The sequence below is a fragment of the Notechis scutatus genome, chromosome 14, assembly GCF_049901735.1.
Source record: "Notechis scutatus isolate UNSWTSFEM ecotype Mainland chromosome 14, rNotScu1.2, whole genome shotgun sequence".
In the NCBI taxonomy this organism is placed as follows: Eukaryota; Metazoa; Chordata; class Lepidosauria; order Squamata; family Elapidae; genus Notechis; species Notechis scutatus.
This window is the reverse complement of record NC_142022.1, coordinates 8293140-8432826: the sequence shown is the minus strand read 5'-3', so window position 1 is coordinate 8432826 and position 139687 is coordinate 8293140. Positions and strand designations below refer to the sequence as shown.

Below are 139687 nucleotides of genomic sequence, written 5' to 3'. Positions count from 1 at the left end.
CCTTGTACCTGGTTAAGGACCACCCAGTTGGGGTCAATTTGAGCATCTCCCTCAGGGTCCAAGATGACTGTCTGATAGGCCCGGAAGTCAGTCAGCGTCACTTCAGAACTCTCCGGACACACGTCTATCGGATCGGCCACCGTGTCGTTGTCAAAATCCTCCTCGCAGGCGTCTCCCACACCGTTGCCTACGGAGGTCAATAAGCATGTGTGAACTCATTCGCCAAAGGTGTTACTCAGGGTAAACTAAGTTTGCTCTGCACGCAGAAAGAAAAAAATCAGCCCAGTTCTCTCCGAGTTACACGTTTATTTAAATTGGCACACAGGTGGCTCTTCCCATGAAGCTGGAAAGACCTCCGTTTTTAACCACGGTTAGTAGGAAACACAACCGTGTGGATGAAATGTGATGACCCGTCATAAATTGAGGCCTGCTTCTATATATCCATGATGACCCGGGGGCGTGGCACAAAGGCAACGTAGTCAGATAACCAAAAAGGGTCTCCTTATTATCTCCAACTTTGCCCCCAATGGCCAGGTTACCTTCTGGCTGGAGAAAAACTCTCCCAGGAACAGCTTTTGACTGCAGAAAATCAAGTCCAAAACATGGTCAACACAAACTGTCCCTGAAAGTCCAAACAAGCCAAACTGCAGAAACGAGTTTGGTAGGGCAGAAGCAAGAATTCCAGGTGTGAAGGCACGGTAATAACTCAACACGGTTGGGAGGACGCCAGGAACATGGATAACCAAAGTCAACACAAGATAAACTCAACGTTTGCTTGCAGCAGCTGCCGCACTCAGCATGTATCTCTTTTAAACTCTCATTCCCAGCTGTGGCTAATGAAGGGAATCAGGGCCCTTTCCTCCCCCGTAAGCCACGCAAACCACGTTGCTCCCTTCTCCGTTCTTTTAGTGGTTGTTCAAAGTTACAACGGAAATTGAAAAAAAGTGACTTGGGACCGTTTTTCACACGACCATTGCAACTTTCCCCTGGTCACGGAATCGAAATTCGGAAGCATGACAACTGACTCATATTTATGATGGTCGCAGTGCCCCGGGTTCACATGATCCCCTTTGGCGTCCTTCTGACACACACAGTCAATGGGGAAGCTAGGATTTTCACTTAACAACCGTGTGACCAACTGCACCGCGGAAGTGATACACAGAGCCACGTTGGCGAGAAAGCTCGTAAAACGGAACGAAACGCGCAGAACAACTGCCCCGCGGAGACCGATTGTGGACGAAAGCCGAGGACTGCCAAAACCATTACAGGACAGGAATCAGCCCAGCATCAGACATACAACCAAGAAGCTCCCTGGGGGAAAAAAAATTAAAATCTCCTTACTTCCCACAGGGATAATTACCGTCGACATCTTTCTGGTTGGGATTAGCAATCAGGCGGCAATTGTCGGGACCCGGAGGCAGGTAGTCAGGGATCCCATCGTTGTCGTCGTCATTATCACAGTCATCGCCCTGCCCGTCGTTATCTGAATCCAGCTGCGAGCTATTAGGAATTTCCACGCAGTTGTCTTTGGTATCCTGGTGGCCATCGCCGTCTCTGGTGGAGACACGGGGGAAGCGGTAAGAATTAAGCAAGCTTCTTCCCTCCAATGAAAAAACATTGTGCGTGTGTGTTTGTGTGTGCGTGTGTGTGTGTGTGTAAGAGAAGAAACAGACATCTTGCAATCTCCAGAACTAAAATTATATTTACTTACTAAGCTTCCATCAGCCTCTGCTGACATCGTCAGAGGATTAAGCTACCATTACAAAGATCTATGCCTTTATATATCATTTAGCCCTTGCACGTGTTAATAGGCCGTTCCAGCTGCCTCCCACCTGTAATTAACTGTTGTTTTTGCTTCATGTTGGTCGATGGAGGTTTCTTTCCTCCCTTGTCAGACCCAGCCTGGACTGCTTATCTCTAAGAAGTGATGTTAACCTGCCAGCTATTGCAATTTATTGCTTTGCTCGTGACCTTGCGGTCAGCAATATATATTCGGCACAACTGCGGTTCTACCGGTATACCTAAAATGGCAGTCTTTTTAAGACCTCTGTCATAAGAGCCACCAGTGGCAGCCTGGCGTCCTGCCGAGGTTTGGGACTACAAATCCCATGCTCCTTGACGAAGACTTAAGAGCATTCATCCTCTCTCTCCATTTAACTTTTTCCTCACCAGTTCCTTTCAAATGTTTCCAAGCCACGATGTTTGGCCTTCTATCTTTCTGATAATGTTGCGCTTCCAGTCAAATGCTGGTTTATAGGCCATCAAAACCTTGACACACACACACACACACAAAAATCCCTCAAACCTCGTTTTATTGTAACTTGTCATCTGGACGGGATAGAGCCTGTTCTTAAAACGGGATGTGTATTTTTGTTCAAACATCGGAAGTTGGTTTGTTGTTACCTGTCCTCGTTCGTGTCGCAAGCGTCTCCCACCAGATCACTGTCCACGTCTGTCTGAAAGAGACCGGGATGTCAGGTGAACAAGCATCTAGACCAGGTGTCGGCCATCTGCGGCTCCAGAGCAACATGTGGCTCTTTAAGCTCCCTGTCCCATCACTGGTTGGCCCCACCTCTTGCCCTCCCTTGCCTGGCCTTTCTAGACAGTGTAACATTTGGGAGAGACCAGCTTTTGAGGTTCCCCAGGTTTTACGGAATTACAACACCCTGAATCCCCCAATGCCAAGATAAATATCGGTCTACGTGTCTCGTAACTTCCTGGAGGATCAAACCTGAGTTGGATTGCTAAGTTCTGGACAGCTGTCACAAGCGTCTCCGACACCATCTTCATCGCGGTCTGTTTGCAGTGGGTTGGGTACCTTAGGACAATTGTCCAGCCCATTGGGAATCCCTAAAGAGGGAGAACAGGAGTTAGCAAAGCTTCTTCCTCTTCAGTCTCCCCGTCTCCAAGTCTTTTTCGATATATTGTCCTCCTTGCTCATCGCAAACTCTACACATGTACTTCCCTGGCAAGAAAATGTGCAAATCGAAGCACATTGAATTTTCCCGCAAGGAAAGCACATTTTCCAGCACAGTACAGCACCCAGAGTCCGTTGGGTCGGCTGACTGAATCAATCAATCAGCCGACTTTATTTGGGCACACTCCCCTTGACTTACGACCATTCGTTTAGTGTCCAATGTGACAACGGCACACTGAAAAAAGGGACTTTGGAAAAGTACTCGGGGGTTCCTTGGTCCTTGGTGTTTTCCTTGCAGATGTTTCATTAACGAACTAGGTAACATCACCAGTGCTAGTAGGGAGTGGGGTTTGAGGAGGAGGAGGAGGAGGAGGAGGAGGAGGAGGGAGGAGGAGGAGGAGGAGGAGGAGGAGGAGGAGGAGGAAGGAGGAGGAGAGGAGGAGGAGGAAGGTGTGATCGTGAGGAGCTGGTTGTTCTGCAGGGCAGGCTAGTAGGGAGGGGTTGGAGGAGGAGGAGGAGGAGGAGGAGGAGGAGGAGGAGGAGGAGGAGGAGGAAGAAGAAAACTGTGTGATCCTTGATGCTCTCTGAGCTTGGTTGTTTCCTTGCAGACATTTCATGACCCAACTAGGTAACATCATCAGTGCTAGAAGAGGGAGGGACTTGCTCTCTCAGCCAAGCTCAGAGAGCACCAAAGACCCTTCAGTTAGAAGATTAAATCCTTGAATGGATCAACCCTTCCTTTGAGCTGCTGGACGTCGACGGTCTTACCATCCCCATCAATGTCGTTGTCGCACGCATCCCCTTCCCCGTTTTGGTCGGTGTCCTTTTGATCATTGTTCGGAACGTTGGGACAATTGTCGCAAGCATCTCCAAATGAATCTGGGTCCGAGTTTTGCTGGTCTTTGTTGGGGAGGAGACGACAGTTATCCTGTAGAATAAGACAGGGGCGCGTGTCTCATGGTCTCATTTAATGTCGGCTCTTGTATCCTTGGCAGTTGAAGTCAATAAGTCTTAAAGACGCCAAACTTGGAGGCCTGGCTGGGAAATGCTGGGAGTTGATGCCCACAGGTCTTAAATCCGCCAAGGTGGAGACCCTTAGGATAGACCAAACTCTATTTCTCAGAAGGCAAAGGGGCAATTCTACACCGTGCCTTAAAACTAATCTATGCCCCAAATCTTTGGCCTTATGTGCCAAGAATCAGGGGAGCATGTTGAGGTATTGAGATTTAAGAGCTCACCAGCAGCTGTAAGGCTAATGCAATGTAAGACTGATGCTATGTAAGGCTGATGCAATTGAAGATGAATCAGCATTGGTATTGCCCTTTTAAGACTATGCATGGGTCCACAGAAGCCAATACCACTTTAAGAGGTGTTTTTACATAAAGGCAGCCATTAGAGGACGTGTTTCTCTCTCCTTGTGTCCTGTCTCAATTGTAGAGTTCTCTGTGCAGAGTTAAGAAGTTTGATTACTTGCCAGGTATTTGTCTACCATGTATATTTCTGTAGACGTCTTGTATATAAACCATTGTTAAACGTCTAGATCTCTGTCGCTTGTGTTTTGCTTCTGGCTTGTCTCACAATAGTAGTCATGCTGCAAATGCTCTGACAGAACCTCTTTCCCAAAAATAACCCCACAAATCTGTAGCTCCCCTCCTCCAACCCATATTATTTTCAATGGGGGGGTCTGAGGAGCCTGAAAACATCCTTAGAAATAGGCAGCTCTCTGTGAATGAGGTAGGGCTGGCTGGGCAACTGTCCCTCCAAGACATGGGGCTGTGATCGGACGTTGAATTTTTGGTGTACCTCCACGTTCTTGATCCCGTCCCCGTCGGCGTCATCGTCACACTGGTCCCCAATGCCGTCATTATCCGCATCTTCCTGTCCTGAGTTAGGGGTCAATCGGCAGTTGTCCTATTAAAAAATGGGACAAAATATTAAACAGTCCTTGAAGTGTTTTATATCTATCTATCTATCTATCTATCTATCTATCTATCTATCTATCTATCTATCTATCTACCAGTCCTTGAAGTCGTATTCTGTTATTGTTTAAAGTAACAGAAGAGTAAAGCGTTGTCCAAGGTGCTGAAACCAATGAATCTGAATAGAGCTGGAAGGGACCTTAGAGATCCTCTAGTCTACCCCGCTGCTCAAGCAGGAAACTCAAGATCATTTCAGACAAAATAGCTGTCCTTAAAAGCCTCCAGTGATGGAGCACCCACAACTTCCGGTTAAATTGTTCTAATTGTCAGGAAAGGCCTTCTTAGTTCGAGGTTGCTTCCCTCTTAGATTAGTCTCTATCCGTTGCCTTCTTGTCTTGCCTTCTGGAGTGAGAATCCCAGAAGAACAGAGTCGGAAGGGACCTTGGAGGTCTTCTAGTCTAGCCCCCTGCTCAGGAGGTCTATCCCCCCAAGCAGGAGACCTTGGCGTATAACAGTGGTGGCTAACCTTTTTGGGCTTCTGTGCCAAAAAAACATGCGTGCGCTTGCATGGTCATGCTCGCGTACCAGCACCCAGAAGGCAATGCGCCCCACCCCCACCCCTTACTCATGCAAGCACAATCCCTACCCACCTCCAGCCACCCCTTACCTGAGCTGCATCTCACAGCTGATTTTTGGCCAGTTTGTGAGGCCTTTTTCGGTCTTCCAGAGGCTTAAGGAAGGCTTCCGCAGGCTTTGCAGGCCAAAAACTAGGCCCGTTTCGTCACTTCCGTTATTTTCGGAAAAACAGACACCCCCTATTCCTGCAACCCTTTTCCCTATGTTTGAGCCTTCAGTCCCTTAGTTGCTCTTCTCTGCACTTTCCCCGTTTTACCTGCGCACAATGCTTGTTGTTGTCAATGCAGGGCAAAGGCTCGTCCGGATAGCCGTCAATATCGGTGTCCCGGCCGCACACATTTCCGTTGCCGGCCCAACCTACGTTGCACTAGATAGGTGAAGGGGAAGAAACCAACAATTTTATTAAGGAGGCCGATGGAAATCGCTGTCAGCGTTCCAGCAAACCTCCATCCCAATCAGTAACTCCGAGACAGGCATAATCTCAAAAGTACCTTTATTAGAATAGCACCTGGCACATCTGTGGAATCTCAAAACTAAAAGTTTACCGGACTTCCCACAATGTCCCAAACTACAATCCACCCCCTTTTCTCCCATCATCACATCACATGGGCCAGTCACGATCCAACCCAGTGTAAGATCCTTTTTCTCTGCTGTGCTACCCTTAATAACCTTGAACTAAGAAAAGAATTTCATTTTGTCTACTTAGAACTACTCAGTTGACATCACCCCTCTCCCAACTTCACGTAGTATATGCCTTGCAAAGCTGACAATTGCAACAAGATTTAATTAAGGAGGCCGATGGAAATCCCAGAATGTTTTTATTTATTTATTTATTAAGGATGAAGGTTGGAACCACAAAATGATTTTTAAAAATTAAGGATGATGATTGAAATCACAAAAATGGTTTTTATTAAGGGCGCTGTTTGAAATCATAATTTTATTAAGGGTGCCAACTGAAATTAAAAATTATTTTTATTAAGGGTGCAGACCGGAATCATAAAGTGATTTTATTAAGGGCGCAAAATGAAATCACAAAATCATTTTGATTAAGGAGGCCGACTGAAATCACAAAATGATTTTTATTGAGGGTGCCGACTGAAATCAGAATACGATTTTATTAAGGGCGCCGATTGAAATTAAAAATTATTTTTATTAAGGGTGCAGGCTGAAATCACAAAATGATTTTTTTTATGAAGGGTGCCAAATGAAATCACAAAATCATTTTTGTTAAGGAGGCCGACTGAAATCACAAAATGGTTTTCCTTAAAGAGTGCGGACCGAAATCCCACAAGGGTTTTCCCGGGAAACACCCGAAGAAGGACGCATCAGCTCTTCCTACCCTCCAAATGGCTCGAACGGCTCAATGGAGCCTCCATCGTTAAGAGCAGTCTACCTTCCCCTCCCACCTAGCCAGTGGTGGGGATTGAAATCATCTAGCCACCGGTTCTCTGCCCTCGTGATTTCTTCCAACAACCAGTTCACCAAACTGCTCGGAAAGTTAACAACCGGTTCGAGTGAACCGGTGTGAACCGGCTGAATCCCACCGCTGCACCTAGCCACTGGCCTTCCACCCAAACCTAGGAAAGAACACGAGGATTTTTACCGAACAGGAAACATCTCCATTGCGTTCAAAGAGGCAATATCCGTTGACGTCACAAGGATTGTGGCTCGGACTTTCGCACGCTTTCTGGGGGGTACAGCTGCCCGGCTCCTTCTCCACGAAACCGGATTTACACGGCCCACATTTGAAAGACCCCTAAAAAAAAGTGTGTGTGTGGGGGGGAATGCCAGTGAAATGAAGGAGGCCCAAACCTGCCCAGCATTATGGGTTTCATGAAACAGCCCTCCACTCTCTCACACACTGACAGGACGCTAGCCAGGTGAATACCGATGGATGCTGGTAGGCAGAATTTTTTCCCCTTATTTTCCTCTCAAAAAACTAAGCCCAATCACATAGTTTTGTAGCAAAGCATGGGTATTGAGCTAGTATTTAAAATTACATGTTTCGACAGCAGCGAGAATTGTATTTGCATAATTTTGGAAACATGAGGGAACCTACCACCCCAGATGAAAATATAATTTAAAAAAATTACTAGAGTGTGCCGAAATGGATAGGTTAACCTTAAAGATAAAGGATAAAGAAGATACAGAATATTTTTAACGCGGGATTCGTTTTACCAATGGTTAGATAATAAAAGTAGAAATTGAAAGTGGGAGGAATATTACTATAAATAAATAAAAGTTGTTATTATTCATTAAACATGAAACTCAGTCAACTACATATTTAAAAATGTATCACAATTATTATATTATTACTATTTTAAAAGGCCCAGACAATACACTGTTTATTTAATACAGTACTTATGTACATTTAAAAAAAGTATAAATATAAATATTTTTTAAAAAAGAAAAACACAAGGGACCTGCGTTTAAATCTAGCCGATTACAATGTTTACACAGTCTTCAATTCTCATTTTAGATTTTGTACAAGCTGTTTGAAATGGAATTTTTCCAAAAAAATTTCCTGTATGGAATTGAATATTATCAGACTGGGGTCAGATTGGAATTGGGTGAATTTCCTCCTTCCTGGACTCACACTTATGGTTAGTCCCCTCCCTGCTTTTCCTGGACGGAGCTACTCACCACTGTGTTGGTGCAAATTGCGTTGGGGTCACAACCTCCGTTGTTCCCATCGTTGCACTCATCAACGTCCGTGCAAATCTGGGGAAAACAGAGATCAGTTAGCCAGGTAGCCTTGGAGCGGATAACGGAGGCAATCCTCATGTTACGACGGTGCCGTGATCCGACAAGCAAAGTTACAACAGCACTGGAAGAAGTGACTTACAACCGTTTTTCACACTTACGACCATTGCAACATCCCTGTGGTCAGGTGATGAAAATTTAGATGCTTGGACTTATGACTTGTACTTATGACGGTTGCAGCGTCCCGAGGTTTTTTGCGACCGTCCGGCCAGCGAAACCAGTGGGGGGAAATGACAATGGCAGGAATTTGCTTAACAACGATGGCAAGGAAAGTCATAAAATGAGGAGCAAAGCGGCGTTAAGCACTCAGCCACAAAACGTTGGCCTCCATTGTGGTCGTTAAGGCGAGGATTGATTTACCCGCATAAGGAAGAGCACAAAATAAATTGGAATAGAAAACCAGGAAATATTGCAAGCTTCTGTTATTCTACCTTACCAAAAAAAAAAAAAAAAACCATTCTGGAATCTCCACGGCTTCTCTTTCTTGACCCGTCCTACCTCAAAGGGTTGTGGTTTGAGTTGGAAGAGAGAGAGAGAGAGAAAACCAACCAAGCCTTCGTTAAATTTCAACGGGGATTTAAGTTACTCGCCTGTTTGCTGGCTTTGGCGTAATCGGCCCCAACTCCGGTGACAAGGTTCCCCTTGTAGCCAAGTGGACACGGCTCACAACGAAACCCGGGCGCGATGTTGAGGCACTTGGAGCCGGCAAAACACGGGTTCGCAAACAAACACTGCAGTCAGGCCGAAAACATGAAAAGAACAAGGTGTGTTTCCCATCTATATTTAACAAAAATACTAAACTGCATTAAAAAAAACATCACCTCTATGGAAATAAATAAATAAATAAATAAATAAATAAATAAATAAATAAATAAATAAATAAATAAATAAATAAATAAATAAATAATCTATCTATCTATCTATCTATCTATCTATCTATCTATCTATCTATCTATCTATCTATCTATCATTTCTCCCTCTCTCTCATCTACTTATATCTATATCTCTCTATATCTCTATCTCTCTAGAATAAAATAGAATTCTTTATTGGCCAATTGTGGTTGGACACACAAGGCATTTGTCTTGGTGCAAATGCTCTCACTGTACATAAAAGAAAAGATACATTCGTCCAGAGTCAGAGTCATATCTCTCTCTCTCTCTCTCTCTCTATCTATCTATCTATCTATCTATCTATCTATCTATCTATCTATCTATCATCTATCTATCTATCTATCTATCTATCTATCTATCTATCTATCTATCTATCTATCTATCTATCTATCTATATCTATCTATCTATCTATCTATCTATCTATCTATCTATCTATCTATCTATCTATCTATCTATCTATCTATCTATCTATCATCTATATCTATCTATATATCATCTATCTATCTATCTATCATCTATCTATTATCTATCTGTCATTTATATCTATCTATCTATCTGTCTGTCTATCTATCCATCCATCTATCTATCTATCTATCTATCTATCTATCTATCTATCTCTAGTCTCTCTCTCTATCATCTCTCTCTCTGTCTCTATCTATCAATCATCTATATCTATTTATCTATCTATCATCTATATCTATCTATCTATCTATCTATTATCTATCTATCTATCTATCATCTATCTATCTATCTATCTATCTATCTATCTATCTATCTATCTATCTACCTACCTACCTACCTACCTATCTATCTATCTATCTATCTATCATCTACCTATCTATCTATCATCTATCTATCTATCTATCATCTATCTATCTATCTATAATTTTCTCTACTTATCTCCATCTATCTATCATCATCTACCAAATCACAGGAGCCAAAAATCTTGTCAGCGTTCTGACAAAATCCACCCCTATTCAAGTCATGAGTCTCTAGCCACATCTCTCAGAGTTTTGTTTTTTTAAAAAATCATTTATTAGGAGTGAACATGCTGCTGCTCCCTGGGTGCAGCTGACTCTGAGACACATAATTCCCTGTCACCCTTGACCCTCGTTTAGAGATCCGTGTTTCTGCCATCGGCTAGCTGAGTCTGCATTGCTTCAGTCCTAAGGGAGGTTCGGCTGTGCTTAAAAGCAGAGCCGAAGATCTAAAGATCAGCTAGAAAGCAAGACATCCAACCATTTCCCGCTTCCTAGCTAATCTAAATCGCCTGGCACAGCAAAACAGCTGATGGTCGGAAAAAAGGAAAAATAGCAATTTAGCAGGCAACTTTGCCGGGTAAGGAGTAAGTGGGCGGGGAGGGTTCCCACGGGCCTTGTGTTTCTGCGCAGCCTGGATTAATTGCTTTGGTGCTCTGGGGGTGAGATTTATCTGCGGCCCCACCAAAATTTTCTCGCGGACCACCAGTGGGCGATGGCCCACCGGTTGGCAACCGCTGCTCTAAAAGACCAGAGAAATATTTTTTGAGTTGACATATCTTTTACCTCGTTGATATCAGCACAATGGGTGCCGTTGCCTTCAAAACCAGAAGGACAGGGCCCGCAACGATACCCCGGATATTCGTAGGTCTCCATGCAGTCGACCCCGGCGAAACACGGGTTTGGGTTACAACGGGATCGGTGTTCGTGAAACCCTATGGGAAGGGAGGTTTCAATTCACTGCAGGTTGGAATAATAACTCGAACGGTACACGATGGTCTGGCAAGGTTCTAGTCCTCAAGAAGCCTGAAGCCATGCCTTCCCGAGCTTTTTACTCAACTTACGGCCACAACGGAGCTCCAATTTTCTCTTGTTGAGTGAGACGATGATTGAATTTGTCTACATTTGACGAACTTTCTTAGCACGGTTGTTAAGTGAACCATGAACTTAGAAACATGGTTGTTAAGTGAATCTGGCTTCCCCACTGACTTTGCTCATTAGGTCACAAAACGTGACACACACACCCCCAGGGACCCTGCAACCGTCATAAATAAGAGTCAGCTGCCAAGCATCTAAATTTTGATCAGGGATGCTACAACAGTCGTAACTGTGAAAAATGGTCCTCAGTCACTTTTTCTGGTGCTGTTGTAACGTTGAACAGACATTAAGCGAACTGTTGTAAGTCGAGGACTACTAGTATATTAAAAAAGCCAACGACAGATAACCCCCAAGAATAAAACTAATCTCCGAAGCCCTCTGTTAACCATCGGTTGTTAGATTTAACGTGCAGAAAGTTGGTCACTAAACAGGCAGAATGGACACTGAATGAATGGTTGTAAGTTGAGGATTGTCTTATCAACCATTCCTTAGAAAGCCTTATTAAACTTCAAGGGTTGGTCCTGAAGTCCCTCCCTTTAGCACTTACCGTCATCTCTGTGAACGGTCATTAAACAGATGGTTATAAGCCAAGACGGGAGGTGAAAAACTGAATTTTAAGGACATTTATTGAGGCAAAATCCACTTCTATGTGCTGGAAGATCTCAGTAACCCTCTTGGGGTAACTCACCACATACTTGGCACTCCATAATGGTGTTCCGTATTAAAGACATCTCCTTCACCTGGAACGGAAAAATATAAATATAAATATGTGTATAACTCCTCGAGTAATTTCAACCAAACTTGGTACACAGATGACTTACTGTCTGGAAACAAATACTGTGTGGGGGTAAGACACCCCTAACACCCCTCGGGGTGTGTGTTCTTAAGATACAGCCTGTTGTGCCTTCAAATGGCTTCTACCGTACTGCCTTAAAATGGCTTCTACTGCACAGCGCTATGGAGTTGCCATGGTAACGGCTTTACAATACTCCACAAGGAAGCTCTCCCTGGTGATGGGGAAAATCCAACGTTAGAAATTACGTTTGTTCCGGATCGCCGAAATCAGACTTTTCCTGTGCAATACAGGATTGGGATAAATAAATACCAGATGAAAAGACTTCCTGATTTGTGCTAAGCCGCCATTTAACCAGAAATGACTACTTTTGTTCCTTTGGGAATGAATACAGATAGCCTCTGACTTACAACCGTTCATTTAATGACCAAAAGTGACAATGGCCCTGAAAAAAGGGATCAGTTTTTCACAGTTATGACCGTTGCCGGGTCCCCGTGTTCAAAATTCAGACCCTTGGCAACGGATGTATATTTATTTATTTATTTTTATAATTTTAGTTATGGTTTTTTTTTCTTGGGCATACCTAAATGCTTAGTGAACAGGGTTAAAGGGTGACAATGAGTTATCTGTTTCAGAGTCGGCTACACCCAGGCAGTGCTGACATGTTAACACCCAATAAATCCTTTTTGAAATTTTGGAAGTTTGGCTCAAGATTCATGATTTAATTGGGGTGACTGCCGGAATTCTGACAACATGGTAATAATTTTTCAACTTCTAACATTTACGTAAAGATAGTAATTATAATATATTATATTATTTGGCAGTACACAAAATAACCTTTTCCCAATTTCTCTTCTCTACCTCTATTTCCTAACCCTTAATAAAGCAAATCCCATGTTAAGAGCTATTCTGTATCTATCCATCATCTCTTGTTCTTTTCAGTATTTTGACTCTTAATGGACTTTTTGACAACGGATTCATATTTATGTCCTGGGATCACGCGATGCCCTTTTTCTGACGAGCCGAGTCCACGGGGAAGCCAGATTCGCTTAACAACCGGGTTCCTAACTTATCAATGGCAGGGATTCACTTAACGCCTGGGCCGAGAAAGGTCGTAAAAGAGCAAAACTGATTTCAAAAGTGTCTTGCTTAATGACAGACCTTGGGGGCTCATTTTGTGGTCGTAAGTCGGGGGCCTTGTGCCGTTCTTCTTAACCCTCCAATTATACCTGATCTCGCACGTCCTCTTGAAGTTCCATCAGAATTTGGTTGAAAAGAGTGAGTTGCCGTACAAGGGCCTTGGTTTGTTCACCTGTCGCACAAAGGTGTAACAAGGAAAACAACAACAACCCTTGTTAATTCTGCTTTTCGGCCACATTCTTATCTAGCTCAAGACCCCGTCTGTCTTTGAACTCACCAAAGAGAGAATTGATCACGTTGGATACTGAAAAAGAAAAAAGAAAAGAGAGAGAGAGAAGGGTGGAAGACAATAAAAAAACATGAGAGCAAGTTTTCAAAGAATCAAACAACTCACCGAAAATAGGACTCTGTTAGAAATCAGGGCCTCTACTCAGTTTTCTTTCTTTCTTTCTTTCTTTCTTTCTTTCTTTTCATTTCTACCTTCCTTCTTCTTTTTCTTCCTTCCTTCTTTTTTTCCTCTTTCTTTCTTTCCTTTCTTTCTTTCGTTTCATTTCATTTCTATCTTCCTTCCTTCCTTCCTTCCTTCCTTTCTTTTTTCTTCCTTCCTTTTTTCTTTCTTTCTTTCTTTTGTTTCATTTCATTTCTACCTTTCTTTTTCTTTCCTTTTCTTCCTTCCTTCTTTTTTCTCTTTTTTTCCCTTTCTTTCTTTCTTTCTTTCTTTCTTTCTTTCTTTCTTTCTTTCTTTCTTTCTTTCTTTCTTTCTTTCTTTCTTTCTTTCTTTCTTTCTTTCTTTCTTTCTTTCTTTCTTTCTTTCTTTCTTTCTTTCTTTCTTTCTATTCTTTCTCTCTCTCACCTATCTATCTATTTAGCACATGGCATCTACAGAGGTCATGCAATCACTGAAAAAGATGTTGAGACTCTAGAAAAAGTGCAGAGAAGAGCAACAAAGATGATTGGGGACTGGAGGCTCAAACATACAATGGACGGTTGCAGGAACCGGGCATGGCTAGTCTAGGGAAGAGAAGGACCAGGGGAGACAGGAGGGCAGTCTTCCAATATCTCAGGGGCTGCCCCAAAGAAGAGGGAGTCAAGCTATTTTCCAAAGCACCTGAGGGCAGGACAAGAAGCAATGGGTGGAAACTAACCTTGTCTGATATGGTATAGGCTGGGTCTCCGTCTCCTGCTTAAACAGGGGGTTGGACTAGAAGACCTCCAAGGTCCCTTCCAGCTCTATTCTGATTAATCGATTGAGAACCAAGCGCCCTGCTGGTTTTCTGAAATCCCACCCCAAGGAGGGACTTTTTTTTTTTTTTGATTGTCAACTTACCCGTGTTCTGCATGGATTCGTCCTCTTGAAATGGACACTCGCTCAAGGCTCCAATGCGGCCGAGAGACCCTCCAAGGATCAGTTTGAGCGATTCTAGAGACCCCTAAAATATCAGGAGAGGAAGAACAGCCATCGGTGGAAAGACACATATCTTGCTTGTGTTTTTCCCCCACCGCCTGCACGCTCGATTGGAAAAATAAAAATTCCTGGTGAAATAGAAGTTTCCTGGACTGGATTTTCACTGCGGAGATGTTGAACTTATGCTTTTCTTTTCCTGCCTGGATTTATACACTCTATTGCACCGACTGTGGTAGGAGGGTAGGCTGTGTTCTCACCTGCATCCGAAGATACGTTTTCTGTCCTGTTCTCACTTCGATGGCTTCGGTTTTTTCCTGGTCAATCGACGCCATTTCAGGCAGCCCCTTATGGGAGTCCAGCAGCTTGCAATCCACGTACAGTTCCAAGGACAGGCTGCTGGCCTTCAGGCCGCCAACCCGCAGGAGGAGCGTGTGGCTGCGTCCATCCGACAGGTTGGAATTCTGCAAGTTGACCGAGTGGAGTTTCCCGTCGGCACGTAGGTATCGGATGAGGACTGTGCACGAGGGGAAGACAGGAGATGGATTGCAGGTCACATGTCAACTAAAAAAAAATAATTCTCCTTTGGTCTTTTTCGTTGCTAGCCGAAAGGGAGTGGGAGGGAAAGCAGTGCATTCCTTAAATGCTTCAGATAATTGTTAAGCAGCCGAATCTCAGCCGCTTTGAAAACTTGCAGATTTGCACACAAACCACAAACCACCATGCAGAGCAGAAAGCAGGTTTCAAGGGTTTTTAATGTCAAAAAGCAAATTTTCCATCCGACAAGAATGGTATCTCAGCCGATCTAGGTTAGCACTGGAAGCTTCTGCCTTACAGTGTTATTTGAGCGTTATAAACACACTCTTCTATCTCTTATCCACGCCCCTAATTATTCCCTTAATCACCCCTTATTCCCATCATCCGGTTTACCTGATAAGTCCACTATTTCCTTCCCTATCACCTATCCATCACTCATGCTTCCTATCTCCTTCCTTCCGTTCTTGTTTGTTTCTTTGTCTTCCTTCCTTCCTCTTTCTTTCTGTCTTCCTTCCTTCCTTTCTCTTCCTTCCTCCCTCCTTCCTCCTTCTTCCTTTCTACCTTCCTTTCTCTTTCTTCCTTTCTTCCTCCCTTCCTCTTTGTTTCTTTCTTTCTGTCTTCCTTCCTTCCTCTCTTTCTGTCTTCCTTCCTTCCTTTCTCTTCCTCCCTCCCTCCTCCTCCTTCCCTTTCCGACTTCCTCTCTTTCTTCCTTCCTTCCTTCCTTTCTCTTTCTTTCTGTCTTCCTTCCTTCCTCCCTCCCTCCTTCCTACTTCCTTTCTACCTTCCTTCCTTCCTTCCTTCCTACTTCTTCCTCTTCTTCCCTCTTCCTTTCTTCTTTTCTACCTTCCTTCCTCTTTCTTCCTTTCTGACTTCCTTCCTCTTTCTTCCTTCCTTCCTCCCTTTTTCTTTCTGTCTTCCTTCGTTTCTTCCTTTCTACCTTCCTTCCTTTTTCTTTTCTGACTTCCTTCCTCTTCCTTCCTTCCTTCCTCCCTTTCTCTTTCTTTCTGTCTTTCTTCCACCTTCCTTCTTCCTCTTTCCTTTCTCTTCCTTTCTTCCTCCTTTCCTCTTGGTTTCTTTCTTTCTGTCTTCCTTCCTTCCTCTCTTTCTTTCTGTCTTCCTTCCTTTCTCTTCCTCCCTCCCTCCTCCCTCCTTCTTTCTTCCTTTCTACCTTCCTTCCTCTTTCTTTCTCTCTCTCTCTCACCTTTATTCGTCTTGCCAACCACAGAGACTTCAAACCAACGGCTGTTATCCTTCTTGTAGTAAAGGCCAAACAGGGCCCCCCCTTGTTTGGGGGGCAGGTGAAAAGTCGATAAAAGGTACATATCATGGACAGATAAAACCTCCGTCCGGATTTTGTTTGCAACGTTGGTCATCTGTCGAGTTTCGGTGACGGTCAGGAGGTCAATAACTAGGGAAGGGGGGGAAAAACATGGGAGTCAGTTGCAAAGAGAGTCAAGTTTACCTCCATGTGAAGAACCTAGAGGTCATCTATGCAACCCCCATCCTGGAAGTCTTCCCACCGAAGGATGCAGTTCTTAAATTCTTAAATTTGACATCTTCCAAGGTGGAACTTAAGCAAAAAGGTTGGAGAGCAAGACGATTAATATATTTGGAGGCCCTCAATAGGTTAAATTTGGTGTTTTTCTTTTTTGTGGGGTGCCTTGACATCACCAGAAAAACATTTTCTTTAAATTATTTGAATGAAGGGTGCTTCCCCCCTCTAATTTGAAGCCCAGCCTTGAAGTACCACAAAGGAAAGGAAACACCCTGGCTGAGGCTGGATTTTTAAGAGCATGTTCTTGAAGGAAAATGACCAAACGGGGCCTCTGAGGTTTTAAAATATCCGTGTTAAAGTGCTGGAAAACTTTGAAACCAGCTGGCTACGAACTGATACCAGCCCTGCCTATTTCTCCTGCCAAAAATTAACACCAGATGTGGTTTTAGTTTTCCCCACGAGGGGGAAATCTTCCAGGAGCATCCTATTAATTGGACATGAAAATTCATTTATTTTATTTTTGGGGGGTTGGACATCTTTTTGCTACTTCACCACAGACGATCCAACAAAACTTTTCTTTTTGGCTTCCTGGGGAAATCAGTATTGCTACCGTATTAAAATGCCACAAAAGCGAATTCCCCTTGCTTTTCCTTGATCCTAGAATCCCTGAATGTTAGACGTGGGCAGTTGGGGGGGGGGGAGAGAGAAAGGAGGGGGAGGAAGAGGAAGGGGGAGAGAGGGAGAAGGGAAGGAAGGAAGAAAAAGAGAAGGAAGGGGAAAGAGACAAAGGAAGATAAAAAGGAGGGAGGGGAGGGGAAGGAAGGAAGGAAGGAAGGAAGGAAGGAAGGAAGGAAGGAAGGAAGGAAGGAAGGAAGGAAGGAAGGAAAAGGAGGGAAGAAAAGAGAAGGAACCAGAAAGAGAGAAAGGAAGAGAAAAAAGGAGGGAAGGTAAGGGAGAGGAAGGAAGGAAGGAAAAGGGAGGGAGGGAGGGGAGGCAGAAGGAAGGGAGGAATAGGGAGATGGTGGGAAGGAAGGAGGAAGGGAAGCAAGGACAGGAGAAAGGAAGAAAAAGAGATGGAAGAAAGGGAAGGAAGGAGCAGAAAGAGAGAGAAAGGGAAGGAAGGAAGGAACGGAAGGAGGGAGGGAGGCAAAAAGATGGAAGAAAGGGAAGGGAGGGAGGTGAAAGAGAGAGAAGGGGAAGGAAGGAAGGAGGGAGGGAGGCAAAAAGATGAAAGAAAGGGAGGGAGGGAGGAGAAAGAGAGAGAAAGGGAAGGAAGGAAGGAGGGAGGGAGGCAAAAAGATGAAAGAAAGGGAGGGAGGGAGGAGAAAGGGAAGGAAGGAAGGAACAGAAGGAAGGAAGGAAGGAAGGAAGGAAGGAAGGAAGGAAGGAAGGAAGGAACAGAAGGAGGGAGGGAGGCAAAAAGATGGAAGAAAGGGAGGGAGGGAGGAGAGAGAGAGAAAGGGAAGGAAGGAAGGAAGGAAGGAAGGAACGGAAGGAAGGAACGGAAGGAAGGAAGGAAGGAAGGAAGGAAGGAACAGAAGGAGGGAGGGAGGCAAAAAGATGGAAGAAAGGGAGGGAGGGAGGAGAAAGAGAGCCGGAGAGAAGGAGGGAAGGAAGAAAAAAAAGAAAGGAGAGAAAAAAAAAGATAGAGAGTTTCTCCAGCTCCCCCGTGCTCAAGCTAAGTTTGCCTTTCGCTGCCTCGCTTGCTTCCCCGATTCTTCCTAAGCCCCCTCCCCAATTTCCACCCCCCCTCCGCCCCGCTTGCTCCGCCCGGCTCAGCCTCAGTCTTTCCGCCTGCAAGATGGGGGCAGCGGTGTTTGTTTGCTTTTGCCCCCCTCCAAAGAGCCAAGCGAGGGGAAGGGTCTCTCTCGCCCCCAGGCAGCCCAACTCTCCGCTGCTGCTTCTCCCGCGACGCCCCCGACCACCAACTCTTTCCCCCCACCGGGTGGGTTTGCAACCGGGCGCCCCCTCCTCACCTTGCAACTCGCGCCGGGCTGCCTGGGTCGGGGCGCCCCCGAGGAGGAAGAGGAGGAAGGCGGCAGCGGCGGGCAGGGGTCTCCCCGGCGGAGGCTGCTCGCCCGGGGCTCCATCGCGGCGGCGGCGGCGGCGGCGGCCGGCCGAGCGGGGGTCCCCAAGGCAAGGGGGCGGCGCGGGCTGGGACGGAGGGAGGCTGGGAGGGAGGAGGGCGTCCCACCGCCCTTTGAATGGCCCCGCGGCCGCAGCAACGCCCACCCCGTCCCCAGCCCAGCGCGGGAGAAGCGCTGGCCAGGCGGCGAAGGCGGGGGGAGCGGGGTTGAGGATGATGGGTGGGTGGGTGGGTGGGTGGGGTGGTGGAGGATGGGTGTGTGTTGGGGGAGGTGTCCCTCCAGCCCCCAGGGGAGGGGTCTCCCCGTCTTTCAACCTGAGCTGAGAGGCGGGCGGGAAGAATCCCAGCAAGCATCAGTCGTGGAATAGCATCAAGACTGGGAAGGGACCTTGGAGGTCTTCTAGTCGAACCCCCCTGACTCAAGCAGGAGAACGTGGCTATCCACCTGGGGGAAAGAAGGAAGGAAGGAAGGAAGGAAGGAAGGAAGGAAGGACGGGCAGACAGACAGAAAGAGGAAGGAGGGAAGGAAGGCAAGAAGAAAAAGAAAGAGGGAAAGAGGAACAAGGAAAGAAAGAAGGAAAGGGGAAGGAAAGGAAGGAAAGAAAGAAGGAAAGTTGGAAGGAAAAGGGAGGGAGGAAAGGAAGGAAAGAGAAGGAAAGAAAGAAAAAGAAAGAAAGAAAGAAGGAAAGAAACAACAAAGGAAAAGAAAAAAAGAGGAAGGAAAGGAAGGAAGGAAAGAAGGAAGGAAAAAGAGAAAGAAGGAAAGAAGGAAAAGGAAGGAGGGAAGGAAACCGTTGGTTTCTGCAAACGGAGGCAGCTTTTTTTTGCCAGCTACCGATTTGCAATGAAAAGGCAGGACTGGTGATCCCCCTCCCCCTCCCCCCCCCCTGCCCCCTGCCCCTCCCCCCCCCCAGCCACCAAACCCTCATCTGGATTTGCAACTGGCCGGAATCTGTTTATGTTTTGTTTGCAGGCCACCATAACAACGGGGCCTCTGATTTGCACCTCGTTGGAGCTGTTCCTGCTCTGGCGCCAAACCACACCGACCCGAACATCTGTGGCTTGGTGGGGGGGGGGTGCCCCCTTAACCCCTTCATCAATGGGGCTCCTTTAGGGGGCTGAGAGGCTAAATTAGATAGATAGAAAAATAGATAGATAGACAGACAGACAGACAGACAGACAGACAGACATATAGATAGATAGATAGATAGATAGATAGATAGATAGATAGATAGATAGATAGATAGATAGATAGATAGATAGATAGATAGATAGATAGATAGATAGACAGACAGACAGACAGACAGACAGACAGACAGACAAGATAGACAGACAGACAGACAGACAGACAGACAGACAGACAGATAGATAGAGTGAGATGATAGATAGATAGATAGATAGATAGATAGATAGATAGATAGATAGATAGATAGATAGATAGATAGACAGACAGACAGACAGACAGACAGACATGATAGATAGATAGATAGATGATAGATAGATAGATAGATAGATGATAGATAGATAGATAGATAGATAGATAGATAGATAGATAGATAGACAGACAGACAGACAGACAGACAGACAGACAGACAGCCATGATAGCAGGGTTCCCGTATTGGAGGGGCTCCCAAAGAAAAAGTGGGGTGTGTGTTCAATAAAGCACCAGAAGCAACGGATCGTGGAAACAGATCAAGGAGAGAAAGCAACCTAGAACTAAGGAGAAATTTCCTGACCATAAAAACAATTAAACCAATTAAGTGACTAATCGGCAGAAGTGGTGGGGGCTCCCATCGCTGGAGGCTTTTAAGAAGCAACTGGACAGCCCCCAGTCTCCAATTGTATAGGGCCTCCTGCTGGAGCAGGGGGTTGGACTAGAGGACCTCTGAGGGCCCTTCCAACTCTGCTATCCTTCCTTCCTTCCTTCCTTCCTTCCTTTCTCTCCTTTACATCCTCCTCCTCCTCCTTTTCTGGGGTTTTCATTCATCGCGGAATCCCAGGGAGAACAAAGCAAGTCTGTATTTTATTTATTTTCTTTTATTTATTATTGCAATCGATACAAGCCACATCTCAAGGCCTTTAACTCCGGCAGCTGCCTGCAAATTCAGCCCAACCATTCCTGGGTCTTGGGTAAAATATATATATATATATCACATATATCACGTCATATACATCACAATTACAATCCCCCTTTTCTCTTTTATGGCGATCCCCTTTTCAACGCGCAAGGCTCCCAGGAAATTTATTTTGATTTATCCCACCTTGTAGCTTCTTGGGGAAGCTATCCAGAGGGGGATTTGCAAAGAATAGGCAGGACTGGGATTTATTCAGGCTTATGCAAGGAGACACCAATTAGTCGTCAAGCCACAGGAATTTCGAGTTATTTGGGTCACAAAAAGACTCGGGACGGAAAAATTTCGCAATCTTTCCCTTCCACGGAGCTGGCGGAGAAATTTGGAAAGTTAAAAAACTGGAAATGCGGAAATCTTGGAAAGGTGATGTGGGGATACATTATTTCTTTTTTACTCCAGATCGACTTGGTGCTGGTGGGAAGTAGGAACCAAACCTTAAATTGTCATTGAATCCTACAGCTGGAAGGGACTTATAAATCTAGTCCACCAACCCACCCCTGCCAAATTCAAGACTGGCCTTTGAAATGAGCTAGCAGGGTGACCTTTGGGGGACCTGTTTTGCCCTAAGAGATAATGTGATTTAAATCACATTAAATCACGAATATTTAATTGAAATATTAAATTACTCAATGTTCTATTAACTAATCTTAATATCTATATATCTATATCTATCTCTATATCTATCATCTATTTATCTACGGTATCTATCATCTATCCATCCAACTATCTACCCATCTATCCATCCATCCATCATCCATCCATTCATCCAACTATCTATCCATCCATCCATCCATCTACCCATCCATCATCCATCTATCCATCCATCCATCATCCATCTATCCATCCATCCATCCATCTATCATCCATCTATCTATCCATCCATCCATCCAACTATCCATCCATCATCCATCTATCCATCCAACTATCTATCCATCAATTCATCCAATTATGTATCCATCCATCATCCATCCAACTATCCATCTACCCATCCATCATCCATCTATCCATCCATCCATCATCTATCCATCCAACTATCATCTATCCATCCATCATCCATCCATCTATCCATCCATCCAACTATCCATCCATCATCCATCTATCCATCCATCCATCATCCATCTATCCATCCATCCATCCATCATCCATCCAACTATCTATCCATCAATTCATCCAATTATGTATCCATCCATCATCCATCCAACTATCTATCCATCCATCCATCCATCATCCATCCAACTATCTATCCATCCATCCATCATCCATCCATCCATCCATCCATCCATCTATCCATCTATCCATCCATCTATCCATCCAAATATCTATCCATCAATTTATCCATCCAATTATGTATCCATCCATCTATCATCCATCTACCCATCCATCATCCATCTATCCATCCATCATCTATCCATCCAACTATCATCTATCCATCCATCATCCATCCGTCTATCCATCCAACTATCCATCTATTCATCCATCATCCATCCATCCATCATCTATCCATCTATCCATTCATCGATCCATCCAACTATCTATCCATCAATTTATCCATCCAATTATCCATCCAATCTATCTATCCATCAATTTATCCATCCATCCATGTATCCATCCATCCATCCATCATCTATCTATCCATCCATCATCTATCCATCCATCCATCCATCTATCTATCCATCCATCCATCATCTATCTATCCACCCATCATCTATCCATCCATCCATCCATCCATCTATTCATCCATTTATTTATCTCCCTATCATCTATCACTTTATATATACAAAATTGCATTTTGCATTAGGGAAAAGAGGCCGGTCCTTCAATTCATCTGTTTTTAAATTTAAGCTGAGCCGCTGGCACCAGGCCGTTTCTTCAGCCGATGACCGATCGGCTTTCTGGGGGAAACCAGAATGAACCGCCATTGAATCCGTTCGGCCGGCCGAATGCACGGCGTCTGATTTCTCGTCCTTCTTCTTCTCCTCCCTCTAATCTTCTGGAAATTCGATGTGATTCAGCGCCTGGGCTTCTTGGGTGAGGTCATCTCGGAAGGAATATGGCTCGCAAAGGAAAGAGAAGATGATGTAAGGCCGAATGGAATTTGCCTCGGCCATCTGTCTCGGTTTTGGAAGGGAGCGAGTTCCCACAGACCGAGGCGCCTCGTTACGCTGGGAGGGTTTCCTAACCTTGTTTCTCCTCGTCGTCGTAATGGAAAGATCCCGGCCATCATAATCCCATCCAGTTTTCAAGAGGTCTGGCAAGGATTAGGGGGGAGGGGAGGGGTTGAAAAGGGAGATGGTTAGGAAAACAAGGGACCTCCGAGGTCATCTAGCCCAACCCCCTTGCTCGAGCAGAATAATAACAGAATAATAACAGAGTAAGAGAGACGCAAAGGGACCTTATAGGTCATCTAGTCCCACCCCCTTGCTCAGGCAGAATAGCAGAATAATAAGAGAATAAGACAAAGAGAGACACAAAGGGACCTTGGAGGTCATTTAATCCAACCCCCTTGCTCGAGCAGAATAATAACAGAATAAGAGAGACGCAAAGGGACCTTATAGGTCATTTAATCCAACCCCTTGCTCGAGCAGAATAATAACAGAACAATAACAGAGACGGAAAGGGACCTGGGAGGTCATCTAGTCCAACCCCCTTGTTCGAGCAGAATAATAACAGAATAATAACAGAATAATAACAGAGTAAGAGAGACGCAAAGGGACCTTATAGGTCATCTAGTCCCACCCCTTGCTCAGGCAGAATAGCAGAATAATAAGAGAATAAGACAGAGTGAGAGAGACACAAAGGGACCGTGGAGGTCATCTAGTCCAACCCCCTTGCTCAAGCAGAATAAGCAGAATAATAACAGAGATGGAAAGGGACCTTGGAGGTCATCTAGTCCAACCCCTGAAGATGGAAAACTAGATTAGCTAGAAAATAAAGAGGCAGGAAGCCCAGGATTCTGGCCTTTGCAATCCATCCACCCTCTACTTTAACCTCCCAGCCTCCCCTCCCCCCCCTTATAAGGCACTGCAGGGGTTCTCACGACCCTCTCCCCACCCCACCCCCACAAAAAAATCCCCTTTAACATGCAACCGGTTTCCTAAGAACCCCCCCTCCCTGCACCGCTTTATGCAGAAAGGCTAAACCCACTCGCCGCCCGCTTTTGCAACCCAACACGTGTCTATATATGCGGCAGGCGAGGCTGCTAGGAACGTGTGAAGGGTTGCCAGCCAAACCCCACTGTTTGCAAAAGAAGCACCGGGGTTGCATTTTGCAAGCCTGGACAGAGGGGGGCGGAAGAGCCCCAAAGGCTGGAGCGGTCTAAATCGGAGTCACTCCTATTTTCCTCTCTCTCTCTTTCTCTCTCTCTTGTTTAATGCTGTTCCGGGTTAGCAAAAGCCAGGAAAGATGGCGGCGCCCATGGAGTTGTATTGCTGGGCCGGCGGGTGGGGGTTGCCCACCGTCGACCCCGATTGCTTGGCCGTTTTGGTGAGGTGGGGAGGGGAGAGAGAGAGGGGGATTTTGCATGCAAACTTCTCCAAAGCGGGCTTTGCAAATCCGGATTGCGTTTTTTTTGTTTTTGCTTTTGCAAAGCGCTTATTATTATTATCATTATCATTATCATTATCATCAACCTCATTATAGGGGCTGCATCATCCTGTCCTATTGTTTCATCTTTTATTTTTCTTATATGTCCATCTCATGTATTCTATGTATACACTTATACTTATTATCTTGTAAACAATTGATCAAATAAATAAATTATTATTATTATTATTATTATTATTATTATTATTATTATTATTATTATTATTATTATTATTATTATTATTATTATTATTGCAAAGCACACTTTTGGTTGGTTTTTTTTGTTCCAGAACGGTTATTTTTACTTTTTTATTTTTGCAAAGCGCATTTGGTTTGTTTGCAAAGCGCATATTTTTTCAATTTGCAAAGCGCTTTTTTTTTAATTTGCAATGCGCTTTTTTTAATTTTTGCATTTTTTTGTTTTCAGAGCACTTTTTGGTTTGCAATGCGCTTTTTTTAAAATTTGCCATGCGCATTTTTTTAAAAAAATTTGCAAAGCGCATTTTTTTAAAAAAAATTTGCAAAGTGCATTTATTTTTTTAAATTTGCAAAAGCGTGGGGCGCTGCCTTCTTCTCCAACCGAGCGCCCGCAGGGGGAGTGGGGGGGGAAAGCATTGCAACCATGGGCTGTTGTTGGCGTGTGGGGTAGATGGGGGCGCCTACAAAAATTGGGTCGCCCGGGCCCCTTCCTTTCCCCCCCCCCCAGCCGAAAGAAGAAGAAAAAAAAAGAGACCCAGATTATTGCTACTTTGGTGCTTGCAAAGCAGAATATTTGAAGGAAGAAATTCAGAATAATTTGGATTACTAAGATATGAAGAGGATGGGGGGGGTCTGTTGCTGAGGATGCATTCATTTATTTTTCCTCTTTTTTTTCCTCCCCCTTGCAGACTTATGCTCGATTCACAGGGGCTCCCCTCAAAGTTCACAAAATCACCAACCCCTGGAGAAGCCCCTCCGGTAAGTTATATTTTTGGGGGTGGGGGTTAGGAAAAAAACAACAACAAACCCCCCTCCTGTGAATTGCTTGGAAAGTTTTGATATTTTGTTTTTTCATTGCCTGGGAAAAGATTTCAATTTTTTCCCCACCGCGGGCAGGTGGGCAGGTTTCTAGTCCTCAAGAGGGATGGGGAAACGGGTGGGAGGGAGAGAGACTCCAGCCTGGGGGGGCGGGGAGAGAGGGGGGCTTAAATGGGGCTTCCCTCCCCCCCCCCACTGCCTCTCTTCCCCCCCAACCTGCTATTTATTATTATTTTTTCATGGCAGGATCGCTCCCGGCGCTCAAGACCTCGGACGGAGTTTTTTCCGATACGCAGGAAATCATCACCCATTTTAGGAAGCAGGTATATGAACGGGGTGGATGGTCCTGCTTGAATTGAATAGAGCGGGAAAGGGGCCTTGGAGGTCTTCTAGTCCAACCCTGGACAGTCAGTTGTCTGAGATGGTATAGGACGGTTCTCCTCCTTGAGGGGGCCGGACTAGATGACCTTCAAGGTTCTCTTCTGCCCTATTTTCTATTCCATTCCATTTTATTTTATTATTATTCTACTATTCTATCCCTAGTCTTATTCTAATTCTATTCTATATTATTATTCTAATGTTCTGTTCTATTCTGTTTTTATTCTTAGAATTCTATTCTATTCTCTATTATTATTCTACTGTTCTATTCTTATTCATTCTTATTCTATATTCTTTTCTTTTTTATTATTATTCTATTCTATTCTTTTCTTTATTATTCTATTCTATTCTAATTTATTCTTGTTCTAATTCTATTCTATCCTTTATTGTTATTATTCTGTTCTATTTTTTATTATTCTACTATTCTATTCTTATTCATTCTTATTCTAATTCTATTCTATCCTTTATTGTTATTATTCTACTCTATTTTTTATTATTCTACTATTCTATTCTATTCTAATTCATTCTTATTCTATTCTAACCTTTATTGTTACTATTATTCTGCTCTATTTTTTATTATTCTATTCTAATTCATTCTTATTCTATTCTATCCCTTATTGTTATTATTATTCTATTCTATTTTTTATTATTCTACTATTCTATTCTATTCTTATTCATTCTTATTCTATATTCTATTCTATTTCCTTCTATTTTTATACTTAGAATTCTACTCTATTCTATTCATTATTATTCCACTCGTGTTCTGTTCTTATTCATTTTTATTCTATATTCTATTCTATTCTCTTTATTATTATTCTACTATTCTGTTCTATTCTATTCTATTCTTATTCTTAGAATTCTATTGTATTTTATTATTCTTGTCTATTCTTTATTATTTTTATTTTCTTATTCTCATTTAGCAATTTAATGCAGATTACGATCTCTCGGCGTTGCAAGGAGCGGACACACTAGCCTTCCTTTCTCTGGTAAAGAGGAAGCTCCTGCCCATGTTGGTGAGTTTTTTTTGGGCGGGGGGAAGCAAGTAAATATAATTTTAGTTCTGGAGATTGCAAGATGTCTGTTTCTTCTCTTACACACACACACACACACGCACACACACAATGTTTTTTCATTGGATGGAAGAAGCTTGTTTAATTCTTACCGCTTCCCGCTTACACACATTTTAACAGTGGCTAAGAGACTATATGCTCAAAATTGGAAAATTCGATAGTACGCCCACAGATGACATGATTGTAAAAGAAAAAAGTAATGGATGGCGCAGAAATGAACGAATTCACAATGGAATTGCAGGAGAGGAAAGAAATAGAAGACTATACAGCCGGGGAATGTCTGGTTAGACAATAGAAAGAAAATATAATGCAAAAGTAGAAGCTTTAAAAAAGTAATTGTAAATAGTGTATGTATATGTACAGGAGAATGGTATAACTATTATCACAAATAACTGCAAAAATGCATGTAGAATTTGTTTTTTAAAGGGGAAAATTTAATAAAATGTATAAAATCGTTCTATTGCATCTACTAGCCTCACCAATTTGGGGGGGGGGGACTTTTCCCTCATGTGGACTAGAAACTTTGCTCCTTGGCATTTTTTACTTTTTTATTTTATTTTTTCTCCTTTTTCCTCCTCTTAACCGAGGAGGCTGTGCCCGTTTTGGGGGTAAGTTCACCGTTGGGATTCTCCTCCTTTCCGACAGATCCACACTTTCTGGGTGGACGCGAAGAATTACGTGGAGCACACGCGGAAGTGGTACGCGGAAGCCATTCCGTTCCCACTTAATTTTTTCCTGCCGAGCCGAATGCAGAAACGGCAGCTGGAGCGTTTGCAGACGGTCTGCGGGGAAAACTGGCAGGACGACGAAGAGCAGCTGGAAAAACAGGTGAAGGAAAGACAGGGGTGGGGTTCCAATTTCTTAACAGGCGGTTCTGTGGGCGTGGCCTTGGGGGTCATGGGACTGGGCGTGGCTTGTATGTAAATATTGCAAATATTTAATGTAAAGATTGAATTTTTTTTTTGATTAAAAAAGAGAGCAACTTTTACCCAAAATCAGGCAAAGCAGGCAGGCAGATTGAGTCGTTCGCAGAATCACAGATTCACTCAGAGATCTACCTTTCTGCCATCTGCTGCCTGAGTCTGCACTGAAAAAATAGAAGGTGGTTGTTGTTGTTGTTTTTGCTACCCGCAGCTTTATCGAGACGGTTGTGAGTGTCTCACCCTTCTGTCGCAACGCCTCGGGAGGAAAAAATTCTTCTTCGGAGACTCGTAAGTAGCTTGGGGAGTTGAGGGTTCCCGAGTAAAACGGGACTCTAATTACCTGTTTCAGGTCGTCCTCGATTTACGACCAAAAACGATGTTGGGACTTGGCGGTTGTTCAATGAGCCACACATGATTTTATGAGGGGTTTTTTTTGGGGGGAGGGGCAGTCATTAAGCGAATCGTGTGGCCTGATATTGTTTGTTGCAACACACCCACCCTGGGGAAGGTTGCTAATCCCATGATCATGTGACTGCGGGACACAGCAAGCACCCTAAACGTGGGTAATCCCCATTCGCTTAGTGACGGTTTGAAGTTACGTCGCCGAAAAAAAGCGACGGGGGTCCGTTTTTCGGCATCCGAGTGGCGCGGTGGCCTAGAGGGGGCGCTCTCACCTCACCATCAGCGGGCTGTGAATTCGATCCTAGGTAGAGGCGGATATTTCACTCTCTCCGGGCACAATGAGAATATTATCTGCCGAACGTAACTCCTCACTGGCAACAGGAAAGGCCACGGGCCAGTAAAAATATTCAGCTCCATTTTAGTTGCCCAGACTCCACCCACAAGGGATTATGGGGTCATTCAAAGAAGATGATGATGAACTTGAAGGCCGTTGCAGCATCTCCACAGTCACGGGATCAAAATCGAGACCGCTGACTCGTATTTATGACGGCCGCAGAGTCCCCGGGGGGGGGGGGTGACGAGTCGTGTGATTTCCCGCTTCTGACAAGCCAGGTCAATGAGGAAGCCGGAGTCACTTAGCAATCGTGTTAACTCGCTTAAGAACTGCAGTGATTTGCTTAACAACTTTTTTAAAAATGGTCTCGCTTAGCGACATAAATTGTGGGCTCGGTTGTGGTTGTAAGTCGAGGACCGCCTATGACATGCTGTGGCTGAGTCTCCTGGATTGTTCCGTCTTCTCGTTTTTCAGGCCTGCCTCCCTGGACGCCTCCGTCTTCAGTCTTTTAGCCGGCCTCTTTAACGCCAAACTTCCCAACGGGAAATTCCAGCAGCACCTGAACTCGCTTCCGAACCTTTGCAACTTTTGCACGTCTATTTTGAGCCTTTATTTCCCCTGGGACGGAGGTGAGTTTGGAGAAAAATCCTCCGGGACGATTCTCGGTCATGGGAGTCCAGGTTTAACAGAAAAGTGGGGTTGGAAGGGACCTCGGAGGCCATCTAGGCCAACCCCCTTGCTCAGGGTGGAGATCCTATCCCTCATATCAGACAAATGGTTGTCCAGGCTCCTCTTGAAAACCTCCAGTCAGGGAGGGAGGGAGGGAGGGAGGAGAGGAAGAAAGGGAGGAAGGAAGGAAGGAAGGAGAGGAGGGAGGGAAGGAAGGAAGGAAGGAAGGAGACATGAGAAAGGGAGGAGGGAGGCAGAGGAAGGAAGGAAGGAGAGGAGAAAGGGAGGAGGGAGGCATGAGGAGAGAGGGAAAGGAGGAAAGAAGGAAGGAAGGAGACATGAAGGGGAAGGAAGGAAGGAAGGAAGGAAGGAAGGAGACATGAGAAAGGGAGGAGGGAGGCAGAGGAGAGAGGGAGGGAGGAAAGAAGGAAGGAAGGAAACATGAGGGAGGGAGGGGAAGGAAGGAAGGAAGGAAGGAAGGAAGGAAGGAAGGAAGGAGAAGAAAGGAGGAGGGAGGCAGAGGAGAGAGGGAGGGAGGAAAGAAGGAAGGAAGGAGACATGAGGGAGGGAGGGGAGGAAGGAGGAAGGAAGGAAGGAGACGTGAGAAAGGGAGGAGGGAGGGAGGAGAGGAGAGGGAGGAAAGAAGGAAGGAAGGAGAAGGAAGGAAGGAGGACATGAAGGAAGGAAGGAGGGAGGAAGGAAGGAAGGAAGGAAGGAAGGAGCATGAGAAAGGGAGGAGGGGGCAGAGGAGAGAGGGAGGGAGGAAAGAAGGAAGGAAGGAGACATGAGGGAGGGAGGGGAGGAGGAAGGAAGGAAGGAGAGAGAAGGAAGGAGGGGGGCAGAGTGAGAGGGAGGGAGGAAAGAAGGCAGGAAGGAGACATGAGGGAAGGAGGAAGGAAGGAAGGAAGGAGACGAGGGAAGGAGGGAGGAAGGAGGCAGAGGAGAAAGGAGGAAGGAGGCAGAGGAGGGAGGGAGAAAGGAAGGAAGGAAGGAGGCAGAGGAGGAAGAAAAGAAGGAAGGAAGGAAGGAATTACAGTTGGGAGGGACCTTGGAGGCCATCTAGTCCAACCCCCTGGGAGGGAGGGAGGAAGGAAGGAAGGAAGGAAGAATGACCACAGGATGCCACAACCCCAGTTGTGTTGTCCAGCCCCTGAGATTCGATCCCGGGATCAGCAGAACTCCAAACTGGATCCTACCTAGCTCCCCATTGTCCCGACCGTCACCCCCTTCGAACGACGGCCGCTGAGCGTCGTGGCTTCTCTCCCCCCTCCCAGATCGAAGCCGTTCCTTGACCGGGTTTTTGCCTCCCCCGCAGGGGACCCCCACCCAACCTCCACAAAGTGCCGCCCGGCGACCCCAGCGAGGCCGAAGGGGAGACGCACAAGCGGCGCAACCAGTTCCTCTCCGTCCTGGTTGCACTAGTGGCCATGGTAGGCTACGCCTTCCTCTCCGGGATTGTGTCCATCCACAAGGAGACCCCGCATCACGCCGGCCCTCACGCCCTCACCCTGGACGAGGTCGAAGAGGAAGAGGAAGAGGAGTGAGGGGACGCGGGACGGTTTTGCCCTACCGGCTTCCAACAGACCTTTTTTTAAAAAAAAAAAATATTAATTTTTTTTTATAGCGAAGCTGCCTCCGGTACCGCTGACTCAAAAAACCTTTTTTTAAAATCCATTCCAGGGACGATCGAGCTCAATAAATCAGAGCCAGTTGCTGGTTGAACCGTTGGTCTGCCCTTTATTCCTTATTTATTTACTGCCCTTGATTCCTTATTTATTTTGGAGGACTTACGACCTCCAAGCGCCCGTCGCTAAGCGAGACTTGTCCCCATGAGTTTGGCCAACTTTTCTCCTGACGAGTTAACTGAATGAATCCCTGCCATTGCTAAGTGAGGCACTCTGTTACTAAGTGAATCTGGCTCCCCCCCCCCATGGACTTGGCTTGTCCGAAGGACGCAAAAGGGGATTGTGTCGTAAGTCCGAGACTGTTGCCAAGCATCTGGATTTTGAGCCGAATGCTGCAACGGTGCGGAAAGGGTGGAAAAACAGTCCTAAGCCATATTTTTTTCAGGGCCATGGCGACCGCAACCGTCGTAAGTGGAAGCCAGGTGCCAACCTCTGAATTCTGAGCGTGTCACCGTGGGTCGTAAGTGTGAAAAACCGTGCTAAGTCCCTTTTTTCCCCAAGGCCGTTGTAACTTGGAATGAGCTGTAAATGGAGGACAATATAATTGGTTGTAATAGGAGCCGTGAATTTGTGGGGCTTGGTATGATTCGCTTAACGGCAGTGATTTATTTTAGAACCGTGGCAAAAGAAAAGAAATGAGAATTAAGGATCTTATTTCCTGCATTTTTGCCTTTATGCATTAAGGATCTCTTTATTTCCTGTCCGTGTGTGAGAGAGTTGAGGGCTGTTTGGAAACTGAAAGAGTATTTGCTGCGTGAACAAGAAGGGGACAGCAAGGAGCCTGGGTGTGGCTTAGCTCAACTGTTCTGTCCTAAAGCTGCTCGGTGCTCTGAAACTGAAACTCCTCTGCTTGTGTTTTGCATTTGGAACAGATTTCTTTCCAGGTGGGGAGGGGGAATAGAATATATATATATTCATATATTCATATATTCATATATTCATATATATATATATATATATATATATATATATATATATATATATATATATATGTATATGTATATGTATATGTATATGTATATGTATGTATATCTATATGTATATGTATATGTATATGTATATGTATATGTCTATGTCTATATATATATAGTCTGACTCACAGACAAACCCTATACAGAAGCCTGATGATGGCAGATGAGATTCTGCTGAAAGGTTGCTACAACTTTAAAAGCACAACTACAATGACGTGGGAAAGTACCCGAACAAAGCTGAATGCCATACATGTAAGTACCATGAAAACTTGAAAACACACACACACACACACACACACACACACACACACACACACATATATATATATATATATATATATATATATATATATATATATATATATATATATATATATATGTTTTCTGAGATGAAAGCCTGAAGATGATGAATGAGATTTCGTCAAAATGTCGCCAAAATACTTCCAATTTTATGTGGGAGAAAACCCGAATAACCAAAGATACACACACACACTTCTATATCTATATCTATCTATATCTATCTATCTATCTATCTACACTATCATCTATCTATCTATCTATCTATCATCTCTATCTATCATCTATCTATCTATCTATCTATCTCACCTATATCTATCATCTATGTATCATCTATCATCAATCTATATCTATCTATCTATCTATCTATCTATCTATCTATCTATCTATCTCTATCTATCTATCTATCATCTATCTATCATCTATCATCTATCTATCATCTATCTATCATCTATCTATCTATCTATCTATCTATCTATCATCTATCTATCTATCTATCTATCATCTATCTATCTATCTATCTATCTATCATCTATCTATCTATCTATCTATCTATCATCTATCTTTCTATCTATCTATCTATCTATCTATCTATCTATCTATCTATCATCTATCTATCTATCATCTATCTATCTATCTATCTATCTATCTATCTATCTATCTATCGGGATGGATAATGTATGGAAACTGACGAGGATGGTGAAACTGGCAGGAAGGAGGCAAAAAAACCAGAGGCCTGGAATATATGGGTCAACCTCAACATCCTGGGCTGCTCAGGAATTTAGCAAAATGTAACAGACGGATTACTCTTTTTAAGATCCGGATAATTTTGCTCTTGACCCCAAGAGTAGGGGCTTCGGAGTCCAATTTTGCACATTGGACAGACACAAGTAACAAAACCCCATTTGGGGACCCAAAATCGAGGGTCTTTTGGCTTCCTGCCTAACTTCACCCTACTCTTTGAAAAAAAGCAACAACCCAGAACCAAGAAAGGGGAAAAAAAAAAAAACAACCAACCAGGTATGTTTCTAGAAAAAGGAAAAAAACACAGATTTATTCTGAAAACGAAAAGACGGAAGAGAAGCAGGTTGAAACTTAATTTAGCAGATTGTAAGACTACATCAGACTACGTTTCAATCTCCGGTTAAGGCAAGGTTTAGTCAACAGACCCCCCCAGGATTCTGTCATTCCAACTCCCCTTATTATTATTATTTTCTCTCCTTCCTCCTGCAAAGAAAAGAGTTTTAATTCCAAGGGCGGCTGGCTCATTCTTCCAACGGACGCTGCCAGAGGTACGTCTGGATTGAGTCAGCCGTAGCGATGGCCTCGATGTAGCCCACCCCGGGATCCGAGATCCCGAAAGGGATATCGTTGGGGGATCTGAAAAAGAAGGGAGAGATCGCCGTGAGAAGGAACGGAGGAACGAGGTACCCAAAGGTGCTTCCTTGGTTGTTTTTTCCTTCTGAAGACATTTCGCTTCTCATCCAAGGAGCTTCCTCAGCTCTGACCGGATAGTGGGGAACGGAAGGATTGATCCTCCCTTGCAGGCAGCTAGTCATTTGCATCCTTTTAGAGGGTCGTTGAGCCGACTTGGGTTGTTGCAGATTGCAGAAACCATTAGCCCCACTCAGGTGACGCGGAGGACGCAGACAAAACCTCCAAGTGGCCTCCACTTCTCCCTAAATAAAGGATGCAAATGACCAGCTGTCTGTCTGCAAGGTGGTATAGATGCCACACTCACCTGTTCAAGACCACCACAGCCGCCGAGCCGTCTGGACGGAGGAAAGCAGAAAATTCCAAACTACAGGAGCTGCTTTTCTGGATTTCGATGCGTTGAGTCCCCTCCGGGAGGAATTTGCTATGCAGGGAAAGAGGCACATTCCCCAAAAATAATGTAAAAAGCAACAGAAGTAGATCATAAATATAAGCATGCAAATAGAAGTAGAAGAGAGAAACAGAAATAAACAGGTCGTCTTCGACTTAGGACCACAAATGTTTGTTTCCTAGTGAGACTGTTGTTAAGTGAGTTTTGCCCCTGTTTGGTTATCTTTCTTGCCACTCGCTTAACAGCTGTCTTGCTTAGCTACAAAAAAATTGGTGGTTGTTACTCGAGGACTACCTGTAGAGAAATATAGAAGTATACAAATATAGACGAACAGAAATACAGATATAGAGAAGAAGTCGAGAAATCGAGAGTGTATAGAGAGTGTATAGAAGTATATAGAAATATACAAATAGAAGTACAGAAATATAGAGAAATGGAAATACAGAAATAGAGAATAGAGAAGTATAGGGTATATATGGAGAGTATATAGATGTATAAAAATATACAAATAGTGTAGAAATATAGAGAAATAGAAATAATACAGAAATAGAGAAATATAGAGAGTATACAGAAGTATAGAAATACACAAATAGAGTAAGAAACAAAGAAATAAGAGAAATAAAAAGAAAAATATAGAGAGAGAGCATATGGAAATATACAAATATAAGTATAAAAATAGAGAAATAAAGAATATATAGAAGTAGGGAAATATACAAATAGAAGTATAAAGAGAAATAGAGAAATAAATAGAGAAATATAGAGTATATAGAAGTAGGGAAATATACAAATAGAAGTATAAAGAGAAATAGAGAAATAAATAGAGAAATATAGAGAGTATATAAAAGTACAGAAATATACAAATATAAGTATTAGAAAGATAGAGAAATTGAAATAATACAGCAATAGAGAAGTAAACAGAAATATAAAGCGAATACATAGCATGGAACTATACAAATATAGGGAAATAGAAACAATATAGGAATAGAGAAGAAAATAAATAAATAGAGAGTGCAGAAGCACAGAACTATACAAATAAAAGTATACAAATATAGACAGAGAAATGCAGATACAGCGAAGGAAAGAAATAAGAAATAGAAGTGGAAGAATATGAAATACACAAATGGAAACGCAGAGAAAGAAGATCTAGAAGCAGAATCTGAGCTCACCTGAAATGGGCCATATGGTAGAACATCGGCTGCTTGTAAAAGACGTCTTTCTCCTTGTCTACAATCACCGGACTGTCCACATAATTCTTGCTCCAGTTGGGTCCCCCTTCCATGTCCAAAACCAGGTTCCAGTCTGTCCAGCCAGTGACGTAATCGTTGAGATTCTGCGGAGGAAAGTCAAAATGGCATCATCTCTCTCTTCTTTCTCTCTCCTCTCTCTCTCTTCTTTCACTCTTTCTCTCTCTCTCTCTTCTCTTTCTCCTCTCTCTCTCTCCTCTCTCTCTTCTTTCTCTCTCTTCTTTCACTCTCTCTCTCTCTCCTCTCTCCTTTCTCTTCTTTCACTCTCTTCTTTCACTCTCCTTTCTCTTCTCTCTCCTTTCTCTTCTTTCACTCTCTTTCTCTCTCTCTCACCTCTCTCTCTCCTTTCTCTTCTCTCTTCTTTCTCTCCTCTCTCTCTTCTTTCACTCTTTCTCTCTCTCTCTTCTCTCCTCTTTCTCCTCTCTCCTTTCTCGTCTCTCTTCTCTCTCTTCTTTCTCTCTCTCTTTTCACTCTCTCTTTCTCTCTCTCTCTCCTCTCCTCTCTCTCTCTCTCCTTTCTCTTCTTTCTTCTCTGTCTCTCTTCTTTCACTCTCTCTTTCTCTCTCTCTCTCCTCTCCTCTCTCTCCTCTCTCCTTTCTCTTCTTTCTTCTCTGTCTCTCTTCTTTCACTCTCTCTTTCTCTCTCTCTCTCCTTTCTCTTCTCTCTTCTCTCTCCTTTCTCTTCTTTCACTCTCTCTTTCTCTCTCTCTCCCCCTCCTCTCTCTCCCCTCCTCTTCTCTTTCTCTCTTCTTTCTCTTCTCTCTTCTTTCTCTCTCTCTCTCTCTTTCTCTCTCTCCCCCTCTCTTCTCTCTCTCTTCTTCTCTCTCTTTCTCTCTCTCTCTCTCTGCCCTCCTTTTATCCCAGCCAACTAAGACTCCGACGACGGTCCCTGCCCGTACCGTCAGGATGCTGTGGCTGTACTTGCTGCCGCGGTCCCAGCCGCCCAGCACCACCCGGGGCTCCCAAAAATAGGAGCCCGTAGAGGCCTCGGTGGAGATCAGGTAATAGTTGGGGAAGAGGTGACGGGTCATGGACAGCGTCAGGTCGATGGGGGCCAAGAAGTCCAGGTACCAGTGGATCCCGATCCCGTTGATGTACTGGGCAGCCTTAGGGTCCTTGAGAACCTGGGGGAAATAGTCAGACCGAAGGGTTATGTCCTGGCATTGGGCGCGATAGGTGGTGATACAATCCCCCTTTAGGTTGGCGAGCAAGAAATCCCAGAATTTTTTGAGAAATGTTTGATGGTAAAGGAAGTTGGGAAGCCCACAGTTGGGAGGTTTTTCTGTGGGTTGGTCTCTAGGGGTTTTGCCGCAGACCTTTCGTGACCCAACCAGGTAACGTTATCAGGGCTGGAATGGAAGAGGAGGAGGAGGAAGACGAGAAGAAGAAAAGGAGGGGGAGAAGGAGGAGAAGAAGAAAGGAGGAGGAAGAGGGGGAGAACTGTGGAGTCCTTGGTGCTCTCCGAGTGGGGTAGTTTTCTTGCAGACGTTTCATGACTCAAGTAGGTAACTTCATCAGTACTCTAAGGGTGGAGTTTGTGGAGAGGAAAAGGAGGACGGTGGAGTCCTTGGTGGTCTTTGAGCTGGGTGGCTTTTTTGCAGACATTTCATGACCCTACTATGTAACACTATCAGTGCTAGAAAAGGAGTGGGGTTTGCAGAGAGGAGGAGCAAGAGGACTGTGGGGTTTTGGTATTTTTTTTGCAGACGTTTTATGACAGAACCAGGTGACGTCGTCCTCAAGCCTCAGTCCCTTGTAGCACTGATGATGTCCCCTAGTTGGGTCATGAAACGTCTGCAAGAAAAGCACCAAGCTGCAGGGTCCTTGGTGCTGTCTAAGCTGGGTGGTTTTCTTGCAGACGTTTCATGACCCAACTAGGTAACATCATCAGTGCTAGAAGACAGGAGGGTTTGCAGGGAGGAGGAGCAGAAGGAGGAGGAGGAGGAAAGGAGGAAGACGAGAAGAAGAAAAAGAGGAGGAGAAGGAGGAGGAGGAAGAAGAGGAGGAGGAAGAGAAGAAAGGAGGAGGAGGAAGAGGAAGAAGAAGAAGGAAGAAGGAAGAGGGGGAGGAGGGGGAGGAGGAAAGGAAGAAGAAGAAGAAGAAGAGGAGGAGGAGGAGGAGGAGGAAGAGGAGGAGGACGAGAAGAAAAAAGAAGAGGAGGAGGAAGGAGGAGGAAGGAAGAAGAGGAGGAGGAGGAGGAGAAGAAACTATGGGCTCTTGGTGCTCTCAAGCTGGGCTGGAGACGAGACCCAGAAGATCATCAGTGCTGGAAGTGAGAGGAGGGAGGAGGAGGAGGAGGAGGAGGAGGAGGAGGAGGAGGAGGAGGAGGAGGAGGAGGAGGAGGGAGGACAACTATGGGCTCCTTGGTGCTCTCTAAGCTGGGCTGTTTTCTTGCAGACGTTTCATGACCCAACTAGGTAACATCATCCGTGCTAGAAGACAGAAGGGTTTGCAGAGAGGAGGAGGAGGAGGAGGAAGAGGAGGACGGCTGTGGGTCCTTGATCTAACAACAGGCATGCTAACCTATGTAACGAGCACCATGACTTAACCCCCGTACATCCGTGCTCCGTTAACATCCCAGAACGGCCTATATACAGTCCATTTAAAAGTGTGGCGTGCCAAAAACCCAACACATTTTCCCCCCCCTTTTAAAAACAAAGGGGCTCCGCTGAATTCCGTCCGTGGCGGTGGCCGACTTACCACTTCGGCCCAGTAAGGCAACATCACCCTCTGGTCATCCAAAATGATCAGCTCGATGCCCTTGTAGCTGCTGTTGGCCAAGGCCGGTCCCAGGTCTTCGGCGATGAAATCTCTCTGGTGTTCGGGGGAAAACCCCAGGCATTGGAAAGGGTAGAAGATAATGTCTCCAGCTGTGGGCTCGTTCCCAGCTGTTATGGCCCAGAAAGTCAGGTTATACTTGGCGTATTCGTCCAGGAACCTGGGTTTGAGGAAGAGAGAAGAGGGGGCTAAGTTAGCGTCCCGGGTCCTTGAGGGGCTGCTGCCCCAAAGAAGATTTTTTTTGGTGGGGGGGGGGGTCAAACTTATTCGCCAGAAGAAGGCAGGAGGGAAGAAGCGACGGAGGGAAACTAAGCGAGGAGAGGAGCAGCGTGGAATGAAGGAGGGATTTTCCGACACTGAGGACAAGTAACCAGTGGAACGACTTGCCACCAGAAGTTGTGGGTGTTTTTTAAGGAGATTTTTTGAAGGAGGAATTGGAAAGCCATTTGTCTGAAATGGTATAGAATCTCCTGGTCTTTCCTTCCTTCCTTCCTTCCTTCCTTCCTTCCTTCCTTCCTTCCTTCCTTCCTTCCTTCCTTCCTTCCTTCCTTCCTTCCTTCCTTCAACTTGAAATATTTCCCTTCTCTTCTTTTCCTCTTCTTTCCTTGCTCTGCTTGTCTCTCTTCCCTTCCCTCCCTCCTTCTATTTTTCCTTCCTTCCCTTCCTTCTTTTCATCCTTCCTTCCTTCCATCCTCCCTCCCTCCTTCCCTCCTTCCTTTCTTCTTTCCATCTTCCCTCCCTCTTTTCCTCCTTCCTTCCTTCCTTTCTTCTTTCTATCTTCTCCCACTTCTTTTTCCTTCCTTCCTTTCCTTCTTTTCATTCTTCCTTCCATCCTCCCTCCCTCCATCCCTCCCTCCCTTTCTTCTTTCCATCTCCCCTCCCACTTCTTTTTCCTTCCTTCCTTCCTTCCTTCCTTCCGTTCCTTCTTTTCATCCTTCTTTCCATCCTCCCTCCCTCCTTCCCTCCCTCCCTTTGTTCTTTCCATCTCCCCTCCCACTTCTTTTTCCTTCCTTCCTTTCCTTCTTTTCATCCTTCCTTCTTTCCATCCTCCCTCCCTTTCTTCTTTCCATCTTCCCTCCCACTTCTTTTTCCTTCCTCTGTTCCTTCTTTTCATCCTTCCTTCTTTCCATCCTCCCTCCCTCCTTCCCTTTCTTCTTTCCATTCTTCCTTCCTTTCTTCCTTCCATCCTCCCTTCCTTCTATCCTCCTCCCTCCTTCCCTCCCTCCCTTTCTTCTTTCCATCTTCCCTCCCACTTCTTTTTCCTTCCTTTCGTTCCTTCTTTTCATCCTTCCTTCTTTCCATCCTCCCTCCCTCCTTCCCACCCTCCTTTCCATTCTTCCTTCCTTCCTTTCTTCCTTCCATCCTCCCTTTTTCCATCCTCCCTCCCTCCCTTCCTTCTTGAGCAAGGGGTTGGACTAGAAGACCTCCAAATCTCCTTCCTGCTCCATTCTGATAGATTCCTCCATGGGGTCCCGTTTCTGGTCCCAAACTCCACACGTGCATTACCTGATGAAATAGTTTGCCCAGGTTTTGTGATATCTGTCGCCCGGTTGGCCCTTGAGAGTACCGCGACCCGTCATGGCACCGTTGGTTTTCATCCAGACGGGGGACGTCCAGGGACTGGCGTAGAGCAATAGCGGCCTGGAAGCGACGGCTTGAGCTTGTTGTAGAATTGGGATCTAACGTTGAGACAGAACCTCGTTTTACCTGGGCACTAAAACGAAACGAACCCTGGACACAGCAACACAGCACTTAAGCAAAATGGTTCGGTTGAGATCAGCCTATAGCGGGACTGATTGGGGTGGATTGTAAGGGCGACGCCGAAATATAATCTCATCATGTGTTATTGATCTATATACTCGCTCGATACCTTGTGCTCCACTATGAAACTATGTCATCGGGCTTAGTTTTTGGGGAGGAAAATAAGGGGGTGGAAATGATTATTGGTTGTCACTTCCTTTCCCCTTTATTTTCCCCTTCTTTTTCTCGCTCCAATTTTTGTCCCCCTTACTCTTTCAGAAACCTTTGAATGCTTGTTAACTATCTTACGGGGTAGAATAATTAAGGATACACCTGCCTCCCATTATAAAGGAACAATGAATGTAAGCGTAAATGAATAATATTCACCTTTTTTTTTTTTTTTGCTCTTTGGAATGGCTTTATTTCAAGAATATATTGCACTAGCTCTCAATACCCATCCTTCACTACAAAACTTAGATTTTGGGGAGGAAAATAAGGAGGGGGGGGGGAAATTCTGCCTCTGCCTCCCAGCATCCATCAGTATCCATCTGGCTGGCATCCTGTCAGTGTGTGAGAGAGTGGAGGGCTGTTTGGAAACTGAAAGAGTATTTGCTGCGTGAGCAAGAAGGAGACAGCAAGGAGCCTGGGCGTGGCTTAGCTCAACTGTTCTGGACTAAAGCTGCTTGGTGCTCTGAAACGGAAACTCCCCTGCTTGTGTTTTGCATTTGGAACAGATTTCTTTCCAGGTGGGGAGGGGGAGTAGAACTCCTTAGCATCAGAGCGTGTTAATAATAATAATAATAATAATAATAATAATAATAATAATAATAATAATAATAATAATAATAATAATAATACAGGAAATACTCTAAATGCTCTGAGGGTCATTTTGAAAAAAACCTTTCTTAGTGAGCCCCTAGAAGCCAAGAGGAACATACGTGCCAAATTTCAAGTTTGTAGGCTTTACGATGCTGGAGATTTTGTGATGATGCATGAGGGGCCTTTCGCTTATATATAGATATATTTCTGCTGATCATAGATGACCTACCTTCATTTTGATATCTTCGTCCGTCAGGCTAAAATTCTTGAGGTCAAAATCGTTCTCCACGTCGGCGTAGGTGTAGAGCCTCACGGAGAAGTCGCAGCTTGCCATGGGCACACGGACCAAGCTATATTCAATCCCTGCATTCAAAAAGAGAAGATTTGCAAATTGGCCCCCAAAGGGCTGAATTCCCCCTCTTCAGCCAAGTTAGACCATGGGGGGGGGAGGATGGGAGCTGTAGTCCATGCCGAAGATGAGGAGGGAATATGAGGGAAGGATTCATTCGTTAATCTACTCTTCAATATCTTCATAAATGACTTAGATGAGGGGATGGAAGGAGAACTCATCCGATTTGCAGATGACACTAAGCTGACAGGAGTAGCCAACACCCTCAGGATCCAAAGCTCAGGATCCAAAAAGATCTTGGAGGTGGGGGTCAACTTATTTTCTAAAGCACCACAAGGCAAGACAAGAAGCAAGGGATGGAAACTATTCCAGGATAAAAGCAACCTGGAATTAAGGAGAAACTTCCTGAACGTGGAGGACAATGAACCAGTGGAACAGCTTGCCACTAGGAGCTGCAGGTGCTCCCAACACTGGAGGCTTTTAACAAGAGATTGGACAGTCCTTTGTCTGAAAGAGTAAAAGGTCAGACTAGAAGACCTCTAAGGTCCCACTTCTATTCGGATTGATTGATTTCAGCACCTCGGACAACGCCTCTGCCCTTAGCCAAGTTGGCTTGGTTTCAGGACCACGGACAGCAACCCCCCCCTCTAGGTAGTCCTTGATTTATTTAGTTTTATTTAGTGACTGTCCAACTTTACCACCGCACTGAAAAAAAAGCGGCTTAGACATAAACCACAATATAAAAGCTGGTACATTCACTTAGCTGTCTTGCATGGCAATAAGTACCAATTGTGGTCCTGAGGACTAGCAGCAGACTTCGTGTCTTGACGAGGCCCTGAGAACCCACTGGGAATTGTCGGCCACACCAAGAAACTCCCTTTGAGTGCTGTCCTGCCCACACAAAATGCTTAAATAACATTACTTAAACTGGGATTATGCGAGGAACTGCTGAATCCAAGGTGGGAATAAATAATAATAATAAAAATAAAAATAAAAATCCAACTATTCTGTTTGATGTTTCCCTGCGGTAATAGACAAGTAAGCAAGTAAATAAAATTGACCTTCACTGGAGAAATAAGATTTGAGCAGGTTTCTCTGACTTTTGGGGGACAAATTCAGGATGTTAATGGCAGCTGAATCAGTGAGGGCTCCCCCAAAACCCTTGATTTTTTGATATTTCTGTGATGTCTTCAGCTTCAGAACCAGATTATCTAGTCAAAGGAAGAAAAGAGAAGGGAGGAATTGAAAAAGAAAAAAAAAACAATCCAGTTTTAATACAGGATGATGCTTACATATTCCCTCGCACGCCCACCCGGTCATTAAATTGTTCTTTTTTTTTTTTACGACATTTGCATAACAGGCTTAACGGGTTTAGCAAATTGATGGCGGCTTTTGGGTTGGCACCAAACCGTGCCGATCCTTCCTTCCAGATTCAAACCAGATTAAAACTAAACAGGTCTAGCCTTTTTGTGGAGGTGGTTAAGAACCTATTTGAATAGCGAGGTGGATAGCATCTAAGTTCAATACATTCATAAATTAGTAAACTGATGGCTGGGATTCTCTATATAAGGAATGCGTATGAAATTTATTTGTTATGAAAAGCTTTCCAAAATTCTCAAAATTGGCCCGAAGCCATCCAGCCTAAGGCAGAACTAGAACTCCCAGTCCCTTGGTGATTGGCCCAATGTCACTCAGCCAGCTTTCATGGCTAAGGTGGGACTAGAACTCCCAGTCTCCTGGTAATTGAACTAAAGTCACCTATCTGGCTTTCATGGCTAAATTAGGACTACAACTCCCAGCCTCCTGGTGATTGGCCCAATGTCACCCAGCCAGCTTTCATGGCTAAGTCGGAACTAGAACTCCCAGTCTCCTGGTTATTGGCTCAAAGTCACCCACCTGGTTTTCATGGCTAAGTCGGAACTACAACTCCCAGTCTCCTGGTGATTTGCTCAAAGTCACCCAGCTTTCATGGCTAAGTCGGAACTAGAACTCCCAGTCTCCTGGTGATTGGCTCAAAGTCACCCAGCTTTCATGGCTAAGTCGGAACTACAACTCCCAGTCTCCTGGTGATTGGCTCAAAGTCACCCACCTGGTTTTCATGCTAAGGTGGAACTAGAACTCCCAGTCTCCTGGTGATTGGCCCAATGTCACCCAGCTTTCATGGCTAAGTCGGAACTAGAACTCCCAGTCTCCTGGTGATTGGCTCAAAGTCACCCAGCTTTCATGGCTAAGTCGGAACTACAACTCCCAGTCTCCTGGTGATTGGCTCAAAGTCACCCGGCTTTCATGGCTAGGTCGGGACTAGAACTCCCAGTCTCCTGGCGATTGGCTCAAAGTCACCCACCTGGTTTTCATGCTAAGGTGGAACTAGAATTCACCATCTCCCGATTTCAAGCCCGGTGCCTTAACCACTAGACCAAATTGGCTCTCAGTCGAGAACTGTGCGCTATGTCATCCAGGCCTACCTCGCAGGGTTCTTAGGAGGATAAGAACCCGGATTTCCTGGGGTAAAAGCATGCTTGTGGGTCTAATCCAGCCTCACCGTTCTCAGGGGGTTTCTCCAGCAGGGGACCCTCGCTGCGCTCCACGCGGCGTCCGGCTTTATTGCTTTCGTACTTCACAAAAGACCCCGTGTCAGGGAGAGTGACGGGCTCCAGGGTGTCACAATAATCGGCCCCGCATTCACACACCAAGGAACCGTGACCGAAATTCCTTGGAGAACATGGCCGTCCACCTGGGAAAAAGAAAAAGCAGGAAGGAAGGAAGGAAGAAAGGAAAGGAAAGGAAAGGAAAGGAAAGAAGGAAAGAGAAAGAAGGAAGGAAGGAAAGAAGGAAGGAAAGAAAAAGAAAGAAGGAAGGAAGGAAGGGAAGAAGGAAGGAAGAAAAAGAAAGAAGGAAGGAAGAAGGAAGGAAGGAAAGAAGGAAGGAAGGAAAGGAAGGAAGGAAGGAAGGAAAGGAAGGAAGGAAAGGAAAGGAAAGGAAGGAAAGAAGGAAGGAAGGAAGGAAAGGAAGGAAGGAAGGAAGGAAAGAGAGAAGAAGGAAGGAAGGAAGGGAAGAAGGAAGGGAAGAAAAGAAAGAAGGAAGGAAGAAGGAAGGAAGGAAAGGAAGGAAAGAAGGAAGGAAGGAAAGGAAGGAAGGAAGGAAGGAAGGAAAGGAAGGAAGGAAAGGAAAGGACGGAAGGAAAGAAGGAAGGAAAGGAAGGAAAGAGGGAAAGAGAAAGAAGGAAGGAAGGAAGAAGGAAGGAAAGAAAGGAAGGAAAAAGGAAAGAAAGAAAGAAAAAGGAAGGGAAAAGGAAGGAAAGAAAGAAAGATGAAGGAAGGAAAGAAAGAGAAAGAAGGAAGGAAAGAAAGAAAGAAAGAAGGATGGAAGGAAAGAAATAAATTGGCTTGTTAAAGGTGAAGGAAACCAATCTAATTGTTCTTAGACATTTTCTTAGGCTCCTGTTTTTCTGTTTCATTCTCAAGGTGTCAAGCAGAACTAGAACTCCCAGTCTCCTGGTGATTGGCCCAAAGTCACCCAGCCAATTTTTCTCCCTAAGTCGGGACTAGAACTCAGCACCTCCTAGCGATTGGCCCCAAATCACCCAACCAGCTTCCATGCCTAAGGCAGGACTTGAACTCACCACCTCCTGGCTCCTAAATCTTCCCCTCTAGAACTAGACAGTGCTAAGTTATTACATTTTCCCCTGAAGGAACGTTAGCCTGGGAAACTCTGGGAAGTTCTTTAGAAGGCAGCTAGATTGCCTCTGAAAGTGGAGGCTCTATTCCGGATTGCTTCATCTCCGTCATTTGCAAAATAGGCTATTCACAACCCTTTCACGTTTTTTTAATCCCGGCTTGAGGGCACATTTGGCAAGGGGAACGAATTGTGCAAAGCCAGGCATTGCTCGGGACTTGCCAACACTTGCTGACGCTTGGATTTTACACACTTACCCGTCGGGGAGCAACTCAACCGGAGGAGCCACAAAGAGACAAAGAAGATTTGAAGGGCCCCACAAGACATGGCTGCGAATCCCAGGACTTCTTGGGTGTGATAAAAACCAAAACAAAACAGAAAGATGACATGTTAATTTATATTTTCTCCTGCTCCAGCAGGGGGTTGGACTAGATGACTTCCAAGGTCCCTTTCAACTCTGGTTATTCTATGATTCTATATTTCATTTTTATTACCGGGATTTGCATGGCCGTCCTTCTTAAACACCCTTCCCGAAGCACATTCTCGGGCATTCAACTTGGATTTCCCCAAATTAAAACAACAACAACCACCCAACCCTCCAATGAAAAAAATAAAATTTAACGCTAACGTGGAAAGGAATCAAACTGAAACCCCATGGCATCTTTTCACTGGTCTTATATCCACAGGGATAGTCCGTTTTAGGACCAAACTGGACTCACACACACACACACACACCCTAAAACAGGCAGGTTTGGGGGTCCTTTGGAGCCCTTCCGCAGGCAAAAAAGCAGGAAAAATAAAACAAAAGGTTTGTAGAAAGAAGAGAAGGAATTTCAAAGAAGAGATGAAGACAGATAATTTGAGGATCCTTTTGAGGGTATCAAAAACCAAGACGAATTAGAGCACTAAAAATCTCCACAGACTGTTCTCATCCTGGTCATTCGTATTTCGAACCGTTACCATCAGGGAGGCGTTATAGGTGTCTTAAAATGAGGACTAAAAAATTGAGAAACGGTTTCTTTTCCAAGGCAGTAATTGTCTCGAATCAAACTGCATTTGTGATTCAGTCCTGTGTATATAGTGGCATTTTAAAACTATTTAACTTACTAAATGTTTTAGAGTAGGTATTATTATTATTATTATTATTATTATTATTATTATTATTATTATTATTATTATTATTATTTTAAAATACTCTGTAGTGTGATTGTGATGTGGTGTTTGGGACACTGTGCTGGAGTAAGCTTTCAAATTTCGTTGTATTTGTGGAATGCAATGACAATAAAGGTATTCTATTCTATTCAATGCCCATCATCCCCAGCCCGTCTTGCTGGTCCAATCCTGAGCCGCTTTCCACAAGGGGTTTGTTTGCTTGTGGAATTCAAACCCAGGCAGGCCTCAGCTGGCCACAAATTGGTTTAGTGACCGTTCTTCAAACTTACAACGGCCCTGAAAAAAAAAAAAGGACTTGCCATTTTTAAGTCAGATTTAGTTTAACACAACTATGTTACCAACTGAGCAACTGCAATGGTTCACAGAATAACTGAGGCCAAAGAAACATGGGGGTGGGGGGAAGAAAACTCGCTTAACAACTGTCTCGCTGAACAACCATTGCAGTCGTAAGTCGAAGATTACCTGTAAGTATCCAAAATGGCCGCTTCTCCAACTCAAGAGGAGCTTGGAAACTATCAAAAAGCGATTTTCCTGAACGTCCAAAACAAGGCTAAAAAGAAAAGATAAAAATAAGAGACCGGATTTCCCCCCCTGAAATTAGTAAGCCAAACAGACAAATTTTCTCCTCTAAAAATGTTGATGCTTTGGAGAGGAAATTCAAGATGCTAGCCATCTTTGAGGGATGCTGAATTCCAGAAAGAAAGAAAAAAAAGCACTCGGCCAGCCAATTCAGCACTTTAATCTCCTTTTATTTATTCAGACTCAGCAAGGGCTGTCAGCTCTCCCTGGGAAAGAAAGAATAAAGAAACCCAACCTGGAATCTTTGACACCCCCTTGGGACGTTAGCTTTCCCCTAAAGATGAAATAAGATGCTAGTCCTCAGGAATCTGAGCCAAAAGAAGGATCATTTGATTCCCTCGAGATTCCCCCAGCAAGGCGGACCGTTTCCCCAGCGCTCCTTAAAGCACCAAACCTGACGTGTTCAGCCGGTGCTCCCTTGAGATCCCAAGATTCTAGTCCTCATGGATTAGAAAAAAAAGAAGAAAAAAGTGGAGGAGCCAGATCAAATAAAAGCTCCAGGTTAAATTTCTCCAATTAAGCAAGCAACGTTCTAAAGAGTTTAATTTAGACTATTAATTGCTCTTCAGAGCCTTGCCTGATTAATTGGAGTCATTAAACCCGAGTTCAGGTCTGATGTTAACAAGCTTCCTGCAGCAAGTGGCTTATATTGGGAGAGGGATGGAAGAGTGTACCCCAAGAACCCCAAATTAAAGGAAGCCCTCTGCGACGCCAATCCGTTCTTAAGACATCGGCGGAGAACCCCAAAGCAGGGCAAGAAAACTTCCCTTTCTTGTCTACGCAGAGGTAGATTGCTCCTGAATAGGGAGGTTCTACAGATGCTAGCTTAACAGTACGGGGGGGAGGGAGGGGGAGGAAATTGGGGAGAGGGAGATTTCCACGCACACACATCCTTTCTCTGGCACACTCACCTCTCTCACCCCCAGCTCCAAGAAAGTGGTTCCTTTCTGCCCAGGACAGCGTCCGAAGCTAATCTCTTGTGCCTCTCTCTTCACACCGCAGCCAGCATCTGCCGTAAGATCACGGCGAGCTGGTTTGGCAGGAAAATCTCCCCACTTATTTTACGTTTTTTCCCTTCGGGGTTGAATGCCTGATTTCTCTGGGAATCAGCGGATGGATTTTGCAAGCGTTGGAGGCTGGCGAAGTCACACCCAAGGTGGAGAACCAGAAAAGCCATCCAGACGGTCCAGAGACGGAGAGAGAGGGAGGGAGACAGAAGCAGAGAGAGAGAGAGAGACACACACACACAGAGAGAGAGAGAGAGAGACAGACAGACAGAGAGAGAGACAGAGACAGACAGACAGAAGCAGAGAGAGAGAGAGAGAGAGAGAGACAGACAGACAGACAGAAACACAGAGAGAGAGATGATATTCAGCTTCAAGTTTTATGAAAAGCAATTCCCAGCTGTTTGGAAATGGTTTTGCAATTCAAAATAGATAAGATCCGTGGGAAGGAAGGGGTGGCAAAGCCAGGGCTGCTCCGGCCAACGTTCCCATTAACAAAAAAAAGTAAGTTACTAGTCCCTCTGGATGGGGGAATGACACAGAAGGGGAGACAAAGGGTGGCGGAGGGAATTTTCTCAAGTGTGTGTGTGTGTGTGTGTCTTTGATTTAGAAATAAAAAGCTAAATGTGAAATTTGTTTGCATGTATATATCCCTTTAATTTCTGAATGGCACCCTCCAAATTTGTATTCTCTTCATTTTACTTCCCTTCCGCTGGTCAGGTTAGTCCTTGACTTGCCACCGATTTTTTTTTTAAATATTATATTCATATAATATATATTATATTAATGGAGGGGGTTCTAGAAGAGTGTTTTTCCAAATTGGCCATTTTTAGGATTTGTGGACTTCAACTCCCAGAATTCCCCCAGCTAGTACGCTGACAAGTTGCCAAGCTGCTAAGAATTCTGGGAGTTGAAGTCGACAACAATGGTTCTTCTAAGGCAGAGGTCTCCAAAGTTGGCAACTTTTAAGACTTGTGGACTTCAACTCCCAGAATCCTTCAGCCAGCTCTGTTCTAAGGGACCGGGGCTGTGACTTTATTCAGAATACAGCGCCGTTCCCAGAAATCCGGAGAACTCTGGGATTAATTATCTATTCATTCATTAAATCATTAATTAGGCCAGCCTGTGCTGAAATGCTGAGAGTTTTGAAATAACAATCAGAATAATCCAATCTCACAGCTGAGTGGCTTAAAACATAATCTTAAAATGTTGGCAGAAAACCCCTGTTTAAATTATGATGAAGTGAGAAGAATTATCATAACACATTATGGTATGTTAATGATCAAGAGGCGGCAAGAGTCGAGTGTATTTGTAGTGGAACAATCTCATCAAGGATCAAAGGCTATATAATCCAGCCAACGTGTGGGAGTTAAGGATGAGGTTGTTAAAATTCTACGGACGTTTTGTCCATGTGGACTAGCACCATTTGAAATGCAAGCACCCCCTGCAGGCCAAAGAATATAGCCATTTTTCTTTCTCTTTTTCGTGCCTTCAAATGAGTCCTGAATTACCTTTAAAGGAAAGGTTTCCCCTCGCACATACGTGCTAGTTGTTTCCAGCTCTAGTTTCCGGGGGTCGGCAACCTTTTGGACCTCAGGGAACCACCAAACTCACAATTTTAAATCCTGCGGACCAGAGACCCCCTGGGAAAATCCCCCAAAAAGTCTGCAGGAAAATGCCCCACCCCAACTTCCTGCCGATCGATCGTTTTTTATTTGGGATTGCGGGATACCGTCTCCAGCTCCGTTCTCAGGGGGAGAGAGAGAGAGAGAGAGAGACTTTTGGCTGCATGCAAGGAAAGCAGCAGAAGCCGCAGAAGTCTTTCTTTTTCTCCCCCAAACTCCGCCAGAAATGAGTCTTTGCTGGCGCAGCCTCTCGGAGCGGGAGGCCTTGCAGGGTCTCATTTCTGATGGAGTTTGGGGGAGAGAAAGAAAGACTTTGGCTGCTTTCCTTGCGTGCAGCCAAAAGCAGAAGAAGAAAGAAGCGGAAAGAAGCAGCCCGGTGGCCAGGCCAGACACATGGGGTGGCAAGTTCCCCCCCTCCGCCCTTTCCCCCTTCCCCTCCCTACTGCGTGTTGTTCACAATGCAAGCGATGCAAGCCTTGTGTTCCCGCGAGCCATGTGGGTGGTGCCGCCTCGTGTTCCTGCGCAGCCTGGATTAATTGCTTTGGGAGGGGGCGACATTTCTCTGCGGACCACCAACATTTTCTCATGGACCACCAGTGGTCCCTGGCCTACTGATTGGCGACTACTGCTCTAGGGGGGGCAGGGCGCGTCTCCGTTACAAAGCCGAAGAGCCAGCGCTATCCGAAGATGTCTCCGTGGTCATGTGGCCGGCGGGACTAAACGCCAAAGGCGCACGGAGAACGCTGTTCCCTCCCCACCAAAGGGGGTCCCTATTTTTCTACTTGCATTTTTTTCCCCCATGCTTTCGAACTGCTAGGTGCTCACTCTGTGACGCGGCACTGGGGATTCGAACCACCCAACTGCCAACCTTTCTAATCAGCAAGGTCTTAGCCACTGAGCCACCGCATCCCTCCTCTTTAGAGGTTGTTAAATGCAGAGAGGTGGCATTCAGCCGGTTCTGACCGGTTCTACAGAGCCGGTAGCGGACATTTTGAGTTAGTCCAGAGACCCGGCCAATCCCACCTCTGATTGGCCCCGCCAACCCCATCTCTTCTCTGCCTCCCATTGAGTCCCAGTTGATCGGCTGGGTCTTCTTTGGTTGCCCTGCACAGGAGAATGGAACTGGAAAGCAGGTTAGTGGGGTGGGGAGGGAAGGGGGATTTTGCAGGATCCTTCCCCTGCCACGCCCACCAAGCCACGCCCACAGAACTGGTAGTAAAAAAAATTCGAATCCCACCACTGGTTAAATGACTTATTTAATGTCTGTAATTTTATGATTTTTTTGTCAGGATCAAATCACTGCTGACACACCATATTCAATGAGTAGTCCTTAATGGGACTACCTCTACACGAAGAGAAGTAAGCTACTGCAAAGTTGTGTGTTGCTCTTCCATATTCTTCACAAATTGTTTGTTTTGGTTGTTGTTATAAAAATAAAAAAAACTTTTAATATCAAAATAAATAAATAAATGACATGGATGATTTTCTATTTGAGACGATTTTCTATTTTCTAAAGCGCCTGTAGGCCAGACGAGGAAGAATGGATGGAAACTGACCCAGGAGAGATTCAACCTGGAAATAAGGAGAAACTTTCTGACAGGGAGAACAATCTACCCATGGAACAGAAGTTGCCCTCGGAAGTTGTGGGAGCTTCCTCACTTGAGACCTTCAAGAAGAGACTGGACTGCCATTTGTCAGAAATGGTGTAGGGTCTCCCGCTTGGGCGGGGGGGCTGGACTAGATGACCTACAAGGTCCCTGCCAACTCTGTTATTCTATATTCAATGGAACAGAAGTTGCCCTCGGAAGTTGTGGGAGCTTCATCACTTGAAACTTTCAAGAAGAGACTGGACTGCCATTTGTCAGAAATGGTGTAGGGTCACCCGCTTGGGCGGGAGGGGGGGGGGTTGGACTAGATGGCCTACAAGGTCCCTTCCGACTCTGATTATCTGAGGGAATAGAAAAAGAAACTCATCCAATTTGCAGATGACTCTCAGCGGGAAGGCGTAGCCTACACCCCCAGATGATAACCTCAGGATCCCAAAAAGACCTCAACAAATTCCAACAATGAGCCCTTATCCAACAAGACGAAATTTAATGTGGAGAAAATCCGAGGTTTTACCCCTGGGCAGGAAAAACCAAAGGTACAAGGACAGATTAGGTGAAACCTGGCACAAAAACCATTAACTGGGAGAGGGGGACCTTGGAGTCCTCGTTGGATGATCCCTTCAACACGAGACAGCATTGGCGGCCAAAAAGCGCTTAAATACAATCCTTGGTTTTTATAAAGAGAGGCGCAGAATCAAAACCGCATGAAGTTTTAAGTCCCGCTTTATAAAGCCTTAGGGAGGCCACACCTGGAACGCTGCATCCAGTTTTCCTCATCAGATTACAATAAAGATGTTGAGACTTTGGGGGAAAAGCGCAGAGAAGAGCAACTAAGGTGGTTGAAGGCCTGATTGAACGTATGAAAAACGGTTGCAGGAATTAAGTATGGCCAGTCTAGAGAAAAGAAGGGTTAGGGATGACATGACAGCAGTATTACAGTATTTGAGGGGCTGCCACAAAGAAGAAGAGGGGGGTCAACTTATTTTCCAAAGCACCAGAACGCAGGACAAAAAGCAACAGATGAAAAGATGGAGAGATCCAACCCAGAAATAATGAGAAACTTCCTAAGAGTGAGAAAAATTACTCAGTGGAGCAACTTCCCTCCAGAAGTTATCTATGTGCTCCATCACTGGCAGTTTTTAAGAAGAGATTGGACAGCCAATTTGTTAGAAATGGGAGAGAGTCTCTCGCTTGAGCAGGGGGGTTGGACTAAATGACCTCCAGGGTATACCTTCCAGCTCTGTTTAGATTGATTCGTCCAAGTTGTCCTGTTTCAGGTCTCAAACTCACACATGCACAAATACACACACCGAGTGACTAGGTCAGGAAAGCCATTTACTCATTTTGGAGCAGCTAACAGCAGACAAGGGAGGGAATATCAACCAATGAATTAAAGTTTTCCGGAGTGCTTTTGTTCTCGACAGGAGCGCGCAGAAGAATAGTCAAAATCCAGTCCAAAGTTCAGAGAGCCAGGTCAGATTTGTCAAACAGTCCAATGATCAGGGTTTCAGGAATCACAAGCAGAAGCACAGCAACAGGAGACCAGAAGAGGAATATGGTTCAGGAATATGGTGCCCCCTTAAATCAAGCTGTGGCCAGCTGTCTTTAATTAAGATAGCTACTCCCTTGTTTGGCAAGGAGCCTCATTGAGCATCGTTGCTCTGCTCTCAGCTCTACGGTCCATGTCCAAGGGATTGGAGACTGAGCATCATCATTAGACTGCTCCAGGTGTTGTGATTGCGCCTGTGTTGTATCAACCAAGTTTGATGCCTCCTGAGGCTGACATTCCACTGGTTTAGCTGGAGCGGCTTCTTCAATGTGTGGCACAAGGTCCCTTCTCTGCAGAGCCTGCTCTTCCTGAGCGAGTAGGGAATTACCTTCCCCACCTCAGGACCTCAAAGGGGCCTCCTCCACAGGTAGGTTTGGATGGCGTCAGCTCTCGCGGAATCCTTAATGGAACCCACCTGATCGTCCAAGATAGTGAAAGAAATATCGACAGACCGGCTGAAAAAAGGAGAGATGTTGGTTAAGAGAGATGTGAGGCATTTCGACTTTTGGACTTGGAAGATTCTGTGAATGTAGCCTTTACAATAAAGTAGGATTAACTTGTCTGGTTCTGTTTACTGTCTGGAAGGTTGACAACAATTTTGCAAGTCTGGAAATATAAATCGCTCGCTGTTCATTTTACAGACTAAGAAACTAGGTGTTTGACCAAGGCTTAGGGAGACATCAACAAACACACATTAAATCCAAAACCCTTTTATTTTAGTTCAACGGCTGTGAATTATCGTCATTCACAGCCCGTAATGAGTCTCAACCAGTTATAAATCGTCCCATGGAAGTCTGCCAGGATAAGTCCTTCAGGATAAGTCTGATAAGCATGCACCTTTATCTTCCTTGAAATGCTACCAACGACTAAATTTCCAATTAGTTATACAAGGCCAACCGGAGCACAGATTCAACACTGAGCTTCAGGTTTCAAGCCGACCAGAACGAACAAAGTTGCTTCCTGCAAAGACTCCTGTCCCTTTGCTCCTCTTTTATGTCTCCTGGGAGGGACCAATCACCTCCAAGCCTTACTCTCCAGTCGCCCTTTTTTTTCTTAACTGTTCTTGCCTTCTGGCAGCTTTGTGCATGCGCACACTGGGAACAGGCTCCCCCTATTCCTCTGCCTCGCTGCTGTCAAGATTGTGGAGGCTCCGGAGTCGGCACATAACTCCCAGATGGCCCTGGCTCCATCTCTGGGTCGGACGCAGGACCAACGTCCGAGTCCTGCCCGGACTCCAGGACTGGCCCATTTTCCTCCCCACTGTCTGATTCTGCTGCCGTCTCCGCAGGCTGCTGGCGGACCACAACACTAGGTTTCTTCCGAATTTCTTTCTCTGCCCATTATGCAGCTGCAGGCTACTCGGCCTCTTATCTAATTACTCCCTAGGAATCCTCTCTTTTTTCATCTCCCAAACTTCACACCAGCCCACTATATTGCCAATTGGGGGTCCTCCAGACCCTCTCCACTTACTCGTTCAACACCACAACCACCGCGGTGCCATCGGGTCTCAGGAAAGCCGAGGTCTTTAACTGACAGCTGTCGAACAAGCAGTTGGAGGTGAGAGCGACTCGCACGGAGCCTTCTGGGATGAATTTGCTGGCCAGAAGAGAGAAGATGTTAGCCAATACCACTGGACCGAGGTCAGTTCGTGGACCTTAATCTAATTCACGAACCGTTAAATGTAAAACTGCCTCCTTCCCTCCGTTCCTTTCCTCGGCAGCCTGCAGAATTCCCTGCCACTGGACGAGCCCCTTCTGTAGCATCTGTATTGTTGTTTTTTCTCTCTCCATTGCCACTTCCTCCACACCTTGCGAAACCGTCTCGGCTGAGTTTTTACCTGAAATGTGCCAGGTGATAGAACATGGGCTGTTTGTAGAATTCATCTTTGAGGGGGTTCACGATGATGGGGCTATCCACGGGGTTGTCCACCCAGTTGGGTCCCCCTTTCATGTCCAGGGCCAAGTTCCAGTCAATCCACCCGGTGACAAAGTGGTTGAGATTCTGCAGAGACCAAAAGGATCAGTAGCTTTACCGGTTGCACTACAGCCCAACCCTCCTTCCCTTTGCATGCTGGGGGGGGGAGGAGGAAAGGGGGGACATTTCTGGGTTGAGGAAAATCCAAAAGAATCAAGCTACAGACTATGGTCTGTCTTGGACTCACGGAAAATTAGAACTAGGTTCACTAAAGATCAAAACCTGCCAGCAGAAAGGTGCTGCAACACTGGAGGTTTTAAAGAAGAGATTTGGACTGTCTAAAATGGTCTAGGGTTTCCTGCTTGAGCAGGGATTGGACTAGAAGACCTCCAAGGTCCCTTCCAACTCTGTTATTCTGCTATATATCCTTCCTTTCCTTTCCTTCGATCCATCTATTTATCTACTCATCTTCCTTCCTTCCTTCCTTCGATCCATTTATCTACTCTCCTTTCTTCCTTCCTTCCTTCCTTCCTTCCTTCCTTCCTTCCTTCCTTCCTTCTCCATCGCTGGGGGTTTTCAAGAAGCAATTGGATAACCATTTGTCTGCCATAAGGTTTCCTACTTGAGCAGGGGTTGGATTAGATGTCCTCTAAAGTTCCTTTCAACCCATTTATTCTGCTATCCTTCCTTCCTTCCTTCCTTCCTTCCTTCCTTCCTTCCTTCCTTCTTTCCTTCCTTCCTTCCTTCCTTCCTTCTTTCCTTCTTTCCTTCTTTCCTTCCTTCTTGAGCAGGGGTTGGACTAGAAGACCTCCAAATTTCCTTTCAACACTCTTATTCTGCTATCGTTTCCTTTCCTTCCTGCCTGCCTTCCTGCCTTTCTTCTTCTTTCTCCTTTCCTTTGTGTTTCCTTCTCTCATTCTTCCATTTCCTTCCTTCCTGAGCAGGGGGATGGACTAGAAGACTGCCAACTTCCTTCCTTGTTATCCTCAAGCCCACCCCAATTTAAGCCAGAGTTTTGGTTGACTGGTTCAGCTTCCCGAAGACTATTCAACGTCCTTTGAAGAGCGAGAAACTGCAAGGACCTTTGGACGCCCATTCCTGCCTAATTTCTACCGTCAAAGAGATCAATTTGGGGGGTCATAGCCCGGAGGTCCCCTTACCTTTAGGATACTTCTGCTGTAATAGGTGCCCCTCTCCCAGCTTCCCAGAGCAACCTTCACGTCCCAGTCCAGAAAACCATTGCAAGCTTCTGTGTAGAGCAGGAAGAAATTGGGGTACAGGTGATGGGTGACATCTAGAGTAAGCCCAGCTGGGGTGACCGAATCTAAGTACCAATGGATGCCAATGCCGGATACGTAAGCCGCCGCGGTACTATTGCCAATCACCTGTCAGGGGACGGAGGGAAAGAAGTAGAGCTTCAATACAGGCCGTCCTCTCACTTAGGCGCAACACCACTTGACCTTGAATCAGAAAAAGAATGTTGTTATGTCTAACTAGATATACTCCAAGGAATTTTCCCCTCCCGCTTTCTTAGGCTCAAAATGTGGCAGCGTGGGAGCATCTGGTCTCAATATGGTTTCCAAAGCTGACAACAACAGCCCATTTAGTGACGGTTCAAAGTCACAAAAAATAATAATTCGACGGATGACCTTTGTTCACACTGATGGCCGTCGCGGCTTCTCCACGGTCACATGATCCAAATGGGCAACCCAGCTTCTGAATTTTGATCACGTGAGCACGGGGAAACAGCAACGGTGGTTAAAGGCAAGTAACGGTCCTAAATCACCCTTTTTCAGTGTTGTTGAACAGTCGCTAAACACATAGTTGTAAGTCGAGGATTCCCCCCCCATGACAGTGAGGAAGTTGGGGAGGAACACTGGCCAGTCCTGGAGTCGGGGGAAGGTTCTGACAAGGGCTCTGCGTCGGAGGCAGAAATGGGCGCAGGGCCTTCTGACACTTATCAGTTGCCTTCGGAGTCGGACATCAGTGAGGCAGAAGAACAGCTGGAGCCTGTTCCCAGTGTGCGCATGCACAGAGCTGCCAGGAGAAGGGAACAGCTGAGGAACAAAGGTTGACTCAGGAGTAAAGCCACAGGTGGACAGTGAATGGTCCCTCCCACAGGGAATAAAAGAGAAGCGAAAGGGGAGTGGAGTTTGCAGGAGACAATTAATTCGTTTAGTTAGTGTTTAGATTTCTTCGTGCCAAGTATTTTCTTATACAGCCATTGCATTTGGAAGCTATCGGCCTGGCAGCTCTCCAACCTTGATAAGGTCTGTGGTTGTAAATCATTCTTGAAAGACTGCTGGGACCTTACTGGATGTGGCTGAGAGGAATTCACATTAGCCTAAATAAAAGGGGTTTTGTCGGGACGAGCGGTCTGCTTCGTGATTTTGGGAAGCCTAGTTTCAGAACAGAAGCGTCGATATGTCCTACAGTTGGAAACCCACCTGGTCAGCCCAGTTCGGCAAGTGACACCTCAGGTCATCAAGGATCATCAGGCGGATGTCGGTGTAACCGCCGTCGACCAGGGCGGGCCCCAAATCTTGAATGATAAAGTCGCGCTGGTGTTGCGGTGAGAAATAATTGCAAGGGAAGTCATTCCGACTTACGAAAAGAGCAGTGATGGGTTCGTTCTGTGAGCTGAGGGCCCAGAAAGTAATATTGTTTTGGGCGTACTCATCAAGGAACCTTAAATGCAAGGCAGAGAAGTTTGCAAATAATATTAGTTTCAGCATGCTGCATCGTTGCCTGGAAAACAACATATGTCATTTCCTCTTGTATTTTGCTATCTTCCTGACAGTTAGAACAATCAATTGGCAGAACAACTTTTGCTACCAGAAGCTGTGAATGCTGGAAGTTTTTAAGAAGAGATTGGAGACCATCCATCACCTTTTGAGTTCGAGATCCCAGATATAGGCTCCATTTTGGCATACAGAGACGGATGGACAAGGATGGGAGAAATGGGTGGACTACTACATCTCCCAGAATCCCCCAGCCAGGGTCTGACTGGGGGAATTCTGGGAGTTGAAGTCCACCTGGTCTTAAAGTGGCGAAGTATGAAAAAAAAAAAACTGGACTACATCACTCAGAATCCTCCAGCCAGACATTGGCTAAGGACTCGTGCGAGTTGAGGTCAGCCCTTCTTAAAATTGCCAAGATTGAGGACGGGAGAAAGGATTGTAATAAATAAATTGGCGAAAAAATGCAAAGGGATTAGCTTGAAAATATCCCCGGAGCAGGGTGAGCAGACAGAGAAAGGATTAAAGTTCTCCGTGCATATTGTCCCACTGATTTCTTAATCATCTACAGCTATTTTCAAGAACGTCTGTGGGAGGGGTCAGATCACGATTTGGGGTGGAGTTTGAGAAGGGGTGGAGCCACAAAGTGGGTGGAGCGTAGTTAGGGGAGGAGCCTGCTAAATTCAGAGTTTTGGAAGAAACTCCTAGGCACCATGAGATTGAAAAAGCGTTATTACCTGATAAAATAGCGAGCCCAGGTCTTGTGGTAGCGGTCACCTGGATTGCCTTTTATCTTGGATTTTCCGTAAACCCTGTTGTTGTCCCTTAGCCAGCCAGGACTGGTCCAGGGGCTGCCAACCAGGGAAAGGGGTCTCTTGGTGATGGTCATGATACGATGGAGCAAGGGGATCTGTGGAGAGAGACACCAGCTGTCTCCGGGGAATGGCCAGATCAACGCTCCACAAGAACATCCACACCATCTCCTTGTGGGTTTGTTGACTTCGACCATGTTGATCCCAGAGCTCTGTCGATAGTCCTCATGTTATGACCACCATGGAGCCTGCCCATTACGGTTGTTAAATTGTAGCAGTCATAAATGGTTACTGACCCAACTGATCAAAATTTTTCACCATGGTTGTTAGGCAAGAAATCTCTTCCTTCTCCTTCTCCTTCTCCTTCTCCTTCTCCTTCTCCTCCTCCTCCTTCTCTTCCTCCTCCTCTTCTCATTTACTCCCTGAACCCAACTCCCTTCCAACACTTATGATATTAGAATAGAGTAGAGTAGAGTAGAGTAGAGTAGAGTAGAGTAGAGTAGAGTAGAGTAGAGTAGAGTAGAATTCTTTATTGGCCAAGTGTGGTTGGACAAACAAGGAATTTGTCTTGGTGCAAATACTCTCAGTATACATAAAAGAAAAGGTACATTCATCAAGAATCATTAGGTACAACACTTAATGATAGTCATAGAGTACAATAAGCAATCAAATCATATTAGGAAACAGTCAATATAAATTGTAAGGATACAAGGGACAAAGTTACAGTCATATTACCTAGTTGGGTAATGAAACATCTGCAAGGAAACAGCCAAACTCAAAAACCACCAGGATTCTATACAGTCTTCCTCCTCCTCCTCCTCCTCCTCCTCCTCCTCTTCCTCCTCCTCCTCCTCCTCCTCCTCCTCCTCCTTCTCTTCCTCCTCCTCTTCTCATTTACTCCCCAAACCCCTCTCCCTTCTAACACTGATGAAAACCCCTCTCCCTTCTAACACTGATGATATATTACCTAGTTGGGTCATGAAATGTCTACAAGGAAACCACCAAGCTCAGAAAGCACCAAGTTTCCCACAACTCTATTTGTTGTGTAGACAGAATGCACTTTCTCACAAGTGGAAACCACCCTTCGATGCAACTATGACACTATGAGCATCCAGCCGAACTCACCCTAACTTTGGTGTCTTCGGGGGCCAGCTCGAAACACTTGAGTTCGAAGTCATCCACGCAATGGTCGTCGTAACTGTACGGCCGCGTGGAAAAGTCGGAGCAACCAATGGGCCAACGCAGCAAATTGTACTCACTTCCTGCAGAAGCGGAGAGACAGAGAGAGAGGGAAAAAAATTGTGGTCTTGCAGGAGTCTAATTTTTCACAATCAGACATACACACACACACAAATTGATAATGCCATCCATACCATCTCATAAAGATGAAGGTTTTCATTCTTTCCCCCCCAAGTTATTTTTTTTATATTTTCTTATTTTTTACAAACATATCATTGTATTTGCCAGAGTGTCTTACGTTTTAAAACAAATATTCTTCATGTTTCATGCACTTGACAATCTTACAGAATTTGATATTAATACGCATATTGTGTTAAAATATCATCTTTCATTCTTTGATTATTCGATATTTCAGGATGTTATTCTTGTGTCAATCTCCTTATTCTAAAGGCCACTCCTTTCACTATAAATAACATACTAATAGTCATATTTGTAGTTCTAATAACAGTTGACAAATTTATATTGAGTTAAACAATAGAAGAAGCTTTTCATTCTTGAGCATTCCATGGATAAATCGAGTCAGTTAAAAATTACAAAGGAGAACCTACCTTGTTTATTTTTCCTCATTAAAAGTTGGTGCATAAAGTCAGTTTTATTCTTTGTTTAAAAGAATAAAAAACCAGAATACTTTCTGGATTGTTCAGATGGTATGCCCACAAAGACCACCATTCTGGCTTTAAAATGCAGCCTAACCTTGCTGGATTTTAATCCTTGCTTTGAGAAAGTTAGAGCCTCAGGATGCTAGCTTTCCTTGAGCTGCTAGCTTTCATCAAGCGGTCCTTCCCAATTTTCTCACCTTCTTCCGAGAAGTAAGAGCGGAGGAGTTGGTTTTGGGCTGCGTAAGACAACTTCAGGATGTTGATGGCCGCAGAGTCGGTGAGCGATCCACCGAAACCTTTGATGTACTGGTGGTGAACGGAAGGATTGTAGGTGTAGAAAATTTCACCTGAGATACAAGAATTGATAGAATTTTTTTAAAAAAAAAATAGTGGGAAGGGACCCTTGTAGGTCATCTAGCCCAACCCCACCTCCCCCAGGTTTACCTGAAGCTCCTGAGCTGGCGTCTGTTTGCCCTTCGCTCCGCTCCAAGCGTTGGCCGTCCCGGCTGGTTGTGTACTTGACATAGTAGCCGACGTCAGGGAGGGAGACCGGATCCACCGTGTCGCAGTAGGTTGCGTTACAAACGCACACCATGGCATTCGCGCCAACAAATTTAGGGCTACAGGGCTGGCTTGCTAAAATGGAAACGGGGGGAATAAGTGAATACAGTCCCTCCCACCAGCAGAATGAAGCCCCACCCACTTTTCCTTCCAGCTCCACCCACCAAAGGCTTCCCCAAGGCTCCCCCACTGACCTCTGGCCTCGACCATCCCTTGGAAGATGAAGAACAGCACCCCGAAAGTGCCCCGTGTCTGCATAGCAGCCCTGAAGCGTCAGCCTCCCAATTCCAGAGAGATTTACCTGCAAGGGGTGTGGGACAGGATGCATTTTTAATTCTGGGCATCCTTTGCAAAGGTGTTGATTTATTCACTCACGCAGGGTGTTTGCAGCCCAAATTCCTCAATCCAGCCCCCTTGCAAGACGCAGCCCACTCATCCCCTACAATCTCCACTGATTCGTCTGCTTTAAGGCTGGAGTCCAACGCAGAGCAAACACGACCGATTTAATCTGCCAGGTGTTCAGCTTATGCGTCACAGTGATCCTTAGAGGTGGAGTTCGGCACCAAATAAATAAATTACTGAGCAACGATCGACAGAATAGAATGAAGAAGAACATAATAGAGTAGAATAGAATACAATAGAATAGAAATAAAAAGAGAAGAGAAAGAATAGAATAGAATAGGATTCAGAAGAGAAATAAGAAGAGAAGAGAAAGAATAGAATAGAAATAAAAAGAGAAGAGAAAGAATACAATAGGATTCAGAAGAGAAGAGAAGAGAAATAAGAAGAGAAGAGAAAGAATAGAATAGGATTCAGAAGAGAATAGAAGAGAAAGAAGAGAGAGAAAAGAATGAGAGAATAGAATAGAAATAAGAATAGAAGAGAATTCAGAAGAGAAGAGAAATAAGAAGAGAAGAGAAATAAGAAGAGAAGAGAAAGAATAGAATAGGAATAAAAAGAGAAGAGAAAGAATAGAATAGGATTCAGAATAGAAGAGAAGAGAAATAAGAAGAGAAGAGAAAGAAGAGAAGAGAAGAGAAATAAGAGAAGAGAAAGAATAGAATAGGATTCAAAAGAGAAGAGAAGAGAACAAATAGAATAGGATTCAGAATAGAAGAGAAATAAGAAGAGAAGAGAAAGAATAGAATAGGATTCAGAATAGAAGAGAAGAGAAAGAAGAGAAAGAAGAGAAAAGAATGAGAGAATAGAATAGAGAATAGAATAGAAATAAGAAGAATAGAATAGAATTCAGAAGAGAAGAGAAATAAGAAGAGAATAGAAATGAAACATAAGGATGAGTCAGAATATTATATAATTTGGAATAAATTTTATTATTGGTGGGAACGGAAAGTGAGGACTCAAAATGAAAAAGAGAAATAGGATTTGCAAAGGGGATATCCGAGATCATGTGATTAAACTAAAACTGAGAATGGCAGAAGATGTAATTAAAGAAAATTAAATGTATAAAGATTCAATGTGTATAAAGGTATATAAGCTATATATTATATATTATAAGATGCAAGACAAAAAGATATGTCAAACATGATTTCACCATGTTCCATGTTTTAAAATAATGTATTGAATAAAATTTGTAAAAAAAGAAAAAAAAAAGAAATAAGAAGAGAAGAGGAAGAATAGAATAGTATTCAGAATAGAATAGAATAGAATAGAATAGAATAGAATAGAATAGAATAGAATACAATACAATACAATACAATACAATACAATACAATACAATGTAATACAATACAATACAATACAATACAATAGAAATAAGAGAAGAGAAAGTATAGAACAAAGTTATAATCATCAGTAGATAAGGAAATAGGTAATGGGAAACATAAGAAGAATATTAGTAATGCAGACTTAGTAAATAGTTGGACAGTGTTGAGGGAATTATTTGTTTAGCTGAGTGATGGCATTCGGGGAAAAAACTCCCCTTGTGTCTAGTTGTTCTGATGTGCAGGGCTCTATAGCGTCGTTTTGAGGGAAGGAGTTGGAACAATTTATGTCCAGGATGTGAGGGGTCTGTAGATATTTTCCCAGCCCTTTTTTTGACTCAGGGTGCAGTATTAAAAGTCCTCCATGGAAGGCAGGGTGGTAGCACTTGTATTTTTCCCCAATATCTCAGTTCTGGCAAGCTGGATTCCGCCCAAGGATCTTGCACAATCACTGCCATCCTCTTCCCCTCCCTTGGGAGGTCTTGGCTGGTGACAAACCGGGAAACAGGACGGGCAGATCGGAATAAGTAGGACTCCACCCTTCCTATTATCCTAGCCAGATGTTGATAACGTCTGCTAGATTGACAATTAAGTTGTGGGTGAAAGACGGTTTTATTCTAGACCGATCAAGCCACAGGTAACAGCCTGGAGCGTTGAAAACTTGCTGGCCTTGGAAAAACTTCCAGACTGTTGAAAAAAAAACTTTTCAAAGTCCTCGACTTAACAACAGTTCATTTAGTGACCAATTCAACATTACAAGGGCACGGAGAAAAGGGACTGTTGTGGTTCGCCGGCAGCAGGTGTGGATGGCAGAGGTCTTGGAGAGTGAGGACTCAGATGAGTGGCCTGCTTGTGATGCAGGGATGGGCCCAGGACCATCGAGGAGTGGGGTGCTGTCTTTGGAGATTGTAGAGGCTGACAACAGCGATGAAGAGGTCCCCGAGGCCTCTCCCTTAAGGGATAAAAGCCAGCTGAGAAACTGGAGTTCTTTGCAGGAAGCAAAGACGTTTTTGCACTCAAATCTTGTGGACGTTCAGAATATCTTGGTTGGTGTTTGGAGACTCTTTGTGTTTTGAAATATTTCTTGGCAACTTTATCTAGTGTTCTTGGCAGCCTTGCACCACCTTGGCAAGGCTCGTGCTTATCAGAGACAATGAGTTTGAAACAGCCTTTTAACCGTGAATTAATGGGATTTGCAGAGAAGCATGAAACAGTTTTGCTGTTCCCTCTGTTTAGTGTGTGTTTCCTTGGAACAAGGTTTGAGTCAGAACAGGGACTTGGGATTGTTTTTCGCACGTACGACCCTCCCTGTGGTCACGTGATTAATATTGGCAACTGACTCATACTTATGACAGTTGCAGTGTCTGTCCCCTTCGGATGAGCTAAGACAACGGGGGGGAGCCAGATTCCCTTAACAACTGTGTTGGTAATTAAACAGCTGCATGGTTTCGCTTAACAAGTTTGACAAGAAAGTTTGTAAAAGAAAGCAAAACATCCGTTAACAAATGTCTTGCTTAGCAACAGGAATTTTGGGCTCCATTGTGGTCATACTGGTTTTGGTATCAACTGCAGCCAACCCCTCCAAAATATTCAGCCAAACAGCCTCCCTGCAATCTGCAACAAAAAGTCCTTCCCATGCTCGTAAAAAAAGAAACCAAGATATTTTTTAAATGTTGGTGTGTTTTACACCATGATTGATTTGTTGGATGGTTTCCATGATGCCTTTATAAGATGGTTTATCCCTCAAGCCGCACAAGTCAAAACCGCCATGTAAAACATTCCTCCTCCCTTATTCCACAATTCTAAAATCACTTTATCCTGCATCCCACCATCTTCAACTACTTTTTTCCCCCCAATTTGTAATCCTGGTCACACTTGTTTTTCCTTTCTGTGTTCCTGAAATCATTAGTTTCCCCCATTCCACAATCCTGAAATACCTTTTTCCCCTCATTTCCAACCTGAAATTACATTTTTTTCCCCAATTCTGAAATCACTTTTCCCCATTCTGCAATCTTGAAATATACCTTTTCCCTCAGTTGCAACCTGAAATTACATTTTTCCCCAATTCTGAAACCACTTTTCCCCATTCTGCAATCTTGAAATATAACTTTTCCCTCAGTTGCAACCTGAAATCACATTTTTTTCCCAATTCTGAAACCACTTTTCCCCATTCTGCAATCTTGAAATATACCTTTTCCCTCATTTGCAACCTGAAATCACATTTTCTCCCAATTCTGAAATCACTTTTCCCCATTCTGCAATCTTGAAATATACCTTTTCCCTCATTTGCAACCTGAAATCACATTTTTTCCCAATTCTGAAACCACTTTTCCCCATTCTGCAATCTTGAAATATACCTTTTCCCTCAGTTGCAACCTGAAATTACATTTTTCCCCAATTCTGAAACCACTTTTCCCCATTCTGCAATCTTGAAATATACTTTTTCCCTCATTTGCAACCTGAAATCACATTTTTTCCCAATTCTGAAATCACTTTTCCCCATTCTGCAATCTTGAAATGTACCGTTTTCCCCTCATTTGCAACCTGAAATCACATTTTTTTTCCCAATTGTGAAATCACTTTTCCCCATTCTGCAATCTTGAAATATACCTTTTCCCTCCATTCTACGATCCTGAAACCACCACCCTGCTCCTTTTCCAGGTGCCGTAATAAAAGCAGGATTGTATGTTACATTCCTACCTGTCGAACACTTTATTCCAGAGCATGGAAAACTGATGTTAGTTCCCAGGGAGAATGGAATAAATAATCAGGAGATTTTAGCTACTGGCTCAACTCTTTTATATGCCGGGAAGGATGCCAGGCAGCTTTGGCAGCAAAATGTCTGACGCTCGCGAGAACTGGATGAGCTGACTGGCTTGGCCAGGAAAATACAATTAAAAAAAAAAAAAACTTCCTTCAAATGTCAATTATAAATATTTACCCAGATGAAATTGACACGTGGAGGAAAGAAATGAAGCAGAGTCAGCAATTCCAGAGGAATGAAGAAGTGGACAAGGAAAGGCCTTGAGATTGCCCAAAAGTACTCCTGACAGTTGCTCCTCAGAAGAGACCACAAGTCAATTGTCTCCAGCAGATTTAATGCTTCAGAGGACTCCCCATCTTCCTTCAAATATGATTGACACCTTCAAAATGACGCTGGGTTTGCATATTCCCTTTTCTAATCACATATGCAAATGCTTGTGAACAGCTTTTTAAATATTAGGAACCTTTTAACGTTGCATGTTTGATTGTACCCAGTGAGTATTCCTCAAGTAGCCATTTAGCGAAGGGAGTTTTAAATACAAGTTTAAAGATTTAAAAACTTTTTTTTTTAGAGTAAACCGAAAAAGGGTGATAGGTTTTTGGAAAGGTACCAGATGGATTTGAAATAAGATTTTGAAATTAATTGTAAGAAAATTTGTTGTTTTCAATTCTTAAAATTACTGGCAGTGATTCACTTAACAATGGTGGCAAGAAATGCCATAAAATGAGGCCAAACTCATTTAACAAATGTCTCAACTCATCAACAGAAATGTTGAGCTTAATCGTGATCGTAATTCAAGGACTACCTGTAATTAGAGAACCCTTAAATTTGATTTACTCATGCAGAACACAGCAAATACTTTCATCTCAGACATAATGAAGGATGTTTGCGAACAACGGACGCAGAATTAGTTTTAAGAATGTCTGCCATTGTAGAACAACTTGGTTTTAAAAGACATTTAGAAGAAGAACAGATTTTACTGGGCAAAAGTAAGACTGATATGAAAATGATATGCAAAAAAGTTGCTACATTAAACATACAAACGAAACCGTCTGGTGTCTCAATAATCCGAGGGATAGGCAGAATGCAAACTGGAAAAACGACGTATCTTTCCTTTATTGGATTTACGAAAGAGGCTTATTAAAGCTTTGAAGAATTTTGTAAGAAGGGACAAAGAAAAGAAGAAAAGAAAAGAAAAGAAAAGAAAAGAAAAGAAAGTTCTAGAACATTATTTGGAATTAAGGGATTACAGGGAATTAATTTGAAAGGATTAAAGATCAAGATCAACTAACAGGAAGGAATTCAGAATTGGTTTATTTGATCAAAGTTAAGTTTTGATTCTCTAAGATTAAAATGCGACAACCGTGGCAAAAAAAGATCATAAAATCAAGCAAATCCCTTTTAATAACCACCTTGTTCAGCAACAGAAATTCTGGTTGTAAATCAAGGATTACCTGTACACACTTTTCTCCCTCCGAACTTAAAAACTAACTCTATATTTGTAAAGGGAAAAAGAGAGAAAAGAATCATTTTAGATACATATCTTTTTTTCTTAAACTTCTAAAATGCAAGGTTTATTTATTTATTTTCTGTAGAGAAAAGTCAATTACATAATCTTACTAGCAGTAAAGAATGCAAAATTGTATTCAAATGAATTCAATGTTTTAAGTTGACGTTTTCAGAAGTACATTGGAGAAAACTTGCTTTCATTTACTACAATGGAAAGTTGTATTTTGAGCAACCATTGCAGCTGTCATGTTTTCTTTCTATATGAAATGCATATCGTGGCTTTTCCTTGCCTTCAAATGTAATCAAGGAAAAAGGTATTAGAAATGCTTATGAATTTATTGATTTATTTATCTAATTTATTTATTTCAGATACCTTGGGGCTGTTCTTGTGTCTCAAATAATAATATGCTTCTCTATAAACTGGGAGAAATGATAATCAAAGATACTGTATTTTCTTGCCATTTCAAATGTACAACTCGGTATGATTCTCAGGACAAAATGCATTCGTTGTACCATAAATAAGAAACTCTATGAATCATCTCTCTCTATAAAAGTGAAGTGCCCCTCACGCATCATCACAAAATCTCCAGAACCGTAAAGCCTACAAACTTGAAATTTGGCACATAGGTTCCTCTTGGTTTCTAGGGGCTCACTAAGAAAGGATTTTTCGAAATGACCATCAGAGCATTAGTATTTCCTACAGTATATTATTATTATTAACACGCTCTGATGCTAAGGAGTTCTACTCCTCCTCCCCCACCTGGAAAGAAATCTCTTCCAAATGCAAAACACAAGCAGAGGAGTTTCAGTTTCAGAGCACCAGGCAGCTTTAGTACAGAACAGTTGAGCTAAGCCACGCCCAGGCTCCTTGCTGTCTCCTTCTTGCTCACACAGCAAATACTCTTTCAGTTTCCAAACAGCCCTCCACTCTCTCACACACTGACAGGACGCTAACCAGATGAATACCGATGGATGCTGGTAGGCAGAGGCAGAATTTTCCCCCCCTTATTTTCCTCCCCCCAAAGCTAACCACGATCACATAGTTTTGTAGTGAAGGATGGGTATTGCGAGCTAGTGCAATATATTCTTTAAATAAAGCCATTCCAAAGAGCAAAAAAAAGGTGAATATTATTCATCTATGCTTACTTTCATTGTTCCTTTATAATGGGAGGCAGGTGTATTCTTAATTACTCTACCACGTAAGATAGTTAACAAGCATTCAAAAGTTTTGAAAGAGTAAGGGGGACAAAAATTGGAGTGAGAAAAAGAGGGGGGAAATAAAGGGGAAAGGAAGTTACAAAAAACAGAATCAGGAAATAAAGAAATATGGGAAACGTAGAAGAATTAAAGGGAATAGTTTGACTGATAGACACAGAGATAATGGCTGAAATTACAACTAAAATAGAGGATTCTGCATGGTGATAAGGGATTATATAAATATTTTAGAAATAAGAAATTATGTAGAAAACAGGAAAATATATGTAATTAAAATGAAAGATGAAACGGGGATTGTTACTTAATGGAATGTACGATAACAGCTAGATCAAATAAAAAATGAAAATATGTAAAATACAACTGAATTATATTAATGTATATTAAGGATTTATAAAATGTGATTGAAATGAATTATGAGAAGGATTGTAAGGGAATTAATACCAGTTTTTTCTTTAGGATGAATTTGATTTAGAAATGAATGAGAGAGTTAAAAAATATGCCTGAGGGAAGTATTTGAGAAGAAAAATTAATAGTGTATATTTAAAGTAGCGATGAGATATGAAATTGAATATGAAAGATGAATATGTAACTGAGATTATATCTGTATGGAGATTTGAAAACCTGAAACCAAGCTGTTCACTAAAAAAAAAAAGATGTTTTATTTTTCTGTGTTTTGTGAAAATGAAATAAAATTGTTTTTTTAAAAAGTTTTTGAAAAAATAGAGCCTTAAAACTCAGTTGATTTCAGATACATATCTTTTAAAGGAAAAGAAATCCTAAGATCTCTGAGTCACTTCTAATATGTTTCGGTGCAAAACAACAGCATGAGTTGTTGGGAAGAGATGCCAACAAAATTAAACTTTATTAGCTAACTCCTTACCAAAAACCTTGTTAGAAAATCCTGAAAACTCTGGCATCAGTTAGGCCATTAATTCATGAAATCATCCAACAAGTTCATTAATTAGGGCAGCCCAGGTGGAAATGTTTTGAGGTAGCCCTTTACAACAGTGGTGGGATTCAAAAAATGTTTACTACCACTTCTAGCAATGCTGTGTTTTGAACGCCCCTCCTATATACTATTCCCCCCAGCTGCAGCCAGTGAGGGGGATCATGGCCGCTTCCTCTCCCATAAGCCACTTTGTTCCCTTCTCTGTTCCTCCCTGCATGTCCTAGGATGCAGAGGGGATGGGCCTGGTTCTTCCTCTGCCCTTCCCCAGCCTCCTCCACAACCTCAGGAGCCACACCTTCACTCCCTGTCAGCTGCTCCTCCGCTCCATCGGAGTCCAACTCTACCAAGAGCATGACAACTGGGAAGGGAAGAACGCAGTCAGCGATGTTGGGCATGCGCGATAAGGACTGGCTGGGCAGGGAAGGGAGGGGCGACTGGGTCGGAGGCGTGGCCAGCCAGAAGTTACTACCAGTTCGGCGACCCATGCCAAATCCTTGTTACCGGTTTGTGCATACCGGTGCGAACCGGCTGAATACCACCACTGCTTTGCAATAATATGATAATGATCCAATTAAACAAGTGGTTCAAAGCTAATCTAAGATGTTGGCAGAAAACCCTCTTAAATTATTATTAACATTACTGTTAATTATTAAGATATGGCAAGAGTCAAATGTACGTGTAGCAGACAACTTTATCAAGGATCAGCCAGTGCCTGTGAGGTTAAGGATGAGGTTGTTGATGTTTTAAGGATATTTTCTACATGTGGACTAGCAACTTTTTGCAAGCGTCCCCTGCAGGCCAAAGAATATAACAATTTTTGTTTTTCTTTTCGGGCCTTCAAATTAGTCTTGACTCTGTTGCAATTAAGTGACTTACTTTATGACCATGACTTATTTTTATGATCTTTGTGCCAGGAGGGCTAAGCCAATTACCACCATTGCTAAGAGGATCATGCGGTTGTTAAAATGAATCTGGCTTCAAATGGTTACAAATGGGGATCACATGACTCTGGGATGCTGCAGCCGCATAAAAGACATGCTGGTTGATAACTGCCCATGTTGTAATCACGGATATACTGCGATGGTTGTAAGTGTGAGGACACACACAGACACACAGTTGTTAGGTCAGGAAAGCCAAAATTTACTCAAGGTTGAGCAGATAGCAGCAGACAAGGAAAAAAATAGCAATCAAGAAATTAAAGCTAGCCAAAGTATTTATTTATTTTATTTATTTATTTGATTTTTATTTATTTATTTATTTTTATTTATTTATTTGATTTGCCAATTGTTTACAAGATAATAAGTATAAGTGTATACATAGTTGTGAATACATGAAATGGGTACATATAAGAAAAATAAAAGAAGAATAAGAGAAACAATAGGACCGGGACGGTAGGCACGTTGGTGCGCTTATGCACGCCCCTTACAGACCTCTTAGGAAAGGGGTGAGGTCAATAGTAGACAGTCTAAAAGTAGTTTTGTTCTCAAAAGAAACACGCAGAAGAATAGTCAAAAACCAGTCCAAAGTTCAGAGAGCCAGGTCAGATTTGACAAACAGTCCAACGATCAGGGTTTCAGGAATCACAAGCATGACACACTAGAACAGGAGACCAGAAGAGGAATATGGTTCAGGAATATGGTGACCCCTTAAATCAAGCTGTGGCCAGCTGTCTTTAATTAAGATAGCTACTCCCTTGTTTGGCAAGGAGCCTCATTGAGCATCGTTGCTTTGCTCTCAGCTCTACGGTCCATGTCCAAGGGATTGGAGACTGAGCATCATCATTAGACTGCTCCAGGTGTTGTGATTGTGCCTGTGTTGTATCAACCAAGTTTGATGCCTCCTGAGGCTGACATTCCACTGGTTTAGCTGGAGCGGCTTCTTCAATGTGTGAGTTGTGGGCTGTGACACAAGGTCCCTTCTCTGCAGAGCCTGCTCTTCCTGAGCGAGTAGGGAATTACCTTCCCCGCCTCAGGACCTCAAAGGTGCCTCCTCCACAGGTAGGTTTGGATGGAGTAAGCTCTCGCGGAATCCTTAATGGAACCCACCTGATCGTCCGAGATAGTGAAAGAAATATTGACAGACCAACTGAAAAGAGAGGATAAATTCTGGTCAGAGGAAATGGTGAGAAACGTATGCTTACAGACTTAGAAGATACTATTAACATAGCCTTACAATAAAGTAGGATTAGCTTGTCTGCTTTTGTTTATTATTTGGAAGGCTGACAACTATTTTGCAAGTTTGGAAATGTAACTCTCTCACTGTTTGTTTTACAGACTGAGAAACTAGGAAAGGTTTCTTCCAAACTTCCTTCTCTGCCCATTATGCAGCTGCGGGCTACTCGGCCTCTTATCTAATTACTCCCTAGGAATCCTCTCTTCTTCCATCTCCCAAGCTTCACACCAGCCCACTATATTGCCAATTGGGGGTCCTCCAGACCCTCTCCACTTACTTGTTCAACACCACAACCACCGCGGTGCCATCGGGTCTCAGGAAAGCTGAGGTCTTTAACAGACAGCTGTCGAACAAGCAGTTGGAGGTGAGAGCGACTCGCACGGAGCCTTCCGGGATGAATTTGCTGGCCGGAAGAGAGAAGATGTTAGCCGATACCACTGGACCGAGGTCAGTTCGTGGACCTTAATCTAATTCACGAACCGTTAAATGTAAAACTGCCTCCTTCCCTCCGTTCCTTTCCTCGGCAGCCTGCAGAATTCCCTGCCACTGGACGAGCCCCTTCTATAGCATCTGTATTGTTGTTGTTGTTTTTTCTCTCTCTATTGCCACTTCCTCCACACCTTGCGAAACCGTCTCGGCTGAGTTTTTACCTGAAATGTGCCAGGTGATAGAACATGGGCTGTTTGTAGAATTCATCTTTGAGGGGGTTCACGATGATGGGGCTATCCACGGGGTTGTCCACCCAGTTGGGTCCCCCTTTCATGTCCACGGCCAAGTTCCAGTCAATCCACCCGGTGACAAAGTGGTTGAGATTCTGCAGAGACCAAAAGGATCAGTAGCTTTACTGGTTGCACTACAGCCCAACCCTCCTTCCCTTTGCATGCTGGGGGAAGAAAAAAAGGAAATTTCTGGGTTGAGGAAAATCCGAAAGAATCAAGCTACAGACTATGGTCTGTCTTGGACTCACGGAAAACTAGAACAGCAGAAGTTGTGAGTGAAGAAGAGATGGGATGACCATTTGTCTGAAATGGGGCAAGGTTTCCTGAATGAATGGGGGTTGGAATTGAAGACCTCCAAGGTCCCTTCCAACTGTTATTCTGCTATTCTTCCTTCCTTCCTTCCTTCCTTCCTTCCTTCCTTCCTTCCTTCCTTCCTTCCTTCCTTCCTTCCTTCCTTCCTTCCTTCCTTCTTCCTTCTTTCCTGAGCAGGGGTTAGACTTGAACACCTACAAGGTCCCTTCCAACTGTTATTCCGCTATTCTTCCTTCCTTCCTTCCTTCCTTCCTTCCTTCCTTCCTTCCTTCCTTCCTTCCTTCCTTCCTTCCTTCCTACCTACCTACCTACCTACCTACCTACCTACCTACCTACCTACCTTCCTTCCTGAGCAGGGGTTGGACTAGAAGACGTCCAACGTTCCTTCCAAATGTTATTCTGCTATCCCTCCTTCCTTCCTTCCTTCCTTCTTTCCATCCATCCATCCATCCTTTTTCCCCTCCTTCTTGAGCAGGGGGTTGGACGAGAAGATCTTCCAACTCTGTTATCCTTCCTTCCTTTTTTCCTTCCTTCCTTCCTTCCTTCTTGAGCAGGGGGTTGGTGGACTGTTATGCTCCAGCCCACCCCTTCTCTATGGCAAAATGTTGATTAACTGGCTGAGCTTCCCAGAGACTCTATGACAGCCTTGGAAGTCTGAGAACGGTATTTCGGTCACTTGTCCATTCCTGCCGCTCTTATTGTCAAAGAGATCAATTTGGGGGTCGTAGCCTGGGGGTCCCCTTACCGACAGGATACTTCTGCTGTAATAGGTGCCTCTTTCCCAGCTTCCCAGAGCAACCTTCACTTCCCAGTGCATAACACCATTGCAAGCTTCTGTGTAGAGCAGGAAGAAATTGGGGTACAGGTGATGGGTGACATCTAGAGTAAGTCCAGCTGGGGTGATCAAATCGGAGTACCAATGGATGCCAATGCCGGATACGTAAGCTGCCGCGGTACTATTGCCAATCACCTGTCGGGGGACGGAGGGAAGGAAGTAGAGCTTTGATACAGGCCATCCTCTCACTTATGCGCAACACGACTTGACCTTGAATCATTTTGTCATATAAGTCCAGGACTGCCCGTCGTAGGGTAGATACATCCTACAGTTCGAAGACCTACCTGGTTGGCCCAGTTTGGCAACTTATTCCTCTGGTCATCCAGGATGATCAGGTGAACATCTGAGTGGCAGCTGGCCGCGAGGGCGGGGCCCAAGTCCTTAATGATGAAGTCGCGTTGGTGTTGCGGTGAGAAGAAATTAACTGGAAAGTTTTTAATGATTATCAAAATGAAGGAGTTTGGTTCATTCTGAGAGCTTAACGCCCAGAAAGTAATATTATTTTTAGCGTACTCATCTAGGAACCTAGATGCAAAGACAGAACGTTGCAATAATGTTCGTTTAGCATGCGGTATCTATGCCCGGAAAACAAAACCCAAATATTTCAAACCCCTTGTATTTATGAAAATCTCTATTTCCCAACTCTCTGGCTGATCGAAACGCGTGTATTCCATCAGAATCGGCAAAGCGATAGAAATAAATCCATGTTTGAGTTAAATATGCCAGGTTTAGCTTCCAATTTGGCTTAAAAGAACTGGAGAAATGGGTGGACTTCGACTCCCAGAATTCCCCCAGGCAGGATCTGTCATTGACTTTTGAGTCATTGACTACTACAATGTCCTACCAGTCAATGGCTACTTCAGCTTCAGCCGCAACAACACAAGAGCACACAACAGATACAAACTCAATGTTAACCGCTCCAAACTTGATTGCAGAAAGTACGACTTCAGCAACAGAGTGGTCAATGCCTGGAATGCACTACCTGACTCTGTTGTTGCATCCTCAAACCCTCCCACTCCTTTAACCTCAAACTAACCACTATTGACCTCACCCCATTCCTAAGAGGTCTGTAAGGGGTGTGCATAAGTGCACCATCGTGTCTACTGTCCCTGTCCTATTGTCCCCATTTATTCGTACCTATTTCCTGTATTCTTACTCATGTTTATACTTATACCTATTATCTTGTAAGCGATTGACAAATCAAATAAATAGATAAAATTTTTAAAAAAGGAAGGAAGGGGGTGGAAGGAGAGAAAAGAAGGGAGGGAGCAGGAGGAAGGAAGGAAAGGAAAGGAACTCATGTTTATACTTATACCTATTATCTTGTGAGCGATTGACAAATCAAATAAATAAATAAAATAAAAAATATAGGAAGGAAGGAAAGAAGGAAGGAAGGGGAAGGAAGGAAGGAGAGAAAATAACGGAGGGATGAGAGGAAAGAAGAGATGGAGTGGGAGGAAGGAAGGAAAGAAGAAAGGAAGGGGGAAGGAAGGAGAACAGGGAGGGAGAAGAGAAAAGAAGGGAGGGAGCAGGAAGAAAGAAGGAAGGGAAGGAGAAATACCCATTCCTAAGAGGTTTGTAAGGGTGGGGTGCATAAGTGCACCATCATGCCAACCGTCCCCGTCTTATTGTCCCTATTTATTCGTACCTATTTCCTGTATTCTTATTCATGTTTATACTTACACCTATTATTTTATTTATTTATTTATTTATTTATTTGATTTGCCAATTGTTTACAAGATAATAAGTATAAGTGTATACATAGTTGTGAATACATGAAATGGGTACATATAAGAAAAATAAAAGAAGAATAAGAGAAACAATAGGACAGGGACGGTAGGCACGTTGGTGCGCTTATGCACGCCCCCTACAGACCTCTTAGGAAAGGGGTGAGGTCAATAGTAGACAGACTAAGGTTAAAGTTTTTGGGGTTTGGGGAAGAAACTACAGAGTCGGGTAGAGTATTCCAGACATTGACCACTCTATTGCTGAAGTCGTATTTCCTGCAATCGAGTTTGGTGCGGTTAACTTTGAGTTTGTATCTATTGTGTGTTCTTGTGTTGTTATGGTTGAAGCTGAAGTATTCATTGACAGGTAGGACATTGCAATGTATGATTTTATATACCATGCTTAAATCAGACCGAAGACGGCGTAATTCAAGGTTTTCTAGTTCTAGAATTTCAAGTCTGGTGGCATAAGGTATTCTACAACGAGTAGAGGAGTGGAGAACTCTTCTTGTGAAATATTTCTGGACTTTCTCAATTGTGCTAATATCAGATACGTAATGTGGGTTCCAGACTGATGAACTGTATTCGAGTATTGGTCTAGCAAATGTTTTGTATGCTCTGGTTAGTAGTGTGATATTACCAGAGAAAAAGCTACGTAGGATTAGGTTAACAACTCTTAATGCCTTTTTGGCTATGTAGTTGCAGTGGGCTCTAGCACTTAGATCATTAGAGGTGAGTATTCCAAGGTCCTTTACAGAGCTTGGGTCATCAACAAGATCTTGACTATTCAGCTTGTATTTTATTTTCTGTTTTTTTTTTTGCCAATATGTAAGACAGAGCATTTATTTGTTACCTTGTAAGCGATTGACAAATCAAATCAAATCAAATCAAATCCCTGACACAGGGATTTTCAAGAACATCTGTGAGAGGGGTCAGATCATGATTTGGGGTGGAGTTTAAGAAGGGGTGGAGCCACAAAGTGGGTGGAGCGTAGTTAGGGGAGGAGCCTGCTAAATTCAGAGTTTTGGAAGAAACTCCTAGGCACCATGAGATTGAAAAAGCGTTATTACCTGATAAAATAGCGAGCCCAGGTCTTGTGGTAGCGGTCACCTGGATTGCCCTTTATCCTGGATTGGCCGTAAACCCTGTCGTTGACCCTTAGCCAGCCAGGACTGGTCCAGGGGCTGCCAACCAGGGAGAGGGGTCTCTTGGTGATGGCCATGATACGATGGAGCAAGGGGATCTGTGGAGAGAGACACCAGCTGTCTCCGGGGAATGGCCAGATCAACGCTCCACAAGAACATCCACACCATCTCCTTGTGGGTTTGTTGACTTCGACCATGTTGATCCCAGAGCTCTGTCGATAGTCCTCACGTTATGACCACCATGGAGCCTGCCCATTATGGTCGTTAAGTTGTAGCAGTTGTAAAACGGTTACCGACCCAACCGATCGACATTTTTCAGCTTGGTTTGGGGCGCTCACATTTCCCCAATAGAAACTGGGATTGAATCTGTCCGCGTGTTGTGAGAAGAAAGAATTTATCACTTTGTCTTCAGCATTCTTCAACATAGTGACTAAATTAGTAGACCAGAGAAATACTGTGGACATAATAAACTTAGATTTCAGCAAGGCATTCGACAAAGTAGACCACAACCTACTTCTTGGTAAGCTAGAAAAAAAGTGGAATAGACAGCACCACCACCAGATGGATTTGCAACTGGCTGACAAACCGTACTCAACAAGTAGTCCTTAATGGGTCTAAGTCTGCATGGAGGGAAGTAAGCACTGGGGTCCCACAAGGTTCCTTCTAGCACTGATAATGTTACCTAGTTGGGTCATGAAATGTCTGCAAGGAAACCACCAAGCTCAGAGAGCGCCAAGGAGCCCACCGCTCAAATTAGCACACAGGGAGAACATCCTTTCAGCTGCAAAGCAGAAACCACCTGCGACCCAACCTGGAAGCCCCTTGTGGGTGTGCGTTCAGTCCAGCCGAACTCACCCTAACTTTGGTGTCTTCGGGGGCCAGCTCGAAACACTTGAGTTCGAAGTCATCCACGCAATGGTCGTCGTAACTGTACGGCCGCGTGGAAAAGTCGGAGCAACCAATGGGCCAACGCAGCAAATTGTACTCACTTCCTGCAGAAGCGGAGAGAGAGAGAAAGGAAAAAAATTCTGGTCTTCTAATTTTCACAATCAGAAAAAGAAGAAAAAAAGGATATAAAACTTACGTCCACCAAAAGAATAATAATAATGCCATCGATACTCTCTCATCAAACTGGAAAAGTGTAGAGGTTTCCACTGATGCGAAAGTGATCCGGAAAATATTAGAATGGGTAAGAAATGAACAGGCTAACACTTGCAATTAAAGAGAAGGAACAAACCAAATACTATTTGATATGGGAATTGTTTTAATCGATGGCTTAGAAATATGGGAATTAGAAATTAAAAAAAGATGAGTGAAATATAAAAAACATGCTAACAGAACCAAATGTGGTAAGATAGGGATTGTTATACTAATTAGACATATCGTGTGTATCAGTATTAAGTAAGGATAGAGAATCAATACGAATACAATATGTGTAAACTGTATTTGTTATTGCACAAGATATTGGTACCCAGACAACACACTGTTTAAAGGGAAGGTGGATTGTTTGTTTTAAAATAAAATAAAATAAAAATAAAAATATAGTTCTTTATCAGAGGTCATCTTATTCCTTCTCCTTCCCCTTGTTTTTTTTCCCTTTTTTATTAAATTTTTATTAAACATAACAATCGAAAACATTGAACGTGGTGAAGTGGTTTTGACTTTTGGTCTGTATGAGTATATACATTCCTATATACATTAGTTTTTATCTATACACCTATATACATTTATTCATACCTACATTACATCCTCCAAGATCCTTAGTCTTATTTTCATCTCATACTCTAATTTACCCTCTCAATAATTTTTTTTCCATCTTAAGTCCTTTCTGTCCCCACCAGTGGTAAAATCTATTCCAAATTGTATAATATTCCGATTTGTCCTTATTTTTCATCTCTAAGGTTAGCCTATCCATTTCAGCGCATATCAGAATTGTATTACTTCATCCTCACTCGGTATTTCTTTCTCCTTCCATTTCTGGGCAAATCCCATTCTTGCTGCAGTGATAACATGCATTATCAAATAAAGCTCATCCTTATTGTATTTTTGGGGTATAATTCCCAATAAAAAGCATTCTGATCTATTTTAAATCCCAGCATTTCTTCCAGCCACTTCCCTGTCCTATGCCAGAACTATTGTGCATTTTTACAGCTCCACCAAGCATGATAGTATGTTGGAATTCCGTTGAGCAATTCCAACATTTTTGGGATTAACTTTTATACATCTTAGCCAGTCTGACTGGGGAGAGATACCCTCGATAAAACATTTTCAGTAAGTTCTCCTTCTATGCTTTTTTTTCTTTCATGCTATGCCGTTCAGTCAACCGGTTCTCACTGAAACATATTTTCACCGAAGTGTTCGCTTCCTCCAATAGGTGGAGCATTCCGCGGATAAATCAAGTCAATTAAAAATGAAAAAACACAAACGGTATGAATGGGTAGAGAATAGATATAAGAAATGAGATTAAAATGTAAGAGACCGTAAGAGAAAATGATGTGTAGATATGTAAAATATGTAAGTATATAAGATAGAACTAATTATAAAGATAACAATTATTGGCAGATGTATATTAAATGTATTAGGATTTACAGTAGTAGAAGATAATAATACTTGTAGATGTCAAAAGGCTGTTGAAAATGTGAATATGATTTGAATTGTATTGGTGGAAAACGCAATAAAAATTTATTTAAAAAAGAAAAAGTAAAAGCAGAACTTCTTTTTATTTTTCTTATATGCATCCATCCAGTTGTATTCATAACTATGTTTATACTTATACCTGTTATCTTACCATCGCTTGACAAAAATAAATAAAATAAATTTACCTTGCATTTTTCCCACCCTCATCAAAAGCTGGTGCATAAAGTCAGTAAAACAGGACTTAAAAAAAAAAAAAAACAGAATACTTTCTGGATTGTTCAGACGGTATGCCTAAAAGAGATTGCTATTCTTGCTTTTAAAACGCAGCGTAACCCTGCCGGAATTTAATCCTTGCTTTGAGAAAGATAGTGTCAACTCGTAAAGCATTCCTATGCCTGTTTTTGAGTTGCCATAAACAAGGGGGGTGGGAGGAAGAGCCTCAGGACGCTAGCTTTCCTTGAGCTGCTAGCTTTCATCAAGCGGTCCTTCCCAATTTTCTCACCTTCTTCCGAGAAGTAAGAGCGGAGGAGTTGGTTTTGGGTTGCGTAAGACAACTTCAGGATGTTGATGGCCGCAGCGTCGGTGAATGCCCCTCCAAAGCCTTTGATGTATTGGTACTGAACGAAAGGATTGTAGGTGTAGAAAATTCCACCTGAAAGGATTTACAGAACGGACGTCACAACAGAGTGCGAAGGGACCCTTGTAGGTCATCTAGCCCAACCCCACTCCCCCAGGTTTACCTGAAGCTCCTGAGGTGGCGTCTGTTTGCCCTTCGCTCCGCTCCAAGCGTTGGCCGTCCCTGCTGGTTGTGTACTTGACATAGTAGCCGACGTCAGGGAGGGAGACCGGATCCACCGTGTCGCAGTAGGTTGCGTTGCAAACGCACACCATGGCATTCGCGCCAACGAATTTAGGGCTACAGGGCTGGCTTGCTAAAATGGAAACGGGGGGGAATAAGTGAATACAGTCCCTCCCACCAGCAGAATGAAGCCCCACCCACTTTTCCTTCCAGCTCCACCCACCAAAGGCATCCCCAAGGCTCCCCACTGACCTCTGGCCTCGACCATCCCTTGGAAGATGAAGAACAGCACCCCGAAAGTGCCCCGTGTCTGCATAGCAGCCCTGAAGCGTCAGCCTCCCAATTCCAGAGAGATTTACCTGCAAGGGGTGTGGGACAGGATGCATTTTTAATTCTGGGCATTATTTGCAAAGGTGTTGATTTATTCACTCACACAGGGTGTTTGCAGCCCAAATTCCTCAATCCAGCCCCCTTGCGAGACGCAGCCCACCCACCCCCTACAATCTCCACTGATTCGTCTGCTTTAAGGCTGGAGTCCAACGCAGAGCAAACACGACCGATTTAATCTGCCAGGTGTTCAGCTTATGCGTCACAGTGATCTTGGAGGTGGACTTCGGCACCTAATCAATAGAATAGAATAAGGAGTGGAGTGGAGTGGAGTGGAGTAGAGTAGAGTAGAGTAGAGTAGAGTAGAGTAGAGTAGAATAGAATAGAATAGAATAGAATAGAATAGAATAGAATAGAATAGAATAGAATAGAATAGAATAATAGGATAGGAGAATTAATAGAATAGAATGGAAATAGAATAGAATAGAATAGAATAGAATAGAATAGAATAGAATAGAATAGAATAGAATAGAATAGAATAGAATAATAGGATAGGAGAATTAATAGAATAGAATAGAAATAGAATAAAAATAGAATAGAATAGAATAGAATAGAATAGAATAGAATAGAATAGAATAGAATAGAATAGAATAGAATAGAATAGAATAGAATAATAGGATAGGAGAATTAATAGAATAGAATAGAAATAGAATAAAAATAGAATAGAATAGAATAGAATAGAATAGAATAGAATAGAATAGAATAGAATAGAATAGAGAATAGAATAGAATAGAATAGAATAGAACAGAATAGAATAATAGGATAGGAGAATTAATAGAATAGAATAGAAATAGAATAAAAATAGAATAGAATAGAATGGAAGAAAAGAATAGAATAGAATAGAATAGAATAGAATAGAATAGAATAGAATAGAATAGAATAGGAGAATAGAATAGAATAGAATAGAATAGAACAGAATAGAATAATAGGATAGGAGAATTAATAGAATAGAATAGAAATAGAATAAAAATAGAATAGAATAGAATGGAAGAAAAGAATAGAATAGAATAGAATAGAATAGAATAGAATAGAATAGAATAGAATAGAATGATAGGATCAGAGAATTAATAGAATGGAATGGAATGGAATGATAAGATAGAATTAATAGAATAAAATAGAATAGAATAGAATAATAGGATCAGATTGGAGAATGAGAAGAGAAGAGAAGAGAAGAGAAGAGAAGAGAAGAGAAGAGAAGAGAAGAGAAGAGTAATTGACTTGGAAGGGAACTTAGAGGCAGCTGGCTTGATTCTTTCCTTGGTTAGTTTCCACCTGTTGCTTCTTGTCCTGCCTTCTGGTGCTTTGGAGAAAAGCTGGACTTCCTCTTCTTTGGGGCAGCCCCTCAAATATTGCCCTATTGGAAAGGCTGCTGTCGTGTCATCCCCTCATCCTTCTTATTAAACTAGACGCACCCAATTCCTTCCACCGTTCTTCGTCCGTTCTCATTCTCCAGTCCGCTAATCCTCTTTGTTGCTCTTCTCTGAACTCTTTCCAAAGCCTCAAAGCCTCAAAGCCTTTTTTATACATCGTGGCGACCAAAACTGGATGGAATAACCCAGGTGTGGCCTCCACCAAGGCATTATAAAGGGCTACTAACACTTCGTGGGGCTTTATATATAAATCCAGGGAGCTCTAACGTCAGCCCAGCCACAGCCACACAGCAAGCAGGCAGGTACAATAATCACAACCCGACTGTAAATGTCCTCTGCAGCCGTGGTGGGATTCCAAATTTTTTTTTTTGCTACCGGTTCTCTGGGCGTTGCTTGGTGGGCGTGGTTCGGTTTGGTGAGTGTGGCTTGGTGAGTGTGGCATGCTTGGTGGGCGTAGCTTGGTGGGCGTGGCAGGGGAAGGTTACTGCAAAATCCCCCTTCCCTTCCCTCCCCACCCCACTAACCTGCTTTCCAGCTCTGTTCTCCTGTGCAGGGCAACCAAAGGAGACCCAGCCAATCAGGTGGGACTCAATGGGAGGCAGGGAAGAAGTGGGGTTGGTGGGGCCAGTCAGAGGTGGGATTGGCCAGGTCTCCAAACTACTCAAAATTTCCACTACCGTTTCTCTAGAACCGGTCCGATCCGGCTGAATGCCACCTCTGGTTCCTTCCCTTTGTTCCTCTCTTCCTTCCCCTTCCATTCCTCTCTTCCTTCCCCTTTTTTTCTCTCTTCCTTCCCCCTTTTTTCCTCTTTTCCTTCCCCTTTTGTTCCTCTCTTCCATCCCTTTTCTTCCCCTCTTCCTTCCCCTTTCCTTCCTCTCTTCCTTCCCCTTTCCTTCCTCTCTTCCACCCCTTTCCTCCCTCTTCTCTCTTCCTTCCCCTTTCCTTCCTCTCTTCCTTCCTTTTTCCTCTTTTCCTTCCTTTTGTTCCTCTCTTCCATCCCTTTTCTTCCTCTCTTCCTTCCCCTTTCCTTCCTCTCTTTCCTTCCCCTTTCCTTCCACTCTTCCACCCCTTTCCTTCCTCTCTTCCTTCCCCTTCCTTCCTCTTCCTCTTCCTTCCTCCCTTCCCCTTTTTCTTCTTCCTCTCTTCCTTCCCCTTTTGTTCCTCTCTTCCATCCCTTTTGTTCCTCTCTTCCTTCCCCTTTCCTTCCCCCTCCTTTCTCTCTTCCTTCCCCTTTCCTTCCTCTCTTTCTTCCCCTTTCCTTCCTCTCTTTCTTCCCCTTTTGTTCCTCTCTTCCTTCCAGTGGTGGGATTCAAAATTTTTTACTACCAGTTCTCTGGGCATGGCGTGGTGAGCGTGGCAAGGGAAGGATACTGCATAATCCCCCTTCCCTTCCCTCCCCACCCCACTAACCTGCTTTCCAGCTCTCTTCCCCTGTTTCAAGGCAACCAAAGAAGACCCAGCCAACCAGCTTGGACTCAATGGGTGGCAGAGAATAGATGGGGTTGGCAGAGCCAGTCGGAGGTGGGATTGGCTGGTTCTCCCAACTACTCAAAATTTCCACTACCAGTTTTCTAGAACCGGTCCAAACCGGCTGAATACCATCTGTGCTCTGCAGGTGCCCAATTAAAAAAACAACAACAAGTGTCCAATTTCTGGCAATCTGTGGGGCAAAGCTCTTGCATGCTCCCCACAAGCATCTTGGACAATTATCACCCTTCTACCTCCCCTCCCTCGGGCTTATCAGGCTGGTGCTGAACCCAGAAACAGGATTAGGCAGATCTGAATAAATATATGGTGGATTAAAGTATAACAATTATATTTATTACAGTAGGTGGAGAGCCAAATTCACTCAGCAACTTAAACAACTGCCATTGATTCGCTCAACAAATATGGCAAGGAAGGTTGTTAAAAGGGGAAAAACATCCGTTAACAAATGTCTCACTTAGCAACAGGAATTTTGCTCCGTCGTAGTTGTACTTTGAGGACGTACTGGTTTTGGTATCAACTGCAGCCAACCCCATTCCTCCTGCGTCATTTCCCCCAGTTCAGAAATCTCCCCTCCAAAATATTCAGCCAAACAGCCTCCTTGCAATCTGCAACAAAAAGTCCTTCTGATGCTCGTAAAAAAGAAACCAAGATATTTTTAAAATGTTGGTGCGTTTTTACACCACAATCGATTCGTCGGGCAGCTTTCCTGATGGATTTATATGACGGTTTAGCCTTCAAGTCGAAAAAGTCCAAACTTCCGTACAAAACATTCCTACCCCCCTATTCTCCAATCCTAAAATCATTTTATCCCACATTCCCACAATCCTGAAATACTTTTTCCCCAATCTGCAATCCTGGTCACACTTTTCTTCATTCTGCAATCTTGAAATATACCTTTTCTCTCATTTGCAACCTGAAATCACATTTTTTTTTTCCAATTCTGAAATCACTTTTCCTCGTTCTGCAATCTTGAAATATACTTTTCCCCTAATTTGCAACCTGAAATCACATTTTTTTTCCAATTCTGAAATCACGTTTCCCCGTTCTGCAATCTTGAAATATACTTTTCCCCTAATTTGCAACCTGAAATCACATTTTTTTTCCAATTCTGAAATCACTTTTCCTCGTTCTGCAATCTTGAAATATACTTTTCCCCTAATTTGCAACCTGAAATCACATTTTTTTTCCAATTCTGAAATCACGTTTCCCCGTTCTGCAATCTTGAAATATACTTTTCCCCTAATTTGCAACCTGAAACCAAAAATTTTTTTCCAATTCTGAAATCACTTTTCCCCGTTCTGCAATCTTGACATCACTTCCAATTCTACGATTCTGAAACTACCACTATTCCCACCCTTATCAAACACATATTTGTATGTTATATTCCCACCTGTCAACTCCTTTATTTCAGCGCTTCTAAAGCTGATGTTGCTTTCCAGGAAGAACAGAGTAAAGAATGAGGAGATCTCAGCTACTGACTCAACACCTGTATGCTGGGAAGGAAGCCAGGTAACTTTGGCAGCAAAATTTACAAGGTTTGTCTAATATGAGAATTGGAAGAGCTGCCTGGCTTGGCAAGAAACTCCCTTCAAATGACAATTCATCACCTTCATTTAACGAGCCCATAATCTCTTGCAGGGTGGAGTCGGGACAATTGAATGGAGCTAGCGGTGTGTTTTACTGGCCAGATGCCTTTCCTGTCACCAGTGTGGAGTTTTGTTCTGCAGATATACTGTATTCTCAGAGTGCCCAGATCTACCTCTACCTAGGATCAAACTCACATCCTTCTGATTGTGAGGCGAGAGCTTCATCTCTAGGCCACCGCATCACTCCTTCCAGCAGGCTTTAAGACTTCAAATTCCCAGAACTTCCTAGCCAACATTCATTTCACCCAACGCCACCGCTTGGAGACAGGTTGTACTTAATACGCCTCATTTGGGGAACCAGTCTATTTTCAGCACCTATCCGTTTGCTTTGCATGCCACTGAATCCTTGGCTTAGTCCTTATGAAATCCAGCTATTTTATTTTATGTATTTATTTATTTTTGCATCTATCTTTGAGCAGATAGCTCCTGTAGGCCAGACAAGGAATAATGGATAGAAACTGAACCAGGAGAGATTTAACCTGGAAATAAGGAGGAATTTTCTGACAGTGAGAACAATCAACCCAAGGAACAGAAGTTGCCCTCGGAAGTTGTGGGAGCTTCATCACTTGAGACCTTCAAGAAGAGACTGGACTGCCATTTGTCAGAAATGGTGTAGGGTCTCCCGCTTGGGCGGGGGGTTGGACTAGATGACCTACAAGGTCCCTGCCAACTCTGATTATCTGTATCTGTAAACTTGGCAACTTTAAGATGGGTGGATTTCAACTAGACTTCTCCAACCAACATGCTGGTCAGGAGAATTCTGGAACTTGAAACCTACCCATCTTAAAAGTTGCCAAACTTGAAAAGCACTGAAGATCTGAAGGTCAATTAATTTTGTTTTGCTTCAGCAAATCCGAATTGTGATGAACTCTTCAGACAGCTGTTATTACTTCTGTTCTTCAAGGAAGTGCAGAATGTTCCTTCAAAATAACTTTGCAAACTATTTTAAACCAGCATTATTATTTTTTTTCCCTTTCAATTTCAAAGGCTGCCAAATCCAGGTTGGGTTGGAACGGTTAATTTGTGAAAATGGAAACCAAGTGTTTCACTCAGAAATGTATAGCTTAGATCTTTATTAAACGTACGGCAATTTGCAACTGACGCTGAAGACAAAATGTCCATTTGCTCCTCAAGTGGCCTCAACTTCTGGCATGTAAAAAAATTATCCCCAACTTTTGAAAAACACATTTTGCAAACTGAACAAGAAGCGTTTCTCTCGACCTTCCTTCTCCGAATTCGGTGTGTGGGGGGGAAATTACAAAGATGGTTTGAAAAAAAATAAAAAATAAATTTAGGATATAATTCATGAACGTAATCACATATTTAGGAGGTTTGGTTGTCTTTCTTTCTTTCTTTCTTTTTTGATAACACAGGATTCATTTGCAGTTGTCTCGTTCAAGTCCCAGCCTTGTGTCAGAAGCGGTCCGAATTTGAATATTGTTGTGGCCAATGCAATGGTATGTCGGAGGAGGAGGAGGAGGTGTGGGAATCAGAATCAGCACCAGGGCAACCTTGGAGTTCCGAGGGGGAAGAGGGAATCAAGCAGAGAGACAGAGAGAAAGAGAGAGGAGAGACAGAGAGGAGAGGAGAGAGAGAGAGGAGAGAGAAAGGGGAGAAAGGAGAGAAAGAGAGGAGAGAGAGAGAAGAGAGAGAAAGGAGAGAGAAGAGAGAAAGAAAAGAGAGAGAAAGGGGAGAAAGGAGAGAAAGAGAGGAGAGAGAGAGAAGAGAGAGGAGAGAGAGAGAAGAGAGAGGAGAGAGAGAGGAGAGGGAGAGGAGAGAAGAGAGAGAGAAGAGAGAAAGAGAAGAGAGAGAAAGGGGAGAAAGGGAGAGAGAAGAGAGGAGAGAGAGAGGAGAGAGAGAGAGAAAGAGAAGAGAAAGGAGAGAGAGAGAAAGGAGAAGAGAGAAAGAGAGGAGAGGGAGAGGAGAGAGGAGAGAGGAGAGGAGAGAGAGGAGAGAGAAAGGAGAGAGAAGAGAGAAAGAGGAGAGAGGACAGAGAGAGGAGAGAGAGAAAGAAAAGAGAGAGAAAGGGGAGAAAGAGAGGAGAGAGAGAGAAGAGAAAGAGAGAGGGAGAGGGAGAGGAGAGAAGAGAGAAGAGAGAGAGAAGAGAGAGAGAGGAGAGAAAGGAGAGAGAGAAGAGAGCAAGAGAGAGAAAGAGAAGAGAGAGAAAGGGGAGAAAGGAGAGAGAGAAGAGAGGAGAGAGAGAGGAGAGAGAGAGAGAGAGAGAGAGAAGAGAAAGGAGAGAGAGAAAGGAGAGAGAAGAGAGAAAGAGAGGAGAGAGAGGAGAGAGAGAAGAGAGAGAGAAAAAGAGAGGAGAGAGAGAGAAGAAAGAGAAAGAGAAGAGAGGGAGAGGAGAGAAGAGAGAGAGAAAAGAGAGAGAGAGAGAAAGAAGAGAGAGAGAGTCTGGGCCATCCATCAACCTCAAATGGAGAGTCAACAGCCGCCAGGTCTGGAGGTGGCTGATGAGGAAGAGGAGGAATAGCTGAGTAAAGTGCCTGATGCGCAGAGAGGAGAGGAGAGAGCAGTGGAAATCTATGGGCCGGTCCTTGGGACGGAAGAGCTACTGCTGCTAACGAAACCCCACCCTATCTCTGGGGATAAAAGGCAGAGGGCGGAGTTGAATAGATGTGGCAGACAACGATTCACCTTCCGGACAGACGGACTTGTTAGCCTGCGAGAGAAATTTTTTTGCTGGGGGTTGCCGGCGCTCCGAATAAAGGAATCTTTTGACTTCACGTCAGAGGGTTTGTCGTGTTTTGGGGAGCTGGCTCAGAACAAGGACAGTAAAAATAATGCCATCAATTACTGCAGCATCCCCATAGTCACATGATCAAAACTCCCAGGCTTGGCTACTGACTCACATTTATGATGGTGATGTGATCCCTTGTGGAGACCTGACCAGCAAAGGCGATGGGGGTGGGGGGGTGGGGGGGGGGAAGCCAGATTCATTTAACAACCATGTTGCTAAGTTAAACCACTGCAGCGATTCACTTAACAAACCATGGCAAGAACAGTCGTAAAACGGGGCAAAAGTCACTCCACAAACACCTCACTTAGCCGTGGAAATCGAAAGCTCAGTTGTGGTTGTAGGTAGAGGGTGACCTGTATAGGATCTCCTGCTCAAGCAGAGGGTTGGACTAGAAGACCTCCAAGGTCCCTTCCAACTCAAGTTATCCCATTTGAAATCTTTGGCATACTTTGCTCGAATTGTCCAAAACCCTTTTCAACATTTTAGATGTCAGCATGGCTCGGAACTGCTGACATCCCGCGAGCAGACTTTTAGCACTATCAAACCTTCACATCTGGCTATCCCAGGTCCTTGGAAAGGACTCAAGCGTGTACAAAAATGCCAAATCCAGTCTGAACATCTGGCTGGCTGTGCGACAAACCAATAACAACAGCAATAATAAGCCACAAGGTCATTTAATCCTCCCTTGTGCAGGACATGTTAATCTGAAGCTGAAGAAAGGCAGATCTTAGCAAATATAATCAGCTAAGTTTCGGTGTCACGTTGTCAGTTACACCGGAAATAATTTGAAGATGGAAAATGAAAACAACAACAACAACAACCCAGATTAATGATGATCCCAACTGCTTAATTTGAAATGCTGACCACGAAGTAGCTAAGCATCTGGAACAAGATGGACTCAGCACACCTCACCCAGGTTGAACTCCATGAGATGAAAGTCATCACTTGGCTTGCAGGCAGCCGGTGGTGGTTAATTGTTCCTGTGGCTTGTAAGCCAGGATTAGAGGCTTAATGAAGTGCACTTCCACACAGCATTGAAGTCAGCAGTCTTGCCAAGAAATTCCCAGGCAGAAAATTTGAAGGAGCATCTTGGTTTTGGTTCATTTGAACCATCTATCGATAAAGACTTCAGGAATCGTGGTTTTGTTCATGCCGGCAAGCCTCAAAGGTCTGCTTCTTCAATCATTGTCAAGGTTTATCTCCTAGAAGAACGCAACGCACTGGGCTGAGCCGCCATCTCGTCTCCCAAGAGGGTTAGTAAGCTATTCTGGCTACTGGTACTCCGTATAAAAAACTCCCTTCTTACTGGCGCCGCCAGAGATACGTCTGGATGGAGTTGGCGGGAATTTGGGTGGAAATAAAACCAACCGAGTCGGAAATTCCAAAGGTGAGGTTGAACGAAGACCTGGGTCGAGAGGAGAGATGGAAAAGAAGGGAAGGAAGAAAAGATGGGAAAGAAGAGAGGAGGAAAATAAGAAAAGGAGAAGGGAAAAAGAGAGAAGAAACAGAAGCAGGAACACAATCACAAAACCGTGGGTAAACAGGCACACAACTGTACATTACTTTTACGCCAGTGTATTTGTCACAAGTTTTTATTTTTGTCGTTGCTAATTCCTGCAGTTTGCTAGAGGCTTTGACACCTAGTTAGGTGTGAAAGATTCAGACCACTGAAATGGGCGCTTATTTTTTTGACTGCCATGCTCCATTTTTTTCCAAGGATTTATTAAATTTATATGCCGCCCCGAAAAAAGTGACTCATTTTGAGTCCAGAAGCCAACACACTCAAATCGAGAGAAGGGATACAATTTGTTCACGCGATATGTTATCTTAAGTGACGTGAACCTTGGATAGTGTCAGGATTCCAGCAGTTCCCCCCAATTAAATCATGAGTCTCGAGCCAAACTTCCAAAACTTCCAAAGGATTTATTGGGAGTTACCATATCTGGCACTGTCTGGGTGTAACCAACTCTGAGACACATCATTCATGGTCACCTTTGACCTTGGTTTTCCCCACCCCCCCACCCCCTGGGTGTATCGTAATTCATATTCCCCAATGGGACACCTCCATAGCCCAGAGTCATCCATCATGCTCTCCAGTTCGATATTTGCGAGGTGAAAACTTCAATCATTTAGTTACTATCTCTGAAAAACTATTTATGGAATGCACTTTCGATTTCCAAGCTGCCGCACTGCTCTTTCAAACCCCTTTTTCCCCCCCCTCTCCCTTTCTGTTGGCAACTCTAAAAAAGACCCTAGAAATATTTTATGAGTTGACAGATAGCCTGCTTTGAAGCGAGAAGCGTTTGAAAAGGACCAAAAAAACAAAAAAATCACCCTTCATGAGAACTAGAAACTTGGCTCTTTGAAAGCACAGACGTTTGGAATACTGGCACTCACCGGTTAAGGACCACCACTACTGCCGATCCATCGGGACGAAGCACCGCGACGTGTTCCAGGTTGCAACTAAAGTAAGTTTTAACCACCGTCAGCCCAACGCACTGAGATCCTTCAACAATGAACTTGCTACGAGGGGAGAAAAAGGAGAAGAGGATTAAGAGATCCTGCTGGGGGAAGGGGATCCACCAATTTAGAAATCCTGAGCATGAAATTGGGGGGAGGGTTCCCTGAAAAGCTGTGCCTTAAGACGGTACACAAAACGTTCCCCTTCACTTTTTCCCCAAAGTGATAATTGTGTAGGGTGGTTAGCTGGTTGAGTTTAAAGTTGGGCAGTTGAGTTTCAGGTTGGCCAGTTGACCTCAAGGGTTAGTCAGTTGATCTTGTTTGGTTGGATGGGTTTAAAGTTAGTTAGTTGTGCTTAAGGTTAATCAACTGAGCTTCAGATTTGTCAGTTGAGTTTCAGGTTGGCCAGTTGAACTTAAGATTGGCTTGTTGATCTTAAGGGTTAGCCCGTTGCACCTAAGGTTAGTCAATCAAGCTTAAGGTTGGTCGGGTTGAGTTTAACATTAGTTAGTTGATCTTAAGGTTGATCAGTTGAACTTCAGATTAGTCAGCTGAGGTTAAGGTTGGCTTGTTGAGTTTAAGTTGGGCCAATTGGGCCAAAGGTTAGTTCATTGAGCTTAAAGTTGGCTGATTGAGTTTAAAATTAATTGGTTGAATTTAAGATTGGCCAATTGAGTTTAAGATGAGTTGGCTGAGCTTAAAGTTGGCTTGTTGAGCTTAAGGTTGGCCAGTTGGGCCTAAGGTTAATCAGCTGAGCTTAAGATTGGCTCGTTGACCTTAACATTAATTGGTTGAGCTTAAGGTTGGCTGGTTGAGTTTAAGGCTTAAGGTTAAGGTTAGCTGGTTGAACTTGAGATTGGCTCGTTGAGTTTAAGGTTAATCAGTTGAGCTTAAGGTGGGCTGGTTGAAGTTAAGATTGGCTCATTGAACCTAAGGTTGGCTGGTTGGTTAGTCAGTTGAGTTTAAGGCTAGATGGCTGAGCTCAGATTTCCAGTTGAGCTTCAGGTTAATTGGTTGAACTTAACGTTGGCCAATTGACCTGAAAATTCAGTTGAGCATCTATGGTTGAGGGTGGACTTAAACCTAGTATATCCTTAAAATACGCACCAGATTTAGACTGAGTTTTCACGAGGTAGAGGTGGTTAACCCCTCTGTTGCCTTCTTCCAACCCAGCTCTCCTTGGGGTCTTCTACAGACCCAAGAAGGCCAAGAATCTGATCTGAAGTTTCATCACTACTCCTAACCCACTAAGGTCACTTTTTGGGGGGTTCAATGGCCCAAAATCCACAGCCCAGCCCGGCCCGGCGGTTACACCTGAAGTGCCCCAGGTGATAGAACATGGGCTGCTTGTAGAAGCTGTCGCTGCTGGCGTCCACAAGGATGGGACTATCCACATAGTTCTTCACCCAGTTTGGTCCCCCTTGTAAATCCAGGGCCAGGTTCCAATCGATCCAACCGACGACGTGGTGATTCAAGTTCTAGAAGGAAGACCGGGAAAGAATCAGGGTCTCTGAAGAGGAGGGCATGCTAAGTCTCATCAATTTACTTCACTCCCTTCCACCTTCTTTCTTTTCTTTTCTTCCTTCCTCCAACTGCCTTTTTTCTGTTTGCTTTCTCTCAATACTTGCACGCCCTTCCTTCCTTCCCATCTCTCCTTCTTTTCTTCCCCTACAATTCCCCTTCCTTCCTTCCCATCTCTCCTTCCTTCCTCTTCTCTTCCCCTACAATTCTCCTTCCTTCCTTCCTTCCTTCCTTCCTTCCTTCCTTCCTTCCCATCTCTTCTTCCTTCCTCTTCTCTTCCCCTACAATTCTCCTTCCTTCCTTCCTATCTTCCTTCCTTCCTTCCCATCTCTTCTTTCTTCCTCTTTTCTTCCCTTCAATTCCTCTTGCTTCTTTGCTTCCTTCCTTCCTTCCTTCCTTCCTTCCTTCCCATCTCCTTCCTTCCTCTTCCCTTCCCTACAATTCTCCTTCCTTCCTTCCTTCCTTCCTTCCTTCCTTCCTTCCTTCCTTCCCATCTCTTCTTTCTTCCTCTTTTCTTCCCTTCAATTCCCTTGCTTCTTTGCTTCCTTCCTTCCTTCCTTCCCATCTCTCCTTCCTTCCTCTTCTCTTCCCCTACAATTCTCCTTCCTTCCTTCCTTCCCATCTCTCCTTCCTTCCTCTTCTCTTCCCCTACAATTCTCCTTCCTTCCTTCCTTCCTTCCTTCCTTCCCATCTCTTCTTCCTTCCTCTTCTCTTCCCCACAATTCTCCTTCCTTCCTTCCTTCCTATCTTCCTTCCTTCCTTCCTATCTCTTCTTTCTTCCTCTTTTCTTCCCTTCAATTCCTCTTGCTTCTTTGCTTCCTTCCTTCCTTCCTTCCCATCTCCTTCCTTCCTCTTCCCTTCCCCTACAATTCTCCTTCCTTCCTTCCTTCCTTCCTTCCTTCCTTCCTTCCTTCCTTCCTTCCTTCCTTCCTTCCTTCCTTCCTTCCTTCCTTCCCATCTCTTCTTTCTTCCTCTTTTCTTTCCTTCAATTCCCCTTGCTTCTTTGCTTCCTTCCTTCCTTCCCATCTCTCCTTCCTTCCTCTTCTCTTCCCTACAATTCTCCTTCCTTCCTTCCTTCCTTCCTTCCTTCCTTCCTTCCCCATCTCTTCTTCCTTCCTCTTCTCTTCCCCTACAATTCTCCTTCCTTCCTTCCTTCCTATCTTCCTTCCTTCCTTCCTATCTCTTCTTTCTTCCTCTTTTCTTCCCTTCAATTCCTCTTGCTTCTTTGCTTCCTTCCTTCCTTCCTTCCCATCTCCTTCCTTCCTCTTCCCTTCCCCTACAATCTCCTTCCTTCCTTCCTTCCTTCCTTCCTTCCTTCCTTCCTTCCTTCCTCCTTCCTTCCTTCCTTCCTTCCCATCTCTTCTTTCTTCCTCTTTTCTTTCCTTCAATTCCCCTTGCTTCTTTGCTTCCTTCCTTCCTTCCCATCTCTCCTTCCTTCCTCTTCTCTTCCCCTACAATTCTCCTTCCTTCCTTCTTTCCTATCTCTTCTTTCTTCCTCTTTTCTTCCCTTCAATTCCCTTTGCTTCCTTCCCATCTCTCCTTCCTTCCTCTTTTCTTCCCCTACAATTCTCCTTCCTTTCCCCCCGCCTGCTTTTCTTCCTTCTTCTCCCTTCCTTTTTTTTTCCTTCATCCATCTCTCCCTCCCTCCTTCCCTGCCTCTTTCCTTCCTCTACCATTCCCCTCCCTCCCTCTTCCCTCCCTTCCCTCTTCCTTTTCACTCCTTTCTCTCCCTTCCTCCTATCATTCCTTCTGACCCTCCCCCTTCCCTTCCTCCCACTGCCTCTCTTGTTCCTTTTTCTCCTCCCTCCCTTCTTTCCTCCCCCTCTCTTCCACCGACCCCACATTGTACCTCCAAGATGCTATGGCTGTAGTCCTCGCCTCGATCCCAGGAGCCCAGGATAACGTCCTGTTCCCAAAAGAAAGATCCAGCGCAGGCTTCGGTGGCGATCAGAAAATAGTCAGGGAAGAGATGCTGGGTGGCTTCTACTGTCCCCTCGATGGAGCTGATGAAGTCCATGTACCAGTGGAGGCCAATGCCGTGAATGTAGCGATAGGCTTGGCTCTCACTGCTCAACACCTGGACAGGGGAAAAGGTATCAGAGTCGGGAGAGAATGCAGAGGCCATCCAGTCTAACCCCCGTGGACCTGCAGAAATCGCTACTTCTAACCCAGTTAGAAGACTATTTAGCTTAGTGTTTTTCAACCTTGGCAAGTTGAGGGCTTTTAACTCCCAGAATCCACCCCCCCAGCCTGCCTGCTTTAAGACAGGTGGACTTCAACTCCCAGAATCCCCCCCAGGCAGCATTCCGGCTGGGAAATTCTGGCACTTGAAATCCTTCCATCCTTCACTTGTCCTATCTCTTTGAAAAACCTCACATTTTTACTCTTAAAAAGCTTGAAAAAAATCTCAGGCTCGTTGGCTGTTGGGACAGGAGGCCACCAAGAGATCCCCCAAAACATCACCTTCCTTATCTTGTGAGAAATAAAGAATTATTCCTGTAAAAGAAAGAGCAATAATAATGCCATGTTAGCCTTTGTGTAACCCAAGGGCCTTCAAACTTGGCAAGTTTAAGACTTGCGGACTTCCAACTCCCAGAATTCCAGAGCTCACATGATTGGAGGAGGAGGAATTCTGGGAGTTGAAGTCCACAAGTCTGAAAGCTGTCAAGTTTGAAGACCCCCCTGGTGTAAGAATCCCTGACGGGAAATTATGTAAGGAATTGTGAAAGGAAATGAACAAGGCTGTAAAAACTTTTAAGCATATTCCCAATTAGGACATTAGTTGGCAGGTCAGCAACTAAGTTTGCAGGTCAAAAGAAAATAGTTGGCAGGTCAAGAAACCAGCTGTCATGATAAAATTAATAATAGTAGGATGTTGCAGCTATCAAGGGGATTGAGTAACTGGATAGGTCAAGGGTCTTCCTGCAGCCGGTGCAGCCGGCGGAATCGGACAGTGGGGAAGAACAGGGACCAGTCAGGGAGTTTGGAGAGGATTCGGATGAGGGTCCTGCATCCGATGCAGAGATGGGGCCAGGACCATCTGGGAGTGGGGTGCTGACTCTGGAGCCTCCGGAGTCTGGCAGCAGCGAGGCAGAGGAGTAAGGGGAGCCTGTGCTCAGTGTGCATATGTGCAGAACTGCCAGAAGGCAAGAGCAGCTAAGACAAAAGGGGCGACTCGGGAGTAAGGCTTGGAGGTGATTGCCCCTCCCATAAGGTATAAAGGAAGTGCAAAGGTAGGGAAACCTTTGCAGGAAGCAAAGTCGTTCGTCCTGTTCGGATTAAATCTTCCAAGCTCTGTGTGGACTTTGTACTTCGGTTGGTTTTTTTTAATAGTTCATTTGGCACCTTTAGTTGTCGGCAGCCATTCAAAGGAGAGAAAGGTGGGTGCTTATCTCAAGGGACTGTTTGAGACTCATTACCGGCTGGGAATGCACATAATTCCCAGCACTGAACTCAAACAAGAATTGTTTTAATTAAAGGTGTTCTTCCTTACAGTCTCAGAAAGCTTTGGTCGGAACACTAAGCAGATTGATTTCTTTAAAAAAATAATTGTTTTTTTTCTTTTTTAAAAGAGTTTTGAAGTGTGAAGCCTTCCATTCACCTCTTTGGCCCATTTCGGGAGATGAAACCGGTTGTCATCTAAGGTGATTAACTGGATGTTCTTGTGCGAACTTTTGGCCAAGGCTGGGCCAAGATCCAAGGCAATGAATTCACGTTGTGATTCCGCGGTGAATCCCATTGTCTGGAAAGGATAATTTTTCACAAATCCAGAGGAAGGTTCGTTCTGAGCGGTGATAGCCCAAAAGGTTAAATTCTGCTTGGCATATTCATCGAGGAACCTTGGCCGGGAGAAAAAGACAAGCCTTGCTCACATTTTAAACCAGCAAAAATGATCAACTCCTGAATGCAACCATCTAAAATACTTTTTTTTTACTTTAAAAACTGGTCTTTTTTTCACTTAATTTTTTTTTCTTTCATTTTTAAAACTGTTTTTTCATTTTTAAAACTATTTCTTTTTAATTTTAGAAACTATTTTAATTTAAAACTATCTTTTTTAATTTAAAACCATCTTTTTTAATTTTAAAAACTGTTTAATTGTCATTTTAAAAATATTTTTTCATTTTAAAAACTATTGTTTAATTATAAAAACTGTTTTTTTTTTCATTTGAAAAACTGTTTTTTCATTTTAAAAACTTTTTTTCATTTTAAAAAATATTTTAAGTGAAAAAAAATTAATTTAAAAAACTTAATTTTAAAAACTATTTTTTAATTTGAGAAAGTATGTTTAAATGTTAAAAACTATTTTTCATTTTAGAAACTTTTTTAATTTCAAAAACTATTTTTAATGTTAAAAAATAATTTTTAACTTGGAAGGATATGTTTAACTCTGAAAACTATTTTTCATTTTAAAAAATAACTTTTCATGTTGAAAAAGTAACTTCTAATTTAAAAACATAAGTTAATGTTAAAAAATAATAATTTTTGATTCTGAAAATAATTTTTAAATTGAGTTTAACTTTTTTAAAGCAAGGACGGCTAGACACACTGAGTGAACGTGCATGTTCACTTACTAAAGGTTGAACCGCTCAATTTCATAACATAATTACTAAGAAAACTTTCACAGGTACCATCCAATGGGTCAGGCCTGGTTCTTCCAAATTGGGGGCTCAATCTTTCCTAGAGATTTTAAAAAACTGGCTCCACCCACTCAGCCCCTCTGCAAAAGAAAACTCGGCCAGGTCAAGATTTAAGAAAGCCAAATAAATTTGCTACATAAAATAAAAAGAAATAAACACGGAAAGAAGAGATGCAGCCTGCAGCTCCATCATCTTTCAAGAGACGAATTGGAAAAATCAGGATCTCTTATTCCATTTGCCAACTACAACCCCCAAAATAAAGACATTTGTCTGACCGTTTTCACCTGACAAAATAGGAAGCCCAGGTTTTGTGGATGGAATCCCCTGCCTGCCCCTTCAGCCAACCCTTTCCTTTCCAGTCCTCGTTGGTCTTCATCCAAATCGGAGCCGTCCACGGACTGGCCATAAGGGAGATGGGCCTCTTTGACATAGCCTTGGCCCGATGGATGATGGGGATCTGTGGGGAAGAGGAAATAGAATAGAATAAACAGAGTTGGAAGGGACCTTGGAGGTCATCTAGTCCAACCCCCCCCCCCCTGCTTAGCCACCACTTCAGACAAAAGGGTTATCCAACATCTTTTTAAAAAAGTCCATTCACACGTTGGCATTTAGCCCCAACCAGGTTGGCAAAAATGTGCCCTAATTTAAATCCAAATTGTTGGGAAGGTAAAACAGGTACTTTCTTTCATGTATGGTGGCTCTACCCTGAAGTTAAAAAAATACTGGATCAAAATAACAAAAATGGCTGTATGAAATTACAGGATGTCCAATAGAACTGAAGCCGGAACTTCAGTTCCTTCTGGGGATTATTGAGGGAAAATATGCTAAAAAGACAAAAGGACATGATTTTTGCCTATAATTACAGCAGCGAGAATCGCACTCGCACAATGCCGGAAAGAAGACGCGATGCCGTCAGACTGTTTTGTAATCCAAAAGATTTGAAGATTTGTGAAGAAATGGATAAACTCACTTTAAGAGTTAAAGGACAAGGAAGACTCGGAATATTATACAGCTGGGAAAATTGGTATCAATGATTAGATACTAGGAATAAGAAATGTACAGATTAGAGGAAGATATAGATATGGATATGAATAACTAGAAATGTACGGGATTATGTTGAGGTAACAAAGATATTTTAGTACTGTCAAAGATGATGGAGAATTGTAAAAAGCTATCTTTAAATTTATTTGTATTTTAATGTTACAAATTTCAATAAAGGTTTTTCAATTTTTTTTTTTAAAAAAACGCATTTACAACTTCTCGAAGCCGCCCAGAGTCATCCCCATATCCCTCTGCCAACCCCTCCCCCCATCTTTTGTGTGTGTGTGTGTGTGTGTGTGTGCGTGTGTGTGTAAAGCTTACTTTCATTAGTAAGTCTTCTGCAACCAGGCTGAAATTCTTCAACTCGTAGTCATACGGAAAATCATCGTAGGTGTATGGCCGGACAGAGAAGTCACAACTCGCCATGGGCATACGCACAATATTGTATTCAATCCCTGTGGTGTGTAAATAGGCAGACAGTCAGTCAGTGTGTGTGTGTGTGTGTGTGTGTGTGTGTGTGCAGGGGTGGGTGGGTGGATTTGAGCACAATAACTCAGCTTGTATGCAATCAGACCGCTGGTTAGCTTGGCCGGGCCAAGAATTGAGATATTTATTTTTATTTTTTGCTTTGCAAATTCTAAATCCAAAACTTAGCAACTGGACCACACAGTCACAAAAGGGTTGTGTGTTGCCGTCGTAAAAGAGGGCAAAACTCCCTGGATGAAATGTCAATATGCTCAATATGTGGTCTTTAAATCAAGGACTAGCTGTAGAAACACAGAAGGAATCTATGCTGATTGGCACCCCAGGAATGTAATCTTAAAGCGCCCAAGCAGGGAGACCCTACACCATTTCTGACAGATTACAGATTAACAGAGTTGGAAGGAACCTTGTAGGTCATCTAGTCCAACCCCCCCCCCCCGCCCACCCAAGCAGGAGACCCTACACCAGGCTTGTCCAACCTGCGGCCCACGGGCCGCATGCGGCCCAGGTCGCCTCGTAATGCAGCCCAACGCCCACCCCAACCTTCATGAAAGATCCAGGGAGGAGGAGGAGAGGCAGGCGCGAGGCGGGGCGAGGCGAGCAACAGAAAAGGCGGGCAGCCGCAGCCCAAAAGTCCCGCCCGCCACCTCCTGCTGTTGCCGCCGCCACTGCCACCGCTGCTGCTTCTGTCACCGCTGCCACCGCTGCTGCATTTGCAGGAGGAGAGGTAGGCGTGAGGCGGGCGAGCTTTCCCCCCCCCCCACCAAAAATTTGGACGGAAAATTAATAAAAAATAAATAATTTGCAGGAGAGGTAGGCGCGAGGCGGGCGAGCTTTCTTCCCCCCCCCACCCAAAAATTTGGCCGGAAAATTATAAAATAAAAAATAAATATTTTTAATAAATAATAATAAATAATAAATAATAATTTTATTTTATTTTTATTTTTTAATTTAATTAATTTAATTTAATAATTTAATTTAATTAATTTAATTTAATTTAATTTAATTTAATTTAATTTAATTATTTAATTTAATTATTTAATTTAATTTAATTTAATTTAATTTAATTTAATTATTTAATTTAATTTAATTTAATTTAATATTTTATTTAATTTAATATTTTATTTAATTTAATATTTTATTTGATTTAATTTAATTTAATTTAATTTAATTTAATTTAATTTAATTTAATTTAATTTAATTTAATTTAATTTAATTTAATTAATTTAATTTAATTATGTGCGGCCCAAACCAAAATTTCATCTTCTAATGTGGCCCAGGGAAGGTGAAAGGTTGGACACCCCTGCCCTACACTATTTCTGACAAATGGCAGCCCAGTCTCTTCTTGAAAGCCTCCAGGGATGAAGCTCCCACAACTTCTAAAGGCAACTGTTCCATTCTCAAAGGGAATCCGATCAAAGCCGGAAACAGTTTTAGTTAGTCACATTTGCACATTGTTTCCAGAGAATTTTTTATATGAGTGGAGAGCCCATAAGTATGTGTGTGAATATCATTTTCCAAAGATTGTTCTATCTCCAAAAATTGTCACAAATTGACAGCTATAATTCTGTAACCAATTTTTTTTCTTGTGGATATTGCAGCAACACAACACGGAGAAAAAAAATCGGTGGGAGGATTCAAATCAAACTGCTCAGAAAGTTAACCACCGGTTCTTCTGAACCAGTGAGAACCGACTGAATCCCACCACTGGATAGAATGCACAAACGCGCGTCCACCTTGTAGTTTCTTCTCAGCGCAATTCATTCTAGTTCCCCTTCTACCTCCCTCCTCCATCACTAAACCCCTTGCAACCGACGTTCACCTTCGTCCGAGAAGTAAGAACGGAGTAAATTTTTCTGGGCGTTCGGCGAGAGAGCCAGGATGTTGATGGAGGCTGCATCGGTGACGGAGCCCCCAAATCCTTTTATTCTTTGATACCGCTGATCCGTCTCCAAAATCAGAAGAATATCTAAGAAAGGGAAGGATGGAAAGAAAGATAAGGGGCCTGTAGATTTTATAAATAAATACCTAAAATAAAGACCACAAATAGAATGTTACAGTTGGAAGCATGTAATGGAATAATTATTACTATTATTATTAATCTAATTAATAATATAATTATTATATATTATTATATAATTATTATATAATTATAATATAATATAATATAATTATTAATTTGATTCAGTCTGGGACTGGTAAAAGCTTAACAGTTCAAGATGTTGTTGTTATTGATTTAATCTTCAATTCGATTCGAAGTCTGGGACAGATAAAAACCTAACAGTTCAGGTCCTAATCAAAGACCTAAGAGCTGTTAAGGTAGTGTATTATTTTTATTATAATCATCATCTAAGATTTGATTCAAACTCTTCACGTCCTAATCAAGACCTAAGAACTGTTAAGGTACTGTATTATTATATTATGATGATGATGATTTACTTTATTCATTAAACATGAAACTCAAGTTAACTGAACGTTTAAAAATGCATCACAAATACCACTGACTGGTGCTAATGGTTGATACAGGTTGCTGCCAGGTATCTATTGTTATTGTTATTGTCATTAATCATCATTATCATCATCATCCTCTAAGATTTAATCTTCAATTCGATTGAGACTGGGACTGGTAAAACATTGTTATTGTTATTATTGCTATTATGATTATTATTATCCACTACTACTATTACTATTAGTACTATTACTATTAGTAGTAATAGTATTTTATTACAGGTGGACCTCAACTTATGACCCCAACTGAGCCTCAAATTTCTGTCGATAAGCGAGACAGTCATTAAGTGAGTTTCCCCCTTTTAACGACCTTTTTTGCCACTGTTCTTAAGTGAATCACTGCAGTTACTACGCTAGTAACACGGTTGTTAATTGAATCCAGCTTCCCAGCTTGACAGACGGTCGCAAAAGGGGACCATGTCACACACACACCCCCGGGACACTGTGACCATCATAAATATGAGTCAGTGGCCAAGTGTCTGAATTTTGATCGTGCAACCGCAGGGACGCAGCAATGGCCGTAAGTGTGAGAAACTCCGCTGTAACTTCGGTCACTAAACAAATCAGATGTAAGTCGAGGGCAGTGAGGGGGGGTTGGACTAGATGACCTACAAGGTCCCTTCTAACTCTGTTAATCGGTTAATCGGTAAAGCAGCCTGTATTCATTACATTAAAAACCACCTCGAGAAGGCGCTATTGTCTCTCCGCTTCCTTCCGTGGCCACCAGCCACTTGGACTTGGGGAGAGATGGGACTTGTAGTCCCTGACACACCCGGTTCCCCTCGACCTGACAGGTGGTCTCCCTCTTCTTCCCCACCCCTTCAAGGTGGTTCTAGCTCCGTTTGGAGCCCTCTAACAGGTACAACACGGATCGAAGCCGCGGACGATCACGGTCTTCGGTCCGTTCTCGAAGGAAACGCAACTGGAAGACAGGTGTGAGGAAGAAATACCTGGATTGGTTGTTTTGTTCTGGAAACGACCTTCTCTGCGCTCCAGCCGCTTCCCAGATTTGCTGCTTTCGTACACGACAAACTGACCCAAAGGAGGGAGAAGGACGGGATCCTGGGTGTCGCAATACGTACTGTTGCACACACAGACCATTCTGTCGTCGTCGAAATACTTCCGATGGCAGTCCCGGCTTCCTGGATGGAGAAGGGAACCGTTCTTACAAAAATCTATACACAGAATACTAGCTGGATACCCGTGCTTCGCTCCGAAACTATGGGGTGGGGCTTAGTTTTGGGGGAGGAAAATAAGGGCGGGGGGGAAATCTGCCTCTGCCTACAAGCATCCATCGGTATCCATCTGGCTAGCGTCCTGTCAGCGGGTGAGAGAGTGGAGGGCTGTTTGGAAACCGAAAGAGTATTTGCTGCGTGAGCAAGAAGGAGACAGCCAGGAGCCTGGGCGTGGCTTAGCTCAACTGTTCTGGACTAAAGCTGCTTGCTGCTGTGAAACTAAAACTAAAACTCCTCTGCTTGTGTTTTGCATTTGGAAGAGATTTCTTTCCAGGTGGGGAGGGGGAGTAGAACTCCTTAGCATCAGAGCGTGTTAATAACAATAACAACAATAATAACAATAATAATAACAACAATAACAATGACAATAACAACAACAATAATAACAATAATAACAATGACAACAATAATAACAATAACAATAATAATAACAACAATAATAATAGAGGAACTACTCTAAATGCTCTGATGGTCCTTTTGAAAAATCCTTTCTTAGTGAGCCCCTAGAAGCCAAGAGAAACCTACGTGCCAAATTTCAAGTTTGTAGGCTTGACGGTTCTGGAGATTTTGTGATGATGCATGAGTGGTATTTCTCCTTTTACACATATATATATAGATAGATAAAAGATAATAATAAATAATTCCGATTCTTTATATCCACACCCAGCTAATCCTAAGTGATGAAGGAGATATGCAAAATCCCTTCACTCTTCTTACACCATCCCTCCTTAAAAATAAAATCCTCATTAAAATGCAGTTTTTAAAAAGCAGGAAGTCCTTGCTTAACCGAAGGAGCCACCTGTCCCTCGTGTTGTTTGTTTACAAACAAGGACAGCCAGATGCCTATCAGAGATGGCAAACTAAACCCTTCACTGAAAGGTAAACTGCCCTTCAACATGGAAGTTCCACTTGCCAGGGAGATGTACAATTAATCAGCGGAACAACTGGCCTCCGGAAGCTGCGGGTGGCTCCATCACGGAAGGTTTTCGAGAAGAGATTTGAGAGAAATGTATGATAAGTGACTCTTTTATAATAGGATTTTACATAGTTTAAGTAGGGTTAAGCTAGAAGGTTCCTCTTTACTCTTTCTGTTACGTATAACCCCCCCCCCACACACACACCCTAAAACCTAAAATGTGTTCAGTGACAAGTACATGGTGCATTGTTACAATCTTCTTGGAAAACAGGAAGATCTGCCCAGGGCTAGGCAACAAGTAAATAAGGGACACCCTCCCAAGATAAAACCCAGCAGTGAAACACCCACCGAGGCACAGAAAACAATGACAAATACTTACACACACCCTCATATCCCGGACATAAACTGTTTCAACTCCTTTCCTCAAAACAACACTATAGAGCCCTGCACACCAGAACAACTAGACACAAGGGGAGTTTTTTCCCCAACGCCATCACTCTGCTAAACAAATAATTCTCTCAACACTGTTCAACTATTACAAAGTCTGCACTATTATTACTATTAATCTTCTCATCACTCCTTATCGCCCATCCCCTCCCACTTGTGACTGTAGGACTGTAACTTTGTCGCTTGCATCCTTACGATCTATATTGACTGTTTCCTAGTATGATTTGATTGCTTATTGTACCCTGTGATTATTATTAAGTGTTACACCTGATGATTCTTGACTCTTGATGAATGTATCTTTTCTTTTTATGTACACTGAGAGCATTTGCACCAAGACAGATTCCTTGTGTGTCCAACCACACTTGGCCAATAACAGAATTCTATTCTATCTATTCTATTCTATTCTGGTGTTTTGAGCTAGATTCCTAGCTAGATGAGTATAGATTCTATTCTATACTATTCTCTATACTATTCTATTCCTTATTCTATATTCTATTCTATATTCTATTCTATTCTATATTCTATTCTATTCTACTCTACTCTACTCTACTCTACTCTACTCTATTCCTATTCCTATTCTATACCTTCCCTTCCCTTCTCCTCCTCTTTCTCTTCTCTCCTCTTCTTCTTTCTCTTCTGTTCTATCTATTCTATTCTATACCTTCACTTTTCTTTCTCTTCTCTTCTTTCTCTCCTCTTCTTAATTCTATTCTATTCTATTCCTATTCCATTTCATTCTATCCTTATTGTACCCTACGACTATCATTAAGTGTTGTACCTGATGATTCTGGACTCTTCCCAAATGTATCTTTTCTTTTATGCACACTGAGAGTATTTGCACCAAAGACAAATTCCTTGTGTTTCCAACCACACTTGGCCAATAAAAGAACTCTAATTCTAATGTTGACCCTTAAGCCTATAGTTTAGCTCGTCTTAGAATGTGGGGGAGGGCCTCTTAAGTGTGGCATGTTTTGTGCAGGGGTATAAATGTATTGTTTGAATATGGAATTTTTCTCTCCTTGTACTCAATCCCCCTTGGGAAGGGTCTTGGAGGCTGCCCTGGCAATCTTTTCTTCAATAAACCTTTGAAATTGTGCACCAGACTTGTCTTCATATTGTGAGTATTAATTTATTGGGGGGCGGCTGTCTTATATCTCACAGATTGGATAACCATTTGTCTGAAACGGATTTAGGGTCTCCTCCTTGAGCAGAGGGTTGGACTAGATGACCTCCAAGGTTCCTTCCAACTTTGAACTATTTCTGTTCATATTGCGGACTCTTTTTTTTTTAAACCCAACCCAAATAACAGCTCCCCCCTAAAGCCGAATCGGATGAAACTGCATGCAGGGTGAAAAGAATTAGTAAGAAGACAAAAAAGAAATACGCCAAAAACTCACCCGTTGCTGTCTTGGCCACGGCCAGCAAACAGACCAAAGCAACAAGCTGGATTGTCACCGACGCCATAATTTCCACCACCACCACCCCGCAAAAATGCCAAAATCAGGAAATTCGGAGATCAGAGATTCCCCTCACACCCAAGATGGTTCTTCGTGGCTGCAAAATTCCTGAAACGAGGAAAAGGAAATTCCAAGTTTTAATAGCTGGCTACCCGTTTAAATCAAGTAGCAAACCAACATGAGTATAACGTGTTATACAATCCGCAGGATTCCTTATCAGAGCCTTAAATCGGCACAAGGACAAGTGGTTATTATAGCTCAGCAAATGACAGACATCTGGGGAAAGGAATCATCAAGCGATTTTAAACATCATTAGTCATTGGTTGTTGTTTTTTTAGACTGCATGAGCACCCTGTTCAAAATTCCTTTCTTTCTTTCTTTCTTTCTTTCTTTCTTTCTTTCTTTCTTTCTTTCTTTCTTTCTTTTTTCTTTCTTTCTTTCTTTCTTTAAAAGCAATTTAGATCATATGGAAATGAACGGAAAGAAAGAGAAAGAACAGAAAAAAGAGAAGGGGAGGGGAGGGAAGGAGAGAAAAGAAGAAAAGGAAAGGAGAGAAAAGAAGAGAGGGAGAAGACCAGAAGAGAGGAGAGGAAGAAACCAGAAGAAAGAAGAAAAGAGAAGAGAAGACCAGAAGAGAGAAAAGAGGTGAGGAAACAAGAAGGGAGAAGAGAAGACCAGAAGAGGGAAGAAACCACAAGGGAGAAGAGAACAGAAGAGGAGAGAAAAGAGGTGAAGAAACAAGAAGAGAGAAAAGAGGGAAGAAACAAGAAGGGAGAGGAGGGGAGAGGAGAGGAGAGGAGAGAAGAGACCAGACGAGAAGAGACAAGACGAGAGGAGAGGAGAGAGAGAGAGAAGAGAGAGAAGAGAAGAGAAGAGAAGAGAAGAGAGAAGAGACCAGACGAGAAGAGAAGAGAAGAGAAGAGAAGAGAGAGAGAAGAGAAGAGAAGAGAAGAGAAGAGACGAGAGGAGACAAGACAAAACAAGACCAGAAGAGAGAAAAGAGGGAAGAAACCAGAAGGGAGAAGAGAAGAGAGGAGAGGAGAAGAGAGGAAAGAGAAGGGAAGGGGAAGGAAGGGAGAGAGGAGAGTGTGTCCATTTGTATGGAAGTGCACAATCCTTCAACAATCATCACAAATCTACCATAATTATAATCTTACAATCTCACTATCAAACTTAAAACCAGAACTTCCTCTCCACATGCCTAAATTCCCGTCTCGAGGCTTCTCCCCTCTGAGGTTCCCATCATCCCCTGCCTGAGCTGGCCCGGAAAACTTAAAAGTAGCAACGGAACGAACAAGTTTCGTGTCGTCCGTTTCAGAGCCTGTTCTCTTCAAAGTCAGCCTCCATTGCCTCTTTTTTGAGCGTCCGTCTCGAAGCACGGGAAGGAGAAAAGATTAGGCGGGGGACGGTGAAATTTGAACTCAGGACCTTACCTGGCAAATTCTTGCTGACGATGGGACCGCCGGCTTTCGTCGCAGTCTTCCTTCGGCCCAAATTTTTTTGGGGAAAAAAAAATATATCCTTCTTGCTCTGTTCCAGAGCAGCTTTTTAAAAAACAAGTTCTGGCTGACCGCTTTGCAAGAAATCTTTTTATCCTCTTCACTGAATCCACCGGCTTTCCTTTCCACGCCTCGCTTGTCACAACCTCACAATTATCTTCTTAACCACTAACGAGAGAGAGAGAGAGAGAGAGAGAGAGAGAGAGAGAGAGAGAGAGAGAGAGAATGAGAATTAAGAAGCACAGTAATGGAAACAGGATTTCTTCCCACAGATAAATCTCAAAACATTGCAGAAAAGTTAGCTGCCTCCACCGAGGCAGGCAGCGAAATCTTCTCAGTCTTCAAAAAGAAAAGAAAAAAGAAAAAAGGATTATGGAAAAATGCTCGATTTTACTTCCCTCCCCTTTTAAAAAATAAAATAAAATAAGCCCAGAGCCTTGGTTCAAAGCAGGAACAGTTTTTTTCCCTGTTAAAAAGAACTTGGAAAAAAAGCCGATGAGGACTAGCTTCAAATCAGTCAATTTAAAATACAGAATAACAGAGTTGAGTTTTAGTATTTTAGTATTTATTTGATTTGTCAATTGCTTACAAGATACAGGTATAAGAATAAATATAGTTTTGAATGCAGGGGTTGGACTAGAAGATCTCCAAGGTCCCTTCCAACTCTATTATCCTATCCTATCCTATCCTATCCTATCCTTTCCTATCCTATCCTATCCTAGTGCTCTTCTATTTTATTGTATTCTTTCATAATTTTATTGTATTCTTTCATAATTCTATTTCTATTACTATTCTGGCTTTGTGCCCAATGCTGTACTAGAATTCACGGACACCCTGTTTCTAGGCTGACGCCTTTAACCAGGATACTAAACTAGCTCTGGAAGGGGCTAACTACAAACCAGGTTAGGAAACTAGCATTGGGCAACTCAATTCCACACACAAACACATTAGTTCCGCCAATGTTGATGCAGAAAGAAGGCAAACGAGAATAACCATGGCTTGGAGGAAGTATTCTCATGCATAAAGAACATTTTGGCATAAATAATGTGAACAATTTAAAAATTAAAAATGTTGGGTCTATCTAGGAAGAAGTGGGGGAGGTAGAACTGGGGTTGTAATTTCCCCCTTAAATCTAGAGACCAACTGGGAATTGGCAAGAAATGATAAAATTAACAACGGACATTAAATATTAAAAAAAGGGATGATCAAAGCAAACAATTATGAAACATGGGAGGATTTTTATAAAAACAGTGTTAGTGGAAGGCAAAGGGAATAAACCTACTCAAGGATATATGTTGTTCTGGAGGGGATTGGGGCACAATTGGAATATATGGTATATCTTTTAATTGTTATAGAAGAAGAAATATAAAGGGAAAAATGGGTGTGGAGGTGCACTGTAATATTTGTATTTGTGTGTGTGTGTGTGTGTGTGTGTGTATACTTAAGAATATATATATATATATTCTTAAGCCCCCACCCAATCAAGTCACACCCCCACTAGCAGTTAAAAGGCAGAAGCAGCTGCAAGCTCACATTACTCCGAGAAGCACAAAGCCGAAGACACAAGCCTGAAGATGACAAATGAGATTTCGTCGAAACGTTGCCAAGATACTTCCAATTTTACACGGGAGAAAACCTGAATAACCAAAGATCCACACATATATATATATATATATATATATATATATATATATATATATATATATATATATATATATATATATATATACACACACACACACACACACATACACACATACACACACACACACACATATATGTTCTGTCTCACCTTTCTTCTTTCCCAAAAGATGAAAGAGTACAAACTCACACAAACACAGGCAGGCAAGCTGGCTCGGACTTCACAGAGTTAATTCTTTGGAACGGATAATGTCCTTGGCATTCCAACACGCTCTGCCTGCCAAGTCCGAACTGATAACAAGTAAAAAGCGACTCACTGAAAATTACAAGGCAGACCACAAAAACCATTCACAGAGAAAACCTGAAGTAAGATTAAACTCTGTCCCGTACGAAGCACCAGCCGACAACACACCCACTTTTATCCCCTGTGGGGTGTGGCTCAATGACTCAGCTCACTCTCTGACCCTCCCACGCCTCCTACGTTGCAGCTCACGTTTCTTCCTACGACGCTGCCGAGGATCAAGCCAACATTCGTCCACTTGGCTCCCTGTCAGGGGCTGCTCCGATATGCATTCCTCCTGATTAATCTCAGGCTGTTCCTCTCGGTTGTCTGATGGAACCTGAGGCATTGTCAGAGAGGAAGGTCCTGGGGAGGAAGGCATTGCCAGTTCCTCCTCCTCATCTTCCGAGTCCTCTTCCTCTGACAGCACAGGCTCGGGAATCGGAGCCATAACACATACATATACGTATACGTATACATATATATATATATGTATGGTATTCAGCTTTGTTGGGGTATTTTCCCACGTCATTATAGTTGTGCTTTTAAAGTTGTAGCAACGTTTCGGCAGAATCTCATCTGCCATCATCAGGCTTCTGTATTGGGTTCGTCTGTTTGTCAGTCTTTCACAGTTGTTTCAGTTTTAAATTTGGGGCTAGCCTACTGCTATGCCAGAATGGTTTGAAACCACTGTAAAAGTCTGACTCACAGACGAACCCAATACCGAAGCCTGATGATGGCAGATGAGATTCTGCCGAAACGTTGCTACAACTTTAAAAGCACAACTATAATGACGTGGGAAAATACCCGAACAAAGCTGAATACCATACATATACACACACAAACACACACACATTTTTTTTTTAAAAAAAACACAGCTTCCCATGCCATCAGCTGCACTTAGCTGAGAAGCTGGGATGAAATTGTTGTCATTATTTTTTGTAGCTCGGCGTAGAAGGTGACACTCGCTTAAAAGGATGAGGAAATAAGGAAATACCTATAAACAGGTTATACCACATAAATTTGATGCTACCCAGTTGACCTGGAGAATTTACAGGCGGGCACGAAACTTACCACTGTTCCTTTAGTGACCCTTCCGAGTTGCGACGTCCCTGGGAAAAAGGGAGTTAAGGGCCGTTTTTTCCCCCCCACACTTTAAGTCTCCCGCTTGACCTCTGGTTAATCTAATCTTGGGCTTGTCAGAAGGTTGCAACGGCACTGGGAAAAAAGTGAATGGTGACCACCGTTCACACTTAATGACCCGTGGCAACATCTCCGTGGTCCCGTGAGCCAAATTCAGCCGCTTGGCCACTGACTCATACTTATGATGGTGCCGGTGTGTCCCCCCCCCGGGGGGGTTCACGCGATCCCCTTTTACAACCCGCTGGCAAGCCCTGTCGACGGGGAAGCCGGGTTCACTCAACGACGCTCGTGACTTAACTTAAAAACAACTGCATTTGATGCCCTCCACGAGGAAAGTCACAGCGCGGCCATAACTTGAGGAGTAGCTGCAGTGCAGCGGTTCGCTTAACCACAGCGGCCAAACAAATAAGAAACCAAAAGTACGAAACGGAGAGAGAATACGGGCCAACTTTCACTCTCTACTCGGTATGGCAAGGAAGCGTTCCTGGTGATACACCACATTCTTCTCAGGCAGTTATGGTTTGGCCCGGTGCCTTCCAACTTTCGGATGAGGATGTTGGAGGAAGTTTAGGTTATGTGGGTCAAACTGGGGAAGGCTTTCCTTTTTGAAGGAGAGGAAGGAGAAGAAAGGAGGAGAAGAAAAGAGGAGGAGGAGGATAAACACACACACACACACACACACACACACACACACACACACACGCTAGCTGGATACCTGTGCTTCGCTACGAAACTACGTGGTCGGGCTTAGTTTTTGGGGAGGAAAATAAGGGCGGTGGTGGGGGTGGGGAGAAATCTGCCTCTGCTTACCAGCATCCATCGATATTCATCTGGCTAGCATCCTTGTCAGTGTGTGAGAGAGTCGAGGGCTGTTTGGAAACTGAAAGGGTATTTGCTGTGCGAGCAAGAAGGAGACAGTGAGGAGCCTGGGTTGTGGCTTAGCTCCACTGTTCTGGACTAAAGCTGCTTGGTGCTGCTGTGAAACTGAAACTGAGGGCTGTTTGGAAAGTGAAGCAGCATTTGCTGTGTGAGCGAGAAGGAGACAGCAAGGAGCCTGGGCGTGGCTTAGCTTAACTGTGCTAAAGCTGCTTGGTGCTGTGAAACTGAAACTGAAACTCCTCTGCTTGTGTTTTGCATTTGGAAGAGATTTCTTTTCAGGTGGGGAGGGGGAGTAGAACTCCTTAGCATCAGAGCGTGTTAATAATAATAATAATAATAATAATAATAATAATAATAATAATAATAATAATAATAATAATAATAATAATAATAATATAGGAAATACTCTAAATGCTCTGAGGGTCATTTGGAAAAATCCTTTCTTAGGGAGCCCCTAGAAGCCAAGAGGAAAATACGTGCCAAATTTCAAGTTTGTATGCTTTACGATTCTGGAGATTTTGTGATGATGCATAAGGGGCATTTCTCTCTCTCTCTCTCTCTCTCTCTCTCTCTCTCTCTCTCTCTCTCTCTCTCTGTTTCTCTCTCTCTCTCTTCTCTCTCTCTCCTTCCCCCCTCTTTCTGTCTCTCTCTCTCTCTCTTCCCCCTCTCTTTCTCTCTCTCTCTCTCTCTCTCTCTCTCTCTCTCTCTCTCTCCATACACACACACACACACACAAAGAACACCTTGGCACACGACTGCCCTGACTTGCCAGTGGCCAAATGGCCAGCTTCCAAGACAGGTGTCTAACCGGCCCTTGTTTGCTCATTTTGAGGAGCAATCCAAATGCTTGGGGTGCCAAGCCAGTTTTAAAATCTGATTTTTATCATTCTGACAGCTCCAGTTTTTGCACCAGTCATCTCCATCCACTTGGCGTTCAGATGCGGCACGAGGGTGACCCAGCCGGGCCACTTTCAACCTGTCAAGCGAGATCCCACAGGGCACCTCAAAGCCACGTGTGGTTTCGATAGCCATCCAATTGCAACCTATGGGGGAGCTGGGTTAGAGCTGAGCGGGTGATGCAAAGGGACCTCAAGAGGACTAGTCCCTTAATCCCTAGTTGAGGACTTCACCCCGGCCCACGTGTTCCCCTCTCATATTTCCCAACGAATGCCTTTCTTGCAACACAAATAACTGGCTCTAGTCTTAATGGGGAAGCCACCAGGCTAGAATCCAGGAGGTTGTGAGTTCTAGTCCTACTTTAGGTACGAAAGCCAGCTGGGTGACTTTGGGCCAATCACTAGGAGACGGTGAGTTCTAGTTCTGCCTAAGGCACCAAAGCCAGCTGGGTGACTTTTGAGCCAATTCTTCTCCCCTGAACCCACCTCACAGGGTTATTGTGTTGGGGGAAAAGACCGAAGAGCAGGAACGAGTATTACACATATGTTCCCTATCCTGAGTTATAAAGGTGCAATAAAATATTTTCATTTAAAAAAAACAGTCAGTAGTGGGCTACCCGAAGCCCAAAAACTCTTTTACTTTCGACCCGCCGCTAAACATCGTGATGTCTATAAATCGTGGAAGCCTTATTTGAATAAAGAAAGAAGGAAGGAAGGAAGGAAGGAAGGAAGGAAGGAAGGAAGGAAGGAAGGAAGGAAGGAAGGAAGGAAGGAAGGAAGGAAGGAAGGAAGGAAGAGACAGCGAGAGGGAGAGGGGAAGGAAAGAAGAAAGGAAGAGACAGCGAGAGGTAGAGGGGAAGGAAGGAAAGAAAGAGGAGTGGGAGAAGGGAAGGGAAGAAGGAAAGAAAGAAAGAAAAGAGGGAGAAGGAAAGAAGGGAAGAAAGGAGTGGGAAGAAGGAAGGAAAGAAGGGAAGAAAGGAGTGGGAAGAAGGAAGGAAAGAAAGAGGAGTGGGAGAAGGGAAGGAAAGAAAGGAGTGGGAAGAAGGAAAGAAAGAGGAGTGGGGAAGGAAAGAAGGAAAGAAAGGAGTGGGAAGAAGGAAAGAAAGAGGAGTGGGGGAAGGAAAGAAAGGAGTGGGAAGAAGGAAAGAAAGAGGAGTGGGAGAAGAGAAGGAAGGAAGGAAGGAAACAGGAGTGGGAGAGGGGAAGGAAAAAAAGAAAGAGTGGGAGAAGGGAAGGAAGGAAGGAAGGAAGGAAAGAGGAGTGGTAGAGGGGAAGGAAGGAAGGGAAGAAAGAAAGGAGTGGGAAAGGAGGGAAGGAAGGAAGGAAAGAAGGAAGGAAGGAGAGAAGGAAGTGGGAGAGGGAAAGGAGGGAAGGAAGGAAAGAAAGAAGGAAGGAAGGAAAGAAGGAAGTGGGAGAGGGGAGGAGGGAGGGAGGGAGGGAGGTGTAGTGGGGTTCGGGGCTCCCACGTGCAAGAGACGCCCTCCTTCCGCAGTTTACTAACCCCTCCTGCTCTTAAGCCACCGCGCAAACCGGGAGCACCGCTGCAACTAGCAGGCTCCGCCGCTACTCCTGCCCGGAGCGTTGAATGCAACGCGCAGCAGCCCCACCACCACCCGCCCCCTCCGCCGCACCTACCGCGCCCTGCCGTCCCAGGGACTAGCGCCTTGACAAGCGCCGCAGAGGCCGCCGCCGCCGCTGCTGCTCACCTGCCCTGCAAGGAGGGGTGGGGGAAACACCTAAAAAGGGAGGGAGGGAGGGGGGAGGAAAATCAGCTGATGGGCGGCGGTCACGTGAGCTGCCTGGTGCAAAAGGGGGGAAGAGGAGGAGGAGGGGGGAGGAGGAGTCTGGCAAGGGGAGGGGCGTGGAAATCACGCGCGCGCGGGTTTCCACCCCTTGGTGCCAACTTGGCCGTTCCGCTTCAGATTGGATAGGGAAGGGACCTTGTAGGTCATCTAGTCCAACCCCACCCCACCCCCAGTTCTCTCCAGTTCGTATTTTTTCTGCTTGCAAAAGGAGGAGAAAAAAAAAAACGTCGGGAAAGGCGGCGCTCGGGTTGCAAATGAGGCGGCTGGGCGGCTGCTATCTCCGCCGAGGGCTTTTTTTTGGCTCTCCCTGCGCGGCATCCTATGCTTAGCGAAGGATACCGCGCAGTTGCGCTCTGCAGGCTCGCCTCTTGCCCCCGGGGGACATCTTGAAGGCAAGGCGGGAGGGGAGGAGTAGGGAAGGGGAAAAACCTCGGCAGGCGCTTGTGATCTGGGGGTTCGGCTGAGTGGGGAGTTCCCACACCCATCATCCCCAGCCGGGAAGAGGAGGAAGCCCTTGGGCAGCCAATTAAGTTGGCTTGCCTTTTTAAGGTCACCTTAGGATCCTACATCCCCCTCTTCTAAGATCTGATCCCGCCCTCGCCTTTCGAGAGGCTTTCTTTCCCCCTCTTGGGCTGAGGCAGATGGGCTTTGTAGTCCGGGTCTGAAACGGTGCGATCAGGTTTAGGGGAGGAAAATAAGGAGGGGGAGGTAGAAATTGTGCCTCGGCCTACCAGCATCCGTCGGTATCCATCTGGCTAGCGTCCTGTCAGTGTGTGAGAGAGTGGAGGGCTGTTTGGAAACTGAAACAGTATTTGCTGCGTGAGCATGAAAGAGACAGCAAGGAGCCTGGGTGTGGCTTAGCTCAACTGTTCTGTACTAAAGCTGCTTGGTGCTCTGAAACTAAAACTAAAACTCCTCTCCACTTGTGTTTTGCCTTTGGAAGAGATTTCTTTTCAGGTGGGGAAGGGGAGTAGAACTCCTGAGCATCAGAGTGTAAATAATAATAATAATAATAATAATAATAATAATAATAATAATAATAATAATAATAATAATAATAATAATAATAATAATAATAATAATAATAATAATAATAATAATAATATAATACTAATAACAATAACAAAATACTACTACTACTAATAATAATAATAATAAATAGCCATAACAAAATAATAACAATGACATAATAACAATAACTAACAATAACGACAACGACAACAACAACAACAACAACAACAACAACAACAATAATAATAATAATAATAATAATAATAATAATAATAATAATAATAATAATAATAATAATAATAATAATAATAATAATAGGAAATACTCTAAATGCTCTAATGGTCATTTGGAAAAATCTTTTCTTAGTGAGCCCTTAGAAACTAAGAGGAACCTATATGCCAAATTTCAAGTTTGTAGGCTTTACGGTTCTGGAGATTTTGTGATGATGCTCGTTTGGCATTTCTCCTTTTATATATATATATATATATCTTGAGAGACTTTGCTTCCTTGGAGGCCGATCGGGAGGCCTGCAGTGGTGCAGTTGTGTCCTTTGTTGTCCTTGTGGCTTTAATGGAAGGTGTAGCTGTTAAAACATCTGTTGGGAGAAAGCGGTTGGAACCACCAATAATTATAATCATGAGGAGAGAGAGAGAGAGAGAGAGAGAGAGAGAGCAGGTCTTATCTGGAAGAAAATCGGATTTTTCGTGGCTCTCTTCCCAACCGTCGACTGCAACGACGGGCTACAAATCAAGGCGTATCAACCAAAAATTCTTCTCGTTGCTGCACCAAACGATGGTTTCCTTCCTTGCCACGGGGGTCCTCGACTTGCGACCCCAGTTTCTCTTCCTAGGCCGTTGGAGTAGGGTTTTGGACCTGCGCTACAAACTTTCTCACCACGTTTATGAAGTTGTTAAATCAGTAACAGGGTTATTAAGCGAAGCTGGCTTCCCACTTGACTTTAGGGTCTCCTGCTTGAGTGAGTGGGGGTTGGACTGTAATCTAAAAAGGAAGGAAGGAAGGAGGGAAAGGGGGAGGGAGAGGAAGGAAGGAAGGAAGGGAGGGAGGGGGAGGGAGGGAAGGGGAGAGGAAGGAAGGAAGAAGGGAGGGAGAGGGAGAGAAGGAAGGAAGGAAGGAAGGAAGGAAGGAAGGAGGGGGGGGAGAGGAAGAAAGGAAGAAGGGAGGGAGAGAAGGAAGAAAGGAAGGAGGGAAAGGGGGAGGGAGAGAAGAAGGAAGGAGGGAAAGGGGGAGGGAGAGAGGAAGGAAGGAGGGGAAGGGGAGAAGAAAGAAGGAAGAAGGGAGGGAGAGGGAGAGGAGGAAGGAAGGAGGAAGGAGGGGGAGGGGGAAAAGGGATTCTGTAAAGGTACATAAGATTGTATTGTTATATTAGTAATAGGAATAACTTTAGAAAATTGGAAACAACGTATGATTAAAATGAGGGATAAAATAGTTAGTGTAATTTAGTGAAATGTTTGTGAATAAAATAAGTGAAATAAATGAGAAAATTGAATTAGGAAGGAACGGGAACATTTTAATTAATGTTTTATAAAATATAAGTGAAGGGGGGGATTAACTATGGAAAGCTTATAATTGTTCCCATAGAAGTATGATATTTAATTGAAAAGTAATGTTAAAGATATTAAGACTTTAATGAATATTAATATTAATGATAGAATTGAATTGGAATGGAATGTTGTTTTAATTATATACATTTATAATTTATTTATTTTTAAGAATACAGTGTGTATTTTAAGACTGTACCAAGCAGAATCCGAATGGAAGTTATGTATTATATTGAATGTTACAACTTTAGGGAAAAGATATAAAGGCGTCATACTCCAATCAGTAACTACAGGATAAATTTTGTTTAATGAGAAAAGATAATAGATAATTGAAACAGGACAGACAAAAAATATAAATACAATGATTTGAATTGAGATGAGATAATTAAAATAAAATTGAGAAAATTAAAAGAGGGGAGAAGCTACGCAGAAAATGTAAAATAGTAATAAGATATGGAATAGAACATAAAAAGAGCATGAACCTGAATTTGTGTCTGTACGAAGAAATGTCACCCGGGATTACGCTACTTTCAAAAAAGATGTTTTATTTGTATTTTTTTTCTCTTTGTGAAAACTCAAATAAAATTAAAAAAAAAAAAGAAATAGTGTAGGGCCGTGATGGTGAACCTATGGCGTGTATGCCACAGGTGGCACACAGAGCGAACTGCAGGCAAACTTACCTCTCTGCACATGCATGCGCCTCACCGCTGATTTTTGGCTGGTTTGAGGCCTTTTTCGGCCTCCCAGAGGCTTGAAAAAGCCTCCGCAGGATTGCAGGCCGAATAATAGGCCCGTTTCGTCACTTCCTGTCATATCGGAAGTGACGAAACGGGCCTATTATTCGGGCTGCAAAGCCTCTGGGAGGCCAAAAAGGCCTCAAACCGGCTGAAAAATCAGCTGTGAGGCACAGTGCAGGTTAGGGCGATGGGGGGAATTGAGCGTGCATGCGCAGGGGGCGTGGCGGGGGCGTGCATCGCCTTCTGGGTGTCGGTAGATGAGCGTGCGCGCCAATTTTTGCCACAGGAGCCCCAAAAGCTTAGCCACCACTGGTGTAGGGTCTCCCGCTTGGGTGGGGTGGGGGGGGTTGGACTAGATGACCTACAAGGTCCCTTCCAACTCTGATTCTCTATTAAATCTGTTTGATTTGTTGGAGAGGATGGCTGAAGTCATCGGCTGGGAATGGTGTTTGGGCTGTCCCGCATTGTCAGCTTGTTGTGTAAGAGCAGGAAATCAGAATCAGGTGATTGGCAGGTGACAGGATGTCCCAAACACCCTCCTCTGTGAAATATCTCTCTCTTATTTACGTGACAAGGTTGTTTCATTGTCGCACAACGTGTGTCCTGGACAAGGGTGTGATTCGTATGGGGCAACCCAGGACCGGCTGCCAAAGTCCACTAATCCTGGATTAATTGCAAAACTTTTTGATGGAGCTGTTTATCCTACGTGCTCGTGGATTGCAATCCCAGCCCTTCGTTTCCCCCCGATGACGTTACTTCCGGCCTTGGCGAAGGGCGCGCGGGAATGTTTTCATTCATTTGCACGGCGCGGTTGATTCAGGGAGTCCTCCGTGGAGCCCCTGGCTCGTTTAGTGACCGTTACTGCGGGGATGAAAGAATAATAACTTGGCCAACAGACTTTGCAATTTCCTGCGAAGTGCAAGTGAGGTCGGACCATAAGCATGGTCGCGGTGTCACTTAATGACAGCTTTGTTTAATGACCGAGATGCTGGTCCTTCCTTCCTACCTTCTTTCTTTCTCATCTCCCTTCACTTTCCCTTCCTTCCTCCCCTTTTTCTTCATCTCCCTCCTTTCCTTTTTTCTTTTTCTTCTTTTTCTTTCTTTCCTTTCTTTCTCATCTCCCTTCCTTCCTCCCCTTTTCTTTATCTCCTTCCCTCCCTTTTCTTTCCTTTCTTTCTTTTTCTCTTTTTCTTTCCTTTCTTTCTCATCTCCCTTCCTTCCTCCCCTTTTCTTTTTCTTTATCTCATTCCCTCCCTTCTTTTCTTTCTTTTCTTTCTTTCTTTTTTCTTTTTTTCTTTCCTTTTTCTCATCTCCCTTCCCCTTCTTTCTTCTCCTTTTCTTCTTCTTTCTGAAAAAAAATCTCCCTCCCTCCCTTTCTTTTCTTTCTTTTCTTTCTTTCCTTCCTTCCTTCCTTTTTGGCTTTGCTTTCTTTTTTTCATTCTTTACTTTTCTCTCCCTTCCGTGGCCTCCAATTATTTCTTGTGTTTCATCTTTGCCTCTTTCTTCTAAAAAACGTAACAAAGCTAAATAATAATAACCTGTTGAGCTACCAACCAGCCGCAAAGGCTGTGAATCTCAATAAAGATATAATAATAATAATAATAATAATAATAATAATAATAATAATAATAATAATAATAATAATAATAATGGTGCATCCATCCCTCACCCCCAGTCACCCACTCTCATCCTCGATTTTAGATATGGCTTTATTTGTCTTTTCTCAGCTGAGCATTTGTGCATCTCAAGATTTCCAACAGTTTTCCGTACGCGGAAAATCCTGTCTTTCCAAATGTTGGAGCGATGTCATAGGTGGTGCATCTCCTGGGTTGTACATGCAGGCTTGGTTAACGAGCAGAGGCACTGGTGGGGTGGGGGAGAGTTGGCCATCCGCAAACCCCGTTCCCTCCTCCAACTCCCCCCACCCCCAGATTGAGAAAGTCGGGAAAGGTGACGGCGGGATCTTACCGCATGCGCCTTCCGAAAACAGGAAACCCAAACTGGGTTTGGAGTCAAGAGGACATGCCAAACGGCGGGAAAAATAATCTCTTGGGGGAAATCGCTGGGGAAACGTTTGGAGGTCTCGCCTCCTTTTGCAGAATCTCCGGATTGACGGAGAGCAAAATAGGTGAATTTTGCGAGGGCAGGAAGAGGTCAGAGGTACCGCTGACCCCCTTTTCTCGTCTGAGGAAGCTTCTGGGCCCCAGAATTGTTGCAATTCCTTACTACAGGTAGTCCTCGACTTACAACAGTACATTTAGTGACCGAAGTTAACAACGGCACTGAAAAAAAGGTAACTCGGGACCTGTTTTCATACTTTTCACACATGATCACGTGATCGAAATTGAGACTCTTTTGTCGACTGACTCGTACTGATGACAGTCGCAGTGTCCCAGGGACAGGTGATCTCCGTTTTGCGACATCGAAATCAATGGAGAAGCCAGTTTTACTTAACAGCCGTATTCCTAGCTGCAGTGATTCCCTTAACAGCTGTGTGGCAAGAAAGGTCGCAAAACAAGGCCAAACTCGCTTAGCAGCCATCCGGCTCAGCAACAAAAATGTTGGGCTCCATTGTGGTCGTAAGTCGAGGACTACCTGTACCAACCACCCCCTGTTCTTGTCCATGGGATTGGTCAAGGCCCTGGTATTGTCATAATTTCTTCCTCTGAGGGTTCTGCGGAACCTCCAAGGGGAGAGGCAGTCTATCGTGGGAAAGCGGGTACCCTCAAACCGTGACCCAAATTATTTTGGGGTGCCGAGGGAGAATCTGGGGCTGCTTTGGGGTTATCTCCTCTCTCCTCCCCCCCCTCCCAGTCCATGATGGCCTCTCTGAGGGAAAGCACCCCAAAAAGGCACAGCGCGAAAGTGAGGTATCCACAAGAGAGGGACAAATGCAAGAGACAGGTGTACAAGGAACCGAAGAGCGCGACACGGCGGACGTATCGTGGATAAACGGGAACAGCATCTCGGAGGCGGTGAATCCGGGATAGAACGAAAGGATTATGGGTCCAATGGTGTATCCGAGCCTTTGGATCCGTCTTTCCCATTGAGACGTACGAAAGACGTTCAAGGAGATCTCTCGTTTCACATCTGCTCGCCGGATTAACTACCGCGCAGATAACCGGGACTCCAGAATGAGAGTCGGTGGAGCCCTTGAGAATCGAGTGTTGATTGTCATATTCGGTAGCACGGGTCAGCATGCCCATCCTCTCGGTGTGCCAGCAGCCAGGCGAGCCCTCCTTCCTTGACCCCTTGGCTCAAGTTTTGGGGTTCCCCTGAAAAAGAATTTTTGGACAATTGCTGTGCAGGAGCGCGAGACTCCCCACTTTGGTTTTGCATGGATCCTGAGCAAGGCGGAATAATTTCCAAGCAACCGAGTCGGTGGACCTGGTAGGCCGTTCTGGTACATTGTACGGCGAGGACATTCGCCAGAGATCCCGTCTCATGGCGGGGTTTTTTTTCACGCCAACTCCTCTTCCACAGAGGACAAGCATAGGAGGCAGCCTTCAGAGATTGCTTTCTCGCAGAAGTCCACTCAGGCTGCAGGGACGTCTTTGGTCCAGCCGGCGACTGGACAGCAGACGCCGTAAGGGAGAGGTCGAATTCAGATCTCCGCAGCTCTGCAGATGGATGCCGTTGGACGAACTCCCCAGCCTTAACACCTGAAAAAACCCAAGGAATCATGTGAGAATGGCTGAGAAAGACAGGTCATAAGTCGATAGGAAAAGAGAGGATTTGGATGAGGAAAAATAACTAAGGGTACTCAGGATAAGAAGCGTAATTCGGTAGTACAGTTAGTGCTCAACCAATGACCATCATCACAATTCCTCTATCCATCCATCCATCCATCCATCTACCTCTCTCTATTATTTATTATCTATCTTATCTATCTATCTAGATTTTCTATCTCTTCTATTTATTATCTCTCTCTTTATTATCTTCTATCTACCGACCTACCTCTCTTTTATTTATTATCTATCTTGTCTATCAATCTATATTTTCTCTCTTCTATTATCTCTCTATTATCTCTTATCTATCTATCTATCATCTATCTACCTACCTACTTACCTATCCATCCATCAATCTAACCATCATCTATCTATCTCTATTGTCTGTCTCTTCTACCTACCTATTTCAACTCTAGGAGAAAATCTGTGTAAAATTCACTTACATTCTGTGTCATCCCTCCTTTCTTGAGGGCCCTGGGTAATTAGGTGTTAATTAGCTGACACAATTAGTTAAGCAGGGAACATTCCAAGCTCAATAGAGCAGACTCAAATGAGGTTGATTGTTTACTTTAATTATTGTCTTTATGTTTGCCACTGGGTTATTTGGTTCTTTTTTTTTCTTTTTTCTTTTGCTTTGTAATGTTTCCTTTCTTTGTTTGCATTGCTATTTTTGTTAAATAGGAGGGAAAGGGGGGAGGGAGGGTGAATCAAGAGCATCCAAAGTCAACTGAACACAGAAGGGACTTGGGAGGTTGTCTAGTCTAGCAACCCCATTGCTCAAAAGCAGGATAAATAGTTGTCCAGTCTCTTATTGGAAACGCCCAGTGATGGAGAAGGAAGGAAGGAAGGAAGGAAGGAAGGAAGGAAGGAAGGAAGGAAGGAAGGAAGGAAGGAAGGAAGGAAGGAAAGAAGGAGGGAGAGGGAGGGAGGGAGGGAGGGAAGGAAAATAGGTGGGAAGGAAGGAAGGAGGGAGGGAGAGAAGGAAGGAAGGAAGGAAGGAAGGAAGGAAGGAAGGAAGGAAGGAAGGAAGGAAAATAGGTGGGGAAGGAAGGAAGGAAGGAAGGAGGGAAGGAGGGAGAGAAAGAAGGAAGGAAGGAAAATAGGTGGGAAGGAAGGAAGGAAGGAAGAAAACAGGTGGGCAGGATGGAGGGAAGGAAGAAAAATGGGTGGGATGGATGGAAGAAGGAAGGGAGGGAGGGAGAAAACAGGAAGGAGTAGGAAGGAGGGAGGGAAGGAAGGAAAGAGAAAAAAGGAAGGAATAGGAAGGAAGGAAATTAGGTGGGCAGGATGGAGGGAAGGAAGAAAAATGGGTGGGATGGATGGAAGGAAGGAAGGAGAAAATACCGTGTTTCTCATATAATAAGGCTGGGTCTTATTTTTTTTTGAGCCCCGAAAAAATGGCTAGGCTGTCTTTTCGGGGTGACTTAATTCCCCCTTGCATCTTCGGGCGGGCGGCGACAGCTTGGATGTTGACCTCGGCGTTGGTGGGGCACTTCGTATCAGGGTCAACGCAGGCAGCACCATATCCAGGTGTGCAACAAAAGTACTTCCTAACAGCAAGCCCCCCCACCATTCCCCCCATTTCACCTGTTTTAATATAGGCCTTAATTTGGGGGAGGGGCTTAATTTCATTTCATGCCTATAAAACATGCTGGGACTTCCTATTGGGGGAGGCCGTATTGTTGGAGAAACAGGGTAGGGAGCAGTAGGAAGGAGGGAGGGAAGGAAGGAAGGAGAAAGAAAGAAGGGAGGGAGGGAGGAAAAGAAGTATAGTAGAATATCAGAGTTGGAAGGGGCCTTGGAGGTCATCTAGTCCAACCCCCCCCCTGCTCCCTATACCATTTCAGACAAATGATTGTCCAATCTCTTCTTTGAAAAACCCCAGTGGGGAAAGAAGGAAGGAAGGAAAAGAAGAGGAAGGGAGGAAGAAAAATAGTATAGTAGAACGACAGAATAACAGAGTTGGAAGGGACCTTGGAGGTCTTCTAGTCTAGCCCCCCTAACCCAAGCAGGACACTCTGCCCCATTTTAGACAGATTTTAGACCCCAAACCTTTAAAAAAAAAAAACCTTCTCATTCCTACTTCGCTAAGCCGGTACCTGCTTGTTCCCGCAAGAGCTCATTTCCGCGCCGGGCAAGGTCAGGTTCCGTTTGGATCGGTGCAGGAAACGGGCCATCAGGCTGCGAGACCCCCGGCACACCTTGAGGTCCCCCAGGGAGCGGGTGATAGTCTTGGACAGGTGGTCGGGCACTTTCGGCGGCAGCTCTAGCTTGGATTTGCCGGGCACCGGAGCCAGCAAGAACGGGTCACCGAGACAGGTGTGCAAACACGGCCCTGAGAAGAGGGGAGGGGGAGAATTTAAGTTGGGGCGTGAGCGCCAACTTACAACAGCCCGCCCTCCTCCCTAAACTGCTGCTTACAACCCAGTTAGGGCCCCTTTATAGCACCCTGCGGTCCCGTGAATGCAATTTAGGACGGTTTCGCCGGAAACCCACACATAATCACCGAATAACGAATAGCTGAACGACCGGCGTGAAAACAGTCCTAAAATTGGGTTTGTGACGTTTACCAGCTGTCACGGCTTACGACTGTAATTTGTCGGGCTCCGTACACGGTCGTAAGTCAAGGATTCCTACAGGGAGTTCTTGAATTACTGACCACAAGTAGAGCCCAAATTTTATGGTCGTGCCCCTGTTGGCGTCGGAATCCGAGGAGGAGGAGGAAGATGAACAGCTGACCCAAGGAGTGGGAGTGAGGCTCCGTTGGCTGTGGAGGAAACTGGGGAAGGGCAAAGTCCGGCTGGGCAGAGCAGGGGAGAAGTAGAACAAGGGAGAGGGAGTTCAGAGGAAGACCCAGGCCCACCCCCTCTTCATCCTAGGGCACGCAGGGAGGAACGGAGAAGGGAGCAACATGAGTTGCATGGCTTACGGGGGAGGAAAGGGCCCTGATTCCCTTCATTAGTCACAGCTGGGAAGAGAGTTTAAAAGAAATGCATGCTGAGTGTGGCATCTGCTGGGAGCAAATTTGAGTTTATCTTGTGTTGACTTTAGTTATCTGCGTTCCTGGCGTCTTCCCAACTGTGTTGAGTTATTGCCGTTCCTTCACATCTGGAATTCCTTCTCCTGCCCTGCCGGACTCATTACTTCATTTTGCCTTGTTTGGACTTTAAGTTACAGTTTTTGTTGACCACGTTTTGGACTTGATTCTCTGCAGCCAAAGGCTATTCCTGGGAGAGTTTTTCTCCAGCCCAGAAGGTAACCAGGACATTGGGGGCAAAGTTGGAGCTAATAAAGGGACTCCCACGGATTATCTGACTGTGTTGCCTTTGTGCCACACCCCTTTGGGTCATCCCATTTACGTTGCTAAGTGAAACATTCGTTCGGTGAATTTTGTCGTCCCGTTCCCTGTTTTAACCCCCCTTTCTTGCTGCCGTTGTTAAGCGAATCATTGCAGTTGGGAAGTCAGCCCCATGGTTGTTAAGTGAGTCTGTCTCCCCCCTTGGCTGCTCAGAAGGTCACACACACACACACCGGGATGCTGCAACAGTCATAACTACGAGCCAGGTCTCCTAACATCTGAATTTTGATCAGGTCACCCAGGGGGGTGGGGGAGGAGCTGTTGCAGCAATGGTCGTACGTGCGAAACGTGGTCAGGAATCACGTTTCTCAGGGCCTCCATAGCTTCCTTCACTAAGTGAAACCATCGTAAGTTGGGGACGGCCCAGGAAACCTTGGAGAAATGCCAAGCTGTCCACCCGCCCGCCTTCCCGCCGAGTTTCTAAGAACGAAACCGTTGTACGGGTGAGACTTTCTTGAAGCCTGTGGTTTTTGCAACGAGGGTTTGTTGTCAATCAGGGTGACAACAATTCAGATGCTGCAACGGGGGGACAAAAAAACGATAGTCCTAGGGCAGGTGTGAAATGACCGCTGGGGTGGCTCAGCCCTCACCTGTCTCCGCCGAGCCGTTGGAAGCGTCGTCTCCAGATTCTTTTGTGCAAAATACTTCGTGGTCGTTGGTTTCTGTTGGGGTGGAAGAAAAGGGAGGAAAGGGAGGGGGGAAACACACACGGAAGAGAAAGAATGAAAAACGGAGGGTTTCGTGGCTCCCTGAAAAGGGAGAAGGTTGGATTTTTGGGCTAGGGATGAATCTCAGGGGAGAGGTGACTATCGCGTGGCTCCGTGGCATCTTGCTGCCTGTGTTTGGGTGGCTTGCTGGAACGACTGGCCTCCCGACGTTGAAGAGAACCCTGGAGGCTTTTTTTTTCAAGAAGAGATTGGACAAGCATTTGTCTGAAATGGTATAGGGCTTCCTGCCTAGGGAGGGGGTTGGACTAGATGACCTCCGAGGTCCCTTCCGACTCTGTTCTTCTGCTATGTTTTTCTTTCCTCCCTTCCCTCCCTCCCTTCCTCCCTCCCTCCCTCCCTTCTCCATCACGGGGGGGTTTTCAAGAAGGGATCGGAAAACCATTTCTCTGCAATGGGACATGGACTCCGACTTGATTAGGGGTTGGACTAGATGACCTTCCAACTCTGTTATTCTGCTATGTTTTTCTTTCCTCCCTCCCTTCCTTCCTTCCTCCCTCCCTCCCTCCCTTCTCCATCATTGGGGGTTTTCAAGAAGGGATCGGAAAACCATTTCTCTGTAATGGGATATGGACTCCGACTTGATTAGGGGTTGGACTAGATGACCTCCAAGGTCCCTTCCAACTCTGTTATTCTGCTATTCGGTTTAGGGTTAGGGTTAGGGTTTTCTTTTCTTCTTATTCTTTTTCCTTCCCCTTCCCCTTCTTTCTTCCTTCGCAAAGGGTTGGACTGGAAGACCTCCAAGGTCCCTTCCAATTCTTTTGTTCTCTTATTCTTCCTTTCTTCTCTCCCACCCTCCCTTCCCTCCCTTCCCTCCTTCCTCCCTCTTTTCCTCTGCAGGGGGTTGGACTAGAAGTCCTCCAAGGTCCCTTTGCAACTCTTGTTATTCTGTTATTTTCTGCTATTCTTTTTTTTTTTCCTTGCTTCCCCTTCCCCTTTCTCTTCCTTCACGGGAGGTTGGACTAGAAGACCTCCCAGGTCCCCTTCCATCCTCTTTATTACCCCGTTCTACTCACCCGCCTCCCTGGAGGCGGCCATCCCAGGGTCGCTGTGGGACCGCAGCAGCGGGCATCGGATCACGGGGGACTGGCAGGACGTTTCGCTGCTGCGGCGCTGCCGCCTGGGCCCTTTGCGCGCCGTGACCGCCGACTTGGCCTTCACCCGGACTTCGGGAAACAGGGCCCCGCGCCGTGGCCGAGACCCTCCAGGCGGTGGCAGCTGTGGGTCTGGGCGCTGCCCGCCTCCAGCAGGCCGTCGTACACCGTGCCCGGCGTGGAGCAGGAGAAGGAGCGCTCGCCCGCAGGCGCGCCTGCGGGATGTCCTCAAAGGGGCCTTTGCGGGTGAATCCCGCACTGTCCGCAATCGACGCTCAGGCAGTAATCCGCCCGGCTGCGCTGGATCGAGCGGAAGAGGACGTAATCCACCGAGCAGGCCGAGCCGCTCCCTTCCAGCAGGCAGGAATCCTCCGACGGGCTGCTGTCCCCGGGAATGTCTACGATTTCCGACATGACGAGCGAGTTGCTGTCCATGGAGATCGCTGTTGTTGGGGAGGGAAAAAAAACGAGGCCGCCAAAAATGAAGATCGACAAAAGATTTAGCAACGGGGGAATTTGGAGGGGGCGGGGGGCGGGCTTCATTGTAGCCCGTAAGTCGAGGATTGTAGACGATCCCCCCCCCCATGGATCGCTGCTTTTCTGACCGTCCCTACCAGGGCAGAGGTGGTATTCAGCCGGTTCGAAGCGGTTCTGGAGAACTGGTAGCAAAGATTTTGAGTCGTTCGGAGAACCGGCCAATACCGTGTCAGGATTCCAACACTTAACCTCAATTAAACCATGAGTCTCGAGCCAAACTTCCAAAACTTCCAAAGGATTTATTGGGAGTTAACATGTCCGGCACTGCCTGGTTGCAGCCGACTCTGAGGCCCATCATTCACCGTCACCCTTGACCCTGGTTTTCTCCCCACCCGCTGGGTGTATCATAATTCATATTCTCCAATGGGAAACCTCCGTAGCTCAGAGTCATCCATCATGCTCTCCGGTTAGATCTTTGCACGGCAGAAACTTCAATCACCTAGTTACTATCTTTGAAAACATTGATGGAATGCAATTTCCATTTCCAAGCTGCCGCACTGCTCTTCCCCCTCCCTTTCTGTTGGCAGCTCTGAAAAGACCCTAGAAATATTTTAGGAGTTGATATACCCCCTCTGACTGGACTCCATCACTTCTCTGCCTCCCATCGAGTCCCAGTTGATCGGCTGGGTCTCCTTTGGTTGCCCTGCACAGGAGAACAGAGCTGGAAAGCAGGTTAGTGGGGTTGGGGTGGGAACGGGGATTTTGCAGTATCCTTCCCCTGCCACGCCCACCGAGCCACACCCACAGAACCGGTAGTAAAAAAAAAAACTGCCCCACGGTTGTGTGGAAACCTTGAAAAGATTTCTGGGAATGGGGAATAAATTGGTTTAATCCGTGCACTAAATGCAAATTTAGGGTTGTTGTTTTTTTTTTCTCTCTCTCTCTCTAATCCTCTCCTTATGACCATCTTCTGCCCTTCCTCGTCCTGCAAGGGACGTTGTGGAGGAACAGCTACCCCAAAAGGGCTTTTTCCAAGCTGGGCATTGAAACAATTGTGCATTTGTGTGTGTGTGTGTGTGTGTGTGTGTGTTTACCTTCACCGCTAAGAACAACGGAAGGGACTTGGTTGCAGGAACATGGCCCATGTGATGTTTCGGTAAACTGAGAGTCAAACAGCGTTACCTGCAGAGAACAGACACAAAACATCCATTATTTCACTTCAGGGACGACCGTGAAGTTTTCCAGATATGTGCTACTGTCTTTGGAGGTTCCACAGTGGGCCTAAGTAACAATTCGACACAGGACCTACTGTTATAGCAATAGGAATGGCACTTAAGACTTATATACCGCTTCACCCTGCACTCTCGAAGCGGTTTAGAGTTGGCCTCTTGCCCCCCCCCCCCGCCCCCCCCCCCAACAATCAGGGTCCTCGTTTTACCGACCTCCGAAGGACGGAAGGCTGAGTCAGCCTTGAGCCGGTCAGGATCGAACTGCTGGCAGTTGGGAAGGAAGGGAAAGGTTGGAGGAAAGTAGGGAAGGAAGGACGGGAGGGAGGGAGGGAGGGAAGGAAGGAGGGAGGAAAACGAAGGAAGGAAGGGATAGGTTGGAGGAAGGAAGGATGGAAGGAGGAAGGAAAAGGAAGGAAGGAAGAGATAGGTTGGAGAAAGGAAGGGAAGGAAGGACGGGAGGGAGGGAGGGAGGGAAGGAGGGAGGAAAACGAAGGAAGGAAGGGATAGGTTGGAGGGAAGGAGGGAAGGAAGGATGGAAGGAGAAAGGAAAAGGAAGGAAGGAAGAGATAGGTTGGAGAAAGGAAGGGAAGGAAGGACGGGAGGGCGGGAGGGAAGGAAGGAGGGAGGAAAACGAAGGAAGGAAGGGATAGGTTGGAGGGAAGGAGGGAAGGAAGGATGGAAGGAGGAAGGAAAAGGAAGGAAGGAAGAGATAGGTTGGAGGGAAGGAAGGATGGAAGGAGGAAGGAAAAGGAAGGAAGGAAGAGATAGGGTTGGAGGAAGGGAAGGAAGGAAGGACGGGAGGGAAGGAGGAAGGAAAAGGAAGGAAGGACGAGATAAGTTGGAGGAAAGGAGGGAAGGAACGATGGGAGGGAAGGAGGGAGGAAAAGGAAGGAAGGAAGAGATAGGTTTGAGGAAAGGAGGGAAGGAAGGACGGGAGGGAAGGAGGGAGGAAAAGGAAGGAAGGAAGAGATAGGTTGGAGGAAGGGAAGGAAGGGAGGGACGGGAGGGAAGGAGGGAGGAAAAGGAAGGAAGGAAGAGATAGGTTGGAGGAAAGGAGGGAAGGAATGATGGGAGGGAAGGAAGGAAAAGGAAGGAAGGAAGAGATAGGTTGGAGGAAGGGAAGGAAGGAAGGACGGGAGGGAAGGAGGGAGGAAAAGGAAGGAAGGACGAGATAGGTTGGAGGAAGCGCGCAAGTGAGGATAGTCAATGGATGACATTCCCAGAAAATAAGGCCCGGTGCCTTTTTTGGGGGGTTCAAGAGCAGAAAGAGGCTATCCAACCATACCTGGCTGTCCCCACGGAGCCCCATAACAGCCTCATAACTTGGGGGGAAGTCGGTGGGGTACAGGGGGACCGGGCTGTCCATGGAACCGTTGTAAGTAATGCTACGCAACCACGAGAAGGGGAAAAAAGCAGAAAAAAGATATTCTCCCTTAAACGGATGGAATCAACAGCTCCCCGGCCACAACAAAGAAATTCAGAGTTTTTTTTTTAAAAAAAACCCGCTTCCGGTTCGATTTTACACCTTTCCCATTTGTGACATGCTAAAGTCCTCGAGTTACGTCCGGTCACTTAGCGGCGGTTGTAACTCGAGTTTGTTCCATGCCCTGCAATCCATATTTTTTTTAGCAACCTCACCTCTGAGCATCCGTCTCGGAACTGCAGGTATATTCCGGGGGGTAGTAAGGTGGGGGAGGAACGGGGGGCACAAACTCATCCAAATCCAACATGTGTTGCAAAAAAGTATCTGGAGGAGACGTACAATCCAGCGTGACGGAACTGGACCGAGGTGGAGAAAGCTGAAAACATGGAAAGAAAAATGGATAAATAAAATTAAACCCCGGCAGGAAACAGTGTGAGAGAGAGAGAGAGAGAGAGAAATACCTTGTTAAATTAAACCTGGCTGGAAAGGATGAGAAAAATCCAGTTTGGGTCACCACATTACCCCCAAAAAAAGTTTTTAGAAGTTTTTAACCAGAGACTGATTTGTTTGAAGTGGTTTAGGGTCTCCTGCTTGAGCAGGGGGGCTGGACTAGATGACCTCCAAGGTCCCTTCCGGCTCTAAACTGTTCCAATTCTTATTTTTTTTTATTTTTTTTGTTAGCGTCTCTGCTCGTGAGTCGAAGCCAACCTGCGTTTTTCGGCCACTCACCACATGGACGATGTCGACCGAGAAAATTTGGATGCAACACATGATGGCGGACAGGGTGCAAACTACAATGGAGAAGATGGTTAAGCCGCAGATGCTGAACAGCAGGTCCTACGGGAGAGCGAAGGGAAAATTGTCAGAAGGGAGTAACAGAGGAAAGGAAAGGGCGAGGAAGCGCATTTTAGCTACTCTTTAAGTTCTGGAGAAATTCCAGAACAAGGGTAATAACGACAGCCAAATATCTGGAACGTTGCTTGAAAAACTGTCGGCATTGACAAAATCCCCATCGGTCAATTGCAAAAGGCAGCTTAAACCCTACGAGACCTCTCGCCCCATCAAACATTCACCCCTGCCTTATCCCAGGTCCTTGGGGAGGATAAGTGGATAAAAACAATGAATCCAGTCTAAACGTTCTGGCTGGCTGTGTGACAGAACCAAATAATAGCCATCGAACACTCTCAGCATTAACAAAATCCCCGTCGGTCAATTGCAAAAGGCCGTTTGACTTGGAAAAGCTTCAATCCTGCCGCGAGACTTTTAACACCGTCAAACAACCACATCTGTCTATCCCCAGGTCCTTTGGAAGGACTTGGAAAGGTGGACAAAAAAGGCCAAATCCGGTTTAAACATCTGGCTGTATGAGGAACCATAAGAACGGCATCGACAAAAGTCCCCGTCGGTCAATTGCAAACAGCAGCTTGACTTGGGGCAGCTGACATCCTGCAACAATAGTTTGAATGTGATTAAACAACCACATCTGTCGATCCCAAATCCTTGGGAAGGGCTTCATGGGGGAGCATAAAAAAAAAAATCTAAACATCTGGCTGACTTTGAAGCGAACCATAATAATGTCAATAATCATGGGAAATCTTAAACGAGGTTCCGTTTGCCTGTCCCAGCGAATTCTGTCCATTTCACCAGCTATTTCCACCCCCCCCGGTGGACAGTGCGAAATCTTCTCCTGCCCACTCACTTTCAGAACCAGAAGAATGCTGGAACAATTCGAATCCACTTCAGCTTTATTGCCGCAGGCAGGAATCCCCGATTCGGACGGCGAGTAGATGCATTTCTTATACAGAAAACTAGTCTGCGAATGAAAAGAGAGACCGTTGCATCTTAAAGCATGCTGGCTGGGGGATTCTGGGAGTTTTGAGAGCATTCTCTGGATGGTGTCAGGAGTGGGATACACACTTTTTCCTGCTCTGTCTCCAAGGTAGCAGGCTGAGAAAGGCTGAAATGAACCCCTCTTCCCTTCCCCCTGGCCACCAAAACTCGCTCCTCCAGCTGTGATTTCTCCCCCCCCAGCCCTGCCCTCCTCATCACCGACCTGTTGCAGCCCCACCTGGGCTTTCAGGCTGCGTCGCCATCCCACCTCCTTTGGGATGGGAGATCCATCGCGCTGCCTTATCCGCTCGCAGACCTCCAGGGACTTCACCTGCTGGGCGTGCTGGCAGGACAGAATAGAGCCGGCCAGGGTCAGCATCACCCCTAAGACGGACAGCAGGGTGAAGAAGGTGATCTGGGGAGGAGGGGGAGAGCGGAGAACAGGCAGTTCAGGGTGCAGAAGGCTGCCAGAAATGCTCAAAAATATCAGGGGGGGGGGGGGAAATCCTAGACTTTTTTTTATCTTGAAAATTTTTAAGTTTTCACTGATCAAATGATACCGAATCTCTATTACACTATTTTCTCTCTCTCTCTCTCTCTCTCTCTCTCTCTCTCTCTCTCACCTCTATCTACCCACCCACCCACATACATACATACATACATATACATTGATCGATATTATTTGTCTATCATCTCTCTCTTGAAGATACATCTATTTGTCTTTGCTATCTATCAATATCTACATCTATCTTATCTATCTCTATATCTATTGATCTATCTAATCATCTATTATTTGTCTATCAATCATCTCTCTCTCTAAGATCATTTATTTGTCTGCTTTTTACTATCTATATCTACATCTATCTATCTATCTGTCTGTCTATCTGTCTGTCTTATCATCTCTCTCTCTCAGATCTGCCTCTTTGTCTATCATCTATCATTTGTCTTATCATCTCTCTAGTATCTGTCTATTGTCTGTCTGCCCACCCATCCATCTCTCTCCCCATCCCTCTGTCCCTACCTACCTACCCATCTATCCATCTATCATCTATATATACATTGATCTATCTATGGCATTCGGCTTTGTTCGGGTATTTTCCCACGTGATTGTAGTTGTTATCTATCTATCTATCTATCTATCTATCTATCTATCTATCTATCTATCTATCATCTATCTATCTATCTATCTATCTATCTATCTATCTATCTATCTTATCTATCTCTATCTATTGATCTATAATCATCTATCATTTGTCTATCAATCATCTCTAAGATCATCTATTTGTCTGTTTTTGGTATCTATATCTACATCTACCTATCTATATATCCATCTATTATTTCTCTATATATTCTCTCTCTCTCTCTCTCTCTCTTTCATCTACCATTTTTGTCTTATCATCTCTCCCTCTAGGATCTGTCGGTCGTCTGTCTGTCCATCCATCCATCCATCCATCCATCCATCCATCCATCCATCCATCTTACAGCATCTATCTATCTATCTATCTATCTATCTATCTATCAATATCTATCTATCATCTATCTCCACTCTCATCATCTATCTATCTATCTATCTATCTACTACAATATCATATCTATCTACAGCCCTCCTACCACCCTCCCATCTATCTACTATCTATCTATCTATCTCTATCTATCTATCTATCTATCTAGCCTCTATCTATCTACCTACCTCTCACTCATCTATCTATCTATCTATCTATCTATCTATCTATCTATCTATCTATCTATCTATCTATCCTCTATCTATCTATCTACCTCATCTATCTACCTACCTCCACTATCTATCTATCTATCTATCATCTATCTATCTATCTATCTATCTATCTATCTATCTATCTATCTATCTATCTATCTATCTATCTATCTATCATCTACCTCTCACTCATCTACCTACCTACTATCTATCTACCTACCTACTATCTATCTATATATATATCTATCTATCTATCTATCTATCATCTATCTATCTATCTATCTATCTATCTATCTATCTATCTATCTATCTATCATCTATCTAGCCTCTATCTATCTACCTCTCACTCATCTACCTACCTACTATCTATCTACCTACCTACTATCTATCATCTATCTATCTATCTATGTATCTATCTATCTATCTATCTATCTATCTATCTATCTATCTATCTATCTATCTATCATCTATCTATCTATCTATCTATCTACAGTATCTATCATCTATCTGTCTGTCTGTCTATCCCTTCTGTCTATAATTAGCTTTTGTGTAAGAGATTTTGGCTGCCGCCGAGGAATCAAATTGCCTTGTGCAAAATCGTGCAAAAACGCCTGTTTGCATCTGAAATGCAAAGGGGGGGATGGACAAAGGGGTGGCCCGTTTTGGGGGTCCGAGGGCCACCCTGGATGCGTCCCCCGGTGCTTTCCTACTTGCCCACAAAGCTCCCCACTTACCACGGGGGTGAACGGGCGTCTCCATGAAACAATGCCAACCACACCGGAGAATGCCAGCTAGAGAGAGAGAGAGAGAGAGAGGAAACCAGAATGAGAAATTGCAAGCATCACGGAAAGAAAACACGGCCTCTACACAAAAGCGGCTTTTTCATCGCTCCAGAATCCAGGTAGCCCTCAAATTAATAGAAATAATCTAATAGGGCTGGAAAGGACCTTGGAGGTCCTCAAATCCAAACTTACGCCATTTCAGACAAACGGCTGTCCAATCCCTTTCTTAAACACTTCCAGTAGCCCCATCCAACCGTCTTTCCCATTTTCCCATTTGGGAAGCCTGTGGTTAGGAAAGTTTCCCTCCCCCTCCCCCGTGGCATGGCATCTTGCAAACGTCTTGGCTGAGAGGCTCGTAAAATGGCAAAGCCGGGGGCACCAGCGGGCATCGCTCTCTTTTACACGTCTAATGGAAAGACTTTGCCCTGAATAATTTATCGCTGCGTCTCGAGGCAAGGCAGATGAAATGCCGCTAATGCAAAAAGGGCCGGGAACTTCGGCCAGCCGGAGAAAGGAGGGAGAGCCAATTTCCAGAAAGGGAGAAGAGTTGTTGTTTTTTTTTGCCTTTCGATCTTTCTAGAAAGAAAGCTCTCCAGAGCCAGGAAAACATATATTTATATACCGTATCGTAAAACCGATTAGCTGAAAAGATAGGTGTGTCTCCCGTGTTAGGACTAACGTGTGGGCAGCGTCGGTTGGATTTCTTCGGTTCGATTTGATTCAGTTCGATTTTGAATTCAATTCAGTTCTGCTCAGTTCTTTTCTGTATTCTATAATATTTTCTATTCTCTTCCGCTCTTTTCTTCTATCTTCCCTTATGTTTTCCATATTTTATTTTCTCTTCTCTTCTATTTATTCTATTTTCTATTCTATTTTCTATTTGATTCTATATTCCATTCCATTCATTCCATTCCATTCCATTCCATTCTATTCTATATTCTATTCCATTCTATTCTATTCTATATTTCTATTCCATATTCTATATTCTATTCTATTCTATATTCTATTCTGTTCTCTCTACTATTCTTTATTCTATTCTAATTCTATCATTCTATTCTATTCTCTACTATTCTATTCTTTTTTCTATTCTAATTAATTTCTATTCTATTTTCTATAGGCGTACTTAGCCTTTCCTCCTTTCCTTTCCTCCCTTTAATTCCTTCCCTCCCTCCTTCTCTTCCTTTCCATCTCCACCTCCTCGTCCATCTTCTCTTCCTTCCTTCCTTCCTTCCTTCCTTCCTTCCTTCCTTCCTACCTACCTACCTACCTACCTACCTAACCTACCCCCACTTCTTGCTGGGTGTTTGGGCCTCTTGAAATTCAGCTCATCTTCCAAAGCTTCAAACCCTTCGAACTATTTCAGATCGGGTTTTTTTTGGCGGGGTGGGGAGAATATCTGGTTGGAAGCAACAGAGATGGCGCGATCTTTCACCCTTACTCCCCCCACCCCAAAAAAACCCCACTCTCCCACCAAATCTTTCCAGAAGAAAACTCACCGGAAAACCGGCCCAGATGGGACAGGAATTCCCTATGGGATGCTGAGACGGGATGGAAGTGGTGACCAGCAAACTCAGCGTCACGATGAGGATTCCCAAGATCATCTGGATGAAGCCCAAGAGGAGGATAATTTGCAGCCAAGCCCTTCGCACACGCAAGTGTGTAAAACTGTGAGAGGTTCGGCCAGTGAGGGAGCAGCTGGAGTCGCTGCGGGAGGGCATGGTGAGGGAGCCCCCCAAAAAGCAGACTCATGAAAGGGCTCCAAAAAGAGCCCCAAACAATTATTTTAAAAAAAACAATAACTGAGGACTAGAAACATGGAGGAAAGCAAACAAGAGATTATTTATCTTTCTTTCCCGCAGCGGCGTCCAGCCAATTCCAATCCTTTGGAATTATCAGCTTCCAGACTTTATAAAATGCATATTTTGCAGGCAAACTCCCACTTTCCTCCCCCCCCAAAAAAATTTTTTTAAAGGAAAATAAGTCTTTTGGGGTGGGTCCTTCTTTTCCTATAGAAAAAAGAGTTCCACTTGAATTCTTTAGGCCACTCCAGGTGAGATTTCCATTTTTGCCAAGGATTTTAAAATATATATATGTGATTTTGGCCCAGTTTTGCTAGTAGACCCATCTGGAAATCCATGAAAAGAGCGTTCCTGGGCACGTGCAGAGAGCCAGGTCAATTCCAGGCAAGAAGGCCAGGAAAAATAAAACCATAATTTAAGTCCAGTTGCTTTTTATTATTTAGATCACCAAGATGGGGGTTTTTTTTTCTTCTTCTTCCTTTAAAAGCTGAGAAACATAGAGATCATCGGTCGGTTTCCGGAGTGAGATTATCCTAAAAGGAAAAATACATTAAAAAAAACAAAACAAAACCTTTCCAAGTACAAAACAGAGAAAAAAAGCACAATTTCTCCTGGGTTTTTTTTTGGTGTGTGTGTGTGTGTGTGTGTGTGTGTGTGTGTGTGCTGAGATTAAGCAGTTTTGTGTCTCCCCACAAATTCAGCCTCAGAAATCAAACATGAAAGCTGCCCCCCAAAATGATGACGTTGGAAGCAAATTTAGCCGTTTGGAAGCATTTTTCCCTGCACGGAGCCTTTCCCTTCCTTTCTTCCTTTTCCATCACTCCTTCTCCTCTTCCTCTTTTCTTTCATCTCCATCTCTTTCTCTACTTCTTCTGACTTCCTTCATCTTTCTTCTCCTTCCTTGCCTCCCTTCTCTGTCGCTCCTTCTCTTCCTCTTTCCTTCCATCTCTGTCTCTATCTCCTTGTTTCTTTCCTTCCTTCCCTGCCTCTCCCTTTCCCTTCCTATTTCCTTCTCTCCCCTTCCTTCCTTCCTCACTCTCCTTCCTTCCTTTTCATTCTGATATCCTTCCTTCCTTCCTTCCATTCATCCATCCTTTCTCCCTTCCTTCCTCCCTCCCTCCACACCTTCCTTCCTCCTTCCTTTTTCCTCCTCACTCTCTCCTTCGTTCTTCCTTCCTTCCTTTTCATTCTGATCTCCTTCCTTCCATCCATCTATCCATCCTTTATCCCTCCCTCCCTCTCTCCTCCACACCTTCCTTCCCTCCTTCCTTTTTCCTCCTCACTCTCTCCTTCGTTCTTCCTTCCTTCCTTTTCATTCTGATCTCCTTCCTTCCATCCATCTATCCATCCTTTATCCCTCCCTCCCTCTCTCCTCCACACCTTCCTTCCCTCCTTCCTTTTTCCCTCCTCACTCTCTCCTTCGTTCTTCCTTCCTTCCTTTTCATTCTGATCTTCCTTCCTCCTCCCTTCCATCCATCCATCCATCCATCTATCCATCCTTTATCCCTCCCTCCCTCTCTCCTCCACATCTTCCTTCCCTCCTTCCTTTTTTCCTCCTCACTCTCTCCTTCGTTCTTCCTTCCTTCCTTTTCATTCTGATCTCCTTCCTTCCTTCCATCCATCCATCCTTTATCCCTCCCTCCCTCTCTCCTCCACACCTTCCTTCCCTCCTTCCTTTTTTCCTCCTCACTCTCTCCTTCGTTCTTCCTTCCTTCCTTTTCATTCTGATCTTCCTTCCTCCCTTCCATCCATCCATCCATCCATCCATCTATCCATCCTTTATCCCTCCCTCCCTCTCTCCTCCACACCTTCCTTCCCTCCTTTTTTTCCTCCTCACTCTCTCCTTCGTTCTTCCTTCCTTCCTTTTCATTCTGATCTTCCTTCCTCCCTTCCATCCATCCATCCATCTATCCATCCTTTATCCCTCCCTCCCTCTCTCCTCCACACCTTCCTTCCCTCCTTCCTTTTTCCTCCTCACTCTCTCCTTCGTTCTTCCTTCCTTCCTTTTCATTCCGATCTTCCTTCCTCCCTTCCATCCATCCATCCATCCATCTATCCATCCTTTATCCCTCCCTCCCTCTCTCCTCCACACCTTCCTTCCCTCCTTCCTTTTTCCTCCTCACTCTCTCCTTCGTTCTTCCTTCCTTCCTTTTCATTCTGATCTTCCTTCCTCCCTTCCATCCATCCATCCATCCATCCATCTATCCATCCTTTATCCCTCCCTCCCTCTCTCCTCCACACCTTCCTTCCCTCCTTTTTTTCCTCCTCACTCTCTCCTTCGTTCTTCCTTCCTTCCTTTTCATTCTGATCTTCCTTCCTCCCTTCCATCCATCCATCCATCTATCCATCCTTTATCCCTCCCTCCCTCTCTCCTCCACACCTTCCTTCCCTCCTTCCTTTTTCCCTCCTCACTCTCTCCTTCGTTCTTCCTTCCTTCCTTTTCATTCTGATCTTCCTTCCTCCCTTCCATCCATCCATCCATCCATCCATCTATCCATCCTTTATCCCTCCCTCCCTCTCTCCTCCACACCTTCCTTCCCTCCTTCCTTTTTCCTCCTCCTCACTCTCTCCTTCGTTCTTCCTTCCTTCCTTTTCATTCTGATCTTCCTTCCTCCCTTCCATCCATCCATCCATCCATCCATCTATCCATCCTTTATCCCTCCCTCCCTCTCTCCTCCACACCTTCCTTCCCTCCTTCCTTTTTTCCTCCTCACTCTCTCCTTCGTTCTTCCTTCCTTCCTTTTCATTCTGATCTTCCTTCCTTCCTCCTTCCATTCATCCATCCTTTCCCCCTCCTCTTCCTTCTCCATCACTCCTTCTCTTCCTCTTTCCTTTCCTCTCCGTAGCTCCTTCTTCACACCTTCTCCTTCCTCTTCCTCCTCCCCACAGCTGGAAAAAAACATCTGTCATCCACACAGTGTCTGGGGGAGGATTTGGGGGAGGGGGGAGGGAACAGGGAGTGGAGAAAGCTATGGCAGGAAACTCCGAGGGCTGTCAGGGCAGTGCAAATCCCCCATTTGTGTGTGTTGTCACCCCGGGAAAGTTTGCGGTCCAGATTTATTTATTTCACCATCTGGTGAAGCCTGCTCCCCTCTTTCTCCCGTCACTCCTGGGAGGAGGGATGCTTTCAAAGAGGGCTTTTCCATGGGGGGGAGGAGGAGAGGTCTGGAATTGGGGCACCCTGAACCCCAATCCCTGTTGGGAGTCCTGGAGATAAAAAAATAAATAAATCCCAGAGAGAAAAGGCCCAATTTCTCTCTCTCTCTAGTTTGGAGAATGAGAAGGGAGGGGAATGTCACAGCTTCTTCCTTTTTAAAAACTTAAAAAATTCAGCCAGCCCAACCCTGAATTTGCAGCAAAACCTTAGCCTGGGTGCTTTTTTCCCCTCCACCCCATGAAGGGTCCCCCAAGCTCCACCCAACAGGCTCTCCCCCTGAAAAATCAATTTCTACCCCAACCCCTCCGTCCTCCCCCCTTTTTTTCTCCTGGGCCCCAAAGAGGAGTTAAAAATCAGGTGCAGCCTTACCAAGAAGGCGAGGAGTCATTTTGCTCGGCTGCAGGACCGCTCCAAGCCAGGGATGCCCTTAAGCTCCGCCTCCCTTTCCGCTAAGTGCCTGCATCCTTCGCCAGCCCGGTCCTGATGCTGCAGGGAGGGGAAAGGGGGGAAAAATAATAATTTTTAAACACACACACACACACACACACACAGACTACCCTGCTGCATCTTGGGAGCTGTAGTTTTCCAGCCAGAATCCTGAAATTGGACGCCGTTCCAGCCTGTTTCACAAAACAGGGCAGAACTGGGATGGGATGGGTGGGGGAAAGAGAGAACAAATTGGGTTTTCCCCCCCACAGAGGTAGGTGGGTAGGTGGGTGGTTTTTACGTGCTTTTTCCCTGGTTTTTTGTTTTTGTTTTTAGTCTGCTTTTTGCAATCTTGCTTCCTCCCGGTTCCGATTCTTCAAATTTTGCAACAATTCCTTTTTTAAGAAAACAAAACAAAAAAAAAACAGCTTTTCTAATTGTTTTGGGGGCCCTTTGGAGCCCCGACCAAGCATCTGAAAAACACTGGGGAAAAAAAATTCAGACCTGCTCTGCAAATCTCGTCTCCGTCTTCTCGTTTTTGGTTCGAATTCCATCATTTCGCAACGATGCCTTTAAAAATTATTTTTTTTAAAAAAAAACCAAGTAAAAAAACCATTCAGGCCTCTGGAACCCATTTTCGAACTGCTGAAAAATTCAGATCTGGTTTGCAATCTTGTCTCCTTGTTAAGTCTTCAAATTTTGCAACAAGTACTTTAAAAAAAAAAAACTTTTACAACGGATTCGTGCCTCCGGAGTCCATTTAGCATCTGAAAAAATAAAACGCTGTTCACCTAATTTCTGCTCGCAGAGGCTTTGGCAACCCTCCCTAGACGGAGGCAGTCTATCTGCAAATTATCTATCTATCTATCATCTATCTATCTATCTATCTATCTATCTATCTATCTATCTATCTATCTATCTATCTATCATCTATCTCTATCTATCTATCTATCTCTCTATCTATATCCATCTCTCTCTCTCCATCTCTTTCTCTCCATCTCTCTCTCCACCTCTCTCTTCATCTCTCTCCATCTCTCTCTCCATCTCTCTCTCCATCTTTCTCCATCTCCCTCCATCTCTTCATTTAGCTCTCCATAGCTCTCCATCTCTCTCCTTCTCCCTCTCTCCCTCCCTCCCTCTCTCTCCATCTCTCTCTCTCCATCCCTCCATCTTTCTCCATCTCTCCATCTTTCTCCATCTCTCTCTCCATCTCCCTCCATCTCTCTACTAGCTCTCTCCATCTCTCCATTTAGCTCTCCATAGCTCTCCATCTCTCTCCTTCTCCCTTCCTCCCTCTCTCTTCATCTCTCTCTCTCTCTCTCCATCTCTCTCTCTCCATCTCTCTATAACTCTCCATCTCTCTCCCTCTCTTTCTCCCTCCCTCCCTCCCTCCTCTAGAGGGATCCAATTAGCATCCTTTGGTTACGCCTGGACACAAAATGTTTTGAGTAGATGCTTTGATCCATCAGGAGCCATACAGGATAGAAGCCAGCTGGGAAAATGTTTCCCGTGAGATCTCTTTGCTAATGGAATGAGATCCATTGCCAATTTTTGCAATCTTTTCGACTCTGCGGCTAAATCCTAGCTGATGGGAATCTCAAACAGGCCCCAGCAAAAAGCCACTTTCTTTTCACAATCATCCCGAGCTCCTAAAAACCAACATTTCCCTTCACTTTTAATTTCTCCGAAATGTCACGTTGTAAAGCGGTGGCTTCTAATTCGCGACGAAGCTGCGTTTTATTCCTATCGGCAACAAAAATTGTTTTTTTGTGTCTGGTAAATGGGTCTTTTTCTCCCTCTTCCTATTAGCAATACTTTAGCTACCTAACTGCTAAGGTCATTTTCTTTCCCCATCAGCCCTAACTTGCGAACAATCAACACAGCCGTGAAAAAAAGCAAAATAAAAAAAAACATGCTAAAATCAGGAGAAAATTTACTCCCCATTCATCTTGGCTACGTTACAAGTCTCTTTTAAAAAGCAAAGAACAAAATTATGCTTAACACTAATGGATGAAGCCTCGCTGGAGATGCCACCTTTTCATCCTCATTCCCCCTACTCCAAATTATATATATTTTTTAGCCAAACTAACTTTTTGTTCACTAAAATCCAGAATTAAGAAAAACTGGGGTTTTTTATTTTTATTTTTAACCATCCATTCGGTTGACCTGGTTATTTGGGAGCTATGCCGTCACATAAATCGTAACCATGAATTATTCACACATTGATGGAACATTGTAAGAAAAGCAATGTAAATTTATAATAATCCTAAATTATCATTATTTGGGGGGGGGGATGTTTTTCTTAATTAATTAATTAATTCCCTTGCAATCCTGGATCTAAACATCAGCGCCCTCTGGTGGACTAGCCAGCTTCCTGCAAGCCCCATCCAGCACAGTATTTTTAACTATGTTAGTAAAAAGTTTTGGCGATGCATTTGCGCGACTTGGTTAACTAGGTTTTAGCCTAGATTACTCGGGAGAGGGGTGTGCCTTTCTGTAACAACCCAGCCTGTTTTGTTACTCTAGAGTTGAAGTGCAGAAAACTGGGTTTCAGTCAAATTTGTTTGAAATTTGAATATTGAGAAAAAGCATTTTAATTGGTGAACATCTTGGTACTCCCTGAAGTTGTCAGAAACAGCGTAGGGTCTCCTACCTGGGCAGGGGGCTGGACTAGATGACCTACAAGGTCCTTTTCAACTCTGCTAATCTGTTAAAAAAAATAGTTGTTGGTTTGCCAACGTTTCATTAGCCAGATGGTCCTTGACTTACAACCATAATTGAACTCCGAGCTTAAACATGGTTGTAAATCAAGGATTACCTGCACAGGTGGGGGAAATGTTGAGATTTGAAGGCTTCTTTGAATCAAAACTTGGGCTGACTTTCCCGTGCCTCTGTTGTCACCAAGGCTTCCTAAGACAGTAACCAATCACACACTTAAGTCCCGAAACCCCCTTTTTTTTTTATTTCAACGGCTGTGAATTACATGCATTCACAGCCGTAATGAGTCCCAGTTTGTGAATAGTCCAACGGAAGTCGGCCACAGTCCTTCGGGATAAAGCTGATAAGCACCCACCTTTATCTCCCTTGAAATGCTGCTAACAACTAAATTGCCAATTGGCTGTGCAAGGCCAAATGGAGCACAGAGTTTAAATCCACCAGAACGAAAAGTTGCTTCCTGCAAAGGCTCCTGTCCCTTTGTTCCTCCTTTATGTCTTATGGGAGGGCCAATCACCTCTAAGCCTTACTCCCGAGTCGCCCCTTTTGTCTTAACTGTTCTTGCCTTCTGACAGCTCTGCGCATGTGCACACTGGGAACAGGCTCCCGCTGTTCCTCTGCCTCGCTGCTGTCAGATTCTGGAGGCTCCGGAATCGGCACATAACTCCCAGATGGCCCTGGTTCCATCTCTGTGTCGGACGCAGGACCCTCGTCCGAGCCCTCCCCAGACTCCAGGACCGGCCCATGTCCCTCCCCACTGTCCAACTCTGCTGCCAGCTCTGCAGGCCTCCAGCAGAGCACAACAGCATGGCCCTCCAAGCAGCTCCTTCCCATTAAAACCAGATAAACCCTTGGGGAAGATTTCTGACCCACTAGAAGCCATCTTTTCCCCAGGAAAACCACGGCTGGCTGAAAACCACGGAGATAAAATGTAGTTTTATTCCTTAAATAAAATTCCATACTCTTGTCTCGCGCTTGACACAGCAAAAAAATAATAATATTAATAATAATAATAAACGGTGAGATGCATAGGGGAAACGGAATTATCATATTTTTGCACATTTACAGACGGGGGACGCGAATCCTTGGAAGGAGACAGAGTTCGAAGAAGAGGGGGAGACATGGGAAAACTTTGGGGAGGGTCTGAAATTTCAGATACCAACAAAGGGGAGACGAGAGGGGCTACCAGTTAGGTTTGGGGGCCAAGCAA

At 44.3% G+C, this 139687-nt stretch overlaps 7 protein-coding genes and 1 long non-coding RNA gene across 11 annotated transcripts in view; 1 reads left to right on the top strand and 7 right to left on the bottom strand.

Annotated features, from left to right (window-relative positions):
- Nucleotides 1–18457, bottom strand: part of THBS3 (thrombospondin 3) — a 23978-nt gene extending 5521 nt beyond the window's left edge. Inside the window, exons 1-18 of the mRNA XM_087943675.1 lie at nt 18327–18457; nt 16057–16263; nt 14579–14835; nt 14244–14346; nt 13194–13220; nt 13006–13088; nt 11672–11723; nt 10672–10820; nt 8826–8966; nt 8116–8193; nt 7076–7228; nt 5729–5839; nt 4721–4828; nt 3686–3845; nt 2732–2850; nt 2404–2456; nt 1361–1554; nt 9–187 (exon numbers count right to left, since the gene is read on the bottom strand). Coding sequence (XP_087799801.1) covers nt 9–187; nt 1361–1554; nt 2404–2456; nt 2732–2850; nt 3686–3845; nt 4721–4828; nt 5729–5839; nt 7076–7228; nt 8116–8193; nt 8826–8966; nt 10672–10820; nt 11672–11723; nt 13006–13088; nt 13194–13220; nt 14244–14346; nt 14579–14835; nt 16057–16228 — 2139 coding nt within the window. The 5' untranslated portion in view covers nt 16229–16263; nt 18327–18457. The remainder of the gene's footprint in view (nt 1–8; nt 188–1360; nt 1555–2403; nt 2457–2731; nt 2851–3685; nt 3846–4720; nt 4829–5728; nt 5840–7075; nt 7229–8115; nt 8194–8825; nt 8967–10671; nt 10821–11671; nt 11724–13005; nt 13089–13193; nt 13221–14243; nt 14347–14578; nt 14836–16056; nt 16264–18326) is intronic.
- A 5469-nt stretch (nt 18458–23926) lies between these two features.
- On the top strand, nt 23927–30641 carry MTX1 (metaxin 1). The gene is made up of 8 exons (XM_087943676.1): nt 23927–24051; nt 25038–25107; nt 25414–25490; nt 26466–26558; nt 27261–27443; nt 27750–27826; nt 28749–28907; nt 30259–30641. The coding sequence occupies exons 1-8, from the start codon at nt 23971–23973 to the stop codon at nt 30485–30487; spliced, it is 969 nt and encodes a 322-aa protein (XP_087799802.1). The 5' UTR covers nt 23927–23970; the 3' UTR covers nt 30488–30641.
- A 2279-nt stretch (nt 30642–32920) lies between these two features.
- Nucleotides 32921–47003, bottom strand: LOC113431250 (lysosomal acid glucosylceramidase-like). The gene is made up of 11 exons (XM_087943674.1): nt 46982–47003; nt 44582–44668; nt 43192–43383; nt 41711–41860; nt 40530–40663; nt 39248–39420; nt 37664–37901; nt 35863–36087; nt 34888–35051; nt 33638–33754; nt 32921–33276 (listed from the first exon to the last, which is right to left on the bottom strand). Exons 2-11 carry the CDS (start codon nt 44649–44651, stop codon nt 33162–33164), a joined length of 1578 nt encoding a protein of 525 aa, XP_087799800.1. The 5' UTR covers nt 44652–44668; nt 46982–47003; the 3' UTR covers nt 32921–33161.
- A 3781-nt stretch (nt 47004–50784) lies between these two features.
- On the bottom strand, nt 50785–64560 carry LOC113432218 (lysosomal acid glucosylceramidase-like). 2 transcript variants are annotated; one of them, XM_087943672.1, is made up of 11 exons: nt 64146–64560; nt 59919–60025; nt 59608–59799; nt 59361–59510; nt 58451–58587; nt 57251–57423; nt 56223–56463; nt 54936–55160; nt 53699–53862; nt 53332–53457; nt 50785–52316 (listed from the first exon to the last, which is right to left on the bottom strand). In XM_087943672.1, exons 2-11 carry the CDS (start codon nt 59980–59982, stop codon nt 52208–52210), a joined length of 1581 nt encoding a protein of 526 aa, XP_087799798.1. In that variant the 5' UTR covers nt 59983–60025; nt 64146–64560; the 3' UTR covers nt 50785–52207. The 2 variants fall into 2 exon arrangements, with proteins under 2 accessions (XP_087799798.1, XP_087799799.1); XM_087943673.1 differs by lacking the exon at nt 64146–64560 and having other exon boundaries at nt 51286–52316; nt 59919–60090.
- Nucleotides 64561–69167: 4607 nt separating this feature from the next.
- On the bottom strand, nt 69168–78633 carry LOC113431757 (lysosomal acid glucosylceramidase-like). The gene is made up of 10 exons (XM_087943671.1): nt 78481–78633; nt 78170–78361; nt 77932–78081; nt 75648–75784; nt 74718–74890; nt 72205–72445; nt 71831–72055; nt 70705–70868; nt 70332–70457; nt 69168–69967 (listed from the first exon to the last, which is right to left on the bottom strand). Exons 1-10 carry the CDS (start codon nt 78542–78544, stop codon nt 69859–69861), a joined length of 1581 nt encoding a protein of 526 aa, XP_087799797.1. The 5' UTR covers nt 78545–78633; the 3' UTR covers nt 69168–69858.
- Nucleotides 78634–81784: 3151 nt separating this feature from the next.
- Nucleotides 81785–84081, bottom strand: LOC148129529 (uncharacterized). Its single transcript, XR_015745365.1, has 2 exons — nt 82761–84081; nt 81785–82590 (listed from the first exon to the last, which is right to left on the bottom strand). It is a non-coding gene; the product is annotated as an uncharacterized LOC148129529 (long non-coding RNA).
- A 2442-nt stretch (nt 84082–86523) lies between these two features.
- Nucleotides 86524–110718, bottom strand: GBA1 (glucosylceramidase beta 1). Of its 3 annotated transcripts, none has more exons than XM_087943630.1 (12): nt 110544–110718; nt 104004–104237; nt 102511–102678; nt 99466–99657; nt 97830–97976; nt 95846–95979; nt 94768–94940; nt 93448–93685; nt 91696–91923; nt 89640–89803; nt 88263–88388; nt 86524–87270 (listed from the first exon to the last, which is right to left on the bottom strand). In XM_087943630.1, the coding sequence occupies exons 3-12, from the start codon at nt 102575–102577 to the stop codon at nt 87168–87170; spliced, it is 1572 nt and encodes a 523-aa protein (XP_087799756.1). In that variant the 5' UTR covers nt 102578–102678; nt 104004–104237; nt 110544–110718; the 3' UTR covers nt 86524–87167. The 3 variants fall into 3 exon arrangements, with proteins under 3 accessions (XP_087799756.1, XP_087799758.1, XP_087799757.1); XM_087943632.1 differs by having other exon boundaries at nt 110410–110714; XM_087943631.1 differs by lacking the exon at nt 110544–110718 and adding an exon at nt 105862–106001.
- A 4977-nt stretch (nt 110719–115695) lies between these two features.
- On the bottom strand, nt 115696–132328 carry ENTREP3 (endosomal transmembrane epsin interactor 3). Its single transcript, XM_087943670.1, is given in 13 exon segments — nt 115696–117682; nt 119848–120083; nt 121697–121768; nt 122848–123000; nt 123003–123368; nt 124497–124584; nt 125917–126016; nt 126270–126430; nt 126784–126891; nt 127754–127867; nt 128108–128299; nt 130333–130389; nt 131877–132328. Coding segments are annotated over 13 exon segments (2025 nt in total). The 5' UTR covers nt 132099–132328; the 3' UTR covers nt 115696–117526.
- Nucleotides 132329–139687: the final 7359 nt, after the last annotated feature.

Excerpts from the sequence above, each read along its gene's own strand:
- LOC113431757 (XM_087943671.1), bottom strand. The coding sequence starts at position 78,544 with ATGCAGACACGGGGCACTTTCGGGGTGCTGTTCTTCATCTTCCAAGGG. Across the intron at positions 78,362-78,480 it reads AGGGATGGTCGAGGCCAGAG|CAAGCCAGCCCTGTAGCCCT; the intron begins GTCAGTGGGGAG and ends TTTCCATTTTAG. Across the intron at positions 70,869-71,830 it reads ACAGCAGAAGTATCCTGTCG|AATCTCAACCACTTTGTCAC; the intron begins GTAAGGGGACCC and ends TGGTCTCTGCAG.
- MTX1 (XM_087943676.1), top strand. The coding sequence starts at position 23,971 with ATGGCGGCGCCCATGGAGTTGTATTGCTGGGCCGGCGGGTGGGGGTTG. Across the intron at positions 27,827-28,748 it reads AAATTCTTCTTCGGAGACTC|GCCTGCCTCCCTGGACGCCT; the intron begins GTAAGTAGCTTG and ends CTCGTTTTTCAG. Across the intron at positions 28,908-30,258 it reads TTCCCCTGGGACGGAGGTGA|GGGACCCCCACCCAACCTCC; the intron begins GTTTGGAGAAAA and ends CCTCCCCCGCAG.
- LOC113431250 (XM_087943674.1), bottom strand. The coding sequence starts at position 44,651 with ATGTCTTGTGGGGCCCTTCAAATCTTCTTTGTCTCTTTGTGGCTCCTC. Across the intron at positions 35,052-35,862 it reads ACAGCCACAGCATCCTGACG|AATCTCAACGATTACGTCAC; the intron begins GTACGGGCAGGG and ends TTTCCTCCGCAG. Across the intron at positions 33,277-33,637 it reads GCTGTGGTGGTCTTGAACAG|ATCCCCCAACGATATCCCTT; the intron begins GTGAGTGTGGCA and ends CTTCTTTTTCAG.
- LOC113432218 (XM_087943672.1), bottom strand. The coding sequence starts at position 59,982 with ATGCAGACACGGGGCACTTTCGGGGTGCTGTTCTTCATCTTCCAAGGG. Across the intron at positions 56,464-57,250 it reads TGGGCTCGCTATTTTATCAG|GTTCCTTGATGAGTACGCCC; the intron begins GTAATAACGCTT and ends CTTGCATTTAAG. Across the intron at positions 52,317-53,331 it reads GTGGTTGTGGTGTTGAACGA|CCGGTCTGTCGATATTTCTT; the intron begins GTAAGTGGAGAG and ends TCCTTTTTTCAG.
- GBA1 (XM_087943630.1), bottom strand. The coding sequence starts at position 102,577 with ATGGCGTCGGTGACAATCCAGCTTGTTGCTTTGGTCTGTTTGCTGGCC. Across the intron at positions 95,980-97,829 it reads TTCTTACTTCTCGGACGAAG|GGATTGAATACAATATTGTG; the intron begins GTGAACGTCGGT and ends TACACACCACAG. Across the intron at positions 91,924-93,447 it reads TCCCGAAATGGGCCAAAGAG|GTGTTGAGCAGTGAGAGCCA; the intron begins GTGAATGGAAGG and ends TCCCCTGTCCAG.